At 42.1% G+C, this 144,179-nt stretch overlaps 2 protein-coding genes across 2 annotated transcripts; one reads left to right on the top strand and one right to left on the bottom strand.

Moving 5' to 3' along the window:
* Positions 1-4,310: 4,310 nt before the first annotated feature.
* LOC116574116 (uncharacterized protein DKFZp434B061-like) lies at positions 4,311-8,876 on the top strand. The gene is made up of 3 exons (XM_032314628.1): positions 4,311-4,364; positions 7,515-7,841; positions 8,023-8,876. The coding sequence occupies exons 1-3, from the start codon at positions 4,311-4,313 to the stop codon at positions 8,701-8,703; spliced, it is 1,062 nt and encodes a 353-aa protein (XP_032170519.1). The 3' UTR covers positions 8,704-8,876.
* Positions 8,877-36,048: 27,172 nt separating this feature from the next.
* Positions 36,049-110,393, bottom strand: LATS2 (large tumor suppressor kinase 2). The gene is made up of 8 exons (XM_032314402.1): positions 110,304-110,393; positions 96,419-96,970; positions 49,269-49,401; positions 46,620-48,031; positions 44,694-45,276; positions 43,469-43,651; positions 41,601-41,707; positions 36,049-38,431 (listed from the first exon to the last, which is right to left on the bottom strand). The coding sequence occupies exons 2-8, from the start codon at positions 96,758-96,760 to the stop codon at positions 37,937-37,939; spliced, it is 3,255 nt and encodes a 1,084-aa protein (XP_032170293.1). The 5' UTR covers positions 96,761-96,970; positions 110,304-110,393; the 3' UTR covers positions 36,049-37,936.
* Between the last annotated feature and the right edge of the window lie 33,786 nt (positions 110,394-144,179).

Here is a 144,179-nt window from a genome sequence, read left to right as displayed (position 1 = left end):
ATGTGGAGTTCTTAACAAACTTTGCCCATGGCTTTGGGCCTCAGCTACAATTCTAGAATGAAAAGAAAAACCTACATGAAACATCATGTGTATTTACTCAAAATGAAGAAATGAAATTCTCTAAGAGTAAGATAAAGACAGCATTTACAAGAGATGTTTTAAAATTAACACTTCCATGGGAATATAAATTGGCACAACCCTTCTGGGAAATCAATTCAAAAACAAGTGATGAGAGCCTTAAAAATGTTCTTAAGGATATAGAGATATGAAAAAGGATTTGTGTACAAGGATATGACTTTTTCTGTTTTTTAGAAACTATTTTCTGTTACCCTTATTTCTATTTTCTGTTTAAGAGCCTGTGGGAGAACAGCTTAAGATACTCAGTGGTTGTTCCAACCCTTTCAGTGGCCTTCGCAGTGGGAGCTGCAGACCATACTTCAGTGGCAAGCTGAGCACTTCAGGTTTCAGTAGGGAACTCCTGGACAGGCACAGAGGGGACCTATGCTTTCACACAAGTCTGTGACCCTGGGTTGACTGGCAGAAGTACCAACCTATCATAAAGGAAGTGATGTGCCCACAAGTCTGAGCCATCCTTGCTCAAGAGGAGAGAGGAATCCATGGTAGTGTGGGTTGCTAAAGATTTGGGTTCTGGTTTTAAGGGATCATCTAAAGTCTTCTGGGAAAGAAGACGAAGAAATGGGCTTTTGCATAGTGGGTAAAAAAGGATGGGACAGATGGAGAAAGAGGAGGAACAAATCAGAAACTTCTGGGTTGGGTCACCAAAAGCCTGGCACCTGATCCAGGATGTTTGTTTCAGAAGGGGTCCTTGCTGTCTTGAATGTGGGGGCAAAGAGAGGGGCAATACTCAAGAACCTGAAGGGCTTTGCATTTGAAGCCCACCAGGAGCTGACTAAATGCCATGATTTGACTTAAGCAAGAGCCACTCTGAGGAGCCAGCCTGGGGCCTCAGCCAGTTCTTCCCACAGTGATTCAGAGAAATGAATGTCTGCCCCACATCTGACCGCCAGAAGACTTGATCTATTCCAGGCCAGCTTATGCCTCAAAGAGATCCCTCACCAGCTGAGGTACTTCCTACTCCTCCCTTGAGCAGACTGGAGGCCCAGAAGTGAGACACTTCATTCCCTACTCATGTATACCTTCTCCCCAGGAAGGAACAAAGGATAAGAATTTGAGTGTGACAAACATATTGTCACACACTCCAATGCACTAGTTTATACTTAGTTGTTTATCATTATGAGTAGACTGGGCTTATCTCCTTGTCTTAAAGAAATTATTACAAGATTTATAATAATATAGTGAGGCTAAATGCCTTTTGGATGATTAATTACTGCATTAACTGCATTACTACTGGTAATGTCACATTTATAAGTAAAATTTTATTAACTTCTACTTGTATTACTGTCTTGAGGGTCAGTCTTCTGGCAGCATTGACAGACTTCATAGATCACAACCTTGTGCTTTGGCTTGACAGACAACATTGATCTCTTGTCCAAGATTTTGAAATCTCAGGCAAGGACATGCCAAAACAACACTGCAAATTTGCAATATACTCTGCTATTATCAGTGAGGTAGTCAAAAAACCTAGTGATAAGAATGTACTGTGGGGTGCCTGGGGGTGCCTGGCTCAGATTCCAGGGTCCTGGTATCCAGGGACTCGCTCCTCAGCAGGGAGAAGCAGGCTTGTGCATGCACACTCTCTTTCTTGCTCTCTCAAATAAATGAGAGTGAGAGCGAGAGAGCGAGCACAGAGGGAAAGGGAGAAGCATACTTCCCACCAAACAGGGAGCAAGACATGGGGCTTGATCCCAGGACCTCAAGACCATGACCTGAGCCAAAGGCAGCTGCTTAACAAACTAAGCCACCCAGGTGCCCCTAGATTAATAATATCTTAAAAGAAAAAGAAAATCTAGAAATAGAAGATATAAAGATGGAGGAAGAAAAAAAAACACACCCACAATTGTACCATTCCGAAGATGCAACCATTTTTTAACTTTGTCATATTTCTTTTCAAACATTGACAAATCTGATATATTTCTTCCTCTTTTTTTCTCTACATGCCATTATTAAGATCACAGTATACATCTATAACTTTATATCCTGTATTTTTAAAAAAGATTTTATTTATTTGTTTGACAGACAAAGATAAAAAGTAGGCAGAGAGACAGGCAGAGAGAGAGAGAGAGGGCAGCAGGCTCCTTGTTGAGCAGAGAGCCTGATGAGTGGCTCAATCCCAGGACCCTGGGATCATGACCTGAGCTGAAGGCAGATACTTAACCCACTGAGCCAACCTGGTGCCCCATATTCTGCCTTTTTAAGACTTAACATTATATAGTGATTATATATCACTATATATACATATACATATACATATATATATTTATAAAATTATATATTTTATAACTAAGCCTTTGGCCAAAAAAAAAGCTTTGAAAACAGGATTTCTAAAGATTCATGAAATTTCAATATGGCAGAAGACTCACACCGTAATATTTTCAGTTGTCCTCATATTACTGGACATATAATTGCTTTTCAAAAATACTGCTAAAGAAGTGTTAAAATAACTACCATGTGCATGAATTTTTTTAATTAAATATTATTTATTTATTTATTTGACAGAGAGAGAAAGAGACAGCGAGAGAAGGAACACAAGCAGGGGAGTGGGAGAGGGATAAGCAGGCTTCCTGCCAAGTGGGGAGACTGATGTGGAGCTCCATCACAGGACCCTGAAATTATGACCAAATCTGTGTTCATAAAAGTTGTAACCATGTTTATCAATAGGGCAGGAGTGTCCATTTCAATATAACCATGCTAGAATCTGAACGCCACTGTTTTTAGTCTTTGCCATAACAATAGGGGGAAAGTGGTACCTTAGTGTTTCAATCTGCATTTGTTCAATTAATGGTGACAATTTGGTTGAGTATTTGTCATGTATTTATCAGTGCCTTGTTTTCCTTCTGTGAACTTCCTGTTCATATTCTTCACCCATTTTTCATGTCAGGATGCTGTTGTTTTTCTTGTCACTTTGCAGTTGTTCATTGTATACTAAACACATAAGTTCTTAGAAAAAAATTAAGTTGGAGTGTCTTCTCATATCATACATGAGACTATGTTTTAGATGCATCAATGAGTTAAATGTAAACATGAAAATAAGGCAACATTGAAGTGAAAAAAGATTAATATTTAATTTCTGGACAGATGAGAACACATATTTAAACATCTCAATTGACATAAAAATTTTTAAATTTCTGTACATTAAAAATTTGTTCATTTATTCCTCCAATAAAAACTAAAAGGGAAATTACAAAATATTAAAAATGTTTTTCATTATCTCCATAATACCCTGATTATTTTTATCCCAGAATTTATCACATTAAAAAAAGTAACTGTCAGGGCACGTGGGTGGCTTGGTCAGTTAAGCATCTGCCTTCACCTCCTGTCATGATCTTGGGGTCCTGGGGTCAAGCCCTGTGTTGGGCTTTCTGCTCAGCATGGAGTCTGCCGCTCACTCTCCCTCTGTTGCTCCCCCTGCTTGTGCTCCCTCTCTCTCTCTCTCTTTGTCAAATAAATAAATAAAATCTTTAAAAAAATTTTATAAAAAGTAACTGGCTATGTGTTTGTCTTCCCTAAGTGTGAGCTCCCTGATAGCAGGACTGTGCCTTAGTTATTTCATTTTCTTGTCTCCTGCACCAGGCCTGGCATTAGTGGGTGCTCTGTGTAGCTTTGTTGAAGGAGGGAGGGAAGTAGGGGAAAGAGAGGGAGGAAAAATAGAAGAAGGATGAGGAGCAAGAAGAAGCGGGAAAGGAATGAATTGTTTTTCAAGGAAAAGTAGGCCTTTTGAGGACTGAGCAAGGGCTGTCTAGCAAGCAGTCTTTGGACAGCTGAGCCCACCAGGGCATCCACTGTTACTGAAGGGGATGGACTGGCAAAGAGCAATTTGACAAAGAGAGGCTGACCCAACTCAGATGAAAGGGCACTTTACTCCATGGGCAATCAATAAGGCTCTTCAACCACAGAGGCTTGTGACTCTCTGTTGAGTGTCTGAGACACAGACCTGGAGGTGATTTAGAGAGATTGCTCTGCCAGTGGCCATAGCCCCGCAGCCATGCTTGCTGCTCACATGAACTGACCATTCACTGGAACACAGTGGACCTGGACATGAAAGGGAGGAGAAAGAAAAAGCGAAAGGGTGAACTATGGAACAGAACTATTGTGTAGGTGTTGGATGGTGGTGAATGTGTATGAAGGAATTTATTAGGGTGATGGAAATATCCTAAAGCTGGATTACGGTAATGGATGCACAACTAGAAAAACTTCTTAAAAGCAGTGAATGGGATATTGTAAGGGTGAGTTTTTGTGACATGACAATTATATGTTATACCTCAAGGTTTTAAAAAAAGGTAAATGTGGGATGCCTGGGTGGCTGTCGGTTAAACCACTGCCTTCAGCTCGGCTCGTGATCCCAGGTTCCTGGGATCGAGTCCCACATCAGGCTCCTTCCTCAGCAGGGAGCCTGTTTCTCTCTCTGCCTCTGCCTGCCTCTCTGCCTACTTGTGTTCTCTCTATCTGACAAATAAATAAATTAATTAAATATTTAAAAAAATGTAAATGGGATAAATAAAAACTTTAAAAAGAGGGAATTCCTGAAGTTACTGGTGGCTCAGGTTAAGCGGCAGCCTTCAGCTCAGGTCATGATCCCAGGGTCCTGGGTTTGAGTCTGGAGTTGGGCTTACTGTTCAGCAGGGAGCCTGCTTCTCCCTCTTCCTCTGCCCCTCCCCCCACCTGCTTGTGCGTGCATGCTCTCTTTCTCAAATAAATAAATAAAATCTTAAAAAAAAATTCCTTTAAGGATAAAGACATTCCATTTTGAGAGCTTTGAGAGAACCTGAATACCCAGCTCAGTAAACAATAATATTTTGCATAATAAAAAAGAATGTCACTTTGGGAAATTTAAACCTTTGTTCTCAGGTGATAGTAGTGTTAGAAGCTGCTGCTTTAATTTTTGTCACTTGGGGTCAAAAAATGGCAAACTAAGGAAAATGCGGCTCTCTTTTGTGGGTCATTTGCATTTGGTGGACATGGAGAATGTTGAGAATGTGAAATAGTAAACTCGGCCTCAGCCTGGCTTCACAGAACTAGAGTTTTGAGTGGAGGCTTGACTGTGGTGGCGGAGGAGCTGGGACCACTGGCACCCACCGCACCCCACTACTCCAGCTCCCGGGTAGTCTCTAGAAAGCCCCGTACTTTACTCAGCACATCCACCGCAGGTAGGGAGGAAGGAAATGGCGTCGGCTTGCTCCTAAATCTCATTGGTCAAAGGCCTCCCTCCAGGCGTTTGACTTCCCTGTTCTTTTGGGTCGTGCGGCGTGGGGGCCAGAAGTCCCAGGTTGCTGGTGTGAGGCAAGGCCCACTAGTACCACGTGAGGCCATGGAGTCCACACACAGCTGGTCTCCTGGAGCAGTGAAGTGGGAGCATGTGTCCAACAGGACCAGGGACGGGTAGGGGCAAACATCTCTAGGGACACGGGAGGTGTCTCACAGGGAACAACCCAAACGTCAAATGTTGGGCCTTCAAAGCATAGGTTGGTGGAAAGACCACAGCAGATTAACCTGATGTTCCAGTTTATGTGGTTTGGGGCCAGGGCCTCAAAAAGTGCAGAACCACTCACTCGGAACCTCCGTGTTCTGAGGTGTTTTGAATGCTCAGGATGACACGATGTTGCTTTAGTCCAGCTGGTCTCACATTTTTTGTGCTCAGGACCCTTAAGCACTCTAAAAAATTAGCGAGAACCCTGCAGAACTTTGTGTGTGGTCGAGTGAGGGAGTGGAAAAGCATTGTATCTATCAATATTTATCATGTAGAAATTAAAATTTAGAAAATTTAAAAATATTAATTGAAAAAATTAAAAAATCATTACATGTTAACATAAACAACATGCTTTCTGCAAAATACCTATCTTTTCCAAGGGGGGGAATAAAAGTTATGGTGTTGGGGTGAATATCATTGTTTCATATTTTGCAAATCTCTTGAATATCTGGTTTAAGAGAAGACAGCTGGATTCTTATTTCTGCCCCCACATTCAATCTGTTGTGCTATGTTGTTTTGGTTGACGTGGATGGAAAAGTTCAGCCTCCCCCAGATATGTAGTTGGAAAAGGGGACCTCCTGGGCCTCCCTGCTCCCATAGACCACACTTTGAGAACTGTTAGTCTGGCCTAAGTCATGATTTCTTCAATCATAGGAACAGTGCTCTAGCAGAAACCCAGACTGTTTGCCTTCAACAGAGACCAGAGATAAATTCTGTTTGAAAAAGTGTTTCCTGGGAGTTGCTGTAAACCACACAACTCGTCTGAACATTTTTATCACTTTGGGAAATGTTTTAGCTATACAGCTTGTTCCTTTTTTAAACCAAAAGCATTTGCCTCATTAAATAGCTATGCTCTGCAGCGCCCTGACCACAAGGTGGCTCCCAACCCAGGCTTTTCTAGAAGCACCCATCCCAGGGCCCTCAGTTCCTGGTTTGAGCTGCTGAAGTCCCTGAGGGTAACTTTCTTTGGATGGTTCAACACTAGAGAAGCATCTGTTGGGTATGAGGAGGAATTGTAAGAAAAGGGAAGTTAAGAAAGATCAGAATTATTTCGTTCTAATTTTTTATTTAAATTCAATTTAGTTAACATATAGTATATTACCAGTTTTAGAGTAAAGTTCGGTGATTCATTAGTTGCATGTAACACCCAGTGCTCATCTCATCACATGCCCTCCTTAATCCCCAGCATCCAGTTACCCCATCCTTCCACCCTCCTCCCTTCCAGCAACCCTTGTTCTTTTCCTGCAGTCAAGAGTCTCTCATGGTTGTCTTCCTCCAGAACTGCATTTTTTTCTGTTTTTATCTTATTTATTTTTCCTTCCCTTTCCCTATGCTCCTTTGTTTTGTTTCTTGAGAAAGATGAGAACTATTTTCTGACCTGGTGGGGAGGTGGGGAGAATAATGTAGAAAATTCCAAAGGGTTGTTCTAAATATTGGAAGAAGTACTATTTGGCACTTTCCCTCTCTTATCAGTGAACATGGCTTTCTTCTCTCATTATTTTCAACTCATAGGCTTAAATTCTGTATTACTATCTCTACTAAAATGATTCTGTATCGAAGTGAGGTATTATACTGAAAAACACGTGGGATAACTAAATGGTGGCAGTGGAGTTGTAAGGGTCTGCCGCTCCCAGAGGAACTTGCTTGTGGACCCTGGATATAAGGGTGGGGCAGACTGAGTGGAGACATCCAATCAGTGAGGCGTATGTATATCTACTGGGGAAATTGGAATTCAATTGGCCGCCTATGTAGGGGCGGGGCTCAACCACACCCATAAAGGTTATTCCGCCAGGCTGTCAGGTGGCTGCTGCTGCGAGAGGGTCCGCGGAGAGTTGGCGGAGAGCAGGGGAGTCAACAGTGAATAGTAGAGCTGCTCTTGTAAGAGCTATAACCGCCTCCGGCGGTCCAGCCTCCGGTGGCCCCGAGCCGCCGCCTGCAGCCTCCAGCCTCCGGGGGCCCCGAGCTGCCGCCTGCAGCCTCCAGCCTCCGGGGGTCCCCAGCCGCAGCCTGCAGTCTCCAGGCACCTGCAGCTTCCAGCCGCCTGTGGCCCCGCCTCCGGAGGTCCTGCCTCCGGCGGCCCCCGAGAGCCGCCCCCTGCAGCCTCCAGCCACCGGGGGTCCCAAGCCGCCGCCTGCAGCCTCCAGCCACCGGCGGCCCTGAGCGGCTGCCTGCAGCCTCCAGCCTCTGGCGGCCCCGAGCCACCGCCTGCAGTCTCCAGCCGCCTGCAGCTTCCAGCCGCCTGCGGCCCCGCCTGCGGCGGTCCTGCCTCCAGGGGCCCGAGCAGCGGCCAGCAGCTTCCAGCCGCCTCCTTTTGGTCCTGCCTCCTTCCAGCCGCCTCCTTTTGGTCCTGCCTCCAGGGTCCCAAGCCGCCGCCTGCAGCCTCCAGCCTCTGGCGGCCCCGAGCCACCGCCTGCAGTCTCCAGCCGCCTGCAGCTTCCAGCCGCCTGAGGCCCCGCCTCCGGCGGCCCCGAGCCACCTGCAGCCTTCAGCCGCGTGCAGCTTCCAGCAGCCCTGAGCTGCCCAGACACCAGCGGTCCAGCTGTCAGCGGTCCCTCGACGCCTGCGGCCCTGAGACTCCAGTGGTCCAGCGGCCCAGCGGTCAGCGGTCCCGAGATACTAGTGGTCCAGCAGTCCAGTGGTCAGCGGTCCCCACGCCTGCAGCCCCTAGACGTCAGCAGTGCCGAGACACCAGCAGTCCAGCGGCCCAGCGGTCAGCGATCCTGACGCCTACAGCCCCTGGATGCCAGCGGTCCCGAGACGCCAGTGCCCCAGAGATGCCAACGGCCCCTAGCCGCCAGCAGCCTTGCCGCAAAATGCCTTGCCACCCCGAGCCACGAGCGGCCTTGTCCGCAGCGGTGGCTTCCTCTGGGTGGCAGCCTTGTCAGAGTAGCATCGTGGGGAGCAGAGTCTGTGTCATCCGGGTTGTCCTCCTTGTCATCGTCGCTGTCATCGTTGCCTCTTTGTCGTCGGGAGCGGCCTCGTCCGGGAAGCGGTCTTGTCCAGAATGGCCTCTTCTTGGGAGCGGCCCTGTCTGGGGAGCAACCTCATGGAGCAGCGGCCTCATCTTGGGAGTGGCCTCTTCTTGGGAGCGGCTCTGATCATGGAGCGGCCTCATCTGCGGAGCAGCCTCGTCCGGAGCGGCCTTCTTGGGAGTGACCTTGTCGGGAACATCGTCCTCGCCTTTTCGTAAGAGATAGCCCTGACCAGTCAGTTTGATTCTTGATGCTTGGTGCGAAATAAAGTTTTGTTTGACCTTCGCTTTGTATCAGTCTCGTTCCTTTGATCACGGACCCTAACAGAGTGACTCACTCCATTGAGAGACTGGAGGCCTGAGTTCTCGTCTTCTCTCACTGTGACACTGGATGGGTTTTTTATGCTTCTTCAGCCTGAGCGATCCACTCCATTCACAAAATAGGGCTAATAATACTTCACTTGCCCAAAGGTTTGGTTCCAAATCAATTATCTCTGGAGCTGCTCGCTGGCGTTGAGATGTATGGATCTGTGGTTCAATTTGAATCTGGTAGAGTTCTTGAGTTGCAATAGAAATCAACGTTGACTAACCCTGCTCAGTTTCCTTAACAAGACTCATAAGGTCTGGCCCCTGCATGTGTCTCTGGCCTTAAATCTCTGTTGGCCTTACAAAGCTCCAGCCATAATGTGACATAACACTACCATCCCACATCATACCCCCTTAGCTGGTCATCTCCTAGTTGTCATTAGGTCTCAGTGCAGACATCACTTCTGCTGACCTGCCTTCTCTCACTTCTCCAGTCTGGCTCAGGTACCAGGTATCTCTTGTGCTCCCAACAGCACCCTGGCACACTTCTTAGACTGTTGCATTATCATTTTCTAAATGCTTTACTCCACTGGGAGTTGCGGGAGGCAAGAAACATGTCTGCCTTCTTCATGGGTATCCTCAACACCTAGAATGCTTTCTGGTACATAGAAGGTGTGTAAGAACATATTTATCAAATGAGTGAAGAAACCAAGGGAGGACATCTTCCTTTGGATGATCCCAGTCACATAGTAGGTGATCATTAAGCACTTGTTAAACTGAACCAAAAACACTAATATGCTTAACAGGATATTCAAAACCCAGTAAAATGAAAAAAGATACTGACAGAATTTTGATAATGGGGTGACTTGCTCAGCATCCCAGAACTAAAAAGTGGCAGATCTGAGACTTGAACCAAAATATCCTTGTTCCAACATCTTTCATGATAATTTTGTCAAGAGAAGGAAAACATTTCCTTCTTCACACAGGCAGTCTTAATCATTGACTCTCAGGACACACAGTTAAGCACAGACTCAACCCCAAGGAAAGAGGAAAGAAAACAAGGAGAGACTGAGGAACAATGACTGAATAATTGGATTCTAAGATCATAGTGAGCAAGTGGGGAGACTTTTCCAACAGCATAGTCAGAAAAGGCATTGTCTTATTAGAAGAGACAAGAAGATAAACAGACTAAGATATCCTCTGCCCACAAAAAACACATTCTGGCCCATCTACATATTCTGTTTGCTCACTCTCGCTTTTCTTGCCTTGTGAGGTCACAGCAGCTGGGTCCCCAATTGTGCACAGTGGCATGAGACACTTCCCAGGTACGCCTCTGGCACAAAAGTGGTCTGAGTTTCTGAAGGGGCCTGACCCTTCGGTATCAGACACCAGAAACCAGCAACGCTGACACGGGATTCTGGGTAGCTGATCTGACCCCACTGAAGGCTCATGATGACTGTGGCCCATAAGAAGGTGACCACAACTCCTCCTCCACACACCTGTGTGCCCTGGAGGATTATTGATTTATTTTATTTCTAATTGTAGTAAAACACACACACTATAAAATTCAGCACCTTAGTTATTTTTAAGTGTACAGTTCAATCCTGTTAAGGATTTTCACCATCCATCTTCCGAATTGTTTATCTTCCTGAACTGAAACTCTGTACCCAGGAAGGGACAGGTCCCCATTTCCCCTCCTTCCAGTTCCTGGCAACCAACCCCTTCTAATTTCTGTTTCTATGATTTTGACTACGATAGGTACCTCGTATCAGTGGACTCATACAGTATTTGTCTTTTTGTGATTGGCTTATTTCATTTAGCATAATGTGTTCAAATTTCATTTGTTTAATAGCATGTGTCAGATTTCTTTCCTTTTTACGACCTGAGTAATATTTCATTATATAAGTCTACTACATATTCTTCATTCATTAATCAATAGATTACCTCCATCTTTTTTTTTAAAAGATTTTATTTATTTGGCAGAGAAAGAGAGTGAGGGAATACAAGCCAGGGGAGTGTCAGAGGGAGAGGGAGAAGCAGACTCCCACTGAGCAGAGAGCCTGACACTCGACTCAGTTCCAGGACCCTGGGATCATGAATTCAGCTGAAGGCAGACACTTAACCGACTGAGCTACCCAGGCGCTCTCCTTGTCAACACTTACTACATTTTGTCTTTTTGATACAAGCCATTCTGAGAGCTGTGAGGTGCTATCTTGTTGTGATTTTGATTTCTCTGATGATTAATGATTTTGAGCATCTTTCCATGTATCTGTTGGTCATCTGCATGTCTTCTTTGGAGAAATGTCTATATAGTCCCTCTGCTCATTTTTAAAAAATTGGATTGTTTGTTTTTTGTTGTTGAGTCATGTGAGTTCTTTATATATATTTTGGATATCAACCCATTATCAGATATATCATTTGCCAATATCTTTCCTATTTAGTAGGTTGCCTTTTCATTTTGTTGATGGTTTCCTTTGATGTGTGAAAGTTTTTTAATTTAATGTAGTCCCAGTTGTTTATTTTTGCATTAATTGTCCTTGCCTGAGGAGACAGATCCAAAAAAATATTGCTAAGACCCATGTTCAAGAGTTATTGCTGGGGCGCCTGGGTGGCTCAGTGGGGTAAGGCCTCTGCCTTTGGCTCAGGTCGTGATCCCAGGTCCTGGGATCGAGCCCCGAATCGGGCTTTCTGTTGATGGGGAGCCTGCTTTCCCCTCTCTCTCTGCCTGCTTCTCTGCCTACTTGTGATCTCGGTTTGTCAAATAAATAAATAAAGTCTTAAGAAAAAAAAAGAGTTATTGCCAATGTTTTCTTTTAGGAGTTTTAAGGTTTTGGGTTTTACATTTAGGTCTTGAATCCATTTTGAGTTTATTTTTGTATATGGTGTGTTAAGGTGGTCAAGTTTTATTCCTTCGTATGTGGCTGACTAATTTTCCCAGCACCATTTATTGAAGAGACTGTCTTTTCCACATTGTATATTCTGGCCTCCTTTGTCATATACTGATTGACTACATAAATGCAGGTTTATTTCTGGGCTTTCTATTCGGTTCTATTGACCTCTATGTCTATTTTTCTGTCAATTCCTTACTACTTTGATTACTGTAGCTTTGTAGCACAGTTTGAAACCTGGGGGTGTGATGCCTCCAGATTCATTCTTTCTTAAGACAGTTTTGGCTGTTTGAAGTCTTTTGTGATTCCATACAAATTTTAGGATCCTTTATTCTAGTTCTGTGAAAAATGCTACTGATAATTTGATAGGGACTGTAGTGAATCCATGGCTTGCTTTGGGTAGTATGGACCCAAATATGGGCCCTTATAACAATATTAATTCTTCCAATCCATGATCACGGTTTATCTTTACATTTATTAGTGTCATCTTCAATTTCTTTCTACAATGTCTTACAGTTTTCAGAGGACAGGTCTCCTTGTTTAAGTTTATTCCTAGGTATTTATTATTTTTGGTGCAATTGTAAATGGGATTGTTTCTTAATTTCTCCTCTGCTTCTTCATTATTAGTATACAGAAATGCAGTGGATTTCTCTATATTGACTTTGTATCCTGCAACCTTACTGAATTCATTTATCAGTTCTAGTAGTAGTAGAGTCTTTAGGGTTTTCTGATGTAATATCTTGCCATCTGTGAATAGTGAGTTTTCTCTTCTTCCTCACCAATTTGAATGCCTTTTATTTCTTTCTCTTGTCTGATTGTGGTGGCTAGCTTCCAGTTCTATGTTTAATAGAGTGGTGAGAATGGGCATCCTTATCTTGATCCTGGTTTTAGAGGAAGAGCTTTTGGCTTTTCACCGTCAAATACAATATTAGCTGCGAGTTTTTCATAGTCTTTATTCTGCTGAGATATGTTCCCTGTATATCCACTTTGTTGAGAGTTTTTACCATGAATGGATTTTTAATTTTGTCAGATGCTTTCTCTGCATCTATTGTGATGAGTATGATTTTTAGTGTGGTGTATAATGCTGATTGATTTTTGGATGTTGAGCCATCCTTGAATCCTTGGACTAAACCCCACTTGGTCATGACAAATGATCCTTTTAATTTATTGTTGAATTCAGTTTGCTAATATTGTTGAGAATTTTTGTTTCTATATTCATCAGGGCTATTGGCCTGGAATTTTATTTTATTTTTTTTTTTTAATTTTAATGACACTAATAGCTTTATTTAACAAACACTGAGTGGCTACTATGTGCAAAGCACTGTGCTAGGTGCCATGAAAGATACAAAGATGAGAAAGACATAGTCCCTGCCCACAAGGAGCGTATAATCTAGTGGGGGGAGACAGACAAATACACAAATAACTAGAATACGAGGCAGTAAACAACAGAGTGGGCAAGTGCTGAGTGTGGCCTGAGTGTGATACTAACTAGCCTCAAGGTTCCAATCTGAAACACTGGTGATATAGTGTTGGCTGCTTTGAAAAACTCTATCTCAATATCAGTGTAACAGATGTTTAAAGGGTCCTATTGACCACTCACCCTCCTCCTGCCGCCTTGGCGCCCTGCCCGCGACGGCGGGAAACCGGGACATAGACCTGGCCCGGAGCGGAGGTGAGCACTGGAATTTTATTTTTTGTACTAGCTTTGTCTGATTTTGGTATGAGGGTAATGTTGGCCATATAGAATGAATATGGAAGCATTCCTTTCTGTTACATTTTTTGGAACAGTTTGAGAAGAGTAGGTGTTAACTCATCCTTAAATGTTTGGTAGAATTCACTTGTGAAGCCATCTGGTCCCAGAATTTTGTTGGGAGTTCTTCTTTATAATGAGTTAATTTCATTACTAGTAACTGATCCATTCAGATTTTATATTTCTTCCTGTTTCAGTCTTGGAGAACTATATGTTTCTATGAATTTATCCATTTCCTCTGGGTTGGCATATAATTTGTCATAGTATTCTCTTATAATCCTTTGTATTTATGTGGTGTCAGTTGTCACATCTCTTTCATTTCTGATTTCCTTTATTTGTGTCCTCACTTTTTTTTTCTTGATGAGTCTAGATAAAGGTTTATCAATTTTGCTTGTCTTTTCAAAGCTCTTAGCTTCATTTTTTAGAAAATTTTTTAATCATGTGTAATGTTAGAATACTTATTTGAGATTTTTTTTTCTTGTTTCTTGAGGTAGGCCTGTCTTGCTATAAACTTCCCACTTGGAACACAACTGCTACAGAGCCTTGAAAAGAGAACATGCATCTGAGGCATGCATGGGGAAGACCTCGTCTTGGAGCTAGAACTTGAGATGGGTGTTCATGTGCATGCAGTAGTTCTCAGAATGAAAATTTAGAAAAAACAGCATTTCAGATAAAGGAAATGTCTGCAAACATAATGGAAGTCTGAAGGAACATGTGTACTTAAAGATTCATAAAAGATTTTGGTATCGTTACAGCACAGGTGTTTGGAAGAGGGTTCAGAGATGAAAGGAAGGGGTCTGACTCCTTGTTAGGTAGCATCTGTTATGTCTTGGGCACTTTGCTTATGCTTTTCATTTAATTCTCCCATTGGTACTATTATCTTTATTTTTATATTAAGGAGGTTGAGCCTCAGAAGTGTTAAGCAACTCTTTCAGGTTTAAAAAATCACCCAGGATCATGCAGCTTCAGACAGACCAGCAACTTACACTCAGATCCACCTGAAGCCAGAGCTTCTGATGATTCCATTGCATCACCACAATGCAGTATTTGGAGTGGGATTCTAAAGGTCTCCGGTGCTGGACCAATGTTGAATCTTATCTTTGGACAATGCAAAATCATGGAAGGTGTCAAACTGGGACTGTCTCCAGAAGGAATTAAAATGCAGTTGACTTCTGGTCAATGGCCCCAAAAAGGGCCACACCAGATAGCGCTGAGGGAAGAAGGCAGAATATAGGCAAATATAAGCCACCAGCAAAAAGCAAGTCCTGGCTTGCCGATTGACAGTGATGACTTCCCACAGCTCTCATTTCTTATGTTTCTCATATCATTCCTTCTTCCATGAAAACAAAAACAAGAACATACTGTGGTCTGGAAGCCCTGCTTAAATCCAAAGCTGCCAAGTGTCACAAGGAAATCTGGGATGGTAGAACTTGTGTCTTCCTGGTTCTACCTTCAGTATTCCTCCAATTCCTGACCTTGCTTGACCGTGACTAGAGCCAGTGGAGATTTAGTTTTTCTTAGCAGGAAGCCGGTGGCTGTATCATATGATTGCGGTTGATTTTCTACCTTGTATTTTAGCTGATGAAAGTAAAAAATTTGTGTCCAACCATTAACGATTTACTAATATTGACTTTGTGTGTACTCCCACGTGGTGTTTATTTTGAAAAGAGACTCCAAGCTACTGTGAGATAAAGTTCAAGATCAAAGTTTGCCAGAGAGAAAAGAAATGGTCTCAGCTTACAGGCTAAGCTGTCCTTAAAATTCAGAACATGCAAACCAAAGACCAGCAATGAGCATCTGAACAGCATATGAAGTCCCAGGAAGATAAGACTAGAAGATTGACCCTAGGGCCAATTTCCACCCCATGTTCATTGCTCCAGCCATATGCAGTATATCCAGGATGAGACTCTTATCTTCATCTATGGAAACCCACGTACCACATCCTGAGGTCCTGGGGTAGAACAGAGCCTTGTCCTGGCTTCACAGACACAAGAGAAACAGGTATGGCCTCTGCCCTTGGCTTCTTTAAGAACTTATGTATTGAGGGTTATATTGTGTATAGCATTGTGTTTGGCACTGGGTCTTGATGGACCAGAGTGGGGGGGGGGGAACCAACCCTGTCACATACAGGGCCTGCTCTGAAAGAGCTTGTAGATGAATATGTGAATTTAACAAAAAATATGAGTGCCCACTATGTGCTAGGCACAGGAAGTCAATGGGGGAGGAAGACATGTTCACTTTAACAAAAATCACTAAACAGGGGATGCCTGGGTGGTTCAATTGGTTAAGTGTCTGCTTTGGGCTTGGGTCATGATCCCAGGATCCTAGGATTGAGCCCCACACTGAGTCCCGCACACGTCAGGCTCCCTGCCCAGTAGAGAGTCTGTTTGTCCCTCTCCATCTGCCTCTTCACCCCCATGTGCGCTCTCTCACTCTCTCTCTCTGTCTCTCCCCTCCACACACTCTCTCTCATATAAATAAATAAATAAAATATTTTTAAAAACCACTAAACACAAAAAATACTTTGACAGATCCCAGTGCTAAAGCTAAAGCTAAAAGACTGTAGAAGAAAGCACAGGTGAATGATCTTGGACAAGGAAAAGATTTCTCAAATAGAACAACAAAAGCATTATTAGAGAAAAAAAAATAAGAGATTTGGCTTCATCAAAACTAAAACCTACTCTTTAAAAGACACCTTTAAGAAAATAGGATAAAATATTCTCAATACATACATCTGACAGTGGACTTATTTCCAAATTGCGTCCTTGTAAGGCAGCACCTCTTTGCCATCTGAGGTATGATGCAAATATTTCCCATTATGGAAGATAAAAATGTTTTTCTCCTGCTATCCACGCATGTTCTTCCCATTCCCTTATCTTCCTAATACAGTATTATCATAATCAACATTTAACATGTCATTATTATATCTATGTAAGTATTATCTTCAAATGAACCACTGTATTTTTACTTTTATGCACAACCCTTAGTTTTCCCTAGAATTAATACTTGCTTAGTTTTCTACATACTTAACCAAAATCCAATCCTGTACTATTCACCAAGTATCACAATCTCCTTTCCAGATGGGTGAAAGAACTTCTCCCACAGAAGTCTGTACTAGAGCCTTCTGACCTATCTCACATGAATGGCTTGTCATCTGCACATGGTGCATGGCTGTCATTCTGGATTGTTTTAACATCATCCCAATTATCCCCTTTCCCTTTTCCCTCTATTGGATCTACTTCTTGGACCGTATGTCCTCTTCTAGCTTTGTTTAATCTCTTCTTTCAGTGGAGTGCACCTTCTAGTAACTTCCTGAGAAAGATTGTATGGGAAGAAAATATTTTGAATTTTTCAATATCTGAAATGTCTTTTTGTTTGTTTTTGAGAGAGAGAGAGAAAGAGAGCAGGGGTGGTTGTGGGGGCAGAGAGACAGAGAGAGAGTGAATCCCAAACAGGCTCCACTGCCTAGCACAAAGCCTGATGTTAGCTTCCATCTCATGACCCTGAGATCATGACCTGAGCTGGATCTAAGAGTCAGATGCTTAACTGACTGCACCACCCAGGCACCCCTCTAACAAATAAATAAATAAACATTTAAAAAGGTTGGAAACAATTATTTTTTACAAATTTTGAAGACCTTGTTCCATTATTCTCTAATGTCTAGAATTGGTGTTAAGTTCAAAGCCATTCTGATTCTTGATCTTTTGTATAGTAACTGTTTTCTCTCTCTCTAGAAGCTTGTTGAATTTTCTCTTTGTTCCAAATATTCTAAATATTGTGATGATATACATTTGTATGGGTCTATTTTTTAAAAATTTATTTGTCAGAGAGAGCTTAAGCAGGGGGAGCTTCAGGCAGAGGGAGAAGCAGGCTCCCCACTGAGCAAGGAGTCTGATGTGGGACTCCATCCCAGGACCCTGGGATCATGACCTGAGCAAAAGGCAGACGTTCAACCGAGCCACCCAGGCATCCCATGTATGGGCCTATTTTTTATCCGTTTTTCTGGGCACTTCATTTCCTTTAAATCTAGAAGCATATTGTTTAGCTCTAGGGAATTTTTCTAAATTATGGCATTGAGGATTTCCTCAACTCCATTATTTTTTTTTTCTCTTTCTGAACTCCTGTGATTCAGAAATTAGACATGGGCATATCTTCTAATTCTTTATGTTTCTCTCTTATTTTCCATGTCTTCATCTTTGGGATCTTTTTTTTCCTGGAAGAGTTCCTTGACTTTATTATTCAAACTTTCTCCTGAGTTATACATTTTTGCTATGATTGTTATTTGTTTGTTTGTTTGTTTGTTTATTAGTATCAAAGATCTCTCTTTTATTCTCTGAAATTAAAAAAAGTATATACAGTATCCTGGGGGCACCTGGGTGGCTTAATCAGTTGAGCATATGACTCTTGTTTTCAGCTCAGGTCATGATGTCAGGATCATGTGGTCAGGCTCTGCATTCAGTGGGGAATCTGCTTGAGATTCTCTCTCTCTCTCTTTCTCTGCCCCCCATCCCCTAGCACTCTCTCTTTAGGATAAATAAATAAATCTTAAAAAATAATATACAGCCTCCTGTTCCTTTTCAGGGTTGCAATACCTTTTCTTATCATTTTGAAAATATTAGTGATAATTTGTTGAAAATTTCTTCTCACACAATCTCTCTTTCTCTCTTTTTGGTTGCTTTTTTGTCTGTGTGTTTCTGTCTGCATCTTCCAAGTTAGAAGCTTTCCTCAGGTTCACTTTATTCTTCAAAGGTTCATACATAAGAGTTAAGCACTAAAATGCCGACAAAAGCTCTGAGTGTGTGGTGAAGCTTCAGTGTAAAGTAATCTGGCTTGACCCCCTACTTGGGGAATCTCAGTATCAGTATATTCATGTCACTCCTTCTAGACTGTTGAGAGGGCCTGGAGAAGAACACCAATCTCCTGCCCAGAGGATGATGGCCTTGTGGCCAGTATTCTGAAAATTGAGTGAGAACAGAACATACATCCATTTCATCCCACTGTGGACAGTCCTATAGTTCTGTCTGAAACCATGCCTTGTAACATCCCAGCCCTCTAGTTTATCGTACTCAGAGAATAATTTCCTGGCTTTTTCAGTTGGGAGAAGGGCAGCTGGGGAGATGATTTGAGTAGTTTCTAACACAAACTTTCAGCCAAATCCTCTTTATTTTAGCATGAAACATTCATCAAAATAGACAATAATCTAGGCTATAAAACATATTTTTATACATTTAAGAGAACAGAAATAGAATGAACTAGAAATCAGTAACAGAAAGAGCTGGAAAATGCCAAAATACTTGGAGATTAACCAACACACTTCTAAATAACACATAGGTCAAAGAAGAAAGCTCAGTAGAAATATAAACATATTTGAAGCCAATGAAAATGAAAATACAATTTACCGAAATTTGTGGGATGCTGCAAAAGCAGTGATAAGAGGGAAATGTATAGTATTGAAGGCATTAACCTTCTACCTTAGGAAAGAAGGAGAAGGAGAAGAAGAAGAAAGAAGAAGGAGGAGGAGGAGAAGGAGGAGGAGGAGGAGGAGGAGGAGGAGGAGGAGGAGGAGAGGAAGGGGAAGGAGGAAGAAGAGGAAAATAAATGATAAATATTAGAGTAGAAATCAATGAAATTGAAAATAGGAAATCAGAAGAGAAAATCAACAAAACCAAAAGCTGGTTCTTAGAAAAAATTGATAAAATCAGTATGTCTCTAGCCAAACTAATTAAGAAAAAAAGAGAGTGAACATAAGTTGCCAATATCAGAAATGCAAGAGGGACATCAATAGAGCATGGACATTAAAAGAATCCATTTTAGGGGGGGTGCCTGGGTGGTGGCTCAGTCAGTCTTGATTTTGGCTTGGGTCATAATCTCAGGGTGGTGGAATCGAGCCCTGTGGTGGGCTCTGCACTCAGTGGGAAGTCTGCTTGAGATTCTCTCCCTCTCCCTTTGCCCCTCCACATACTCCTCTAAATTAAGTAAATAAGCAAAGAAATAAATAAATATCTTTTAAGAAAAAGAATATATTTGGTCTAGTTGACATGGACCATTTCCTTGAAAGACACAATCTGTCAGAACTCATGCAAGAAGTAATTGAAAATCTGAATAGGCCTATATCCATTAAAGAAATCAAATCAATGTTAATTTTCCAAAACAGAAAGCACCAGGCCACAGGAGTTCACTGGTGCATTTCGCCAAACATTTAAGGAAGAAATTATAGTAATTCTCTACAATCTCTTCCAAAAGATAGAAGCCAAGGGAATATTTCCTAATTTATTCTATGAGGCCAGCATTACCCTGACACCAAAACCAAAGACAGCACAGAAAAAGAGAAGAAAGCACAGACCAATATCTCTCATGAACATAGATGTAAAAATCCCCAACAAATATTAGCAAATCAAATCCAACAATGTATAAAAAGAATTATACATCACAACCAAGTATGATTTATCCCAGGTAGATGAGGCTGGTTCAACATTCAAAAATTAATTAAGGTAGTTCATCACATCGACAGGCTTAAGAAAAATCACATGCTCATATCAATAGATACAAAAAAGAAAAAACTCACTTGACAAAATCCAAGACCCATCCATGATAACAATTTAAAAAATTTAAAAAAAACAACAACACCTCATCAAAATTGGAATAGAGGGGAACTTCCTCAACTTGATAAAGAACATCTATAAAAACCTACAATAAACATCATAATTAATGGTAAGAAACTCAAAGCTTTCCTGCTAAGATCAGGAACAAGTCAAGGATATCCCTCACTATTGCTTATCAATGTCATTCTGAAAGTTCTAGCTAATTCAGTTGACATAAGAAAAAGAAATACATTGGAGCACCTGGGTGGGTCAGTTGTTAAGCCTTCGGGTCAGGTCCATGATCCCAGGGTCCTGGGAACGATCCCCGCATCAGGCTCCCTGCTCTGCAGAAAGCCCAATCACCCTGCTTGTGTTTCCTCTCATTGTGTCTCTGTCAAATAAATAAATAAAATCTTTAAAAAATTTTTTTAAAAAAGAAATACATTTATACTGATTGGGAAGAAGGAAATCAAACTGGTCTTTGTTTACAGATGACATGTCTATGTAGAAAATCTGAAAAAATCTATACAGATACTCCTGAAACCAATAGCAATTATAGAAGTTTGCAGGATACAAGGTTAATATACAAAAGTAAGGGGCAAAACCGGTCAACATATAAAAATGTCCCAGTTGTAAGATATATAAATCTTGGGGATGTAATGTATCTCATGATGATGATAGTTAACAATAATATATTGCATATTTGAAAATTGTTAAGATAATAGATCTTAAAAGTTCTCATCACAAGGAAGAAAGCTTGTAACTATGTGTGGTGATGAATATTAGTTAAACTTATTGTGATAATCATTTCCCAGTATATACATATATCAAATCATTATGTTGTATACCTAAAATGAATACAATGTATAAATGTCAATTATATATATGCATATATGTCAATTATATTTCACAAAACAATGGCTTTCTTATATATCAGCAATGAACAAGCATAATGTGAAACTTGTAATTTGTAACTTAAAAATATATTGCCATTTACAATAGAAGCACAAAACTATGAAATACTCCAGTATAAATCTAACACAACATATACAAGATCTACAGAGGAAAACTACAAAATCTGATGAAAATAACGAAGAAGTTAATACATGGAAAGATATTTCATATTCATGAATAGGACAATTGTAGTCAAGGTGTCAGTTCTTCCCAACTTAATCCATAGATCCTACACAATCCAAATCCAAATCTAAATCCTAGCACATCATTTTACAGATATTAATAAGCTGATTCTAAAGTTGATATGGAGAGGCAAAAGACCCAGAACAGCCAACTCGATACTGAAGGGGAGAACAAAGTTGGAGGACTGACACTACCTAAGTTCAAGACGTACTATAAAGCTACAGTAATCAAAGCAGTATCCTACGGGCACAAGAATAGACAAATAAATCAGTGTAACGAGATTGAGACCACAGATATAAATCCACATATATATTGCCCACCAACTGATATTTGACAAAGATGAAACGAGCAAAGACAGTCTTTTCAGTAAGTGGTGCTGGAACAATTAGACATCTTCATACCAAAAAAATCTAGATACCTTACACTCTTCACAAAAAAATTTTTTTTTGCCAAAAAAATCATGAACCTAAATATAAAACATGAAATTAGGGAAGTCATAGAATATAACAGGAGAAAATCTAGATGAGCTTGGGTATAGCAGTGACATTTTATTTACTTTTTAAAAATATTCTCTTGGAAATTTTCGTTATTATGGTTTAAATTTCTTCTTAAAAAATAACTTTCCAGGGGCACCTGGGTGGCTCAGATGATTAAGTGTCTAACTCTTGATCTCAGCTCAGGGCTTGATCTCAGGGTGGTGAGTGCAAGCCCTGAGTTGGGCTCCACCGTGGGTGTGGAGCCTACTTTAAAAAACAAAAACAAAATTAACTTCCCCTAAGTTAAAATTATTATTGTCACAAATACTAGCATGAAATGAAATAGTAACAGCAAAACAAAAACCATAATTAATGAGGAAGTTGAATGTTTATGATTAAACTATTTCTCTTCCTACAAGCCTGTTGCTTCTTTGCATAAAAACAGCACCAGCAAGGGTGGTATATTGCAAAATTAAAGACAGTATTGCTCTTTATCTGACACTACACAACTCACAAACCTTTCTCCAGTGCTAGTATTTCTAATGGGAAGATAATTTGAGCATTTCCACCTCAATCTGGGATAAGCAATCCAGGATATAAGCAAATGACTATATTCCCTAAGGTTTAAGATTACAATGTTGTTCTTGATTTATGTAATTTTTATAACTAGTTTTTAACCATAGATAGTTTTAGGATTCTGAATGTTATAACTGGAGTCTAGCCTAAAAATCATAGGGTGTTGTAAAAAAGATGCACGTCATGTTTATATGCAATCATTAGAAATTTAAGGGGTGGTTTCCTCCTTTAACATAGTTTCAAGTATTGTTAAGTTGCTATTTTAAAACCTCTATGCACAACTAATTCAAGACAACTATACTAGATTAAGTCGCTTTATGCTAGTTTATTTAGGGGTTCCATTTTCACTCCTCAGTAGATTTTATGTATTTTCCATATGTTTTTTCACTCATTAATTCACCCAGTTCTAAAGGATTACTGAGTATTATCTTGATCAGCCAACCATTTTCATAACATATTTGTTGACAAGTCTTGGATTTTCTGCAAGAGCTTCATTAATTTCAGTTATTTCTGACCAGAGGAGAATAGAGTTCACTAATAGCTTTCACACTTTCCAAAGCACCAAACTTATCTTGCTCAATCTGGGCCAACTTCAGGCAGATTGCAATAAACATCTCCCAAAGCTTCCTGTGCAAAGCTGCCGATTCCCACTGGTCCAATACCATTTTCTGTTGTCATCCAGTCACGTTTGTCTGTGAATGCAGGCACAGAGAGCAGAGTGGAGCATGTGCACAGCTTCCAGATGGTGCCAGTCCTCAGCCCCCCGGTACCCCAGCCCCCAAGTTCCTCACTGCTTCTAGAGTCATGTTCTCATGTTCACAGAGGTGTGGGGTCATAGACTGGCAATGTCATTTTATTTTTATTTTTATTTTTTTTAAAGATTTTATTTATTTATTTGACAGAGAGAGATCACAAGTAGGCAGAGGCAGGCAGAGGGAGAAGGGGAAGAAGGCTCCCCACCGAGCAGAGAGCCTGATGCGGGGCTCGATCCCAGGACCCTGGGATCACGACCCGAGCCGCAAGCAGAGGCTTTAACCCACTGAGCCACCCAGGCGCCCCTGGCAATGACATTTTAGATAGAACATTGAAGGCATGATCCATGGAAGAAAGAATTGGTTAGTGGAATTTTGTTACAATTAAAAATTTCTTCACTGTGCAAGACAATAAGATTCTCTCAAGAAAATGAGACAATAAGCCACAGAATGGAAGAAATTACTCGCTATAGACACATCTGCTAAAGGACTGTTACTCACAATACACAAAGAACTCTTAAATTTCAGCAATAATAAAACAAGCAATCTGATTTTAAAATAGACAGTCTGAAAAGAAGCCTCACCAAATAAGATATACAGATGGCCAGTAAGCATACGGAAAGAGGTTCAATATTATATGTCATCAGGGAATTGCTAACTAAAACAATACTGAGATACCACACTACATACCTATTAGAATGGTCAAAATTCCAAACACTGACAATAGCAAATGCTGGTGAGAATGTGGAGCAACAGAAATGCATTCATTGCTGGTGGGAATGCAGAGTGATACAGCCACGTTGGAAGACAGTTTGGTAGTTTCTTGCAAAACTAAACATCCTCCCAGCATACGATTCAGCAACTGTGCTCCTTGGAATTTACCCAGAGTTGAAAAGTACAGTGGTCTACCCTCATCTGTGGCTTCAGTTACCCCCCATCAACCGTGGTCTTAAAGCAGACAATCCTCCTTCCGACATACTCTCAGAGGGTCAGCGGTCACCTAATTCTCTATCAGAATGCCTCCGTCATTCACCTCGCTTTGTCTTATTATATATATTATATATTATTATATAGGCCTTTTATCATCTCACACCAACACAAGGAGGATGAATATAGTACACAAAGATATTTTGAGAAAGAGACCATGTTCACATAACTTTTATTACAGTGTATCGTTATGCTTGTTGTATTTTACTGTTAGTTATTATTGTTCATCTCTTACAATGCCTCTTTGATAAATTAAACATGATCACGGCTGTGGATGTACAGGAAAGAACATAGCGTATCTAGGACTCATACACTGTCTGTGGTTTCAGGCATCCACTGGGGATCTTGGAGCACGTCCCCCATGGATAAGGGGAGACTACTGTATGCCCACACAAGAATCCATACATGGGTGTTTAAAACAGTTTTATTAATAATTGCCCACACTTGGAGGCAACCAAAATGTCCTTCAGTAGGTGAGTAGATGAATAAACCATGGTAAATTCAGACGATGGAATATTATTCAGCACAAAAAAAGAATGAGCCATGAAAAGCCCAGAAGGAACTTTAAATGCATACTAGTAAGGGAAAGAAGCTAATCTATCTATATTCAACTATATAGCATTCTGGAAAAAACAAAACTGTGGAGACAGTAAAAAAAAAAAAATCAGTGGCTGCTAGAGGTTATGGGGAGGGAGGATGAGTCACTGAGGCGAAGGATTCTTAGGGCATGAAACTATTCTGTATAACATAATAGTGGAAACCTGTCATTATACCTTTGTCAAAACCCATAGAACGTATGACACCAAGTCAAATCTTACTGTAAACTATGGACTTTGAATGATACTGATGTGTCAATGTGGATTCATTGATTGTAACAAAAGGACTCTGGTGGGGGATGTTGATAATGTGAGAGGCTATGCGTGTGTAGAGGCAGGGGTGCCTGGGAAACCGCTGTACTTCCCATTCCATTTTGCTGTGAACCTAAAGGTGCCCTAAAAAGATAAACCTAAAAAAATCTCTTTTCTGTCATTTTAGTGGTATTAGGGGAGAAAGAAAATGTAGATACATCCAGACATCTTAGATGTCTAAATCAGTGTAATACATTGAAATAGAGTAGTGTGTTGAAGTCTATGGTTGGTGAAGAACACTAGAAGAAGCTGGTTACTTTTGGTCCTGAGGAAATAATTAGTGCTCCTGGTGCAAACTGAAAGCAAAGGAATGGGCACTGAGTAAAGAGGGTTCAATGTTTTATTTAAGAATCATAAATATCCTGGCAGTGCCAGCTGCTGAGTAATGGGGAACCATTTTTAGGTAGACTTCAAGCTTCTCACACTGCAGAAGATTCCTGACTCGCGAGGGAGATCATGGCCAATGTACAAGCAACAGAGGCAGAGATCTCAAGGTAGAGAAAGGGGTGCACATTATGAGCCCATCTCTGCTGGGACCTAAGTCCACAGAATGCTTGCAGTTGGTTGTATGACCACCAGTCAGCAAGTGCAGTCTTTCCTGCAAATACAGAAAGACCTCAGTCATAAATAAAACACACCCCGACCCCGCCAGGTGGGTCTCCTATTCAGCTGTCAGTGCTTGATACTTTAAACAAGAATGGATAACAAAAGGATAGATGCATAGTTCAATTAAATACAATGGAGAGTCCAGAAATAAATCCTTAAATTTATGGTCAGTTAATTTTTGGCAAGAATGTTAAGACAATCCATTGGGAAAAGAATAGTCTTTTCAGCAAATGGTCAATATTCACAAGCACACTAATGAAATCATACTCCTGCATCTTGCCACTCACAAAGATAAACTAAAAATAAATCATAGAGCTAAATGTAAGGGTTAAATAAAAAAAAATTTTTTTAAGATTATTTATTTATTTATTTGACAGGCAGAGATTACAAGTAAGCAGAGAGGCAGGCAGAGAGAGAGAGGAGGAAGCAGGCTCCCTGCTGAGCAGAGAGCCCAATGCTGGCTCGATCCCAGGACCCTGGGACCATGACCTGAGCCGAAGGCAGAGGCTTTCACTCACTGAGTCACCCAGGCACCCCTAAATTTAAAAAATTTTAAAGAAAACACAGGAGTAAATTTTCATGACTTTGGGTCAGGCAAAGATTTCTTAGATATGATGTCAAAAAGAAAACCAACAAAATAATTAAGAAATTGGACTTCATCAACGTTAAAATACATAAGGGCATTAAAGAACGCCTTTTAAAAAAAGTGAAAAGAAAACACACTTCCAAGAATGAAAGATATTTGCAAACCATATTTCTTTTCTTTTTTTTTAAATTTATTTTATTTTTCTTATTTTTACTTATTTATTTGACAGACAGATCACAAGTAGGCAGAGATGCAGTCAGGGAGAGAGGAGGAAGCAGGCTCCCCGCCAAGCAGAGAGCCCACTGCGGGGCTTGATTCCAGGACCCTGGGATCATGACCTGAGCTGAAGGCAGAGGCTTTAACCCACTGAGCCACCCAGACGCCCCACAAACCATAGTTCTGATAAGGCACTTGTATCTAGAATATATAAAGGACTCTAACAACTCAATAATAATAAAAAATAAATAATCAAATTTTAAAATTGGCAAAAAATTTGAAGAGACATTTCTTCAAAGAAGATATAAAGATGGCTAATAACCACAGGCAAAGGACTGATATCATTATTCTTTAGGAAAATATAAATCAAAACCAAAGTGATACCACTTCACCCCTACTAGGATGGTTATAATAAAAGGACAGATAGTAACAAGCATTGATGGATGCAGAGAAACTGGGGGCCTCATACTAGCTGGTGGGAATGCAAAAATGATGTAGTTGCTTTGAAAAACAGTCTAGCAGTTCCTCCTGAGGTTAAATATAGAGTTATCATTTGAACCACCAATTCCACTACTGGGCAAATACCCAAGAGAAATGAAATCATCATCCCCACAAAAACGTGCTCATGAATGCTTATGAATGAATGCTCATGAATTCATAATAGTAGGAATAACCCAAATGTTCATCAACTGATGGATAAACAGGATAAGTAAAATGGGGGAAATCTACACAAAATTATCTGACAATAAAAAGGAACGATATACTAACATATGCTACAACATGGACGAAACTTTAAACCATTAGGTTAAGTAAAAGAAGCCAGTCTCCAAAAGCTGTATATTGTATGACTCTGTGAAATGTCCAGAAGAGGCAAACCCATAGAGATAAGAGCTAGATTAGTGATTGCCTCAGGTTGGCAACTGGGAGGGGGGTTTAAAAAAAAAAATGGGAGTGATCACCAAAGGGAACAGAGTTTCTCTTGAAGTGAAAATTAAAATGTTCTAAAATTGTGATGATGTTTGGGGGCACCTGGGTGGTTTAGTTGATTAAGCATCTGCCTTTGGCTCAGGTCATGATCCTAGGGTCCTGCAATCGAGCGCCACACTGGGCTCCCTCCTTGGTGGGGAGTCTGCTTCTCTCTCTCCCTTTGCCCCTCCTGGTTTCCCTGCTCATGCTCTCTTTCTCTCTCTCTCTCTCTCTCGCACACTCTCTCTCAAATAAATAAATAAAATCTTTTAAAAAATCAAACGAAGTTGTTGGGATGTTTGTGCAACTCTGAATATCCTGAAAACTGTTTAATTTTACACTCTGAATGGGTGAACTTTATGTATTTGTGTCAATTATATTTCATTAAAGCTACCTTTTTATTTATTTATTTATTAAAAAGATTTTATTTATTTATTTGACAGAGATCACAAGTAGGCAGAGAGACAGGCAGAGAGAGATGGAGAAGCAGGCTCCCTGCTGAGCAGAAAGCCGGTGTGGAACTCGATCCCAGGACCCTGGGATCATGACCTGAGCCGAAGGCAGAGGCTTTAACCCACTGAGCCACCAGGCGCCCCTAAAGCTACCTTTTTATTTATTTTTATTTTTATTTATTTTTTTAAAAGATTTTATTTATTTATCAGAGAGAGAGGGAGAGAACGAGCACAGGCAGACAGAATGGCAGGCAGAGCAGAGGAAGAAGCAGGCTCCCCGCTGAGCAAGGAGCCCGATGTGGGACTCGATCCCAGGACACTGGGATCATGACCTGAGCCGAAGGCAGCTGCTTAACCAACTGAGCCACCCAGGCGTCCCTAAAGCTACCTTTTTAAAGAAAAGATTTTATTTTTAAGTAATCTCTACACCCAGCTTGGGGCTTGAACTCACAACCCTGAGACCAAGAGTCTCATGTTCCACCAACTAGGAAGCCAGGTGCCCCTAAAGCTACTTTTTGAAAAAAAAGATGGCCAGAGTCATTTGAGGAAAGCTTCCAACATGAAAGAGAAAGAATAAAACAAAGACACAAGTATCAAAAATGATAGCAAAAAGATACCCAGAGACAATTTGGCAAACAGCAGAAAAAACTTGAAATAATAAGAGTGCTAATAAACACAAATATTGAAGACATAAAACAAGAATAGATTGTTTAGAGAATAAGAATGAGCTCTTAGGAATTAAAAAGATATTGCTTGCCAGCCCTTGAAGAGTTTAATATAAAATCTAAAGTCAATGAAATCTTCCAGAAAGTGGAATAAAAAAGACATGGAGGTTAGTATATAAACTTTAGAAAACTGGAGGAGCAATTGAGGAGATCCAACATATAGGAGTTAGAGAACAGAGCAAATAAAGTTCAAAGCAATGAAAGAAAATTTCCCAGAAATTTTCAAGGATACAAACCTCTAGGTTGAAAGTTACATGGTTTTCAGGATAATACATGAAAAACAATGTATATCAAGGAGCATAATCATGAAATGTAGAACACTGGGCATGCAGAGATGATCCTAAATGCTTGGAGAGAAAGGTGGGGAGGGGAAAGGCCACTTACACAGGAGTGAGAATCCGAATGGCATTAGACTTCTGACACTAAGACTAGAAGCAGGTAAACAAAGGATTAATGCCTTCCAAATGCATGTGAATGTTCAACCTAGAATTTTATGCCTCCCCATATTTTCAATCAAGTAGAAAAAAGACATTTTCAGACAAACTAGGACTCCAAACTTTTTCTAGGTATAAATCAAGAAAAAGGAAGATACAGCTTTTGGCAAAAATGGGATCCAACACAGAAAAGTGACAAAGAGAATTCCTCCCCAAGATGAGCTGTTCGTCAGGTTTGGAGGGCGGCCAGTCCCGACTGGGAGGAGGTGGACAAAGCATTTGTGCGCCTGGAAAACAGTCTGGCATTTGACAGATCCACGCAACAGTTGGAAGGCAAGGAGGGAAGGACAGGCAGAAGGAAGGGAATGAGGGGGGTGGGGAGACAGGGAGGGAGGAGGAAAGGATGTGTGGACAGACAAAATCACCTGCAGGCTCAAAGAAAACAGAGCAAACGAAAAAGTGAGGCAATTAGGTCAAAGAGGAAAAAAATTATATAAAAAGAAAAACATAATCACAATATAGTATTTGACTCAAAGAGTACATAGCATAGTCTCAGTAGTATTTACACTGACAATTGATTTAACAAAAAATTGTAGTAGAACTCTGTTAGGAAACAGAGGTTGGGAAGGGGACTGTAAGAGAATGAACATAATATGCTATTGATAAAAAAATATTTGAAATAAGTAAGTCAAGAAATAGCATTAGAAGCTTATTACCAACAAAGGAAATACTAGAAGAAATAACAGAAAAACATGATAGCTGGTTGTGTTTGGGGAGCGGGAAATGGTAAGAGATGGACACAGACTTCTTTTTTTCAAGACTCTTCAAAACTATATACATTTATTATGTTTATAAACCTTAAAATTAGCTTTTAACAACAAAGAAAACACTTTACCAATCATGTAAATTAGTGGTCTTAAAACTTGTTTTGGTTAGAATGCTTTTTTGGGAAAACCTATGCAAAATACAAGCACAACTAGTATATGAGAGAAGCAAAAGGCTTTTAAGAATAACATAAAAGCCAGATTCTCTCTGACCTGTGTAACTAATAAATCTGAGAGAAGTTCTAACTTACCCAGAGTTATTCAAAGCTGGGCTTAGAATCAAGGCCCTGGACTCCCTGCCCAGGACTCTTTCTCTTACATGGCCCTGCTTCAAGAATTTAAAAACACAAGCGACAGAGGCATCACTGAAGCTGGTTCATTTTTATGGACAGGGAAAATGTGAGCACCTATGACCATACTGATGTAAGAGTTAGAGGTCAGTGGAAGGAATAAATGAGCACCGAGGCTTTCACAGGAGGAAAGATGTAATAGGATCAAAGGAGAAAGAGGGGAATTCAAGAGGTTGCCATTGCTGTGCTAAGGGTGTTAACAAGATATTATCTTGATTCCTGGTTTGATCAATCAATAACTTCTCCAAGCACTGAGCTTGGTTTTGAGGCCAGGTCTGGGTTCAGACGGAATGGGTTTCTTGATCGATTGGCGATGTCTGGCAAGACAAGTGAGAGGTTGCTGTAGTAGACATGCTGCATGTCTTCTAGTCTTGACTTATTGCTATAAGCTATCATGATCCTTTTGGAGACATTAGTCACCAGCTTAAAGAAAAGGAAACTGGTGATTTTAGGAAACACCATGTGGTCAAAGCAGTGTAGCAGGAATAGTCAATGATGCTGCTGAACCAAAGGTAGTTTTGGATGCACTGTAGATCTTCACTTCAGTTGACTCTGCTCCTTGAGAGAGGGTGTGGTCTCTCCATTGCCCAAGTGTAAATGATGCATAAGAGATGAAGGCTAGCTTATCCTTATCTTAAAATTCAGCAAGAGGTTACCTGTGTGGCTCAGTCAGTTGGGCATCCAACTCTTGATTTCAGCTCAGCCCATGATCTCAGGGTCATGAGATCAAGCCCCGCATTGGGGCTCTGTGCTCAGAGTGGAATCTGCTTGAGATTCTCTCCTTCTCCCTCTGCCCCTCCCGGTTTCCATTCTGTCTCTGAAATAAATAAAATCTTAAAAAATAATTCAGCAAGATGTTTGTCAGTGCAAGGATTAATGCAAAACTAGAGAACCTATTGTCTCAGATCTGAGCTATCCAGTATGGTAGCCATTAGCCATGTGTAGCTACTGAGCATGTGAAATGAGGCTGGCATGACTGAGGAACTGAATTTTGAGTTTTAATTAGTTAAAACTGAAGTTGAAATTGAAACCCTCCTCCACTTTCAGATGGAGTATACATACTTTTCCCTATTCCTCCTGTTAAATATAACAAAAACTCTTAGATGTTACATATAAAACAAAAAGCAGTGAAAGGTAGAGAGGTGGTAGCCAAGCAGTTAGGGACCTCAGTCTCCAAGGAATGACATAGTAGTGAGTTCTCTGGGTTTTCTTTCTGCCTCAGTGTTCCAAACTTGGAGCTAGAAGCCAACAGCCTGGAAATGCCAACAAGCACAGGCAAAAAGAGTCCCAACAAAAGCCTGCTCTCTCTAGCTAGTGGGGTAGACTAGCAAGACAGCTTTTAGACCATAATCGCTCTCTACTCCAGCCAACTGCCAGAGAAAACTGTGGCACCACACGCTCACCCTAAAATGCCATGCCAGCAAAGGCAAAGTGGAAGCCTACAATTCTACTCTTGCAAGGCTGAAATGAGGCTCCTCAACATTCCTGCTGGGGTGATTTCAGAGAACTTCAAGCAGGAGACTGGGATATTCATCCCCGTTGGCTGGTGATGCCTTTCCCAACTTGGCAGTCTAAGTGAAAAATATGGGGAACCTGGACTTTGGTGTCCGATACCTGACAATAATGAGGCATCTCTCTCCCCCCATCACTAGGATGGTGTCAGAGGAGGCTTTGCACAGAGTCAGGACTTCTCAGTGATAATGAGGCCACCCCAACAAGATGTCAGTGGACACAACTTGGACAGCAGATACATCACCCCTGCTCAACAGTTAACAAGGAAACGTCCCTGTCCCTGCATATCAAAAAGAGGCTGAGAGGCTGACTTCTGCCTGCACCAGGCAATAATGAAGCAGTTATGTCCCTCTTTCCTTGCCGGAACAATGCCCATGACAGCCAGCTAAAACAGAAGATCCAAAGTCTCGGAATGTAATGCAAAATGTGAGGTTCACAACTGAGGATCACACCAAGAATCAGGAAGATCTTTGAAAGAAATCACTAGACAACAATGCTGAGATATTAGACTTACCTAAGATTTTAAATCACAATGTATGCTTCAAAGAGCAACTGTGTTCTTTTTTTTAAAAAATGAAAAGAAAAGAAAAAATGGGTAGAAAGCTTCAGCAAAGCAGCAGAAGATATAAAGAATCAAATGTTATTTTGTGGTCCCCAAAATACAATAACTGAAATACAAAGCTCCGTGGATGGGCTCAAGAGTAGAAGAGAGGGGACAGAGTAAAGAATCTGTGAACTAAAAGAACAACAGAAATTACCCAGCCTGAGCAGCACAGAGAAAATGGGTGAAAACGCAGGGGAGAGATGAGCAGAGTCTCAGGGATAACAAAAGATGTAATACTTGCATCTTCAGAGTACTGGACAGAGAAGAGAAACAGGGCAGGGATGAAAAAGTGCTCAATGAAATAATGGCTGAAAACTTCTCAAATTTGGCAAGAGATGTGAACCTACATAGTCAGGAATCTGAGTGAACCACAAACAGGGTAAATCTGAAGAAATCCAAGCCAGCACACAACATAACTAAACTTCTGGAAAGCAATTAAAGAACATTTTGGAGTTAGAGAAAGACAATGACCTTGTCCATAGAGGAAAAATAGAATAATAGATTCTCATCAGAGACCATGAAGGCTGGACAGAAGGGGCATATTTCTCAAGTGCTGAAAGAACAACTATCAATCTAGAATCCTACACCCAAATGAAATTATACCCAAAGTAAGTACACCTAAAATATCTTTCAGGAGAAAAGGGGAGAGGAAGACATTCTCAGATGAAGGAAACCTAACAGAATTTGTCACCTCTTGACCTTTCCTAAATGAATGGGTAAAGGGCATTTTCTAGAAAGATAGGAAAAGATAAAAATCCTAACAGTATCAGGAAGAAAGAAGATGGTGAGCAAAACTATCCACAAATACAGTAGGATTCCCTTTCCCTCTTGAGTTTTCTAAAGCATATTTGATGGTGGAAATAAAAATTAGAACAGTTTGATGTGAGTTGCAAAAGAAAACCAAAGTTGCCGTTCAAGCTAGTTTTCTCCCCTTAACAGTGGGCCATATGTATTTCATCCCAGTGTTCAATAACAATATTCTTCCTTTCTACAGTGAATAAGCACATTTTGTCCACTAAGCTGTCATTTTCGGAAATGGAAAATTCACTTGCTGAGGAAAAGTTCTTTATTGATGGAAAATAATTAATGGCTAATAATACCAGCATAGTAGTACTTACAAATATGCATTTTAATAGCAAAGATCTTTTATTATGTTGAATTTTTGCCAATGGAAATAAAATATTAATTAAGTACTGGGCTTTAAAGTTGGTCCATAAGTAGAATCTGGAGGAAGTATTATGAATTTGATAAACTACATTTAAAAAATTTGCAACTGAGGGCACCTGAGTGGCTCAGTTGGTTAAGCATCTGCCCTCTGCTCAGGTTATGATCCCAGGGTCCTGGGATCCAGTCCCACAGTGGCCTCCCTGCTCAGCCAGAGTGTCTGCTTCTCCCTCATCCTATGCCTCTCCTCCCCACTTACGCTCGCTCGCTCTCTTGCAAACAAATAAAAATATAAAGTTTTTGTGGTTTTTTTTGCAACTGAATAATGGTTCAGACCATAGGAGGTTCAGAGGAAGCCAGTCATGCTGGCTACTGTTTTTCTCTTTGAGATTTGCATTCAGATTTATCAAGGGACACATAACATGCCAAGTGTGGAGGAAACTTCTAAAGAATGTAGTATTTTTTCCCTCAACACACTCTAGTCACACCCAGCAATGACCACAGATATGTTGAAGTTCAGTCTGGCTGTGTCCTTGCAACATTCTGAGCGGAGTATTCACCTCCTATGGAATCTGTCAAAACACTGAAGGGTCTGTTCTCAGTAATCTGTTATCTGGCCTTCAGCCCAGTTAATTCACTGGAGCTGAGCAGGAAGAGAAGACCAAGAGTAAGAAGTGAATGGAAATCTTTTGGGATTCCCTTAAGTACCAACACTCAAATGATGCATAAAATTAGAACCATTGCTTTTTAAGGATATGCACTTGAATATTAGGCATACACAAAAATGCTCAACCTCTTTCAAAATGAGAGGAATGTCAGAAGTACATACACACACACACACACACACACACACACACACACACACACACTTTAACTTAGTCAATGGACGAAGATCAAAAAGGTTGATAATATACTCTGAAGCTGGCAAAGCAGTAAGTGAATACTCCCATATGTTTCTCTTGGGGGTATATATTGGCATAATACCTGTGGTCAGGTCTAAGATTTGATTTTACCCTACTTATAAGCTAAGAAGTTAGCCTGTCACTCTTTCATTAATCCTGAAATAAGACAAGGGACTCCAGGATCAGACACACAGGACTTTATTACTCACCGAACATTAAGCAGCATGAGCATTGGCGTGTTTGCACAGATCTCCTTGCCCCCAAGTCCCACAGGGGAAGAGCAAGAGACCCAGAGGGATTCTGCTGAGGTACCCTGAGCCTGAGGAACCTGCCCCTTTTATAGCAAGCAATAAGCAAGCTTGCTTTTTTTTTTTTTCTTAGAGGGAGGCATTACTCCCCCACTCAGGGTTCCTCGCTACAAACCCTAACCTGAGAAACAGTCCATGTGAAAGTGGTCAGGGCCTTGCCTTGTTGGTATACCCAAGAATGCGTAGGAGAGAGCCATGGAAGAGTTCTCCCAAGATCTCTGCTAGGCAATTTGGCAATAAAAATTACAAATATACTTAACTTTTGACCTAGCAATTCCACCTCTAGGAAACTATCTTATATATATACTTGCACATGCACAAAATAATGGCTATAGAGGTTATTTATTCCAGCATTATTTATAATAGAAAAAGATCAGAAACTGAAATGTCTGTTGATATGGGACTTTGCTTGATTAATTATAATACACCTTCGTGATGAAATACCAGAGAGTATAATAAAACATGATGAGTGATAACTTAGACTGCCAAGTGAAGAAAATAGATGCAGAAAGTATTCATAACATTCTCCCATTTGTGTAAAAGAGGTAAAATGTATGCATTTTCTTGTGCTGTGTATGCTTAAGTTTCATTTTTTTTAAGGACACACAATAAACTGTGAGAGGTGAATTGAATGGCTCGAAAAAGCAGTAGGAGACATTTTCTTGTATATCCTTTTACACGTTTTGGTTTTGAAACTATATAACTACTCAAAGGAGTAACTGAAAGAAAACAAACTATCTTCTGAAATTCCACCAACCATTTTATTTTATTTTATTTTATTTATTTCTAAAAGATTTTATTTGAGAGAGAGAAAGACAGAGCATAAGCAGTGTGCGGGGCAGGAGAAGCAGGCTCTTTGCTGAACAAAGAACCTGATGCAGGGCTCGATCCCAGGACCCCCATCATGACCTGAAAGGAAGGCAGACACTTAACAGACTGAGCTACCCAGGCATCTATGTTTTGATTTTTGAACCATGCGATTATAACTATTCAAAAAGATTAACAGAAAGAACACAAACTATAATATTTTCTGAAATTCCAACCAACCATTTTAAATCTAAGTTCAGGGAGTTACCGTAGTCCTCTTAGTTTAAGTGTCTCACGAAGGGAAATCAGCTCCTGATCAGGATTTATTTTATCACCCACCATACATATTTGATATTCCACTTAATCCACCTGCTGATCCTAGTGAAGTATATTTTGTCAGCGTCTTACGGAAGAGAAGATAGGTCACAGAACCATACCCTGACCTGGACTTTCTGTGTACAACCTGAAAACCCATCTTTCCCATACCTGACCCCTCCTTCCTGAGCCGGAACCCTGTCTGGGGAGGCTCTTCTCCCTCCTTCATATGACAGCGCCTCCATCAGCAGTTGGCAGTCCTGGCTGCATACGGATAACTGGGAAACACATTGATAAGAGCAAGAAATTACAGATTCCAGTACGACATCACACCAAAGGATTTGGATTCAAACTTTTAATAATAAATTGTGCCAGTAGAAGCTTTTCAAAGGCAATGATATATCAATAAATAATAGTTAAATTGAGTTCCTGAGAAAGAACCTACCACATGAAAGTATGTCAGAGCGCTGTAAATAACAGGGCGTTACTATAAAATAGCGAAAATACTGACAGTCACGATACAAGCACAGCAGACTTCAGAATTTGCCATTCATACAAATGTAAACCAGTACACAGTAATTGTTTTTTTTTTGTTTTTTCTTAGTTTAGACATTGATAAACTTGTTAAGTGTTGTTGCCTAGATATATACTAAATAATGGATACATTATGCTAAAAAATTCAAGGAAAAATATGTGGAATAACATAATGAAAAATATGACTCATCAGATTTTTAAAAAGCAAAAAAGAATTGAACTTTTTACTGAGAAATAAATCACTTTAAATAGGAATCATACTAATTTGAAATAAGGAAAATTTTGTGTGTTTATCTATGTAGTTATATATACATCTACACTTCTAAGAAAATACGTATGGCTTATTTTTTTATTCCAATGTCACTTTGAATAATCCTTGCTGTTTTACAAAGATTAGAAAAGTATATTTTTAAAACCAAGTTAAGATTGATGCTTCAAAGCACACCAAAAAAAAAAGTGAAAGAATTAAATTTCATCATGGTCATAACACCTCCCTTGTCTACAATGACAGGAGGAATGACACCACGCAAACTGTTCAGTGCGGGCAATGTCCTGGCAGCCGGGCCGTGGCCACAGGGTTCCACTTATCAGCTATGCCTATGAGAGTATACTGACTAGCAAAATGGACAGAGTTCGATGATTAACTTAATATTTTTTGGCATAGCTAAATTAATCCCTTTTGATGTATACAAGTTTAGTATATGACAAATATTTAAGTTTACCCCCCAAAGAATCCAATCATACCCAAGACGCACACACAAAAATCACTTCTCAGTTACACATCTGCATTTCTTTGACAAAACAATAAGGGATACAATCATAGCAAAGAAGTCACCCACACGATACATTATCAGCAAACTGTCTAGAACATCTCATTTAAAGATACTCAGTGAAAACATATTCACAGAACCTGCTGTGAATGGCAAGATATGGTAATTTTATAATAGAAAAACCCTGCTCATGCAGTACTCTCTACACACCAGACATCTGAAATCACACCCACATAATCACCTTGCTCACACTTCCTAGTATACTATCATATGCAAAAAGCAAAAAAAGAAAAAAAAAAAAAAGAAAGAAAAAGCAGCTTTTAACATTATATCACAATTTTGAAATGTGGGAAAAAATATAAAACAAAAACCACTGTGTGAATAAAATGGTATCAGTAATATCAGAACAGTGTTACCTTTTTTTTTTTTTTTACACATTATTGCACAGAGATTTCTTATCACATGTTCTTCAGTTTTTATGTCTTTTCCTAAATGTGAGTAAGTGCTATGGATAAAATACAAATGTAGAAAATAACAGCAGCATGATTTGTCAAAGTTAATCCCTATAATTTAGTAAGAAAAATGGCTATAAACAAAATAAGTGCTCTTTCTAAACTGTACTAAATTTTTAAAAATATTGTTTTAATGCAGTGAAGGTCCTCAAAAGCCAATTTCAGTTCAACGCAATGTTGACACCTGTCCCCCACCCCCATCAACCAGAATCTGCTAGACTTGAGTCCTTTATAAAAAAGCTTTTTTGTTTGTTTTGGGGGTTTTTGCTGAAGACCAGAACTTCAAGTGAAGTAACCAATGGACTAACTTGAACAAAGAAGACCTCGACTCTCAATCAGGCCTGTTAAGAAACCAGCTTTGGGCCCCCTGGACCTCTGAAGAAGCAGAGTGTCAGGGATTCTAAGTCACTGTCTACACGTACACTGGCTGGCAACCTTCAGTCTGATCCACCATATCAGAATTTTCCAAATCAGAGTCCTCAGCCTGTGAAGCATCTGCTCCTGAAGGCTTTGGGCACCTAAAGGGATAGCCATTGTCATCAAAGAACCTTCGGAAAGTGAACTCATAAAATGCATGCTCGGGGTGTTTGTTATTTGGAGAGGTGAGTGTGTCCCAGGCCTTCGTGCTATCCTCACTAGCATCGTTCCAAGGGCTTTCTTCATCAACAGGGTCAAAATTTGAGGTGTCCATAGGGTGGCTGATCTTGGGGACATAGGGGGCTGGCTGCTTCCGGATGTCACTCGAGAAATCAATGGCCCCGAAGAATGGATGAGCCTTCAGGTCGTCGGCCCCATTCCTCCCCAGCCGGTGGTCAGCTGCGCAGCACAATTTGGTGATGAGGTCCCGGGCCTCGGGGCTCAGCTTGACCTGGGCTGGAATGTGGAGCGTGTTCTCCCAGTTTATGACCTGAAGAGACAACAAAACTAAAGTTTTCCTTTCTTTTCACATTTTAAGTTTCATTTAGGGCAGTTCTGAGATAGTATGTGATGACATAGCTTTTAACTAATTGGACTTTGACAATGGGAGGATATTTAGAATAGATCGAGGAGCAGCAGGTGCAAAGCTGAGCAGCTATCAAAGGTCAACATGGGTAAGGAGCAGGCTCACAGCCTGAGGCGGGGGGTATGTAAGCCAAACAGACCATAATAGACGGAATTTCTTCTATCAGAAATACAGTTAAGCAAAAGAATTTTGTGATTTCCATAAAAATGAAGAGGCTGATCACTGGAGTCATTTCTTTAGCTTATGCAAGAGATTTCTACTGAACCATCATGGTTTGCATTCAGTACTTATTATGGCCAAGAGATGGTCCACTGGGATTTTGTTTAAAAAAAAAAAAAAAGACAACTTCACATAGGAGAATAAAGGTGACAGAACCTATGGTCTTGGCCTCATGCTTGTGATGGTCAACTGCACAGACCAGCCATCAGGATGTTTAGTAAATACATTTGTCATGAAGTTCATCTACTATGAAGAGAAAACCTAATGGACGTCTCTATTATTTATACTTAGAATCAGGATAAAGCAAGGCCAAATTATCAGGCTACAGGCAGGGGTGACAGGGCACTGGTAAGGCATGGAGACAGCTGGGTGTATGGGTGGGAGGGCTGGTTTGAACTCGAGTAGTTGTTTTAATAAAGCTAAAACTATAAAAGTCAAAGAAGAAAACATAGGGGAAAATCTTCATGACATTGTATTTGGCAACAATTTCTTGGATATGATACCAAAAGCACAGGCAACAAAACAAAAAATACATAAAATGGACTTTACCAAAATTAAAAACTTTTGTGTACCAAAGGACACTATTAACAGAGTGAAAAGGTAACCCCCAGAATGAGAGACTAAAATTGCAGAGCATATATCTGATTGGGGATTAATGTCCAGAATATATAAAGATCTCCTACAATTCAACAATAATAACCTGATTAAAAAAGAGCTAAAGACTTGAACAGACATTCTCCAAACATGTGCAAATGTCCACTAAGCACACGAAGAGAGGCTCACTCACTATCATCAGGGAAATACAAATCAAAACCACAATGAGATACCACCTCACACCCACTAGGATGACTGATTAAAAAAACAAGTAAAATAAGTGTTGATGAGCATGTGAAGAAACTGGACCCTTCGTGCATGGATGATGGGAATGTAAAATCATGCAGCCACTGGGGCCAATAGTTTGGTGGTTCCTCAAAAGTTTAAACACAGAATGAACACATGATCTGGCCATCTCACTTCTGGGTATGTAACCCCCCAAAAGAAAGCAGTACTTATATATGTACTCATGTTGACAGCAGCATTATTCAATCACCAAAATGTAGAACAAGCCCAAGTGACCCATCACCACATGATGGATAGATAAATGTGCTGTACACATACAGTGGAATATTCTTCAGCCTTATAAAGAAAGGAAATTCTGATATGTGCTACAGCATGGATGGACCCCAAAGACATTATGGTAAGTCAAATTTAGCCAGTCATGAAAAGACAAATATGGTTATTACACTTTCATGAGGCACCTAGACTGGGCAACTTCATAGACACAGAAAGTAGAAGAGAGGTTATAGAGTCTAGCAGAAGGAAGAAGGGGAGTTATTGTTTAATGGGTACAGTTTCTGTTTGGGATGATAAAAATATCCAAAAACAGATAATGGTTACAGTTGTACAACACTGTGAATGCACTCAATGCCAATGAACTGTAAAATTAAAAATGGTTAAAATGTCAAATTTTATCACAATAAAAACATCAGGTTATTATCATGCAGGCAAATTAGTGAACAGTTCAGCAATTCAATTAGGATACAGATAATGTCAAATTGCATTTTTATTATTACCAGAGTGAAAACTAAGCCTTCATTTAGGGTTTTTCTAAGTAAGGGATTATTAATTTAAGGCCTAACATAGACTCTGGGACATATGGATACTTCATAGAATTGTTAGTAAACACCTATGGTTAAGTGCACTGTTAAAGGAAGTCTCAAAGATTTCATCAGCTTCTCTGTTCAATCCTTAAATAATCAAATCATTTATTTCAGAGAATGGCTATCATTCTATCATTCTAAAACTAGTTATTTAGTATTAAATGATTGACAGAGTAAATATTCTTTCCAACTGATATTAGAAATATGTAAAACTAGCCCAACCACACAGCTGGTAGTCTGCAAACAGTAATATAGCATATAATGCAGTATAACTAATTCAAAGAAATAACTGGTTTCTTTAAGTCTAGTTCATAGAGTTTTCAGTGTTTTTTGCAAAGTAGGCATGGGTGGCAGCAGAGAATGGATGTACAGTGCACCTTTAAAGCATCTCACTGTTCATGGTTCAAGATGGTGGGTGGCCACTGGTTCAAGTAAAACTTCAGATACACATATGTATCAAAACACAGGTCTCTCTCTGCTTGACTTATTTCACTCAGCATAATCTCTTCCAGTCCCGTCCATGTTGCTACAAGAGTTGGGTATTCATCCTTTCTGATGGAGGCATAATACTCCATAGTGTATGGACCACATCTTCCTTATCCATTCGTCCGTTGAAGGGCATCTTGGTTCACTTATTTGTGGAGCATAACAAATAGCATGGAGGACATGGGGAGTTAGAGAGGAGAAGGGAGTGGAAGGACATTGGAAGGGGAGGTGAATCATGAGAGACTATGGACTCTGAAAAACAATCTGAGGGGTTTGAAGTGGCGGGGGCGGGGTGGGAGGTTGGGGAACCAGGTGGTGGGTATTAGAGAGGGCACCGATTACACGGAGCACTGGGTGTGGTGCAAAAATAATGAATACTGTTATGCTAAAAATAAATTAAAAAAAAAAAAAAACACCTTGCTAACCAATAAAGCTTAACATTTGGCCAAAACCAAACAAACAAACAAAAAAACACAGGTCTAACTTTGTGGCATTAGTAAAATGAAAATTTTTATACAGGTAATAATAATTACAATACTTTAAAATACACAACTGATAATCCAACACTATTCAGAATGAAAGGTCAAATGCTGAGTGGAGATGCATGGGTTCATCAGAAAACCACGTGTGTTTGCAGCAAGTGGATGCATAGGCTCATTAGTTCCTACCTTCAGTTGCGTTTCTGTGGGAGTAGGGGCCAAAAAGGGAGGCTGCCCCACCAGCATCTCAAAGAGAATCACACCAACACTCCACCAGTCACAGAGCTGAGTGTATCCTGAAAGACAGAGGCTCACTCAATTCCAAAAAAGGCATGTATTCTTCTCAGAGAAGAATTTTGTGAAATCCTCAAATGCTAACTGACTGTTAAGGGGGAAAGCATGTTCAAGCAGCATACATGTTATGTAAAAGAAAACCAACCTACACAAAATGCACCTCCCTGCACGTGTGGCTCGGAATAGAAGGCTGGATGGGACACCTGCCAGGATGGTGCCAGTCTTCATGTATTCTCTTCTTTTCTACCATTTATCTGTGATAAACACAGGATGCTTTTGTAATAGAACTTTCTAATTTTAAAAGCCTATTGTTATTATTAGCAACACTACTAACTAGGATTTTAAGTCCTTAAAGAATGCACAAAGACATCAATTAAAATAGGACTGACTAAAAAACAGCAAGTGCTACACCTGCCAGCCTCAAGGGCTTCCTGGGGAGGCTTGCTAAGTTGATTTTGGAAGAAGCTGAGGAATATGGAGCAGAAGAGGGAAAGGGGGCCCTTTGGCAACTGAAACAACGGTCTCCTAAGACACAGTGTAACACACTCACGGAGCCAGGCCCTTCCTCACCGAGCTCCCAAGACACAGTAGCTGAGGCGGGGCACCCTGCAGCTTGGGTAGGCGGGGCCGGCATCATCAAGGCAGCAGAACAGGTCCATTTTTCTTTTATTTTCTCCCACTTTTCCTTCAGAGCTCTGTATCCCAGTCCCAGCCATGCTCTAGTCCTGATGTCACCTGAACACTGCCAAGCCTGAACTGGGCCTTAAGACCTGCCGGCAGTGTTTGCTAACTCTGTTCTCCCCGCATCCCATCTCCTCCTGCCCTGGTGTGGCACTGGAGGTGGTAGGGTAACACCAACCTGTTTCCTGGACTGCGGCACGTGTCAGGGTGCCAGAGACACCTCCCACCTCCCACTGGGAGAGGAAGGAGAGAACTACACCTTTCCGGGGCAGTGAGGCCGGTATTCACAACCACCTCTCAAGGTAGTTACTGTTATGCCTGTGGCTCTGAGTGGTTAAGTGATTTGCCTTGGATTTCCACAGCTAACAAAGAAAACTGACTTGAACAGCCTTCAAAGACTCGAAACAACACATGTGAAAAGACAGACCACCACCCTTTGGATTTACTGCATCGTCACTACAAGCCCCACAGCTATCACTGAAAGGTTCCTCTGGTACTCAGTCAAATGAGTATTTGATAGAATAGCCACACAGATCAATTTTACTGAATGCTTGTAATTTCACGCATACCACTGTCCCCAAATCTCACCTGCCAGCACTTCTGGACTAACAGGGGAGAAAGGGAGGAAAACAAAACTAGCGTTCTGTCATACTTCCTAACCAACTGGATAGGCTATACGCAGCTAGGAACCTGGGCATGTACGGTTCAGACAGACTGAATAGTGTCCCTGTGCCCTCAGAGTTGTTTCTGTCAAAACCAGTTGTGGAGATTCTCTTGGGTTCTAGACAGAAAGTCCACACCCTACACCCAATCTATCCCAGCCAAAGCTAGTGAGGCAGGTCTAATGGTGTGTGTCCTCTTTCACCCCAGAAGCCACAGCAGCTGCAAAACAGATGTGAGACATGCTGGAGGCCTGTGAGGGAAATAATTTCCTCTCGGGCTTCCACGAGTACAAAAAATACAATGAGAACATTCAGCTTTGGAAAACTGGAGCTGGAGAGACTCAGAGGTCATCTGGCTCCACAGGTTTGAAGTCAAGATGGCTGCCAGTTGGGCAGCTGCCTGTGGCCGGAAGCACAAACCTTTTCGGAGGAGCACTTCCGGCGCAATGTAATTTGGGGTCCCAACCAGGGAGTGTGCCAGACACCTCTGGTGCTGCTTCCTGGCTCTCTGCTCCAGAGTCTTCAGCCTGTCTCCACATCGACAATTAGACACGTCATCCCAGAGGTCGCTGGGTTCCATGCTGTCCTGTCTGATGTGGCTCCCTTTCACCCAGAAATCAGGGGCAGTGAAAGAACAGAATAAAAAACAAAGTGAATTTCCACTATTCAATGATGCAACAAATCCACAGCTTCAAAGGGGCAAGTAATTCAGTTCAGCTCCAGACATATTACAAGAAAGGATCCTCCCCAGCTGCTCTGCAGGGGTGGTCCATGATTCCTGGGTGTGAGATTCAAGTCAAGAGGTAACAAACACTAAGAAAGATGGATGAGGCGATAAGAGGAGCTGGGTGCTGTGAAGGGTGACAGTGTGATGTGCCAGGAGAAAAGCTCAGGTAACTATGGGAATACCAGACATAGCACTCTGGTCAAAGTCTACTACCTGTCTGACAAGACTTGTTTCAAGATGAGCATGGAAAAGCATGAGACGACTTAAAAATATTTTTAAAAAGTGGCTTTAATGCCAGAAAAATGGGAAAGATTAAATGATTTAGGATTAGTTTTGAGTTAAAAAATAAATGCATGAGGCTCAATTGATAAAGCATGCAACTCTTGATCTCGGGGTTGTGAGTTCAAGCCCATTATGTGTAAAGATTACTTAAAAAAAAAAAAACTTACTAAAAAAAAGACTGAGCCATGGAATTAAAATAACTATCTCAAGAAACTGAGTCATAAGTAAGCTGGCCATTAGCTTAGAAGATGGAGTTAACCTATATCTGTACTTACAGATACCTATAGAGAGGGTCACATTAACTAGAAGAGAGGACTCTTGGGAGGTTGTGAGACTTATTTTTTAAGGCTCATTTTATAAGGGCATAGTGATGGTCCCCACAAAGGTCCCATGATACCCCATAGCCTATTGTCCTAAAAATACTATAGTAAAACTTGAATCCATTAATTTAAAAAACTTTTTTCACATATCATACTACTGCTTCAGGGAGAAAAGGATGTCATGACGAATTATAAAATAACGGAAAACAGATAATTTCAAATGATCAGGAACCTCCCAGATGGGAAAGAGTTGCCTTAGATGGTTTAGTTATATGTCTAGATGTAGAAGGTGGATGTGGCACATCTAAGACAATACCTTTCTGGTAGTATTTGGAATTGTGAGTCCACCTGAACCCAGTGCAGAGGCCAAAATCTGTCAGTTTGATGTGACCATCAAGATCTATCAAAATGTTGTCTGGCTTAATGTCTCGGTGGATAAAGCCCATCTTGTGGACACTCTCAATGGCCAGAGTCAACTCGGCGATGTAGAAGCGGGCCAGGTGCTCAGGGAAGACCTCCATCCGGATCAGCAGGCTCATCATGTCTCCCCCTGGGATATAGTCCATCACAAAGTACAGGCTGTCCTTGTCTTGGAAGGAGTAGTAGAGTTTGACCACCCACTCGTTGTCCGCCTCGGCCAGGATGTCCCTCTCAGCCTTGACATGAGCCACCTGATTTCGGTTCAGGACATCCTTCTTCCTCAGCGTCTTCATGGCATACAGGGCATGAGTGTCCACCTTACAAGCAAGGCATACTTCTCCAAAGGCACCAATCCCCAGAGTTTTGATTTTCACGAACATGGACTTGTCCATTTTGGCCCTCTTCAGCCTGTTGTAATTAGACTCCTTCTGGTAGAGGATCTTCCTCATCTGTTCCTGCTCAGCTTCACAGAGTCCAGCCTGTGGGGAAGGAAAACAAGGAAGTCATGTTAGAGGAGTCCGTGGGAAGAAACATATGGGACAGGAGATACAAGGGTCCTAACTTAATTTATAGAAACAAGAACACTGAATGGGTCCAGTATACTACAAGCAAGACAACAACTGGTTCTGTTCTTTATATGCTTATGTAGACACAAGTCTGGAATCTAAAAGGAAGACAAAACGGGTGATTTTAGGCCCCAGAGGAAATTTCTATAAATAAAAATCTGCAAAAAAAAAAAGAAGGGACCACAAAGTTCCTAGAACTCTAAGAGCAATCTAATAATTTAATAGCTTAAGGAAAATGGGAACAAGGAAAAGTCAATGAAAATGGGAGAGTAGAAAGGACAGAGATTTGATTTTTAGAATCTGGAATGACTGGCTTTGTATGATTTAAATTTACTGTAACATTTTATTTATTTTTTAAAAAGATTATTTATTTATTTATTTGACAAACAGAGATCACAAGTAGGCAGAGAGGCAGGCAGAGAGAGAGAGGTGGAAGCAGGCTCCCTGCTGAGCAGAGAGCCCGATATGGGGCTCGATCCCAGGACCCTGGGATCATGACCTGAGCTGAAGGCAGAGGCTTTAACCCACTGAACCACCCAGGCACCCTTATTGTAACATTTTAATTTAGATCATTTCATTAATCACCTTCTCTAGCAGATTAGTGTCAACTAAGGTACATTTAAAATATTATTTACTGGGGCACCTGGGTGGCTCAGTCAGTTAAGCATCTGATTTTGGCTCAGGTCATGATCCCAGGGTACTGGGATGTCCCTCTCCCTCTAGCCCCTGCCCCTCCCCCTGGTTGTGTTCCTTAGTCTCTCTCTCTCTCTCTCTCTCTCTCTCAAATAAATAAATAAATAAATAAATAAAATCTTTCAAAAATATATATTATTTGCTAATTAAAGGATACATAGACTATTACCAGATATATTTTCCCTTATAAATCCCACAATTTCAATTTGTAGAACCTCAAACTTTGTTTCTCCTCTTTCAAAATGTTTAAATACCAGTTACTAACAAATTTTGTTAAGGAATAAGTACACACCATAAAAATCGATCTGGTAATCTGCCTGTTGGCTGCATCACACTCAGTGTTCACTGCTCCCCTACAGAGTCAGGGTGAACGGGCAAGGGAGCCTGAAATATGTGTCATTTCTCCAAGGTGTTCACCCTGTAACCGTATCATTGCCCTGTGAGATGAATCATTTGTGATAAAGATGCATAAAGCAGAAACAAAAAAGGAATTCTGCTGTAATTCCTACTACCAATATAGGAAAGAGCCAGGGCCAAATGATAAGAACATAATTAGAAATTACTTTTGCCATTTCCTGTTCTAGCTGCAACCTCCGGTTGACCTTCTGCTGGTAGGTTTTTATGACATTTTCCACGTGCTGCTCCATGAAGAACTTAAACGCATACGGCGAGTAGCTCTTGATGCGAGATTCCCTCTTCTCTTCGTCTCTGCTGTTTTTCCGAACGGGAACAGGAGAGGTCTGAATCTGTTTTTTATCCTTAGCCACTTTCTCCCCTTTGGCATTTTTGTGGCTCTTGTCACTCCTCTCGGCAGGCTCGGCAGCCTGGCTGCCTCGGAGGCTCTGCTCCATGCCCACACACAGGCTGTCCATGTCATACTGCTCTGACTTACTCCGGAGCAGCAAATGCTTGGGGTACGGTGGGGGCGGGCACCTCAGGTCTGGGCTGCCATAGTCAACGTCCAGCGGGTATGCATTGGCACCCCCCAGGGGCAGAGGGTGCTCATCCTTGGAGTCCAGACTCTCCACCCCGGGGCTGGGCGCAGGCACCCAGGCTGGATGGGAGGGCCCCACAGCTGTCTGGGGCTCGGGCCGCATTACCCTCACACTCTTCACTGGGTGCAGGATGTGGGCGGCCGTCACAGCCGTGATGGTGTTGGGGGAGGGCATGGAAGGCTCCGTCTTGCTGGGCACTCCTGCCCGGATGGGCACAGCCACTGGCTGCTGGTGGTTGTTGAAAGAGTTGGTTCTGCTGGGGATGGGGCCTTCAGGCAGGAATGCCACATGCTGGCGGGGGGGTGCCTCCAGGCCCGGCTTCTGAAGAGAGTTGCGGCGGGACAGGGTAGAGGACTGCCACTGCTGGACAGGAGGGCTGCTCAGGTCATAAAGGTCCACGTTGAGGCTGTTTCTGGAGGGTGTAATCAGACTCTGCGGGGGGCTGTCGCTTGTGAACACCTGGCCCCGGGAGCCCATCATGTGCATTTGGTGGGCCTGTTTGTGGTGCGAATGGGGCATGTACAGCCCTGTGGCCCCTCCCGTGGGTGGAAACGCATGGCCGGCCCCCGGCTGCACGGCTGGGCCCTTGGCAGCAAGGTTTGCGTATGCTCCTGCCTCCTTGTTTTGGAAGGAGGGGCTACGCTGGATGCCATAGCCCAGCGGCTCCCCAGGTACCAGCACGTGTGGCCTGTAGTGGGGGCCTTGCAGTGGGAGGGGTTGGCCCCCAGGGCCGGCCACTGGGAAGTTCATCCCTGTAGCCTCCATGTTTGCGGCATAGCCTTTGGGCTGGTGCTGATGGCCACCAGGCACGCTGTGAGTGCTTCCAGCAAAAAGAAAGTCCATATACTGACGAGGTACCTCCTCCAGTGTGCTGCTGCCCTCGTAGACTGCCCCACTCATCTGATGGTAGGGTGGGAAAGGCTCGCCTGTTCCTTCAAAGCTTGGCCTCCTTGGCACGGGGGCTGGTGTGATGCCCTTTCCTGCAGAGGAAAGAATGGGGACATGGTATTAGAGGGGAACCTGCTCCATTGACTCTGGCTCTTTCAGGCTGGCGCCTCGCACTGGCCATGTCCTTGGGGTCAACAATGCTGTAGAGGCTCTGAAATGACCCCAGGCCCTCTGGAAGGCCCTCCCACAGAGGCTAAACTCTGCTGTGGGCAGATCCGGACGAACTTCTGGGTCAAAGGCTCTGCCCCACCCATCAAAGGCCCCTCACAGGGACACCTGGCAGAGCCGAGAACCTCTACAGACATCATCTAGGGCAGAAGCACAGCCAAACAATTACTTTTCCTGGGCTAAGAAGATGCATCAGCAAATACATGTCAAAGGCAAATGTAGAAGAAAATCATTACAGACATAGGCCTGCATTTCCCCTTAGAGCTGTGCTCCAAGACAGACCCTGGGACTCTAAGAACCTTGATTTCTAAGAGCCAGCAGGCAATCATTCAAGGACCTTCTATCAACAAGAAAACAAGAGTCTGTGTTCTCTTAACAAAAAAGATACAACTTCCCACTCAATAGAAATAGATGAAGTGGGCTTTATCAAAGATCTTCTACAAAATAAGGAAAACTCTTTTTGCTAAATATCCAAAAATCCCTTATCATTCCCATGGACCTCAGCCACCCAAAACTTCTCATCTGCTCCATCCTCGGAGAGAAACATTCACTGAGATCCAGTGAGGCAGAGCATGTGTGCTGGTGTGTCTGGCCCCTTCCAGGGGACACTGCGGGCTGTCCTAGAGCCATTGCCACGGCTGCCAGTCCGGAGAGCTGCCTGCCAGCCTGCTCTGAGGTAAGAGTGTGAGCAAAGATGTGTTCTAAGATCAATGAAATAAACCTCCCTTTTCAAAGACTCCCTCATAAGCCTAAGAGAAAACAGAAAGAACATTTTAGATCTCACTCTGCTGGGTTGCCTAACTTTAATATCCAGTGGGTTTTTTAATCTTCCCAGAACAAAGCATATATACAAGCAACCCCCGCCCCCACCACAGGAAGTACCACAGGCTATTTCAGGACCCAGGTAAGTCCTGTGATTGGCCACCTGCTGCCTCCCCTCACAGGGCACGAAGGCAGAGCAAGGCAGGCCCAGCTCACCACGAAGTGCAGTGAGGCAAAGGGCCAAGAGATAATGTGCTGGCCGGGGCCATACTGGACCTCCCTTCTTGTAAGTGGAGTTGTGTTTTTCGATCCCTCACAGTGCTGTAGGTCTGAGCTCACCTGGCGAGGTCTGCTTAATGACTCGCACAATCTGCTCGTTCCTCGGGTCCAGGTAGCCCATCTTGCTGATGTACTCCAGAGCGGCTTCAATGCTCCGGCTGCCGGTCTGCTTCAGAGCCCTGCCTGCCATCTCCTGGGAGAAAAGCACAAGGCTGCTTCAGTGGGTGGTATCAATGCCTGTCATCTTAAAACAAAGCCACACGAGGACTTGCGTTGCCACCATGCTCAGGACTGTTGTGACATCTGCCCCTCTGTGCCTGCTGGGGTCCTGCAATGTGCCACAGACAAGTCTCAGAATGAGCACAACTGGCTCCATGTCCTCAGGTGCCTTGTGACAAAAGCTCCCACACACTAAACCGTAGGCTATTTAGGATGCGTCACAAACACACTGGAATTTTGATGGTGGACCTGGAAGAATCTTAAGTTCTGCTTCTCCTTAGAAGATTTCTGTGATTGGACTGATTCTGCTTTGTGGGCAAACCTAAAACTAGAACAGTTTAATGTGAAGAATGGCTGAAGTCAGAGACCTTGTCTTTAACCTCCTCTGACCCCCAGGTTAACTTGGAGAAAGAGGAAGAGGGGAGGGTCACCAGAGACATTTATAAAGAGCTTGCTGAATGCCCCTAGCTGGCTATGGTAGCTGGAACTTGCACTTGGGCTCCTGGTCTTGTGGGAGAAAGAGAAGCCAGGCCCTAAAGGAGCCCTCAGAGAAGTGCCCAGCATAGGACAAGCCCCCTAAAACTGCTTGTGGGATGAACAAGAGAAATAAGCTGGGGACAACCACAGGAGACACAGAGGACAAAGGTCAGGGATGAAGGACAAGGGTCAGAGGAGACGGATTCCTCCTGCTGGTGGGGAAGGGCACCAGACACTGCTGGTGGAAGAGATGAAGGCACAGCTAGCTCCCCAAGGACCCACAGAATTTGGGTAGATGGAGAGTCCAGGGGGTATTCTTGGCAGGGGGAACAGCCAGAGCAGAGGCCAGGGGGACAGAGGATGGGCTGAGTGGCAGGCAGCAAACAGGGACATGAGAGACAGCAGAGAGGGAGCTAAGGCTGGGGCCAGACTGTACCAGGTACAGAGGCTTTCCAATCGGGGACATGAGGCAATGAGAAGATCAGGTTGGGCAGAGAGATGGTAAGCAGAGCAGGAGGCATTCCGAGGTCAGAGAGATCACACAGGCAGAGCGAATGGGAGACAGGAAGGGACAAGGTGCCTGTTGGTTGGCTCAGTAGAGCTGTGGGCACACAGGAAGGATGGCAGAGGCTGGCCTCCTTGAGACAATAATGGAACAGGCTGAGACAGCAAATGGGGAATTTGTGGGAGGGAACACAGAGCACTGTGAAGGTGGAGGGGCAGGCAAGCAGGGAGGAGCAACAAAAGGCAGAAGGGGTGGTGACAAGAGACAAGAGGGGGTCCAAAGGCATAAGGGGTAGGAAAGCAATGCAAAGGAGATCCCGTGGCTCAGACAGGAGGAGAACAGGAGTGAGGGTGCAGGAAGATCCCAGGATGACGAGAAGGAAGCTCAGGGCTGTTCCGGGCAGAAAGACAGTGGCTGTGCTAGCTAGCTAAGGGCCACTCTGGAGAATCAGAACTCATCCCAGACACTGAGAAGGAACCGATCTCCCTGGCTTCCCAATCAAGTGCTTTTCCAGGCCAACTCAGAGCTGACCACTATGCTCCTGCCAGCCCTGGGACAGGGCATCACCTACCAATGACCTTCATCAGACCAATCTGTCTGTCCATGTGTCCTTCTCTGGGACTGGGAGAACCTGGTGAGGCCTGAATTCCACCTCATTTGTGGCTGTATCCACCCACCTAATGCAGCAATTGGAACAAATTCAGCGCCCAATATCCCTCTGATTATGTAATACTAAAATCCAGTTTTCCTTTCCTGGTCATATCCCCGCTTCATGGCAGGACAAAGCACACTGGCTGCTACCTGTGTCTATATTCTTGGTGACACCAAGAGACGTGACAAGATGATTGGGGCAGGGGGCAGGCACTGATGGCCTGAGATGGATGGGTGGGGACATGGTAGGTGCAGGAGGCAGGGCATGGCGGGGGGAGGGGGTGGGGAGAACACGGAGAGCCATTGAGGAGGCAGAGGGAGAACAGAAGTTAAGAACAGAGCTGTGTTTTGAAAGCAGAGCTTGGACGGACAGAAATGGCCAGTGTGTCAAATCTGGTGGGGCCGTTGAGAAAAGTGCAGAAGTGAACACAGCGATGCCTCACCTGTAGACGGGAGGTAATGCTTCAACCTCCCGACTTCACAGCTATGTTATGCGATGAGATCATGTCTGCAGAGAACTCTCGACAGCTCGGAAGAAAACACGGTATAAGGCCGCATCTTATCAGGATCACCCTGGAGCTTTTGGCACCCATTTAATATGCGTGCCCGAGGGGGCTGACCCTAGCCACGGCTGTCTGCTCTGTCTGAAACATGACCACCGGCTCCTGTCTTCTCCAGGGTGAACTGCCGGTCATGCTCACTCCCTCAGCACCTGCCGAACGGCAGAAGAGTGTAGACTCTCTGACAGACCACCACATTCTCAAACTCTCCCAGTTTACTGGGTACCCATGATTTCAGGTTTATACGTTTATTGTGCTTTGAATCTAGGAACTTAACCAAGAAAAATGAACAGGAGACCACAAATAATGACTGTTCATAGCATCGCCTCAAATCATAAAACCTAACCAATGCTAACGAGGCAACCTGTTTATTAAAAACCATCAAATAATCCAGGTCAGGAGAGTCTTGCCCCTGTGTGTTCCTCATCCTCATTTGGAAAATAAGTGATTTGTATAAGTTAACTCTCAGAAGATGCTATATACACACATGTGCAGCTAGGTTTTACAGCTGAAGGAAATCCAGGATCATTTCTAAATCCACGGGAACACGCACACTGCCTCTCATCCACCCGCCCCATCTGCCATGGACTGCGCACAGACCCAAGCAGGCGTCAGCCAGTGCTAAGCCCGTCCAACAGCATACCCTGCTCCCTGCATGGCTGCTGCGTGTGACCTCGCTAAAGCCCCACACAACTCTAGCTCTCAGACACCAAGCCAGCAGCTTGGACTGTCACCCCGGGAAGTAGGTTGGAACCTGCTTGGGGAGAGGTGCCAAGAGAGGAAGGGCAGCAGCCGCTGCCTCCAGCATCCCCACAGGGTGTCCAGGCGCTCCCAAAGGTCAGATGCCCCTCCTGGCACAGGTCAGTGATGATGGTGGAGCCAAGTCTGTCATTATACACAGTATTTCTAATGTACCCAAGAATGCCCAACTTCTGCCCCAGAGCATAGGTACTTTTCCTGGATGGTATGTGCTTGGACACTGGCATATCTATATGCATGTTGCACGGGCTAGTACACGCAGTCCCCCTGCCCCTTTCTCCGGCAGTCACGTCCTGTCTGCCTGAGGACTGTCTCTTCCTCTTACCCGTCCCCACACCACCCCTGCACTCCCCACCGCCCACACACGTATGCTCCTCTGTACCTTGTGCTCCCAGCTATTACTGATCTGTCCCGGGGCATCTAAAGTCTCCCCTACTAGTGTAGCAGCCCAACGAGCACAGAAACAATGTCTCACTAATTTTGATTTCCTTAGTACCTTCAGTAATAAGTGTCTTTGGAATAAAACTAAAAAGGCCTATCACAACTGTAATAGAGAAAAGGAAAACAAAACAAAAACCAAGGGAGAAAAGGGGTGACCTAATAAGGCCAAAGTTAAAGTGATGTGGCATGTGTGGGGCCCAGGCGGTGACAAGGCCCCCCACCCCCGACAAGGACCACCTCATTCACAGGAGCTGTGAAAACGAAGAGATCATCTTCCAACCATTCCTGAGACCTGACTAACAGTATCACTTCTTCCCACACAGCTTTTTTTCAGTGTATACCTTCCATGGAAATGCTCCATGGGCAGTCTTGCCCTCCAAGGCAGATCTGAGAGGAATCTGGGCTCTGAGATCTGGTGGGCCACCTGGCCCTCCCACCCTCCTTTGTTGCAGGACAGGGCTTCCATGGAATTCAAGGGAAACAATGAGGGATGAACCAGGCCCTGGGAGGGCAGAGGTGCCCCCAACCAGGGGCAGCTGCATGGCAGCAGGAGTGAACAGGGGCCCCCAGTCCCCAGACCAGTCAGGGGATCCAGACTTCAACATCCATCCCCAGACCCCAACTGTGTCTGTCTGTCCATTGGCGCCTTCCATCCCACTCCCTGTCTCATCTCAAATCCCCATTTCACAAAACTGCTCTTCAGTTTTCAATGGACTGATGAAGAAACAGAAACTACTGATCAGTCCATTATCAAATCCATAATAAAAATGACTGGGAGGAAAAAAAAAATACACCCCAAGATGCAATTAACAACAGCTAAAAGTACCTATGACAGGGGTTTGCACTTAACAGAAGGGTGACTTTCTATCTGAAATTCGAACCTGGGAAGCTCAGAGATACAGACATGGACAAACAGTGGCTGCTCATAGCTCACAGCGTGGAAACAAAAATGAGCAGGAGCTGATATGGTCAAAGCTAATCATGAACCCAATCTTCACTGTAAATTTCCATGGAAACTACTTGGTTTTGATGAAAATAAAAGTAAAAACGGAAACAATTGTAAATTATCTAATTTCTAATGAAACCTAATGTGGGAGCTGACAAATGATGACCTTAAGCCTGTCCCAGAAAGTCACTGAAGCTTCATTTCCCACATTCTCCCCAACTCGTAGGAAGCTGTCCTGCCACCTGCTGCCCACAGGAGCCCATACTGCTGTCTGCTAGACTCTCTGCAGACCCCACACAGTATGTCTTGTGGTGCAGCTGGCTCAGCTCCAAGGTTTCCCTCCTATCAGAGAAGGCTAGAGGGTGACAGAGACAAGACAGGGGACTGCTCCCTGAAAAAGAGATCCCACCAAAGGCCCTGGAAACACTTCAGCGTTCACCCACAGCTTCCTAGTCGGCCCCAAGGAGCAAAAGCTCACAGGCAATTTGGCGGCACCTCTTCTGGACAAGCTGCCCCAGGGATGAGAGACTGAGAGAGAGGAAAGAAGCCACAATCCTACGCTCACTAGTGACCGCCACGGGCCGCACACCACATGCCAGGCATGAGCAGAGAGTGGCAAAGGTGCTCACAGCCATGTCAGGACAAGGACAACTGGAAAGGGGGCTGGTGCCCTCTGGCTGGGCGAAAAGCCTGTGCACAGGCAAAGAGACAAGTGCACAGACAGTCAGGGGGACGGCAAGAGGCTGGCGCCAGGAGATAGAGGGGGATGAAGCTAATACCGGGCATCGAGGCCTAGAGCCAAGCTGAGGCGCTCCTTTCTCAAGCGCTCACCCACCGTCCGTTCAACGTCCTGATCGAGAATTGTGCAGGGCCATTCCGAGCTAAAACCTGCTCTTGAGCAGGCAGCAGGGTGGCAGAGCACTACAGAGCCTCGACATGGAGCATGAGCCATGCGGCCTGGCTTCACTCCTGCCCTCTGCCACGTAGCAGCTGTGTAACCTTTAGCCGGCCGGTCATTTACCTACTTTGAGCATTTGTTTCCTCCCTGTGAAAGAAGCTAAGAGGGCCGCCCCACAGATTAGAAGAGATGACGACATGTTTCAACACCATTTAAGGGTTTGCTCTTATAGTTCACAGAGGTACTTCAAGTGTCTCTGGTGACAAACATAAAGATTATGTTTGCAGATTTGATACAGATTCAGTATTTAATCTTTCTAATACTTTATACTTCATTTTTCCTACCATAATTATAACTAGAACGGTAATGAATTCTTCTCACCAAGTCTCAACAGACACCTCCAACCTCTTCCAGTTCACCTAGGGCTGCCCCATAAATATTACTCCGTTCCGTGGGTGCTAAAATGGGAACAGGGTTGGGTGGCTGTGCCCTGAAGTGAACAAGTTGCCCTAAGAAGGATGGTCAGGAATCTGACACTAGAAAGAGCTGGCTGAATAACAGAATGACTGAATGGGACTCTGGGGGAGAGCCACAAAGGAGGAAAGGGGTGCCTTTGGGGAGTCCAGGAAGTGGGGAGGCAGGATGAGGTGCTCTGGGTTCTCATGCAGGTTGCCTCCTGCTGTGTGGGAAGGTGGAGATAAAGCACAAACAAGGGCTGTACCCAACCACAGGCTGAAGGAAAAGTAAAACGCATACTGAACACAAAAATCAAACTATTTCCCCAAGTTTTCCTCTAGTACCTAATTTGTATACCTAGGCCATTCTTCAGGAAAGCCTCTTCTATAGAAGTTTACAAAATCTTCAAGCTATCCTACCATGTGTCTCCTATATTGCTTACCACTTACTAATTATCAACGGTCTAAAACTGAGCAATACAATAGGTTAAAAAGACTTTGATAACTTTATGCCACCTAGCAACATGCACCAAGAAAATATTATGTACAACTCATTCTCCTAAAGCACTCCAGAAAGCTTCAGTTAGGATTATTTAATAGCTCATACAAAAGTTATGCTTATCCACTAGGGACTCAGGCACCGTGTCTATAAGCCAGCCTTCTCTTTCACACAGCCCGGCGTGCTGGGGTTGAAGTTATTGCATGAACTGTGCTAGGTCTGGTACAAGCTGCCTCCAGGGTTCAAACTCACTTCCTTGGTGACTGCTCTGTGCCACCTACGGCAATGACTCCACCTGTGCAAACCCACCCACCTGTTCCAGTCCTCCCATTTAGTAAACAACAGTGCCACTCTCCCAACCTTGGAAGCATCCTGACTGAGATTGCCTTCACATTCCACATCAATCTAGAAGCACTTTTTCTCAGCTTTACCTAGACTAGAGTAGTAGAAGATGCTCGATGCTCTGAAGGCAAGAGCCTTCCACTTTAGGTATTTCTCCCAAGAGATTGCTCCTTTTATATTTTATCAATAAACTGTTGAGAACTTAAAACTGGTTCTTGTTAAAATAAATTCTGGAAAATGGGATTTCCCCATATCTTGTCTGCTATCTATCAAAGGGACTGCAGTGAGACAGTTTAACAAAATGGCCAAGTGGCTGATGTGTAGGGCATGGAACCAAACTGCCCTCCCACTGTTCTGGCAGACTTGAGCTGCTCCACACCCCAATTTCAAAGCATTCACCAAGACCAGCCAAGCCTCCACTGTAGGTCCATTTCACCTAACAATCCCCTCTGCCTAGTCGGGATCCTGCCCCTCAGTAAGCTTCCTACCCAGCAGCCCTGCCAGCTGCTGCACGGCTCCCAGAGCCTGCCCTGCCGGCCCTGCAGCCCAAACACGACAGGAAGCCCACCGAACAGCACGAGGAGGCCCAGCAATCAGCTGTGCTACTTCTCCAGGTGCGAGGGCTCTTGATGCCAACAATACCCAGCCTGGGGAAAAGGCTGTGGTCTGGCCAGGGATGTGCCCCACCTGCCTTTGCTCTCCTGACATGATCACCCTCAAATGGGTACATTTTCTCCACCACTCACAGGTCCTCCAGTACAGAGCTGTAGCAAACGTAGTTATGCACCTACGGTTTTTGAGTCATAACTCATAAGAGGACAAAAGCTGGGTTCACACACTCTATAAGGCTCGATTATTTTATGGGCATCAATGCAGGATTAAGATAACTGAAAGTCAGCGAAGAGTTATTATGTATGAAGGAAGGAATTTTCTATGGAGGTCCTTCCTGGTAAGGAAGCATTTTTTTCAAATATAGCAAAGCCATATCCCAACATTTTAACATTCCACTTACAAATTTTGGCTGCAAAATGAGAAATGTAGAACTCGGGTCTTGTTGGGTCCATGTGGGCCTATGTCTCAGTCCTCAATACACACTATTAACTTAATTTCAGAGTCAGAATGGAGGAAAAGAATCTCTGGCCATCCCTTGATGAAGACCCCATCTCTGGTCAAGACCCCCAGCCACCTGAGCACTGCTGTCCTGGGACTCAAACACTTCCCTTCTATCCCCAAATCAATGGGCACTTCCTCAGCCTGTCCAGGAAAAGGAAGACAGCACAGCTAGCTTTGTAATTGGGTGGTACTCCTCTTTTTCACCTTAAAAAGGAATCTGGTCCAGAAGACTAGATTTCCTGAAGAGAACACCAAGATGGAAAAGAAACAAACAGCAGCATATTTGGGAAGGGCACCCACGGTGAGCAGCAGCCCTGAGAGGAAAGGTGCCCGGGTGCATGGAAAGCTACGGCCCAGATAGTTGCTCCCGGTGTGCATAGCCCACACATGTCGCAAGGGCTGCCACCGCCCTGCGTTCCCTCAACCAAATGCTTCCAGGAGTTCTTTTGGAAACAGAGTGGAACACAGTGTTTCAGTGCATCCTGCCCGCCAGTCTGTCAAGCCTTAATCAGAAACACCGGCCTCGGCGGACTGGATGTGAATCACCAGCCAGCCCAGCAGACCAGCCTCCTGCCACTCTCTGCCCTGCACGCAGTTCCCAGACAGAAGGAAGAGCTCTCTACGTGGGCTTGTAGGCACTTCCTTGTGTGTGTGCTCCAAAAATGGCTGGGACGAACAGAAGCAACCTCTGACTTTTAAAGGTGTGTGCAAGAAAAGAAAATTACTAATGCACATTAGTGACTCACAGCAACTTCAACCACTCGTGGCGGCCTCCGAAAGGTTTGCTGGATGAAGCCACTGGACCTACACCTTATTTACCCAGCAAGTGGCTGTGAGTAGGTATAGTAACGGCCCAGTACTTTGGAGGAAAAAAAACACTTTTTAGAGTAACCTGTAGATAAGAGAATGAAGAATAAATATGGCCTAAAACTAAACATGAAAATTTTCAACCTTGCCAATGATCAAAGAAACACTAATAAAATAATATTTTAAAATCACTATTAGCACCGAAATAAAATAAAACAGTATAAAGACAAATGGGTTGTTGAAACTCTTCAACAATCCCAGACTTTTGGTGGCAATATAAACTATCATACTCCTTTAAGATGAATGTTTGTTATTAAGTATCAATAGTTATAAAATTTGCTTGTACCCTGATTAAATAATTTTACTTCTTGAAATTTATTCTAAGGCTTTTTTTTTTTTTTTTTTTTTAAATAAATCTCTACCACCAACATTGGGCTTAAACTCATGGTCCTGACAGATAAAGAGTCTCATGCTCTACTGACTGAGCCCAGCCAGGTGTCCCTTTCAGGCTAATTTAAAATAATACTTAAAAAGTATTTTAAAAATCAATTTGTACAAAGAGGTATCCAAATTAGGTATAATAAATCAGCCCCTTAAATAGAAGGAGATGGGACAGGAGTTGGAAGGAGCTTAAATATCTAATGATAGAATGATTATGTTAATTATAATTAATGTATTGCCCAGAACATACTAATACAGCCATAAAAATACTTTCTATGGCCACAATTATTTCACTTGGCAAAAATTTACTAAGCACCTACCTCTGTTCTCAATACTAAATATGCAGTAGTGAACAAAACATGCAACTTGCAATAGTGTAAGCACATGCAAAAATGCTTACATACAAAACATTATGTATCTTTAACTATGTACGAATTAATTATTATCTGTGAACAAGAGCTTAATTAGAACATGAGCAAAGAATCTGACTTGATTTTATATTGAACTATTCATGATTTCTTTTTGTTAAAGACAGTAACACAGTAAGAGTACTTATTGATGAACATGCCACATTCCATTAGAATAAAACTACCTGTATTATCTAGCATCATCATTGTGAGCAGGTAATAAACTATTCAGATCACAGTGGAGTCCAATGAGAGAGCAAGATTTCACAAGGTAATCCCTCTAAAATACCATGATATTGAGGGATATTTGCTAAACTGCTAAAGATTTTTACTTTTGCCACTGTCAAGGTAGGTGAAGTATGCACATTCCATGGAAACTTAGTACAGCAAAATTCCCTCTTAGTTTTCATACACACATATGGTTTCAGGGGTCCAGATCCTCTCTTTCTACTCATGTGTGCCTGTGCCCAAAAATGAGGACCAACTCCTCCATCCCTTGTACACAGGCTGCAGCTCTCAGAGGAAGGTGGAGTCTATCGCCCCACCCCTTCAGTCATGGCTGGCCTGGGATCTTGCCCCAGTGGAATGAACCACAGGTGAAACTGTGCCCGTTCTGCGCCTTGCCTAGCCTTCAAGAGGCCTGGCTGCTTCCATCTTTACTCTTTGGCTCCCTGTGTGATTTAAGAGAGACCCAGCCAGCCTCAGCAGTTCCAGCCTGCCCCGCTGTAGTTCTGGCTTGTGGGTGATGCCATCTTGGATGCTAAACCCCCAGCTGAGCTCCCAGTGGAATATGCCATAAAGAACCCCAGCAGATGTCACATGGAGCAGAAGAACTGTCCAGGAGAGGCCAGCCAACCCAGAGGATCACCACAAATAATAAATTACTGTGATTTTGCAGCCACCAAACGTTCCGGGATGGTTTGTTACACAACAATAGACAATTGATAACTGACTCATCTTTTTCTGCAGTACATAATCTGGGGAAAAAAGTATGATTACCTATTTATCTTAAAACTTTACATTATCATAATTTGGCTGCATATTCAGCAGTAAGTAGTACTGCCTTTCTACACAGTCTTGCAACTCTGTTGGCCCTCAAATAGATACTTGGTTGGGTTAATATTTGACTACAAAATTATTATTTTATCTCTAAATGTTTTTGTTCTCTTAAAGGAGTACCTAACCCTTGGGTATGACTTGTTACAGTAATTAAACCCAATCTCTTGTTGAGAAAAATAAACTATTTTTTTTAGTAATGAAAGTAATAAAAAAAAAATAAATATACAAAACCACTTTAAAGTGCTTCAGGAAAGAATAGGCAAATGAATCTTTTTTTTTCTTAAGTAAGCTCTATGTCTAATATGGGGCTTAAACTCACAATGCTGAGATCAAGAGTTGCATGCTCTACCAACTGAGCCAGCCAGGGCCCCTTGGCAAATGAATCTTTAACAGCACACATGCTGTTCAATGTCATGTCTGCAAGGGAGAACTCCTGGGTTCCAACCACATGTGTGCATGGGCATGCACTTACAAGTGCACACAGCCCACAGTCTGGGCTTAGGAAATCAGTACTGTACTGAGCTTCCCAATCCCAGTCTCCAATCTGCAGGCATCCCTGTGCTCTGGCAGGAAGCCCTTTGGCTCCAGCAGCACAGGGAATAATCCAGCAGCATCCTGATCCAAAGAGTGAGAGCCAAAGCCCAACAGAGATTGAGCAAGAGCTTCACAAGCCAGAATCGGCTCTGTCCCCTTCTCTCCCACACACAAGACATCCCTGCTCTTATGACGGACAACAGGTACTCTAAAATGTGGCTGGTAAAATTCAGCAAAAAAATAAGCATACACATAATGCACACGGAGTTATCATATGCCTCACTTTTATCAAGTCTCTAAAACAACCTCTACTGCTGAAGGAAATGCAGATCATCACTTCCAGTGTTCTGAGTGCTTAGGGAAGCAAGAAGCCTCTGGCAACACAAATATTGTGTGATCCACAGGAAGCAATGATTTTGGCCCCTCAGAAGACAGAATTCTAGGGAAAATTCTGGTAACCATCAGCCATGGGTTTGACTTCTTGAGTACGTACAGGTCCATATTTTCCCAGTACAAAAGAAAGCCTATCATCACTAAGAGCATACACTTTTCAAGAATGAGCTGAAGAATGCCAGATGGGAGGGTAGGGCTGAACTCAGGCAGAAGACAGATCAACAAAGTTTCTGGCTAAGAGGACAAGATTATACAGAGAAAACTTAGAGCATAACCTGACCTTGACAGAGTAGATAATTGAATAGATACTAAGAGACCCAAAGCCAGCCTTCTTGGCTCCCTCTGTTGGGGAGAGCTCAGGCTGGCCAGGATGGCACCAACCTCAGGCTTTCTTCTGCGGCTTTCTCTTCCTTTTAAGACAGGCTCAGAGGTCAGGACAGAGTCCAGGAAGAAGGACTTGCCAAAGCTTGGGAGTCCGACTGCAAACTTAACTCTGAACTTCTACTGACATCTAACAGGGACACTGGTAAGATAGATACTAAAGATAAGGTAAGCAAAAGGCCACCTGCCATTTGTCTTTGGCTCCTAGAGGAGCATTACCCAGTGGTAAGGAGAATTAGGACAGGAGGTAATTTTGAGTTTTAATTCACACTCTTGATGGGAATTCTACCTTTAGAGGAAAAAAAGTCTCCATAAAGGAAAAGATTCAATGCCTGCCTCAACCCATTGATGCCTGAGGAAGAAAAATCATAGCAAGACAGTGATGGGGCCAGTGGTCGGTAAGCAAGGCATGGGGATGTTATTAATGAGCAAAAGAAAACTGTGCCCGAGATGTGCATGCTTTTATCAAAGATACTGATACCCGTCCCTGGTCTCCAATACCCAATGTATACATCCTTTGAAAAGGGCAAGTAGATGACAGGTTCAACTCTATGAAGAACCGTCTGCTACCAAAGCATACGTACTGTGATGGGCTTGAGTTTATTAAGGACTAGCCTGTGCCGGGACTGGGCATCAAGCCAGCCAAAAGATAAACCAGAGTCCTCGAAGCTGAAGCATGAACAGCTTAAACACAGTTCTGGACAAACAGATTTCTCCTACTGGGCTCCAAGCCAATCCTGACTCTTGAAATTAAGTCCACCAAATACGTGGGAAGACTGGCTGCTCTTCACTTCCGGACAAATGCTGCCTGTCAAGTTCTGCCCCTGTCTATGAGATGCTTACCTGAAAACAGCACATGGACCTACTTCACTAGCCCATGCTTTTGTCACAGAACTTGAAGTTTGTTTTCCTTGCTTTTTAAATGAGTAACTGTTTTTGTTTTTCTGTGTGTTCTGGGCCCTCAGTACTACCTCTGTCTCACTTTGTTGGGGATGGTCAGCCCGTAAGTATCAAGCGGAACGGGTGTTTAGATGCAGTGTACACAGAGCTCTCTTCCCTATGGTTACTTATTTTTTTTTTTTTTTATGTTATCAAGTAAATGGGAATATCTAGAAAGCTATAGGCTGGTCAAAGAAAACAGTAATCTGCTACTTTTGTAAGAACTCTTCAAAGATAATCAGGTAATATAGTATAATTTATTAAAATGTATAAGTATCCTAGTTATGAAACATGGTAGTGAAAACTGAAATTCACTATTAAGTTTTTATGTATTTTTCAGAAACAGTTACAGTATAACTTTGAGATGAATATATATTGGGCAGTCAACTTTTAATTCACATCTCTGAAGACTTGGAAGCTCTGTAACCATCCTCATTTTCCAACAATGCTTTATTTTTATTTTTATTTTTATTTTTATTTTAAGTAGGCTTCACACCAAATGTGGGGCATTAACTCATAATGCTGAGATTAAGAACTGCATGCTCTGCTGACGAAGCCAGCCAGGTACTCCTCCATCAATGCTTTCAAATCCACTCATTTTGTTTCAAACTTGGCTATGACTAACAGATATAATTTTTTTGTTAATTCTATGTTGCTGACAGTGAGACACTGCATTGCCAAAATAGTGGTGACAAACATTGCCAAATAGTGGTATAAATTTTATGTTAAAAAAATATATCTGTTTGGCAATAATCTGGAGAAAAGGGAACCCTCATGCACTGTTGGTGGGAATGTAAACTGATATAGCCACTTTGGAAAACAGTATGGAGCTACCTCAAAAAATGAAAAATAAGAATACTGTATGATCCAGCAATTCCACTTCTGGGTATTTATCCAAAGGAAATAAAAATACTAACTTGAAAAGATATTTCCATCCCCATGTTTGTTCCAGCATTATTTACAACAGCCAAGACATGGAAGCTTAAGTGTCCACTGATGGATGAATGGATAAAGAAAATGTGGTATCTATATCTACATCTACACACACACCCCCCCACACGAATATTATTCAGCCATAAAAAAGGAGCTAGAGAATGACAAATACTGTATGAGCTCACTTATATGCAGAATCTTAAAAAAAAAAAAAAAAAAAAAAAAACCCAAAGCAAGCTCATAGCTACAGAGGAGATACAGGCAGTTTTCAGAGGTGAAGTGTGGGGAATGGGTGAAACGGGTAAAGGGGTCAAAAGGTATAAACTTCCAGTTACAAAATAAGTTAAGTCCTGGGCATGTAATACATAAGCATGGTGACTACTTAATAATACATACTGTATTGCATATTTGAAAGCTGCTAGGAGAGTAGATCCTAAAAGTTTTCATCAAAAAAGAAAATTTTATAACTATGCATGGTAATGGATGTTAACTAGATTCACTGTGACAATCGTTTTGCAATATATACAGATATTGAATCATTATGTTATATACCCTAAGTTAATATGTCACATATCAATCATACCTCAATTATTTAAAAAAATGTGTATATAACATTTTAGTATTTTTAAAAAGATTTTATTTATTTGAGAGAGAGAGAGAGACGGCACCTACACAGGCTGGGGGGTGGGATGGGCAGAGGGAGAGGAGAAGCAGACTTCTCGCTGAGCAGGGAGCCCGCTGTGGGAGTTGATCCCAAGACCTTGAGATCATGACCCAAGCCCAAGGCAGACACTTAACCGAATGAGCCACCAAGGTCCCCCAACATTTTAATATTTTTAATATTAAATATATATTAATAGATTAAAATAAAAAATATTAAATAGAATGCTACATTTACATTCTTGTTGTGCCCAATAGGGCAAGGATATATTCTGCCAAGTTCAGATGACAAACATGTCTCTCAGTACCCAATTTTTCCTAGGAAGGAAGAAATTATCAATGACACTTCTTAGAACACCAAGGAGTGAAGCCAGGTCTCTGAAGAGCCTTTGCTGTTAGCTACGGTACCACAAAGCTCTCTCCTACTCAGGGAACAGGGGTAGACCAGGCCCAGCCCAACAACCTGGACAGCCACCAGCGGAGGATACAGAGCAGTGGATGTGGGTGCAGATGCGTACATGAGAGAGGGAGAGATGGAGAGAGGGACTAATTGTAGAAAAAGGGGATGGGGCACCTGGGTGGCTTAGTCATTAGGCATCTGCCTTAGGTCATGATCCCAAGTGTCCTAGGATCGAGCCCCGCACTGAGCTCCCTGCTCAAGGGGAAGCCTGCTTCTCCCTCTCCCATTCCCCCTGCCTGTGTTCCCTTTCTCTCTGTGTCTGTCAAGTAAATAAATAAAATCTTAAAAAAAAAAGGCAGGCTCAGTGTGGCTGGAACACAGCAGGCAAGGAAGGCCAGGATGGTGAGTGCCCATCCCACTGAGACTCCCAAGGCTGCGATGCTACTTTGACTATGGCCACAGGAAGCAGTCCATCTTACACAAAAACTCATTACACATGCACCTAACTGATCCAAGTGATTCAACACCAGCTGTGCGCTGCACTCTTCCGTCCCTCCTCTACTTCCTGGCTTTGGAATGCTGGACATGATCCTGCAGATTCATTTCAGGATGAAAATGGGCAACAAACCACTGGGTGGGAACTCAACGCACAGGCCATGATAAGGACTTTGGCTTTCACCCTGAGTGAGACCAGAAGCCACACAAGAGCACAAGATCTGCCTTTGGCTTTAAAGGGATTGCTCAGGAGCTGCCTGGGTGGCTCAGTGGGTTAAGCCTCTGCCTTTGGCTCAGGTCATGATCTCAGGGTCCTGGGATCGAGCCCCGCATCGGGCTCTTGGCTTAGCGGGGAGCCTGCTTCCCCACCCCCTCTTCTTGCTTCTGCCTACTTGTGATCTCTATCAGATAAATAAATCTTTAAGGAAAAAAAAAAAAAGGATTGCTTGGGGGACGCCTGGGCGGCTCAGTGGGTTAAGTGTCTGCCTTTGGCTCAGGTCATGATCCCGGGGTCCTGGGATCGAGTCCTACACACTGGGCTCCTCGCTCAGCAGGGAGTCTCCTTCTCCCTCTGCCTGCCATACTCCCTGCTTATGCTCTCTGCCTCTCTAATAAATAAATAAAATCTTAAAAATAATAAATAGAAGGATTGCTCAGGCCACGGTGTGAGAATGGACTGTAAAGGTGCAAGGGGAGAGAAGGGAGATCAGTTAACACAACAGACCTGACTGACTCCACAAGCTCTGTGGCACAGCAACTGCATGAAGGGCCCTCCTGGGACTCCTGCTGGGCTCTCAGGAAGGTCCTTCCAGCTCCAGTGGGGCCTCTGTTACTATCTCCTGCTGCTGCAGACCACAACCCTTGGTTGGGTGGGGGGGGATATCTCCTCAGTGTAGGGGGCAGGCTTGTGGGTATTGTTGGAAGAAAGACTTGAGACAGACAGAAACAGAGTCAGAAACTGTGCACATGGTCTCCAATCTTCAGAATGACTCCAAAACACCGGTATTCGTGTTTTATGAAAATCAGGAGATGAGGCTTGGAATGAGTAATCATATTGCAAGTTCATGTCATCAGCGGTTCAAACTCAAATAGTCAAAAAAAAAAAATACAATGTCATTAGTAACAGAGAACTGCATTTTCTTTTTTAGAGAGAGAGAGAGAAAATCTCAAGCAGACTACACACCCAGCACAGAGCCCAATGTAGGGATCTGTCTCACAACTCTGAGATCATGACCTGAGCCAAAATCAAGAGTCAGATGCTAACTGATACTGAGCCACCCACGTGCACCTAGAATTGCATTTTTAATTTAAATTCAATTTAGTTAACATAGTATATTATTAGTTTCAGGGGTAGAATTTAGTGATTCATCAGCTGCACATAACACCCAGTGCTCATCACATCACCCAGTTACTCCATCCCTCCACCAACTTCCCCTCCAGCAACTGTTCTCTACAGTTAACAGTCTCTTATGGTTTGCCTCCCCCCAGAATTGCATTTTGAAAAACTATTTCACACCTCTTAGGTTGACATATTTAAAATGTCTGACACCACCAGCTATTGGCAAGGACAGGAAAACCTGCCCTGATAAACCAAGGAAAGGAATGTGAATTGGTATAACCACAGATAATACTTTGACAATATCTAGGAAAGTTAAAGATGATCAAATCCTGTGACCCTGAAATCCTACTTTTAAGTATATACTCTAGGGAAACTGCCATGTTCACAAGAGGACATACAGAAGAATGTTCACTGCATTTCTGTTGGTAAAAGAAAACTGGAAACAATCTGAATGTCCATCAATGGGCTAGTGGATAGATAAGTGATGATGTAATTATACAATGCAATACAACTGAGCAATTATAATGAATTAGAGCCTCTTCTGTCAACAAGGATAAATCTCAAAAACATGCTGCATGAAAAAAGTAAGTTGCAAAATCATACTGTACAGAGCTTTTTTCCCAAATTTGTAAAACAGTCCTGTGGATTGGTTATAGGATGCATGGGAAAAAGATGAACTCAGTATGATAGAGGCTGGGGAGGGAGGGGAGCGATCAAGGCTGAAGAGCCCAGAGAAGCCCCACTCTGTATGTAATACAGTCTCTAAACAGCACCAGGATTCCTGACTCCAAGTTATATTACAGCTGTAGTCATCAAAACAGTACTGTATGCATGAAACAGACACATAGATCAATGGAATAGAATACAGAACTCAGAAATAAGCCCACAATTACATGATCAATTAACCTTCCACAAAGCAGGAAAGAATATACAATGGGAAAAAGTCTCTTCATCAAAGGTGTTGGGAAAACTGGACAGCTACATGCATGCAGAAGAATGAAACTGGACCACATTCTGTAAGAAACACACAAACATAAATTCAAAATGGATTAAAGACCTAAATGTGAGACCTGAAACCATAAAAATCCTAGAAGAGAGCTCAGGCAATAATGTCTCTGACATCAACCATTGCAACATTTTTCTAGATACATCTCATAAACAAGGGACAATCAAAAAAATTAAAAGGCAAACTATTAAATGGGAGAAGATATTTACAAGTGACATATCTGATAAAGGGTTGGTGTCTAAAATATATAAAATACTTCCAAAACTCAATATTGAAAAAACAAATAATCCAATCAGAAAATAGGCAGAAGATATAAACAGACATTTCTCCAAAGAAGATAGCCAACAGACACATGAAAAGATGCTCATCATCACTTACTCTTAGGGAATGCAAATCAAAACTACAATGAGGAGACGCCTGGGTGGCTCAGTTGGTTAAGCGGCTGCCTTCGGCTCAGGTCGTGATCCCAGGGTCCTGGGATCAAGTCCCGCATCGGGCTCCTTGTGGGGAGCCTGCTTCTCTCTCTGCCTCTGCCTGCCACGTAACCTGCTTGTGTGTACTCTCTCTCTCTCTGACAAATCAATAAATAAAATCTTAAAAAAAAAAACTACAACGAGCTACCACCTCAAACCTGTCAGAGTGGCTAAAATCAACAACACAAGAAACAGCAAGTGTTGGCAAGGATGTGGAGAAAAAGGAACCCTTGTGCACTGTTGGTGGGAATGCAGATTGCTACAGCTTCTATGGAAAACAGTAGGGAGGTTCCTCAAAAAAATTAGAAGCAGAACTACCCTGTGATCCAGTAACTGCACTACTGCTTATTTACTCAAAGAATACAAAAAAACTAATTCAAAGGGTACATGCTCCCGTAAGTTTACAGCAGCATTATTTACAATAGCCAAATTATGGAAGCAGCCCAAGTGTCCACCAATGGATGAATGGATAAAGAAGAGGAGATACACACACACAGGAATATTATTAAGCCACAAAAAAGAATGAAACCTTGCCATTTGCAATGACGTGGATGGAGTTAGAGGGTTATGTATAACACTAAGTGAAATCAGTCAGAGAAAGACAAATACAGTATCATTTAACTCATATGTGGAATTTAAGAAACACAACAAAGAAGCAGAGAGAAGGACATATCAACAGACCCTTAATTATAAAGAACAGACTGATGGTTACCAGAAGAGAGGTGGGTGGGGGGTGGGTGAAATAGGTGATAGGGATTACGAAGGGCACGTTCATGATGAGCACCAGGTGATGTATGGACATGTTGAACTGCTATACTGTACACCTGAAAATAATACCACAATGTATGTTGACTAAATGGAATTAAAATAAAAACCTAAAAAAAAGTCTTGGAAACAAATGTGGAGAAATGTTCTCTTATTCTCCTTTTATGAATGTTTGGAAGATTACATCATCACCAATCATCACCAAATATACTGAACAATAAAACCAAGACCCAGCTTCTCTTTGTCCCACGGCCTTTCTTCACAATCCTGCCTCCTTATCCTGCATGCTCTTAGGGCCAAAAACTGAGTCATATTCATGTTTGTACCCACTGGGCTTAGCAAACAGGGACTGTTCAATGTTTGGTTAAGTAATGAACAAATGAATAAGTGTGCGAAAGCATAGCTCTTTCATGCCTTGGTTACCTTACCACCTTGCAAGGTCCCGGGAGGCAGGAACAAGCACCGTTTCACTGTGATTCAGTGCCCCAAAGACCTTTACACAGCCAAAAAACTCGTACTTCCTTTGTACCTGCTCCTGTCTCCTCCCCTTCTCCTCTCAGGCAAGTATCTGAAAATCCCTCTGGCAAACTGGTTCAAATTCTCTGTTGGCAACTGGCCCAGCAAATCATGTCTAGGAATGATATAGCTGATTAAAAGTATATCCACATGAGTGTTGCAAATAGGGTGAAAAATTACGAACGAATGGAGTGCTCCCATATAAATTAATGTCTATCACCCACTTAGTGAAATACAACACTTTTTTAAAGTGCTAGAGGGGCCCCTGGGTGGCTCAGTCTTTAGATGTCTGCCTTCAGCTCGGGTCACCATCCCCGGGTCCTGGGACTGAGCCCCATGTTGGGCTCCCTGCTCCGCAGGAAGCCTGCTTCTCCCTCTCCCACCCCCCCTGCTTGTGTTCCCTCTCTTACTGTCTCTCTCTCGGTCAAATAAATAAATAAAATCTTCAAAAGAATCAAAATAAAGTGCTAGAGAGTAAAATTTCATGACATAGAAAAATGTTTATAATACATTTTTATGTAAAAACAAACCAAAAAATTGGGTAACAAAAATATATACAGGACTTGGAGCATTAGCCACAACTCTACTTACTCTACTTAGTTTTCCATCACAGCTCTTATGTGAACAATCACAGTGAAGAAGGGATTTCAGTTCAGAACCAAATGGAGGGGCAACCATGGATTCCACATACACCCAAGTGTGTGATGGGAGCCCACAGGGCAGGAGAGGGTGGAAAAGAGGGTGCTCTGTTGGAGGTCCATCTGCAGTGAACCCAAGTCCTAGGGTTCCCACGCTGTGCAGGAGACACTGAACCAGAAGCACCCGAATCACAGCCTGTAGCACAGCAAGGAGCAGACAGGAAGCAGTGGATTAAAGCGGGGGGACTGAGCCCTACTCACTGAACTGACTATGGCCTGCACATCAGAGATCCTCCCATCCTGAGAAAAGACCTCCCAGAGCCACTGGCCATCTCACAGACTTGAGGGTCTCTCCTGGAAAAACTCAAGGGCCCCTCAGACAAGCCTCTAGAAACTGATATTTGTGGGACCGGCTCTCCACCCAATCACCCTACAGTGAAGCCCCCATCAACAGGCCCCACCCCACAGTCCTTCCAATCAGCATTTTAGCGCACTGCCCCAAATATGAAGAGCTCCAAATCACTAGATACTTGAGAACGTCTCCCAACAGAAAGTCAACACAAATCAAAGAGTACCCACAACATGACCCTGATCTTGCAAAATTTTTAAAAACCTGAGTATACACCAACATTAATGGCTACTGGTGGCTAACCTGTAGTGGTGGCAGCATATTTTTCCAGAAATGCATGCCAAATACCTTATAACAGGACCCATGACCCTTCCTACTTCCTCTCCCTTCTTCTTTGGCTACTCTTCTGAAATATCTGTCTTCCTTCAAAGACTGAAACGGACTTCTAAAGATGGTGAAAGTGAGGGCACCTGGGTGGCTCAGTGGGTTAAGCCTCTGCCTTCAGCTTAGATCAAAGTCTCAGGGTCCTGGGATTGAGCCCCCACTGGGCTCTCTGCTCAGCACGGAGCCTGCTTCCCATCTCTTTCTGCCTGCCTCTCTGCCTACTTATGATCTCTCTCTCTCTCTCTCAGATAAATAAAATCTTTAAAAAAAAAAAAAAAAAAGATGGTGAATGAGTGTCAACTTCTGGTGCAAACAATCTATACATCCTCTTCACATCCTCTCCACCCACCACTCATCAAATGCGCACCTGGGCACTGCTGCAGAAGATGTGGCTGGAGGTGATGCTGCTCATTTCAGGGAGGATGGCGTTTTTAAACAGGTCACAGTACCCACAAGTGGCAAAGAGCCAATAAACAAAAAAATCAGAAAATGTACAACTCCTCAAGAGCATTACATTTTTTTCTGAGAAAATGGCTATTTTGTGTAGCAAGTGACTCTCTGTGGAAGATGATTACACACTACTGCTAGGAGATCATTCAAAACCGTTATTAAATCACCAAACAGTAAGGGGCCCTGTTATAGGTATTGGGGATGCAGCAGTGACAGAACAAAGGCCCTCTGCTTATGTGAGTTCCATTCTCGTGGTAGGGTATGTTTCTATACCTAAAAATTCTCATTCCTTACTCATTTAGGCCAGTTAAGCCAACCAGCTGTAGCTACAGGTAAAGCGGGGTTTTCAGGATTACGAGTAACTACTCACTAGAGTTATGGAAGCTTGAGGTTAGCCCCAGAGGGACCTGAACAGGTGCCCGGGTTTGATGCCTGAGTAATATGCTCACCCTCAGGATGTGAGCAATGTGCTTGGGCCAAGACTTATTATCATACTTTATAAAAGCAAAAATCAGCGTGTTAACTCCAAAATGCATGTAAAGAGTCGAATTTTCTGCAGACAAGACCTAACATGGCAAGAAAGGTAAAGATAAGGTTGTTTGAAAAGCTGCACTCAGGAAGGCTGTAAATGATACAAAGTCCTGACCTTTGTTTGAAGGCCCTGGAACAGAGTTCCATTTTAATGGTCTGCCTTTCACATTTATATTGGAGTGCTCTTAAATGTATTCTCTTAAATGTTCTTTTCCTTGTCCTGCCATTAAATTTGTATAGCTTGTTTTAAAATGAAATAAGGAAGCAGATTTAAAAAGCTAAATAATTTAAGGGGAAAAAAACTGATAAAAGGAAATTATTCTAAAAAACAAGAACAGGACAATATGAGCTCTGTGACGCTAGTCCCCACTCCCTGGATGGGAAGGCATGGCGTCAGGGAATCCAGCAGCTTCCCTTCTTACTAATTCTCTCAAAGATGAGAGCAAACCACAGAGGACAATTAGCAATTCAACCATCTATCCTCTCAGGTCAAATGATCTATCTGAAACAAATTCCAGAACTAAAACACACCAGCCAAAGAAAGTAATAACGGAGTCAGATTAAACAAACCAAAAAAGCCAGTTTGCCCTGCTGTACGGTTTGGCTTAGTTCAATGCTGAAGTATGAATAAAGCATAACCTTTGCTAAGGAACTGCTATGAAGGAAGTATTTTTGGATGAAAAGTATATGCTTGATGTGTATTAAAAAATTGTATGCCAGAAGGTTCTACAATAACTCTTTCAGATAGCATGGAAACGTCGAGACGGCATGGTGAAGCAGCGCCCCTCGCTGGCAATGCACGCCTTAGCCACCGAGTCAGAAAGGCACCACCAGCCCATCCGCCAACATAAGTTCTGATTTCACTGAACTTGACTAATCTGTTTCTGCAGGCAGCACTGCTGCTATCAGTCTTAAAGTCCAATCTGAGCAACAAAAATAAACATCATAGGCCCAACGAAAGAATGAATATGATACTTAAAAAAAAAAAAAAAAGTTTGGGGGCGCCTGGGTGGCTCAGTGGGTTAACGCCTCTGCCTTCAGCTCAGGTCATGATCCCAGGGTCCTGGGATCGAGCCCCACTTCGGGCTCTCTGCTCCATAGGGAGTCTGCTTCCTCCTCTCTCTCTGCCTGCCTCTCTGCCTACTTGTGATTTCTGTCAAATAAATAAATAAAATCTTTAAAAAAAAAAAAAAAAGTTTGTTGCATGGTTTAACTTTAGAGCCTCAACCACATGAACACTCCTTTCTCAGAAATTCAGAAATTCACAAATAACACAACATTCTTCAACCAGCTGGGCAATCAAAGCTATTCTAAGATCTTGTCTGTTTTAGGACAATTTAGTTTGGAAAAAGGTATTGAAAATGTATTTGTTGGCTGGTCATAAACTCCAGGAGGGGCCACCCGTCTATTATGTTTGCTGTAGCACCTGTGGGGTCCTAACACAGTGCCTGGCACACAGCAAGCACTCCACAATGTGGATTGAGTCAGCACCATTAGGATTTTCTTGGAGTTTCTGATGCATGGTGTTCTAGGTAAAACTGCAGAACTCTCTTGGTCCAGTAATATTTAGATTACTGTGAAAGGGCCTGTACTGCACTTGGGCAAGAATGGTTTGGTAACACATTTCTCTACTCTTCTCCCACTATCACTCTCTCACTCCAAGGGGTTCAGACTCAGCAGATGGCAGCAGAAGTCCAGATCAGCCATAGAAATAAAGGGACAGCCAGCTAGATGACTGACCAGGACAGGGTGCAGCTGCTGCTTGTGTTGGCCAGGGTTTCACTTTGTGCTGGTTTGTTGCAACCATTAGGATCCTGCCCTGGAAGAAGCCCCGTGTTTCAGACACAGCGAGGACCTGGCCTCTGGCAGAGATGAAACATGTTACTCTCTAGTGCACAATTTCTACACTTAGAGACATCTAATAGTACTGCACAGTAATCCATACTATACACATCAATTCACCTAAAACCTAAATAAAACTTATTCTTAAACTTCTGTAAGAAGACAAGCAAAATACCTTTGGCTTCATTAACGTCCAACTTTAAAAATTCTCCTAGGCAGGTATTATAAACAGAATTCAAGGGACTGTCAAGAATTAGTTTTCAGGGTGCCAGCTGGCTCAGTCAGTACAGTATGCAACTCTTACTCTCAGGGTTGTGAGTTCAAGCCTCATGTTGGGTGTGGAAATTACCTAAAATTAAAAATCTTCTTGGGGCGCCTGGGTGGCTCAGTGGGTTGAGCCGCTGCCTTCGGCTCAGGTCATGATCTCAGAGTCTTGGGATCGAGCCCCGCATCGGGCTCTCTGCTCAGCAGGGAGCCTGCTTCCTCCTCTCTCTCTGCCTGCCTCTCTGCCTGCTTGTGATCTCTGTCTGTCAAATAAATGAATAAAATCTTTAAAAAAAAAAAAAATCTTCTTTATTATTTATTTATTTATTTTTGAGAGAGAGAGAGAGAGAACACAAGCAACAGGAGGAACAGAGGGAGAAGCAGATGGCCCGCCAAGCAGGGAGCCCTGTGTGGGACCGGATCCCAGGACCCTGGGATCATAACCTGAGTGAAAGGTAGATGCTTAACCCAGGCACCCCCTAAAAATAAAATCTTTTTTTAAAAAAAGTATTTTCTATAATCAGCAGTTTCCCTTTTTATACGAGTTCATTCCTTTAAAAATGGCCATACACACACACACACACACACACACACACACAAATATATATATCTTCACATTTTGCCCTTATCCTACAATCAGGAAGTATTAGCACTCTACCATAAATACTAAGATACTAAGCACAGCCTCTCCTGGACCTTGAGTAAAAACAAGTGTTTCTTCACTCCAACATTAAGTGACTGGATTGTGCATTTCACAGCTGAGAAATTAGCCAGATAGCACCTTGCTTATAAAACCCCATAGAAAACCTGAAGTAACTACTGTGGACAGGGTCCAAGACTGCCTCCCTCATTTCCTGTTAAATCCAAGTCCTTGAAATGAGGGACACCAGGACAAAGGACAGCACCATGCCCAACCCTTGGCCATACATTTATTCTCAGACAGAAGGCTAGTTAGGGGACCAATTACTCATGAGGAAAAAACATGTTCCACATAATATGGCAAATCCAGAAACAAATTCATCCTCATTGTTAGTGCTTCTTTCTCTCTCAGAGTTCTAAGGAATCTGAAGCATTGAAGGAGGAGGTGACAGACCATTAGAAAAACCCTTAGCAGAGTGCTTGGCACCTGAACAGCAGCTAGATGCTGCTGAAAAGAAGCACAGAGTCTGTCCCTTCAGTCTCCCATCCAGTAAAAGTTAACATTCTACGTAGCACTGTGTTATTGTTGTTTTGTTTATACAGTGACTCACAATTTCATAAGAATGACTTACCCTTATTTACATGTGATGTGATTCTCTGCGTTCTTATTCATTGACCACAAAATGCTTGATCCGCTCAAGGATCTCAAGGATCTCATCCTGCAGTCTGACAGACACTTGACTGAAAATGTTGGGGTGCTGTCAGCAGCCACCCACCTTTCCCCAAAAGGATCACTCATTTCTTCATTCTAGTAACGTGAGACTTCTCAAAATGCCATCCCTTCAGTTAGGTGCCATGATCCTCTTTATATGGTCTCAATTCAAGCTGCCACGGGGAAGCAGAAGTTGCCAGCTGGTCCGCTCCTACTCCTCAGGCTCAATTTCATTTCCACAGAGAGCACCAGCTAGTTGCTTAGCAGCTCTGCAGCCTCACAGGTCAGAAAGGCCTAAAAAACCTGAGACATCCCCTCAGGCACATGTCAAATACTTAGAATTCAATGAAAGAGTAAAGATTTATTGGAGAAATACAGTTTATGGAGATAAACAAAGGCAAGTTTCTTCCTGATTCGGAACGTAGGATACTTGTTAAGTGTGGGCTCTGCAATGATGAAGGGACCTACTACTATGAGGTGATAAGGCACTGACATAGAAAACCAAAACTGTCACAGAACCCCTGACGCGGGGGCACCACCTGCTCTGGTCATGCGCACACCTGGCACACTCCTGCGCAATAGCCTCTGACAGAGCTCAGGGGCGCTTTCCACAGCACCCCAGAAACCAGCTATGTCACAAAGCAGCACCTTCTCAGTTCCATAAACTGAAATAATAAAAATCTGTACATCCCCAAATCAGAAGAGCTAATATTGTTTGTGATATTGAAGTGACTGGGGTAAAGGGGAGTGAGCCCAAGGGAAAATAGGAAGATGAAAGCTGAGAAGACTAGCCCAGTGGGTTCTCACACTTGCTGAGTTTCTAAAAATACCAAGGCCCAGAACCCATCCAAGACCAATTAAATCAGAACCTCTGGGGTTGGTGCCCAGGCGTTCCAGGTGTGTGAGCATGAATGAAAGTGTGAGAGGGAGAGAGAGTGTATGCTCACATGTGTGCCCAGAGCATCTCAGTGAGTCTAACTGCTCAGGGCTGAGATCTGTCACTCCAGGTCATGCATGTACCTTGGGGTTCTAGACTTCCTCCTTAACACCCTAACCTCCTTAACACCCGACCTTCAGCCTGCAGTGTTAGAAAGCTCCTCCTGGTATCATGCATGTACCACACGGACCTTGCTCTCACCTGCCTTACTTCAAACCATACAGAATAAATCTTGTCCCCTTTCCAAGTGTTCGAAGAGACAAAGTGAGCTAGACCAAAGTCAAAATTAAACTTTTTATTTGTCAGGTGCCTCCAGACACCTGTTTACTACCTGTATCAGAGAAATTGAATATTCAAGCAAGCTGGGGTCAGAGATGAGGGATGTTACAGAAACAATCAATTTAGATATGAAGGTGGAGAGTTTCATTTACATGTTTTTGAGAAACTTAAGTTGATATAAAGAGTTATTCACTCTGATAGAGAATAAAAGATCTTCATTATATTCACAAAGGCATTTTCCAACTACTCTTCAGGGAGGTGGGAGGAGCCACAATACCCTGGCTTTATAAGAAAGAATCACCTTTTCTGGGGCACATCTATTACCTTGATCATACATAAATTAAAAAATAATAGTTTCCCCTTTTTATTCTTTAGCTGGGTGCTTTGCCAATGGCTGGTATTTTCTATTCCCCTCACCAGGCATTTTAATCTCCCTCTTGAGCAAACAGAGAAGGCCAAGGAGCAGCATGTTTTGAGCATCCCAGCCCTTAGAGAGAGTGGGGAGTCACTGGAGGGGAAGACAGCTCAGCTTAGCCGCTCCTCTAGCTGGTGCTGCAATCCCTGGCACCAGGGCCCGAGGCAGGACAGCCCACAGTCCTCAGGGCCAGTGGGCCCCGTCTCACATGAGCAGCTGCTTGGGGGCTTGGGGTTAAGATTCCATGAGAACATACTTTACAAGGTGGAAACTGATTTTTTTTTTTTAAACTGTAAGACTGTGTGTCGGTAGAACAAAAACACCACTGCTAAAAGAAAGAGCTCCTTGGGGGTGCCTGGGTGGCTCAGAGGGGTAAGGGTCTGCCTTCGGCTCAGTTCATGATCCCAGAGTCCTGGTATCAGGTCCTGCATCAGGCTCCCGGATCAGCATGGAGTCTGTTTTTTTCCCCCTTTCCCTCTGCCCCTGCTCATGTTCTCTCTCTCACTCACTCTCTCAAATAAATAAATAAAATTTAAAAAAAGAAAACAGAAAGAAATCCTTAGGCTTCAAACCCATGAGCTCTGCTATATCCAAACTGGAAGCTGAGCTGCCAAGCGCACTAACCAGCCTCCGCCTGCCTGTGGTGTGAACCCGTATTCATCTAAAATCCATGTGCATGGCACAACCAGTGCGCCTTATGTAGTGAACTGCCACTCTTGATGGAACGTTTGCTTCTCGAATCTTCTGAAGTTGAGGATCAACAATGAAACAAAATCTTAAAATTCCAAAAGTACTGAAGGGAGGTTCAACTAATGACACATTTTGTGCTACTGGCTAAAAGAAAACAGGACTTGGGGAAAAAGACAGCAGGCCTCCTGGCATCTTGTGAGGGAGGTGCTCCCACAGCAAATTTATAGACCCTCACAGAGAAAAGTTAAATGTTTACTTGTGAAAAATAAAACATCAATTTGAAAAAGAGCATGCATGGGTTTAAACCATGTTTGTTTTGTAAAATGCAAACATCCAGAAAGACTGAAAGGATCGATTCGTATCAATACATTGTTAAAAATTTTATCAGTAGTTGCCTTTCGGAGGTAAGGTTTTCAACAGCTTTTGTTCTCTTCACTACAGTGCCCAAAGTTTTCTACAATGAGCACAGATTACCATTTTAGATGTAATAAAATGATCACAACAAAATTGTAACAGTTGCCTCTTCTAAGTCAGCTGAACTTTTAGTGAGGACAGTTACAACCAAGTGATCTGGGCAGAGAAATGTCCAAAGCAACAGCACTGTGCAGGGAGCTGCCCCAGGCAATGGTGTGACTGAAGATGGCCTCACCGCCACTGCTGCCACTGACTAGCTACCCATCCACATACGGTCATTTCTAATTTTCTCACAGCCACATTTAAGAAAACAGAGATAAAAGTGGAATTAATGTTAACATGTGTTCTGTAGTGCAATAAATCTTTTCAGCATGTAACCAATATTAAAAAGATGGAGACAGGATGCCTGCGTGGCTCAGTTTGTTGACTGACTGCCTTCAGCTGAGGTCATGACCCTGAAGTCCCAGGATTGAGTCCCCCTTCGGGCTCCCTGCTCAGCAGGGGGTCTGATTCTCCCTCAGACCTTCCCCCCTCAAGCTCGCTCTCATTCTCTTTCAAATAAATAAATAAATAAAATCTTTAAACAAACAAAAAAAAGATGGAGATATTTCACATTCTCTTTTTCTCATAAAGTCTTCCAAATCAGGTGTCTATTATAGACTCACATATCTCAACTGTGATAAGCTATATCTCTGGGGCTGCACAGCCACGAGTGACATGATATATGCAACAGTAAAACCACCATCACAACAAAGACACAGAATGTTTTCATCACTCCTAAAATTTTCTGAGTGCTCCTTTTTGGCACTCCTTCCTTCCACTCCGACCCTAGTGAACTACTATCTACTTTCTGTCACTAAAATTAGTTTATATTCTCTAAAATACTATAAAAAGAAAATCCTATACGATTCTATTTTGTACTTAGCATCTTTCATGCACTGTGATTTTGAAATTCGTCCACGCTGTTGTTTATATAAGTGGTCCCACAGGTTTCTTTTAATTGAATAGTATTCCATTGTATGGACATGCCAGGATTTATTATCCATTCACCTGCTGATGGACATTGGGCTGTTTATAGTTTTTGGCTATTGCAAATAAACCTGCTATGAACACTTATGCACAAGTCTTTTTGCAGACACAGGTTTTCATTTCTCTTTGAGAAATAATTATGAAGGGAATGACTGAGATGTATGGTTGGTATATGCTTAAGAAACTTTTTTACATTTCCACCAGAAGCATAAGAAAATCCTAGCTGCTATACATTCCATCAACACTTGGTGTTAATCAGACTTTAAAATTTTATCCTTTCTAATGTAGTGATATCTCATTGTGGTTTTCATTTGCATTTCCTTGCAATATTCCCTCTAATAATATACAGTATTTTTCATTGGCTTATTAGCCATTCTTGCATATTTTCTTGTGAATTGTTTGCTTAAATCTTTGCCCTTTTTAAAAAAAAATTTTTTTTTTCAAGTTATTTGAGAGAGAGCGAGATGGAGAGAGAGAGCACAGAGGGAGAGGGAGGGGTAGAAGCAGACTCCCCGCTGAGCAGAGAGCCTGATGTGATCCCAGGACCCTGAGATCATGACCTGAGCCCAAAACAGATGCTTAACCAACTGAGTCACCCAGGTGCCCCTGATCTTTGCCCATTTTTAAGGGCTTGTCATTTTATTACTGAATTGTAAGGATTCTTTACATATTACAGAAATAAATCTATTGTCCAGTGTATGTATTTGAAGTATTTTTTCTTATCCCATGGTTGACTTTTTGTTGTTTCAATGATGTCTTCTGAAGAGCATTGATTTTTAATTTATAATTAATTTATAATTATAATGATTTATAGTTAATTCTGAAATTAAAAATTTCAGAAAAGTCATATTTATCAATTTTTATTTTATGATCCATGCTTTTTATATTAGATCTAAAAAAATCTTTGCTTTTCTTAAGATTGCAAAGATTCTCTCCTGTTTTCTTTCAAAAGTTTTTAGAGTTTGTATTTAGGGCTATAATCCATTTTAATTATTGTGACTGGTGTAAAAGTGTTAGTATTTGTCCACTAGGATATTCATTTATCCCAGGACAATTTGCTGAAAACAAACAAACAAACAAAAAAAACCCTTTCCTTCTTTTCCTTGGTATCCTTGTGACTATAAACAGGTAGGCTCATTTCTGCACTCTGAATTCTTTATTATTTTTTTAATAAGATTTATTTGACACAGAAAGAGAAGGAGCACAAGTAGGCAGAGCAGCAAGCAGAGACACAGGGAGAAGCAGGTTCCCCACTGAAGAGGGAGCCCGCTGTGGGTTCCACCCCAGAACCCTGGGATCATGACCTGAGCCAAATGCAGAAGCTTAATCAACTGAGCCACCCAGGTGCCCCTGGACTCTGAATTCTGTTTCACTCATCTGTGGATCTATCCTTGTGACAGTACCACACTGTCTTATATAGCTCTAGAATCTATTATGAAGTTTAACTAGTATGAATCTTGAAATTACATAGTTTAACTATTCTACCTATGTTCTTTTTAATATAGCTTTTGTTATTCTAGGTCCTTTGTGGAACATATGAATTTGGAATCAGTTTGTCAATTTCAATTAAAAAAAAAAAAAAAAGCCTGCTCTGGCTTTATCAGAATTGTGATGAATCTGCATTTAAGTTTGAGGAGAACTGCCATATTAACAAAATTAAGTCTTTCAATCTATGAACATGGTATATCACTCCATTTATTCTGATCTTCTTTAACACATTCAGTATTGTTCTGTGTTGTTTTTTTTTTACAGGTCTTGTACATATATTTTGTTAAATTTATCCCTAAGTATTTCATATTTCTAAATGCTAATATAAATGAAATCACTTTTTTTTTTCTTAAATAGGTTCCATGCCCAGCATGGAGCCCAACATGGGGGTTTGAATTCACAACCCTGAGATCGAGGTCTGAGCTGAGATCAAGAGTCAGGACACTTAACTGACTGAGCTACCCAAGGGCCTCATGAAATCACATTTAAAATTTTAATTTCCCAGTGTTAATTGCTAAAATACAGAAAACTACTGATTTTTGCATATTAACCTTGTCCTGTACCATGCCAAATTATTATGTAGGAAATTATTAGTTCTGGTATTATTATGTAGGAAATTATTAGTTCTGGTAGCCTTTAAAAATAGATTCCTTATGATTTCCTACAAAAGGATCACGTCAAATGTAAATAAAGACAGCTTTACTTATTTTCCAATCTGTGTGCTTTTATTTCTTTTACCCTCCTTAAGGCACTGCCCAGGACCTCCATATAAGATGAAAAATAGACATCCATGCTTTTTTACCAATCTTAAAGGCAATGTAAGTAGGAAGAGTTTCACCATTAAATGTGATGCTGGCTATAGATTTTACACAGGTGTCCTTCAGTAATGTGAAGAGTTCTCTTTTATGCACAGTTTTGTTATGAATGGCTGCTGGATTCTGTGAAGGGATTTTTTTCTATCTATGGAGATGGCTTTACCCATGGCCTTACTCTTCACTTTGTTGACATGTTGAATTACATTAATTTTCTAATGTTAAACCACCCCTGCAGGTCCAGGATAAATCTCATTTGTCCTTAATATATTTTCACTGAATGGCATTTGCTAATACTTTGGTTAGAATGTTTGCCTTTATATAGCATTTACAAAAGATACTGGAAATATTGGTCTGTAGTTTTCTTATAATGGCTTCGTCAAGTCTTGATACCAGAGCAACACTGGTCTCATGAGATTACCTGGGAACCACTCCCTACTCCTTTATTTTGTGAAAGAGTTTGGCTAGCATCACTATTACTTCTTCTTTAACTGTTTGATAGAATGCACCAGTGAAGCATGTGAACCTATAGTTCTCTTTGTAGGAAGGATTTTAATTATGAATTGAATAGAAGTTGGGCTATTCAGATTTTTCTATTTCTTTGTGTTAATTTTGGTAGTTTTTTGTCTTCCAACAAATTTGTCTATCCATTTCATCTAAACCACATTTATTGGATCATAAATTTATTGGTTATATATTCCCTTACAATTTTTAATGTCTTTAGGACCCACAGCAGTAGCCATTCATTCCTGAAATTGGTCCTTTGTTTCCTCTGTGCTTTTTTCTTTCCTTTTTAAAAAAGATTTTATTCATTTATTAGAGAGAGAGAGAGAGAGAATGTGTACAAACGTGGTGGGGAGGAGGCAGAAGGAGAGGGATAGGCAAACTCCGTGCATAACACCTTATAGACACTCAAGCAACATGCGCTCAAAGAAGGGCTGCAAACATGTGGGTTTACTCCTGGTTCTGCCAGTCATTTACTACTACTGAATTTACTCAACCTCTAGGCAAAACCAACTTGCGTGAAACGATTATATAAGAAAGCTCCTGGAGTCATTTCACTTAAAAAAAATCTAACCTAAGGAAAGCCGTAGAGATGTCTTTTAAAATTTACAAATAAACATGCTCACTGTAGCATCATTTATAATAGTAAAAACTTGAAACAATTTCACTGTCCAAAAACAGGGGAAATGGGGCACTTGGGTGGCTCCATTCTTAAGCATCTGCCTTTGGCTCAGGTCATGATCCTGGGGTCCTGGGATCGAGCCCCGCATTGGGCTCCCACCTTGGTGGGGAGCCTACTTCTCCCTGCTCTTACTCACCCTGCTTGTGTTCCCTCTCTTGCTGTCTGTCAAAGAAATATATAAAAGCTTTTTTTTTTTTTAAGATTTTATTTATTTATTTGACAGATAAAGATCACAAGTAGGCAGAGAGGCGGGCAGAGAGAGGGGAATGGGAAGCAGGCTCACCGTCGAGCAGAGAGCCCGATGCAGGGATCGATCCCAGGATCCTGGGCTCATGACCAAGCCGAAAGCAGAGGCTTTAACCCACTGAGCCACCCAGGCACCCAGAAATATATAAAATCTTAAAAAAAAAAAAAAAACCAAAACATTAAAAAAAAAAAAAAAAAAAAACCTAGGAATTGCTAAATTCTGGCAGACTCCCATGATAGCATGTAAATGTTTTAATGTTTTTACTGATATGAAGAGATGCTATGTATGTAAGTGTTGAGGGAAAAGAATTCAGGATATAAAACAAGAACAGCCAGATCTGCATTTTTGATTCCTGGTTTCATTACTTAGTAGGCACATTATTTACCTTGTGTAAAAACTGTGATCCAGTTTTTTCATCTGTAAATGTTGACAATAATAGAATCTTGCTGTGGGCTTGTTGGGAGGATTAAGTGATATTCACATAGTAATTTCTCAAGAATATTAATTTCATTAATAGGCAGTTCTAAAATATTAACCATGTAGTCATAAAAATTATATTAAATTTAAAATGTTGGGGCACCTGGATGGCCCAGTGGGTTAAAGCCTCTGTGGATTAAAGCCCTCTGCCTTCCATCCCTGATGCCAGGGTCCTGGGATTGAGTCCCGCATCGGGCTCTCTGCTCAGCAGGGAGCCTGCTTCCTCCTCTCTCTCTGCCTGCCTCTCTGCCTGCTTGTGATCTCTGTCTGTCAAATAAGTAAATAAAATCTTTTAAAAAAATGTTTATTCTGTTGAATGTGTGATAACAGTATTGTGATTATGTTCCTATTCTATGTGGTTTTTATTTTTTCTGTCTTTTGCAGATACGTTTAAATATATGAGTATATGAATGATGAATGAAATGATGTCTAGTATTTGTTTTCAAAATATTCTAGATGTTGGGGCACCTGGGTGGCTCAGTGGGTTAAGTAAGCCTCTGCCTTCAGCTCGGGTCGTGATCTCAGGGTCCTGGGATCGAGCCCCGCATCAGGCTCTCTGCTTGGGAGGGAGCCTGCATCCCCCTTTCTCTCTGCCTGCCTCCCTGCCTACTTGTGATCTTTCTCTTTCTGTCAAATAAATAAATAAAATCTTTTTTTAAAAAATTCTAGATGTTATATTTGAATTAAATGCTTATTCTAAAATTACTGGAGAGAGAGATGCTATTGTACTTTTAAATTTTTTCCAAAATAAAAAGTTAATCAAAGCAACAATAAAGGAAATAAAAATGGCCAAATAACAATAATTACCCCTGGACCAATTCTACTATGTGGAAATATCTCACTTTCATAAATGGTAGGGTGATGACTATTTCTCTTTCTTTCTCTTTCACGTTTCATGGGTGAAACTGAGAGGCTTGTACCTCTGGGTCTGTCCTTCATTTGCTGTATAGTCTTAAACTGACCACATTACCTCTCTGGGTCTCAGTTAATTTAACTGTGTAAAGAGCCATGTGGCCTAGATAATCCCTAAGACCCCATATAGACCTACCAGAGCACTCTGGATGGTACCAATAAAAAATAGGAATTCAGGAAAGGGAGAACCCCCACATGTGCAGGAATGAATAGCTGGAAAAGGCCACAAAGATGAATCATGGAAGAAGTGGGACTTGAGTGGGCAGAGCATGGCTGGGCTGGTGGGGAGTGCATTCCAGGTAGCGTAAACAGCATGAGTAAAGCCAGTGTGGGAGAAAGTCACACAGCTTGGTAGTAGCTGGTGTGTAAAGAGGCAAACACAGCTGGGGCAAGCAAGCTGGGCTGGAAATGAGAGAAATAATCAAGTTTGGTAAGTGGAGATCACATGGTAGGAAGAGGAGGGGAGTGGATATAAGAGAGTGGCTGACTGTCACCTTTCAGGAAAAGTTCACTGGCAGAAATACTGGGTCAGGGAGACTACTTTAGAAGAATCCAGGTATAGAGCAGGGTGTTAGCACTAAAAAGAAACAGAGATGTGAAAGCTCTGCAGGAGAAGAAATAGGTACTGGGGAAAGTACGCCTTAATATAATGACCAGAGTAGAGATTAGAGTCAAAGACACGTCACTTTACATTCTTTCTGGTCTGCAACACAACCCATAGGGTAGGAGTAATTGTTACCCCCAGGGTATAGATGAAGGATCATGAAGCTCAGAAAGGCAGACTAGTAGCCCATGGTGACAGCCAGTACAACATGTGGTCATGCTCTGGTTCCTTAATGAAATCTACTTTCTGACTTAGTGAAATCCAGTCTTCCTTACTAAGAGAAGGCCAGTTCTATCGTGGCAGCCGTATGCGCAGCTAAAGTACACAGTTCTGCTTTAACCTCTGGTGACTAAGTGACTACATTTGGGCCTGTGAGGTAGAGAAGCATTTCTGCTGCCATATTCCTGCTTCTTGTACAAACTGTTGACTCTCAGAGAGGTGCCACCTTGGGCGCCTGGAAACGGAAGCCTCTCATTAAGGAGGCCAGAACTGACAGAGAGGAGGAGCCCAGGGCCTTGATGACACTACAGAACCGCCATACAGGCCACATCCTGCCGAACTCCAGCCTTCCTTTGTTAGGCCACCTATGCATACTAAGCTCTGTAGCCGGGAATCTGTCACCAGCACCTTAATTCAATTCCCAAATCATACTCAGAGCAACTTCAGTCAGAATGGAATACAGTCCATCTGATTCTAACTGCTGGGGATATCTATTGAGCATTCACTATTTATTCAGGACTATGCTAGATGGCCGGGGTAAGGGTGAGGACATGGGAGAATGGTACAAAGGGAAGAGAAATTTCCTATGGTTTTCCACAACTCCAGGAAAAAGAGCAAGTACACTTATAAAAATTCAAATTGTTGCACTGAAAGTCAATTATATATATATCACAAATTTGAAAAATACAATCATGAAAAATGTTTCCTTTCCAAAGACTAAAGACAAGAAAGAGGAAATACAAATCAAAACCACAATGAGGGGGCGCCTGGGTGGCTCAGTTGGTTAAGTGTCTGCCTTCAGCTCAGGGCATGAACCCAAGGCTGCTGGGATTGAGTCCCACATCAGGCTCCCTGCTCACCGGGGAGCCTGCTTCTCCCTCTCTCTCTGCCCTTCTCCCTGCTTGTGTGTGCACGCTCTCTCTCTCTCTCTCTCTGTGTCAAATAAAAAATAAAATAAAATCTTAAAAAAACAAAAACAAAGAAACACAAAGAGATACCACCTCACACCAGTCAGAACGGCTAAAATTAACAAGTCAGGAAACAACAGATGTTGGTGAGGATGTGGACAAAGGGGAACCCTCTTAAACTGTTGGTGGAGGTTTCTCAAAAAGTAAAAATAGAGCTACCCTACAACCCAGCAGTTACACTACTAGGTATTTACCCAAGGAATACAAACATAGTGATTCAAAGGGGCACATGCACAACCAAGTTTATAGCAATAATGTCCACAATAGCCAAACTACGAAAAGAGCCCAGATGTCCATCGGCAGATGAATGGATAAAGATGTGGTATTTCTCCTGTTTGTGTTCCTTTTCTTGCTGTGTCTCTCTTTCAAATAAATAAAATCTTTTTTTTAAAATGTGGTATACATACACAATGGAATATTACTCAGTTATCAAAAAAATGAAATCTTACCATCTGCAGTGATATGGATGGTACTAGAGGTATTACGCTAAGTGAAATAAGTCAAGCAGAGAAAGAGAACTATTATATGATTTCACTCATGCAGAATTTAAGAAACAAAACAAAGGATCACAGGGGAAGGGAGAGAAAGATAAAATAAGATGAAATCAGAGAGGCAGACAAACCATAAGAAACTCTGAACTCTAGGAAACAAACTGAAGGTTCTGGAGGAGTGGTAGGCGGAGGGACGGGGTAATTGGGTGATGGGCATTTAGGAGAGCCTGTGATGTGATGAGCACTGAGTGTTATCTGCAACTGATGAATCACTAAACTCTACCTCTGAAGCTAATAATATACTATATGTTAATTTTTTAAATTAACATATAGTTAACAAATTTTTAAAATTAACAAATTAACAAATTAACAAATTTTTAAAATTAACATATAGTATATTATTAGCCCCAGCGATACAGGTCTGTGAATCGTCAGGCTTACACACTTCACAGCACTCACCATAGCACATACCCTCTCCTGTGTCCATAACCCAACCAACCTCTCCCAACCTCCCTCCCCCTGGCAACCCTACGTTTGTTTTGTGAGATTCTCTTATGGTTTGTCTCCCTCCGATCTCATCTTTTTTCATTTTTTCCTTCCTACCCCCAAACACCCCACCTTGCCTCTCAAATTCCTCATATCAGGGAGATCATATAATTATCTTTCTCTGATTGACTTATTTCGCTCAGCATAATATCCTCTAGTTCCATCCACGTTGTTGCAAATGGCAAGATTTCATTTCTTTTGATGGCTGCATAGTATTCCTTTGAATATATACACCACAGCTTCTTTATCTATTCATCTGTTGATGGACATCTAGGTTCTTTATACTATATGTTAATTAATTGAATTTAAGTAAAATAAATTTTTTTAAAAAAACAATAAAGAAATCCAAGATGAGTAAATCATAATATAAAAAATTGCATGATAAACTCATTTTACATTAAACTTGAGAACCATGAGCTTCCGGTAACTGAATTTTAATGCCAAAATAAGAAGCAGCTGGGTAGTGACTATGATAATGGAGGTGGCTTTTTTGTTGTTAAGTTTGAAATTTATAACAACTGTATAACGAGTAGCTTAAAAGAGATTGTTGTTAAAGGACATAAAAGGTAGGCACACCCGGGTGGCTCAGTTGGTTCAGCATCCGTTTTTGGCTCAGGTCATGATCCCAGAAACCTGAGATCAGCCTCACGCTGGGCTCCCTGCTCATCGGGGAGCCTGCTTCTGCCTCTGCCCACCACTCCCTCTGCTTGTGTGCTCTCACTCAAATAAATAAATAAAATTTAAAAAATAAATAAAGGACCAAAAAACCCCTCAATGTCCTTGTTGGGTATTTCACTTCTCTTTACATCCATAAATGGGTTGGCAATGACAGAAACAGTATAAGGAGCCCTGAAAGAAACTGCAGGCAAACATAAGGCTCAGATCTTAGAGGCATTTCTCAGAGCCGACTCTATCAAGTTCAGAGCAGAGCGGAGGTCCCTGGCTGCCCCTCAGTCACCATCCGGGACCTGTTAGGAAGGGCTCGTACCCAGGGCCCACTCCTCACCAAATGAATTCAATCGCTGGTGCTGGCTTCAGTGGCAGTATTTTTCCAACACGTCCCAGGTTGGAAAATCACTGGGTACAAGAAAAGGAGGAACAAATAATTGTTCCAAAACCTTCTCTAGCACTTACAGTATCTGCCTATGCAGCATTTCTAAGTGGGAAAGCACTACACTATAGAATATATTAAAAATGTTCATTAATCACCTATGAGGCTAGCATGAGCCATCGAGTGGCCACAACCATATATATAAGAGCAAATAATCATTTAGGTAGAAAACTGCTCAGTGTGAATAATAGGTATTAAATAAACAATATTTGTGATCTCCAATATTTTCGACATTATGGCACATACAGAAAATGTCAATAGTTGTACTGCATGTTTGGATTAAGACAGAAGGTTGCTCAAAGAGGAGGCCAGAGCTGGCTTCCTAAGGGCAGCCAGAACCAACACCTCAGCAACTCGTAACCCATCATTCCTAAACACCAGCCAGGGCGCTCTGTTCTGCACACCAAATATGCTAGGGAACAAAGCAAGCTGAACGTCCGGACAGTGCTGCTGCTGGGGCTATTATGGCTTGTCCTCCCCAAAGGGCAGGCCTTGCCTACCTGTCTGCCAATGACTCTCCTGCAAATCCTCTAGGACTGCAAAATCCTGTGTTGGCCCAGAGATGTACCAGGCACAAATGTAAACCACTCAGGGAGGAGAGAAAAGATGTTCCTCAGAAGATGCATTTTGGTCTTGATGTACTAGACTTTGCATTGCATTTTAAGAGGAAAATGGATCCAGTCTCAGACACTTAGAGCTCCCCTCAAAATATGAGTTTCCTGCTACTTAAAACTGAACAACTATCACTACTTTTTTACTACCACATACTTATTGCCACAATTAAGAATACAGAACAAACAACCAAACTGACAAACAGATGTGTTGTTTCATAGCAGCAGTATTCATTGTTGGCAGGGTTGGAAATATAGAGGCAATTTTAAAATTTTCGAAAGAAACTTGGCGAATTAAAACTGTAAAAATGCTCTTATCGTCTTAGTAATTCCATTTCTAAAATTTATTCTAAGTAAATCAGTGATATCTATAAAGACGTAGAGGGATGTTCATCACAGTATTTAATTAAACAAGAAAGCCATCAGACTGAGGTGATTCTAAGATTTAATGCCTATGTACACAAACCAAATCTAAGTCTGTAATGCTTGGAGGCTAAAAATCAAAACCTAAGGACAACCAATCATAAACAGCTACCCAGGCTTTCCCAAATAAGGTAACCGCTTAAGGTATAGACACTGGAATCATTTTCTCGCTTTGCTTCTGCCTCTGCTTTCTGAAATTCTTTCCCTGAGCGACTTTCAGTAGACTGCTCCTAATCACTTCTGGTTTGGAATCATTTTTGCGCAGATAAACTTTAAAATGTGCTTCAGTTTACCTCTTAACGCCAGTTACATATAATATGTATAATAAGTTATAGAACTGCTATTTGGGGGCGCCTGGGTGGCTCAGTGGGTTAAGCCGCTGCCTTCGGCTCAGGTCATGATCTCGGGGTCCTGGGATCAAGTCCCGCATTGGGCTCTCTGCTCAGCAGGGAGCCTGCTTCCCTCTCTCTCTCTCTCTCTCTCTCTCTCTCTGCCTGCCTCTCTGCCTGCTTGTGATCGCTTTCTGTCAAATAAATAAAATCAATCTTAAAAAAAAAGAACTACTATTTGAACAATGGAATACATTATAGGCATTAAAAATGAAAATGTTTATAGCAAAACATTTATCCCTTCATTCATATATCAGATGTTTTTGAGAATTTTGAGAATTTGCAAAGTTTTAGGTACTAGAGAACGATAACCAGAACAAAGCTACTGCCCTAATGGGGACTAAATCTAAAGAGAGAAATGGATATTATAAGAAATACAACTAAACAGTTAGTAACAAATTCTGATAAATGCTATGAAAGGACATTTCTATGAGAGAGAATAAAACAGAGGCATATGGTCTAGACTAGGGGGGTCAGAAAATGCTTTTCTGAATCCAGGAGAGCAAGACAAGCCTTCCAAGAAGAGTAGCCATTATCCAGGCAAGAAAGGGCCAGTGCTGAGAAGAGGAAAGGCAGTAAAGAAGGCAGAGCCAGAGCACCAACTGCCGGAAAAGGGGTGCCACCTGAGGCTGCGGGATGGGCCTCGCCTTCAGGTCAGGAGCTTCATCCAAGTGCAGTGGAAAGGTTTCCAGAAGGAAATCACAGGATCTTCTCCTTTTTAGAATGATCACTCAGAATGTTCTATGCAGGGAACACAGGAGAGGAGCCAGGAGGAAGGGCAATGTCAGTGAGCAAGGGCAGAGGCTTGGTGGGTGGGGGGACCAGGACTCAGAGGTGCACTGGAAGAGAACGGATTGGTCTTGATGTTGGATAAGGAGAGTGAGAAGGGCCATATTATACGTGTATATTTTTTTATAAAGGAAGAGGTGGAATCATACCCCATATTCTGCCTTTTCTACCTGTTACCTGGCCCAGCTCTCCTCACTTTCCTTAATTTCCTTTAATTAGAAAAAAATCTGGCCACTTTTATACTAGAAGTTCAGAGTGGTCTCATTTGAGCTGACAGAATTACAGGCAATTTTTATTTTTTTATACGTTTCTAAATATTGCAAACTTACACAATGAACACATATTCCTTTGATAACTAGAAGGGAGCCGCAGGGTGGGGGGAGGGTATGACACAAAGGTATGATGTGACTGTGTCTTTTCAAATTAATTTTAAATATACTACTTTAACAAAGTATACATTTTATCTTTTGGCAAGGCCAGATTTAATTTGAAAAGCTAAAAAAAAAAAAAAAAAAAAAGGTGGGGGGGCGGGGATAGACAAGGAACTGCTACACCCAAAAGCCATTGTAATACAGTTTCCTGTTACATTACTGGCATTCCTAAACTTAAGTGTTTCTTTTTTCCTTCTCCTCTTATGAATATTTCAGGGCAATACCCAGTGTTCGGTAATACTGAAAAGTCGTTCCCTTTCCAGAATAAGGGAGGAGGAGGAAATGTACTGGTTATCTAACCCTTTCTACTTTTTTTCATTAGCAAACTACCTGTATTCCAGAGAATGAATCCTGAGGCAGGATCCTGACACCAGGTTAAAGGAAAAGCACTTCAGGGTTAACATTTCTCTAGGTCACTGTCTAGAGCTTTCCTGATGATGCCAACTGCTTGAGCTAAACATACAAAGAGGCTTTGTGCTGTCTCTCTCCTAAAGTCTGATAAATCAGCAATGGCATGTATGTGGGCCAGCGCAGGGAACCGCCTGGGCAAAGTTTTCCAGGGGCACGCACAGCTGGTGTGCAATCCCCACTGTGCACACAGCAGGTGAGCCACACCCAGGGCCCTGCGCTCATGAGGACACACCTGGACACACTGTGGACATAGCACCAGGAGGCCTGCGTGCCACGGGGCAAGTGTGATTACAGCACGACCACCTGTCCACACACGGCTGGCCTCAAGCGTCCAGTGCCCTAGACATACGGAACAATGGAAGGCTGAACAGGAACAGTTCAAATCCAGGTGTAAGAATCAAGACCCTGCAGTAAGAAAGAAGGAGTTGAACCATAACATGTGCCCAAATCCACGCCGGGGAAGATGGATGCTGACACTGCCAGCCAACAGAATAATGTTTGAAGAAGCCCCCTGAACAAATGAAGCAGAGATGCAAGCAGGAGGAGACCGTGCCATGCATCTGGGACAGGTGCACAGGGGAGGAGTGGGTGGGACACCCCTGGAAAGGACCAGGCAGGGCCTGTGGCGAGGGGGCCTGGGGACTGGAAGTGCCGAGCAAGTGCCACCCGCCCATGCAAGCGAGAGGACATGAGGGAAAGGAGAGGACAAACTCGCAGAGAAGAAAATCCCACCAGGACGGGGTGTACATCAGCAAACACAGAAACTGGCCAGCAACCCACACGATGCAAGTTAAAGACAGAGATCTGTATGGCCCATTAAGGGAGCACTGAAGTCTTTCCTCTCAAGTATGTGTAACAAGTTGGTCTAACCCTCACTGAAGACCTGGGGGTTGGGGGAAGGGGCATGCAGAGGAGAGCTTGAGTCACCTGCCTGACCACCCAAGCCATAGTTTCCTCTGCAATACTCAGGTAAGGGCTGGAATCCATCTCAAATGCTTTCTGTGTAGTTTCAATAATGAGGCTATGGGTGCAAGTGCTTATTCGAACAGTACTTGGCACAAGAGGTTGCTGCCAACACCAGGGTCTGTCCTTCCTCTGTGAGATTCACAGGCCCCAGCAGGCCTCACCTCTCTGCAGTGCTATTTCCTTTGGCAAAAGGACCTGGATTGAAGAATAACTTGTAAGATGGGTTGAGAAACTTGATTTTTCTGTACTTTTTGATTTGAGAATGCCAAGAAATTCACTCCCTTTCCCATTAACCAGACTACCTGAAATTTATTTGTTGTTCTGACCATTATTCTCAGGAAGCATGCCTCTGAATATACATCCTGACCATCAGCTTTTCCTTAGGCCAAATTTGGTGTAATAAATCAATTTGTTTGTTTACATTTCTTCCTACCTTCACTCCAATAATGATTTAAGTCGTTTAAACATTCACAATAAGGTGAGGAAAAATTGGATTAAGTCAGGATTAGGAAAATTATGCTAATACAGGACTGAAAGAATGTAGCTATGACAGGCCAGAGCCCTAAGAAATCTTAAAGCTGCCACAGATTTGGCACCTCTCACAGCAGATCAATGAGGGAGCCTCATGAAGGTCAGGATATGGGTTGTCCAAAGAGAAACAGCACATGCTAATTCCTCAAGAGAAGCAAAAAACATTTCTCAGTATTCACATCTGAAAGGCAGTTCTCACCTAAGTCGGCCTCTAAGAGGCACAAAGTGATAAAATGCTTAGCTATTCTGAAGACTACAGGAGGTACTACTGAATAGGACCCTTGTCATCTCTAGACCCCTATGGCAGCCAGCCATCCCTGCACCCTGAGAAGTTCCAAGTATGGTGAGCCTGTCCCAACAGCACCCTTACACCTGTTAACCCAATGCAATTCAGTGAGAGGACTCAAGTCATATGCTTTCAAGAAGCAGACAATGTCATCGCAAAATCAAATTAATGGTTTTTTTTTAGCATGTTTATTTATTTATTTGGCAGAGAGAGAGAGCAGAGCAGGGAGAGCAGGAAAGAAAGAAGCAGATTCCCTGCTGAGCAGGGAGCCCAATGTAGGAACTGACCCCAGGAATCTGAGATTACGACCTGAACCAAAACAAACACTTAACCAAAAAAGCCACCCACGCACCCCTAATTAGTAGTTTTTAAAACTTTGTCAGGAAGAAAAAGAGGGAAAACCTGGTAATATGATCACTTGAAAACACTAAGAGAAAAAGTGAAACTAAGTTTTATAAGATAAAGTAAAAGCTAACTTTAAATTATTACCTATGTCAGTATGAAGAGTATCCAAATGATAAAAAATATGACACTCATAACCAAAACACTTATCCTTTCAAGTCCTTTAATCTGTGTTTAAAGAATAGCTCCTTCCATAAGGATTATTAATCCACTGGCCTTTTTTTCCTGTAGAAATTTTCATTAAGTCTTTAGTAAAATATATGTGAAAATATTTTAGATGCTGCATCATTTGACACTTACACTATATCACTACACAGAAAATACTTAGTCTTTTACTTTTCCTAGAAATTTACATTAAAAATATAGTAATTAAAAATATACCCCGGTGGGGGCTGGAGCACCTGGCTGGCTCAGTCAAGTGAGTGTCATACTCTTGGTTTCAGCTCAGGTCATGATTGTGAGACTGAGCCCTGAGTTGGCTTCACGCTCAGTGGGGAGTCCGCTGGAGATTCTCTCCCTCGACATTTGCCCCTCCCTTCTGTGCTCTCTCTCATGCACATGCTGTCTAAAAATAAATAAGTAAATCTTAACATACACACACACACACACATATATACACACACACCCCAGGGGTGCCTGGCTGGCTCAGTTGGCAGGGCATGCAACTCCTGAACTCAGAGTGTTAAGTTCAAGCCCCACGTTGGGTATAGAGATTACTTAAATTTAAAAAAATAATAAGGGATGCCTGGGTGGCTCAGTCGGTTAAGCGACTGCCTTCAGCTCAGGTCATGATCCCAGCATCTTGGGATCGAGTCCCGTATCAGGTTCCTTGCTCTGTGGGGAGCCTGCTTCTCCCTCTGCCTCTGCCTGCTACTCTGCCTGCCTGAACTCTCTATCTCTCTGACAAATAAATCAATAAAATCTTTAAAAAATAAATAAATAAAAATAAAATAATATAAATAAAAAATAATTTTAAAAAATTTAAAAAATAATAAAAAATAGCCTGTGTGGCTCAGTGGGTTAAGCCTCTGCCTTTGGCTTAGGTCGTGATCCCAGGGTCCTGAGATCAAGCCCCACTTTGTGCTCTCTACTCAGCAGGGAGCCTGCTTCCTTCCTCTCTCTGCCTGTCTCTCTGCCTACTTGTCATCTCTGTCAAATAAATAAATAAAATCTTAAAAAAAAAAAAATACACCCATCCATCCTAGTTACATGGGTGTGATTCACTGGGTGAAGTTCACTGAGCTGTCCACTTAGGATCCTATCATATACTATTCTTATGGAAATTTTATTTTATTTAGATTTATTTATTATTTGAGAGAGAGAGAGAGCATGAGAGAGGAGGAGGGTCAGAGGGAGAAGCAGACTCCCTGCAGATCAGGGAGCTGGATGCAGGACTCAATACTGGGACTCCAGGATCGTGACCTGAGCCGAAGGCAGTCACTCTACCAACTGACCCGCCCAGGCACCCTCTTATGTAAATTTTATTCTAATAAAAAGTTTAAAAGAAAACACTCATAAACATTCAAGTAAATATTTTCAGTAAGCCTCAAGTCAAATAAAGTGGGGAAAAAATGTATAAACATGTATATGCAATGGATAAAATAGGGCATACAAAAGTGTGTATCACTGGTAAGACCTTGAGAAAACATGGAGTTTACTACTATTTTGATTAATATTAGGGTTAAGAATGACAAAGTGTGGGGTGCCTTCGTGGCTCAGTGGGTTAAAGCCTCTGCCTTAGGCCCAAGTCATGATCTCGGGGTCCTGGGATTGAGGCCCGCATCAGGCTCTCTGCTCCGCAGGGAGCCTGCTTCTCCACTCTGCCTGCTTCTCTGCCTACTTGTGATCTCTCTCTCTGTCAAATAAATAAATAAAATCTTAAAAAAAAAAAATGACAAAGTACAAGAGAATAAAACTGAAGCTAAATTAAAAGGCAACAGAGGAGGAGACAAAGGAAACTGAAAAGCTGCAACACTAGGTACTCTGTACCTATTATACTGGATCTGATAATCTGCTTTATTGAAGACCCACACAACTCTAGAGGTACTATTGATTAATCATTTCCACTCCAATTATTCAGGTTCTCATAATGACGTTCTGACCAGGATTCTCTGAAAGCAAATGCACCCTGTATACAGACCCAAACTGGAGGGTCAGGCTGAAGGCAGAGGTTTTTGCTTTATAAAGTAACACTATACACCAAAGCGACTGAATCACTTCAGGAGCATTAGGTATGACAAATGAAGTCCTTCCTGCTATCAATTAACATAAATTAAATGTTGATGGGAACTTCACTGGTGTCATGATCCTTAATTTTACTCTATTTGTATTTTACTCTCTTGGATACAGCACCAGCTTCATTATTTCTTGCACTGTAATTATCACTAATGGATTTCACTATAATGAGATCCCACCTGTATTTTGGATTATTTGCTTCACTTGTTTCTTTTTATCACAGCTGAAATACAACTGCAAAGAACACCCTGCTCTGATTACCTCTTTTGTTTGCAAGTGATTTATAGAAGATTTTAGGCTTTGCTGTTGGTTTTCAAGTCTCTGCAATCTTACTCTAGTATTTCCCCCAGCCTGCTCCTTCCTACTTTCAAAACCATCAAGTTCTGTTTGTCAAGGGATAGCACTTGGCAGCGTATTTAACTTCATATTTTCACAATGAGAAAGGTCATGCCTCTGCTGTCAGCTTCCACTGCTAAAACACTCTGCACCACATTATTCATGATCCTATGCTTTAGAAAAGCAACTCTCAACACAACAATGCTTGCTTCACACAAGTTAATCCCAGTATATCCCAAAGTGTCAAGGCAGTGCCCTGCAAAATAGCACGATTAGTTTCACAAACATATCATCTGAGAAATATAAATTCTCTAGTTAAATTCTATGGTAATCAACTACAACAAGAAGGTTGAGATAGCTTTTGAAAATAAAAGAGGGTATTGTTAGCCTTTTCCTGTGACTGTGAGGCCAGGAGTAGGTAATTAGATTCTTCCTAAGAAACTACAAGTGCTCAAGCCATCCTGATGTGCTTTGAGCATGAAATCTTACTAATTTTCTAAGGAACAAAAATACCTAGCTTAATTCCATTTTCATGCAACTGAGACTTTTAAGATGACAGATGGTAACACAGCATTAGCTTTCAAAGCCCTTTTGTAAGACAATTACATTTTTACCAGTTAGATTTTACTAAATTCATTTTTATGTGGTTGGACACCAATTCCATTTTAATGGTCCAACCCCTCAACCTGGGTTTTACATGGCTATGTGAGTCCCCACAGCATCACAAATGTATAGCAAAAAGTTGTGTATTTATATATTATCATTGTCACCTCCATTAATGTGTCCCTTATCTTGAAAGCAATTGAGAAGTCAGATTACCTTGCTTGATCATTTCCTTAACATAGTTATGTCTCCTATAACAGTATACATACTGTTTTTCAAAAGAGAAGAAAAAAGAGTCTAAGAAGAGCCAAATCATGTTAATCAACCTTTCCCTTAACTAAGTTAAACGAATGCACAAACTAAAAACAAGGGAAGCCACTATCTTCCCCATCACAGCTCAGAATAAGCCCAAATAAACCACAAAGAAAGGGCTAAGTGTGATAGCCCTTCTCAACTTCACAACGACAAAACAGAAAAGACACATGGTACAATTTCAGTAGAGTTCAGAAATGTCTAGATTTTGACTGTAAAGGAAAAGTAGCCAAAAAGACCATTCTGGGGAGAAGATGGAAAAAAATGTAATGGCACACCAGAAGGGCCTCTGGTTTTGACCCAGAAACACTTCTCTTCGGAAGCAATTCAGAGCCTTCAAGTGCAAGCACAGGATCCTTGGCTGTCTCCCCTGCACGTTGCATGCGGGACTACTTACTGTTAAATGCCAGGGCAGGAGCCTGGGGAGGTTACACTCACCTGGTCACATCCCGCGTTCACCAGTTCCTGCAGCATCTGTCGGTTTACTTCTGCTGCTGCGGAAGTGCTGGATTCATTAGCAAAAGGCAACAGGGAGTATCTGATTTCTCTCAAAGCTTTCTGATAAGGTCCGAACTTTGGGGTAGCTCTCATCTGCTGCTGTTGCCTGGCAGCATCCTTGCCCCCCACGACTTTGGTGGCCAGGGAAGCATCACTGTTTGGTCCCACAGGCAGCCCCTGAGTGGAAGACTTGGACGGCTGCTTTAAGCCCTCTCGAATCTCCTGCAGTCGCTGGCGGCTATTTCCAGAATAAGTTGTGGCAGGAAAAGTCTTTGGCCTCATTGTTAGTCCAGTTTCCTTTTACCATAAATACAATTTTCTTAAAGTGTTTTATTATTTAAAAAAAAAAAAACCAACTGTCAACAGTATCAGTTAGTTGTAAACATACTTTCAAAACAATTTCCTTTTGAAAATCTTCTTTCCTTCAACTTCTGTAGTTCCTATAGAGAACCTGAAATTTTCCAGAGTCTTCATTTTGAAGATCATCGCTATCTGAAAAAGAAAATTGAAAGAACATAGTCATTTGTGGCTTTCACATACTGTTAACAATACTTTTCAGAAACGGACAATGATCTTGAAAAAATTCCACTTGTTCCACTTGGAAGGATTAAGAAAGAACATATCACCTCTCAGAAATGATTTTTTTAAAAAAGTATTCAGCTTTGGTTGGCACACAGGACATCTAGGGCTGTGCCAGGATGCTTCCTGTAATATGTAATCTGCAATGAAGTAAATCTCCACAAGCTCGTACTGACTTAGAAATATTTAACTCAGGCCAGAGCAGACAGTAGTATTAAAGTTGATAGCTCATTTAAAATAATTCACTATAATATAATTTCATTTTGAAATTCACAGCTTGGGTGTGTAGGGTTAAACTTTCTATATGAGGTCTTGGATTTCTGGCTTGTTCCTAATAACCAACTACTCAACTCATGAGCCACACCTTTGTCTCTTATCTCCATGATTTCATTAACCTACTCTCCCACCCAAACCTGTGGTCCTTCAATATCTTTAGAAATTATTCCTTAGAGGGGCAGCTGGGTGGCTCAGTGAGTTAAGCCTCTGTCTTCGGCTCAGGTCATGATCTCAGGGTCCTAGGATGGAGCCCCGCATCAGGCTCTCTGCTCAGAGGGGAGCCTGCTCCACCCGCGCCCCCCCCCCACAACCCCTTTGCCTGCCCCTGCCCTACTTGTGATCTCTGTCTGTCAAATAAAATCTTTAAAAAAAAAAGAAAGAAAGAAAGAAATTATTCCTTAGAAAGCCCTCCCAAACCTCCTGGAAGATACCACAAAACTTATCATATTAAAGGTGTCCTAATATTGCAACTAAAAGCAGTTCTAACACAACATGCTATGAGATTCTGAAGGTAACTACTCCCTTGTTTTTTTTACAAAGTGGTCAAGTTCTTATTAGCATTGTGACCTAAATACCTTTATTGTAGAAACTGATACTTACATGAAGGGGACTGGTAAAAGCATGTGGGTGATTTCTTTCTCAGGGTACACTACGACCATACTAACGAGGGGCTGTTTCAGTAAGTTATTCATATAGATCACCTACGACTCTGGCATGGAAACAACTTCTACATGTAGAAACAGGGACAACAAAGCCATTTTTTGATAGTGAATTACACCTACCCCAGGCCTAATTCACTGACTACTCTGTTGTTCTTGCATTCAGAAAACAAAATGGAGCCCAACACGATACTGCCCTTAGCAGCCAGCTCTCCTGGAAGCAGGATCTAGTTCATTTGGTGACTGGGTGACCTTGGACAAGTCCTTTAACTTCCCTCACCCTCCCTGGGTGAAACAGATGACACCATTTAGTGAGAGAGCAATGGTGAACTGAGTAAGACCATGCATGGAACAGGCTCAGTAGCACCTGGAACTCTTTGGTAAACAATGTTTTTACTACTTGTTATTATTATTTGTGTAATTAGCTGTCATCACCAGAGCACAGATGCCCACTGGTGGCAAAAGCACAGACCTGTGGCAATGCCTCTGGGCTCACACCTGAAGCTCCAGGGGCCCCTCTCTCTCCCTGTCTCTCCTCTTCTGCCCTCACTCATTTCACTCCTTTTTACCCACAGAACAATGAGCAAACTGTAAAGGAGATGCATTTTGTATTTTAATGAACAAAGAAAAACCAATTAAAAAAAGAGCAGTCTTTTAAAACCACAGGGCGAAGGGGATGATCTGGACTTTCTGTTTCAGTAAGGAATTTCAGAACTGTAAAATGGAAATCTGCTTCACAGGCTTCATCATGTAGAAGGAAAAATGATTGCTAATATTTGTCTAGTATCCACTATGTGCCATACTCTAAAAGCTCTATGTGAATTTACTTATATAGATCTATTTCAAATCATATATGACTGTAAATTTGAAGAAATGACATTAAAATTACTATTCTTTTCTTAGAGGTGGGAAGATGGAAGGTCTTAAAAAGTTCAAACTATTGGGGCGCCTGGGTGGCTCAGTGGATTAAGCCGCTGCCTTCAGCTCAGGTCATGATCTCAGTGTCCTGGGATCGAGCCCCGCATCGGGCTCTTTGCTCAGCGGGAGCCTGCTTCTCTCTCTCTCTCTCTGCCTGACTCTCCGCCTACTTGTGATTTCTCTCTCTGTCAAATAAATAAATAAAATCTTTAAAAAAAAAAAAAAAAGTTCAAACTATTGTTCTCAATGACAGGGAAGATTCTATTTAGAAAGAAGCAGACTAAATACATTTTTCAACATGAAATCCCTATTTTAATATACAACATCTAACACAGTAAAGTCACCGAAATGACTGTTTTAAGACTATACAGACAGTGAACAATTAGATCCAAGAACTGCTGAGATTTCCCTGGGGCCTGGACCAGAGTATTGGCAGGGGGCCAGAAGCCCAGAGCTCTGCTTAATTGGTGTAAAATGGGGCATATTGCAACCACACTCATTTTCAGTGACTTCGTGGTCTAAGCATCTGTTTTGAAATACCTAAATTTCTAAAACCATGAATTCCCATTCCAGCAAAAATACAGAGATTCTCAAGGAGCTGCCAAGCACGTATGGAGGATCCTGAGTGACTCGCTATGTCTGAGAACAGGCAGAAGAGTTCTATCTTTTCCTGTGGGAATTTACACAAATTGTTTCTAATCTCTAGGGTCTCCCCCCCCTTTTTTTTGAAAAGTGAAATACAAAAGACATAAATCATCCTACCTTCACAATAAATCATCAGGGAGAGTTTCTTTGCATCAAAATGTACTCACCCTACCTCTATCACCTACCCACCTTGCAAACATTCATCAGAAGCCTACTAAGTCTCAGGCACCGCTAGTACAAATAAAAGCAAAATCCAACCTTCAGCAAGGGGAGGGTGAGGTAGCCAAATAAAAGCTTCAAAGGAAAAGAGATGCCCGAGAAGAGGGGGAAAAATCATCTAACAAGTGGGAGAATAAAGGAGAAAGACAGAAAAAGCTCCCAAGTAGATAACTGAATCTAAGTGTAGGAACAACAGAATTCCAGCCAAGGGGAAAGGCATATGCAAAGGAGCAGAGGAACAGGCCCCATCCCTCACATTTACATCTGGGAGGCAAACGCTTTTCCAGGAGAGTTCGCTTTCCAGGAGAGTTCGGGAGGGAGGAGGGATGAAAGGGTGGGTGTCGTACAGGGTCCCAGCAGGGCCTTCGAGGCCATGTTAATTGTCTGGACTCCTTGCAGATGGTGGCAAGTCATTGTCTGTGGTTAAGCTAAGGAGTGACATGGCCAAAAGTGCCCTTAAAGAGGAGTCTGGAAGCCAACTGGAAGGTGGACTGCAAGGGACAACTGCAACATACCAGGTGCGTGAGGAAAGCCTGGGTAAGGGGCAGCAGTACCAGGGAGGGAAGAGGGAGGGTTTCAGGAGCTAGTTACACCTTGGCCAGACACGCTGGGCTTAGTCTAGTCTCAAAGACATCAGTGAGAGCCACCAGCTCTCAAGCGGAACACTCGCCTAGCTAGGTAGCTCTGCCTAGCTACACTCTACCTACCTAGCTCTCCTCAGCCACAAGAAGGAGCAGTTAGGTAGGTGAGTGGAGAGCTACATCCCTCCCAACTGGCATGACTCAGAAGAGAAGCCTCATTTTACCGTCAAGTGATATTAGCAAACTAAAGAGAAGCTACAAAGCTGCTTTGTACTCAGCTAAGGAAGGGCAAGGATCACAGGAGACAGTCCACACTGAAGAAAAAAGAGCTTTGAGAATGCCCAACCCAAGATGCGGGGGGTGTCCCTTCTGCCCAGCCACATCAGCAGAGAGAAGGGGAGCCAGGCACAGGTGAAAGAGGCCCCGGTGGGTCAAGGCTTGAAAGCTGTCTGGAATTTACCGTAAAAACACAAAGTTGCTGAAAGCTGGGGAAGAAGTCAGTCTTTTGGGGAGGTCAGGGGGAGGGCTGTTTTCATTTAAGTTGAACATATATTTCTTAAGGTGACAAATCATAATAAGATCAATGAATGTTTCCAAAGAACACACCCTTGTAAATATTATCTAGATCAAGGAGTGTGTCATTACAATCCAGAAGGTCCAGGCCCCCCACAGACCAATGCCCCAGGGGGAATTGCCTTCACTACTTCTAACACCAAGGATTAGTCCGACTGGTTTTTGAACTTTATATCCATGGAATAACGTGGTGTACTCTTCATGTCTAGCTTATTTTGGTCGACACTGGTTATTCATACAGTGATATGTAGCAAGAGTTTGCCATTCTTCAAGGCTGAGTAATATTCCATTGTATGAATGTACTTGTTTATCCATTCTGCCACTGAAGGACATCTGGGTTATTCCCAGTCTAATTTGCTTTTGCAAATTGTGCTGCTGCCGAATGGCTGCTGGAGCCCACATGGCTCCGGCCCCAGAACTATGAGGGGCTGAGGAGGGAGTGGTTGGCTCTGAGACACTGATTCTACCAATACTTGCTGTGTAGTTATTGGCAGAGCCCTAGTGGTTCATCTGGTACCTTTGTGGGACTATAAAAAGGTACCCCTTCCTCAAGTAAATTGTTACTATATTATTGTACAACATAGGCAATCCTGCCCTGGGGAGCTTTCCAGAGCTCTGTGGACAGTGGCCTGGCACACCCTGAAACATAACGATGCCACATGTCACAATCTATCACACTGTCACAATCTATCACACAAATGTGTGCGCGCGTGCACACACACACACACACACAACATACACCCCCCAGGGAGTGGGGCAGGTAAAGTCTGAATCACAAGGAGGGTGGGAACTGGACCTCTGAGGCAGGTAACAGAGGAGTGATCGTGTGTACTCTTCGGAATGGGTTCTTTGGAATGGGTGTACAACATGCACGCCATGTGGCTTTATGCACAGAGGTGACTCTCTACTACTGCACAGGTATTCTGTGAGTGGCCCAGAGTCTCCACATTGGCTACTCATGCCCTATTTAAGTGAGCATTCGTATGACGTGAAGTATACCCTTTTACACGTAAGACCCTTGAACAGTGCACAGCTCGAACACCCATACAAGGTGGCCTTGTTACTAAGTCTTAGAGAAGTAGAAAATAATGACCAGCCTCTGACTTTAAGAAGTTCACAGCTTAAGATGGGAGACAGACAAGAAGATCAATTACTCAAATAACGTGACAATAAAAGTCTACCCAAAGAATTATGGGAATCCGAAATAGAATAGTAGCTGGAAAACAGAAAGAAGTGGGTGATTCAACAGCTTAAGAAGTAGAACACATAAGGGTCTATGATGTTCACTAGAGGACTGGTTTGAAAAGGGAGGCCAAGGGGCGTCTGGGTGGCTCAGTGGGTTAAAGCCTCTGCCTTCGGCTCAGGTCATGATTCCAGCGTCCTGTGATACTGGGATCGAGCCCCACAACAGGCTCTTTGCTCGGCAGGGAGCCTGCTTCCCCCTCTCTGTCTCTCTGCCTGCCTCTGCCTACTTGTGATCTCTCTCTCTGTCAAATAAATAAATAAAATATTTTTTTAAAAGGCGGGGGGAGGCCAAGTTTCTGGTTTAGGAACCAGAGCCAATGGTAGTACCATTCTCTGGGCCAGGACAGCCACTTGGACTACGAGCATCAAGAAAGAAGCCTTGGTGGAGACGGAGAAGGGCACTTAACAGGAGGCGAGGACAGGTTTGGGGGAGACGGATTCAAAAGATGGCTGTCTCACTGCAAAGGAAAAAGCAGCTGGAGGTGAGAGGCCTGGCTTCCACCCCCAGCTCTGGCACTTAGCTCCATGTTATCTGGGCGAGCACTTCATCTCTCAGAACTTCAATTTCCTGCTGGTTAACAAGCCTTTCTCTGTCTACTTGACAAGGCTGCTCTGAAGATCACAGGTGAAACTGCATGTGAGATCACTCTCAGCAGTAATGCACAACACACTGCTCAACTATCAGAATTACTGAGAAATTCAGGACTCAGAATCAGTTAGACAAAAAACAGCTTTTTTTTTTTTTTAAAGAATTTATTTATTTATTTGACAGAGAGATCACAAGTAGGCAGAGAGGCAGGCAGAGAGAGAGAGAGAGAGGAGGAAGCAGGCTCCCCGCTGAGCAGAGAGCCCGATGCGGGACTCAATCCCAGGACCCTGGGATCATGACCTGAGCCAAAGGCAGTGGCTTAACCCACTGAGCCACCCAGGCACCCCCAAAAAACAGCTTTTAATCAAGTCAAGAGACAAGACCAGGGCAAAGTCCAGATTGGTTTAGTGGAAAAGGAACCAAACTGAATGTAGAAATGTAGGTGAATAACTCCTCTTTAAATGCCTACTTGATAGCAATGCCTGAAAAGTTAAAGTATCTTCCTTTTTAAAAAAAGAAAGCACAAAGAGAGAAAAAACTTAAGTGATTAGACTTAATGTTTCAAACATGTGGCTGCAGCCGGGCCTGAGTTGGCCAATTCTGAGCAGGACCTGAGCTTCAAGAAGCTGACTCCTCCCCAACCAGCCAGCATCAGGTTCAACCTGGATGACCTAGGGCAAGTTAACGGCAACAAATTCTTCCTTACCTCTGAAACTTAGCACGACTATTCTCTCTGCTAGGAACAAATACCACTCCCAGTCTGGTTCACTTATACCTCTTAGAATTCTCAGCTTAAAACCTCCCCCTGCAGAAGGACCTCCCTGCCCACCCAACCTCAGAAACCCTGATGTCCCCTAACAGCCCTGTCACAGTGTATAACAAATGACTGATGTGCCTGCTTCCATCTTGAGCCACTTCAACTGCAGGGTCTAAGAGGCAAGAGTGTGCCTATCAGACCTGCACAAAGGCCCAAGAATGGGCCTTGAATGAACACATGAAGTCACCTAGTACTCTGGGTCTGTCCCCTCCATCCTAACCCCGGTGATAAACCCTGCCAGTGGGCTAAAGATGGGAGAGAAGAGTGCCTGGCACAAGGCTGAGCACACGGAAGGCACTCCAAAACAGCAGTGCTCTTTCTCTGAAGTGTAAGATGTGGGCCCACCTGAAATGCTCCCCAGTGATGTTCACACGTAACTGTTATACAGAGTTGCGTAACACAGTAGATTATTCAGTCAGAAAAAGGAATGGAACTTTGACACAGGCTACAACATGGATGGACCTTGAAAATGTTATGCTAAGTGAAGTAAGCCACATAGAGGGACAAATACTGCACAATTCTGCTTCCATGAGGGGCCTAGAATATGCAACTCGAAAGAGACAAAGTAGAATGGAGACGACCACGGGCCAGGGGACTGGGGAGCTATTTAGTATGGACAGTTTTTTTTCGGATGATAAAAAAGCTCTGAGTATAGATTACGGCGATACGGCGATGACGGCAGCTGAATTATACACTTATGAATGGTTAAAATTATAAATACTATGTATATTTAACACTCACACAAAAATGGGGGAAAATCGTCTAACTATTCACATTTAGCTAACTGGTATTTGAAGATTGGTTCCCTTGCTACACATAGTGACACGTGCAGAGACCGAACCTTGGGACAGGGTGCTGGCAGGAGGGCAAAGTCCCTGCACAGAGTGCAGTCTAACCTGTCAGGTGCCACATACGCCCTCCCACGCATGTGCCACCCAACAGCCAGGAGGCCAAAACACACCAGGCAGCAGCTTCCCAAGAGCAGCGGTCCAGAGATTCTTGGGAGTTTTAAGCACTCATGTGTCCCACAAACATTCCAGCTATAAAGCCAGCCGGCACAGGTGAGACCAGACATTTCTGTGTTGATATCTGAATTGATGCAGAAGCCAAGAAATACCAGGTGGATGAGCCCTTAAACAGAATTTGGCTCAGCTTCTTTTCGTTCTGTTTCCCCCTCAACAATTTATTATAAAAATTTTCAAACATACAGAGAAATCGAAAGAATGATTCCGTGACACCCCATTAACACACTGCTGGGGAAGCTCCTTCGTGGGGTGGGAGTGGGAGGTCACCACCCACGCTTCTCATGTTCTTCTCATCTCCCACCCTCACTGAACAGAAAGTGCTGGTCCTGGGACCACCATGAGGCATTGCCCCGTGTCTGTTAGCGAATGCGTAAAATAGCACCTCTGGGCAAAGTGTGTTCCTGCCTGAACAATCTAGAAAGCATGAAACCTTCCTTCAGTCTCACAAAGAATGTAAGATATTTTCTCAGCTTGAGACGTTGTATTTTAGGTTTTAGTTTGAAGACAGTTGGTTTCATGGCCAAATTATGAACTTATGAAAGAATTTTTCATGAGAATACTCACCAAAGATTGCAGCTGGAAATGAGGTACTCTCACACACCATTGTATCATTTTAATAAGTTCTTTCATCAAAAATTTTCTAAATATGACCCTAAGGCCTCATGATTGTGGATTTTTAAAAAAAGAGAGTATCAAGCAAAGTAAGTCTAATTTTGGAAATTCATTTGGCATCATCAATCAATTAAAATATACTTTAAAAGAAACTATAAGACAGCAGAATTTTAAAACTATAATACAACTCACAAAACAGAAACACCTCATTTTCAAACCTGGAACTGAAACGACTACTTAGAATAGGTAGCTCATGTAAAAATGTGAGAGCAGTACTTGAAGCATCCCTTAATTTGGCCCTCTCAAACCCAATTCCAATCCTAGAAGGTGCTATCAGATGTTCACAAACTTTCATTCTAATTTCTGTTAGTGCTTCATGAACCCACACTGGATGCTAAACACATCAAGCCCCAACCACAGAATCAACCAAACCCATGTCTCCTGAGACCCACACTAATGACAAATACTGGCATTTTTAAAAACTGTATTTCTTGGAACTAAAATTCCAGTTATTATTTAAATCATATCCTTACTATAATTAACTAGCAAAGTTGAAACTAAGTCAGGCAGACAGGTCAGACTTCCAGCCAGACGCTGAATGTCAGAAACACAAACTACCATGCTGATGGACCTCTTCAGTACAGTCCAGACCAGGAACCACGACAGGGGCTCCCCCCTCATAATGAGGGTCTTTGAGGAAATCAATGCTTACATTCCTCTGGGGATCCAGGAAAACTCTCCAATAAATAGTGCAATCACAAGGCTGCAGTGGGTTTGGAAGCAAATACTAGCAAATACTTTGCTGGATATTATGAGGTCTCACCCAGGAAGAACAGGGTCTCATCTCTAAATAAGTTTACAATCTAGAGGAAAAACAAACCATCACGTTCTCTATTAGCTCTATACCTGATATCTGTGGGATATATATGAATGCATTATGAACAATGGCATAAAAAAATGAAGCCACAGAAGTTCGCCCTCAAGATTACCACACAGAACGATCAGGTTATAGATAGATTTATTACCCATTATTTGCAGCATTCCTAACAGCAAGCAACTGTATGGGATGGGTCTCCTTATCTTCAACTCCATACCCCAGTGTGGGTTTTCAGTCTTTAAGAAAGCGTTGCTTCCTCTCCCTCCAAATTTCAGACATATACCAGTGAGGGAGTCAGAACACCCATCCCATCTGAAAGTCCCTGCTATGGACAGAGGTAATAATGTGACTGTCCAAAGAATTCCAGTACATGTAGATTCTGGAGAAAATCTACTAGAGAAAGGATTGTTTCAGCAAAACTAGAAAGGCAAAAGGCTATGATTTGATGAAGGAAGTGTGAAGCTATTCTTAGAGTCTGGAACTTCCTGTGAACAAGGCTCAAACATAGAAGAGAAAAATGAATAGGCAGATAATTTTGGGGAGGGGGCAGGTATTGTCTGGGTACATTTAATGAAAACACAAGAGTGAGACTTCTGAGGTAGGATGACATTAATTAGAAATGAAACCCATTGGTTCTTAGCATTCCTGATCAGGAAAACTGCTTGGAGGCAAGGAAGCCAATATGCCAGAGATCTACCCCAGTCAAGAGCCAGCTCACCTTCATAAGATCTTTACCATCCTTACTAATTTACAGGTTACAGAATCTATGCTGTGCCACAAAAGAGCAAAGATTAGTTAACAATAACTATAAACCACAGCTACAAAATATAATATTTTTTTCCACTTGTCCTCCAAGAAATTCCTATGAATATTAAAGATTAGTACATAGGCAAAAACTATTTAATTAACTTAAGAAACCATTTGTCACAATTAAGTTGACATGGTCTAGATGGTAAGCGACATAAGGTTTTCATATAGTAAACGGTAAACATTAAGTAATGTTAAATTTGTCCTAATTTTAGTATCACAACCACTATCCTTATTTCCAACACTACTTTGTTTGACTAACACTTCAGAAATGAAACTATAGATCAAATAGCATTAGCTTTAAAAATACTGAGAGAACAGCTGACTTAGTGAAACTGGTGGCCCAAGGAGGGCTCCCTTCAAACACCAGGAGCCATTCACAGGTGCTGTGTAATAAAGCCCTGGCTCATACAGCAGCGTCCACATAACACATAATGGGAACGGTGACCTCCGAACTTGTGCCACGAGGCCCAGTTCTGTCCAGAGGAATTACTAAACAATAGGCTTTTGTAAAAAAAGAAGAAGAAGAAGAAAAAGAATGAGATTCAGAGAATTTTTTGAGCTAGAAGTCAGTCATTTTTGGGATTATCAAGCCCAACCCCTTCATTCTGCTGACCAGGATATTGTGCTCCCTTTTAAAGCAGATTTACAGTTAAGACAAAGTAAAGGCACTGAGTTATCTTCTGTATTTCTCCAAGTCATTTTTTAAAAGTCAGTGGGGGCGGGGAGTGGGGGGCGCCTGGGTGACTCAGTGGGTTAAAGCCTCTGCCTTCCGCTCAGGTCATGGTCTCAGGGTCCTGGGATCGAGCCCCTCATCAGCTCAGCAGGAAGCCTGCTTCCCCCTCTCTCTGTGCCTGCCTCTCTGTCTACTTGTGATCTCTGTCAAATAAATAAAATCTTAAAAAAAAAAAAAAAAGAATCAGAGCCTTTAAAAATAAATAAATAAAAATAAAAAAATTAAAAGTCAGTAGGGAATATTGTTTAGAAGTTTCACATTATAATGAGGAAATAAAATATAAAAGCAGCTTTTCAAAAACTGTGTTGGTCTGGTTTACCTACTACAAAGCAGAACACCCTCCCCCTCCAAAAGCTTTCCCAAATCCTTCCTAGGTGTTTATGGTGAATTTATCAGCTTCAACACCTGCCCCCCAACTCCCCCCAGCACACAGTGGGATTTAGAAGCCTAGGGCTGGCTATTTACAACGCAGCATTTAAAATAACAAGGCATCTTATTGTAAAAACATTCCCCTCCCACCAAAGGAAAGTCCCTCCCATCAACCATGTGATTTGCTAAGGAAAGAAATATGTACAGTCCCAATTTACACTCAGGTCAAAACTATTTCCAACTAGACGGAGAGGCTAGTTGAATCTTTGCAGTTCTAAAATTCCATGATTTTAGTAATTCCCCTTAATACTTTTGCATGAGGTCTTCTGTTTAGATACATTTTAAATAGACATTTTGAGATTTATTAAATGTTTGGCAATTTTTATTTCAAAGGAATGCTGGTGTACTCATTAAACAGTGTTCTATATACCTAGATAATGAGTCCAAATTTTATAAGAGACTGAATAACATAGTATCTCGTTAATTGTAATTTAAAACAGACTTTCTTAAACAGTCTCTGCATTCTTATTTTGGAAGATTGTTCTGTTACTACCTTATTACTACAGCTGCTAAAGGAAAAAGTAAAAGATACAAGGCAGCTTAGTCTCCTGATTAAGCACTCAAAAACGGTGATCCATTATGGAGGGATTTATGCTGAGATTCAACTAACCATATAGAGCAAGATCTACTTAGTACAAATTTCCTAAAAATAAGCCACGAGTTGCTTTCTCCATTATTAAAGGAAGGCTCCTCACCTTCTTATTTAAACAGAACACCAGTATAAAGACAACACACGTTTTGTGACTTTCCGTTCAAATTTCAGTAAGCTTGAGTTTCTTGGTAAAATGTGGGCCAACTTTCCTTTAAAAATGTAACATATGTGCCGAATACTTTGGGAAGAGATCTGTTTGGCCACTGAATCTTCATCTGCCAAATGTATAGCCTCTAGTTTAAGAGTACCGTTAAACAATTTTTAAGTCTAGATTACTATTAAGAGCACGCTCACTTATATCCTACATACGTGTGAAAATGTAAAAGTTCTTAAGATTTTGTCATAATCTACAAATAAAACTACAAATAAACTTTCACGACTATGATTGCAACAACAACAAAAAAATAGTTTCTCATTCGAAGGGCTCAGAACGTCCAGGCAGCAGCCTAGGACACCCGCGCCCCCCCCCCCCCACTCTTCAGGTGAGTTTCGCCTTCTTCTAGGGGTCTACCCTCCCCGCCTTCCCCTGGGGCACCCGGGGAATCAACAAACGATAGGCTGGCTCCAGGCTTGCACTCCCGCCCAACCCCGCGAGCCAGACTTCACCCTGAGGGAGATGCTCTCCCCGAAGTTCCGAAGGCAGGCTTGCGGAGAGATGATCGGCAAGACGCGAATTAACTCAGAATTCGCATCTCCGGAGTCCGGCAAGGGAACTAACTGCACGTGAGGTTGCATCAGAAAAGACATGCTCCAGAAAGTCGGCTAAATTAGGGCGCAGGAAAGGCGTGTTATGCAACGGCCGCCGCTCTCACGGCCGCGAAAGTGTCCCAGAAGCTCGGGCTGCGACCCGCGAGGACCGGGAGGCAAACTTGGAGGGCTAGGAACGAGCGCCGGCCTGGCAACGCCGGGGTCTCCGTTGGCTGCACTGCCCGTGGGGGGCGGGCGGGGCGGACGACCGCAAGACCAGCGGGGCACGACGCCGCGGCCTGTGGGGGGGACGACGGCACGGCCCGTGGCGGACGACCGTACGGCCTCGGTGGACGGCGGTGCCGCGGGCGCTGGATCCGGACGCTGTTGGCCCCCAGCCGGCACGTCGCCAGGCCGGGTCTCGGGGTAAAAGCCCGTGGAGGCTGGGTGCCCCTGGCGCGGACGGCCTCCCGGGACGCCCCTCTCGCCGTCCCCGGCCGGGCCGCTCCAACCCCGCCAGAAGCCCGGCCGCGGCTGCCCGACGCACAACAAAGCGGCGGAGCCCCGGCGGCCGGGCTCTCGCTCTCAACTTCCCCGGCTCGGCGGACTCCGGACGGCCCGCGACGACGCGCCGCCAGCGGAGGCGGCTCCCGGCACCGGCCGGGCGGGGGCCGTGGGGGCAGGGCGCAGGGCTCCGCTCGGGACAAACTTCCTCGGCCGCCCCGCTCCCCGCCCCTCTGCCGGGCCGCCCCGCCGTGTCGGGAGCCCCTCCCGGAGCCGCGGCCCGCAGCGGCCCGAGGGTGGGCGCGGGGAGCCCCCGGGGCCCCGCCGGCCCTCGGAAACTTCCAGCCGCCCTGCCTTGGCCCCTGGCCACACGCCCCCCGCCCCAGCCCCTTCACCTCCTGGGGCGCGGTCTACACTCTCCGGGGCGTCCTCGTCCGTGGCTCCCGGGCCTCGCGCGCCGGGGGACCGGGCGCCAGTGGCTGGAGCTGCTGCTGGCCCCACGGGTACGGGGGAGCCCCGGGCGGCGGCGGCGCGGGCGGCGGCTGCTCCATCTTCCCGGGGCGCTCACGCCGAGGTTCCAGCGCGCAGACCCAAGTGGGACATTCGCTACATTGTTGGCATTCCACGGGCGTCACGTGACCCCGCCTCCCGCGTCACTCTCGGCCGCATACCAGCCCGGGCGGGGCGCCTGCGGCCCTGGCTGCTCGGCGGCCGGCCCGCTCCGCCCCGCCGCCGTTTCCTCCCTCCCGGTCGCGGCCCGCCCGCGCCCGCCGCCACCTGCCCGCGGCCTCCCCGCCGAGTGTTGCGGACCTTTTTGCCACTTTGTCACCCGCCCCCAGCTGCAGTTATTGCCCCATGGACTGCACTGGTATAAAAGTTGGTAACTCTGTCGTTAAAGCTACTGTTTTCTTAAGGATCTCACACCGGCCCTGGTGAAGAAAGTAAATTAACAGGCCTGAAGGAGCCACCAAGTAATCAAATAGGTGTCAGCTGTTAAAAGTAAAGGCAGAAGAGGACAGACAGCTTAGTCCGTGGAATAAAGTAGTAAAGGACGTTAAACTGTATATTCAAAATTAGTTTAAATTTAATCAAACCCTAGTGCTGTGGATATTTTATGAGAAATGTTTCATGATGTGCAGAACCAGATAGAAATGTATACCAACAAGTGAGAGTCTGAGTTTTGCATTTGCATTTGTGGGTTATGAGTGCAATACAAGGGCATATGCAGGGATTGTGCAGAGATTTAAGTAGAAACAGTAGTAACCTGGAAGCCAAATCCTTAATCTACTTCTGGACTTCCCTGACATCATACTTCCTACCGCTTACAGTCTGTGGCAGGTGATGGTGAGGGCTAATTTGTTTTAAAAGCCAGTCCGATTTCCTTTTTAACTAATAAACTCTTGTGAAGTTCTTAAATTTTAATGTGAAAAGAAACGGTAATGAAGGTCATTATCTCTGGACATTTTAACAACCTTCCCAGTCCCTTGTCTGCCATCCTGTCCACTTTCCTCTAATTCCTACCCAGGCTTTCAGTCCTGTCTTAGCTCTGGCAAGGAATCTTCCTAGACCGCCCTCCTGTTTTCTCTCCTCTTTGAGCTCTGGTAATTAAACCAATTATTGTGCAGTTAGAGTTCAATTTCATTTTTCAGTCTTCTCCTGTGCTCTACCCAGGCATCTTGCACAGTGTAAGTCCCCAGTGGATGTTCTGTAATTGAGTCCCTCTTGCACTCACCTGTGTACATTTTCACTCAGACATTGACCTTACTCTCTCCTCCCGAACCCCAGGACTGCAGGGACTTTTTTGTATGTATTTAAAGGTCCTGTCCTTGCTGTATTCGAAGATGTAAACGTAATTAAATAAAACTTTTTTTTTGTCAAAGAAATCTTGCAAATAAAAGGAATTTAGTGACTTAAAAATTATGTATAAACTCCTAATAAAATTTTGTAATTATACTGACCATTAAAGCATTGTTTGCAATAGTGAAAAATCAAGAAGAACCTAAAATATCCAGCAATAGGGAATAGTAGGAAAATAAAAGATAGATATTCAAGTGATGAAAAAGCTAAGTGAATGAACTAGTTCTATACTTTTCATACGATAGATGATAGAATTCAAATTGTAGAGTGGAAAAAAAGCCAGTTGCAGAACAATATTTGCACTATGATATCATATTCATAAATAAAATGCCACAGTACCTATACTAACAATACTTTTATAAGTATAGACATGGAGACTGCAAAAAGATGCACCAAATTCGTGATGGCTCTTGCCTATGTAGAAGGAAGGAGGGAAAATAGACAGAAGAGAGGAGGACTTCCACTTTACCTCCAATATGTTATTTCTTTTATTTAAAAAAGTAATGCAAAACTGTCAAAATCTTAAAATTTGTTGATTCCGATGATTAGGTTCAATCATTTGTGCTGTGTTATTCTTTGTGTCTTTAAAAAATAAATCTTTTTTAAAGTTTTCAAATATCAGGGCGCCTGGGTGGCTCAGTGGGTTAAAGCCTCTGCCTTTGGCTCAGGTCATGATCTCAGGGTCCTGGGATTGAGCCCCGCATAGGGCTCTCTGCTCAGCAGGGAGCCTGCTTCCTTCTCTCTCTCTCTTTCTCTCTCTCTGCCTGCCTCTCTGCCTATTTGTGATCTCTGTCTGTCAAATATATAAAATCTTTTTTAAAAAAATAAAATTTTCAAATATCTATATCTGAAACAAATTGGAAATAAGTAAATTTCTAAATAAAAGTTTGCTTGGAGGGGAGCCTGGGTGGCTCAGTGGGTTAAGCCTCTGCCTTCAGCTCAGGTCATGATCTCAGGGTCCCGGGATCAAGCCCCACATCAGGCTCTCTGCTCAGCGGGGAGCCTGCTTCCTCCTCTCTCTGCCAGCCTCTCTGCCTACTTGTGATCTCTCTGTCAAATAAATAAAATCTTAAAAAAAAAATTAAAAAAAAAAAAGAAGCTTGCTTGGAGGGGTGCCTAGATGTCTTAGCTAAATGTCTGCCTTCAGCTCAGGTCATGATCCCAGGGTCCTGGGATGAGTCCCACACTGGGCTTTCTGCTCAGTAGGAAGCCTGCTTCTCCCTTTTCCTCTGCCTGCCACTCCTCCTGCTTGTACATGCGTGCTCTCTATCAAATAAATAAATAAATAAAATATTTTTAAAAATCTTGCTTGGACAAATTGACATACCTATACAGGAGAATATTATGAGTAATGGTCATGTTTATTATTATTCTGGATATGTGTTAATTGATATGGAGTCATTCATTCCTTAGGGTTTTTTGTTTTGTTTTGTTTTGTTTTTATTTTTTTTATTTTTTATTTTTTTTAAAGATTTTATTTATTCATTTGACACAGAGAGATCACAAGTAGGCAGAGGGGCGGGCAGAGAGAGAAGAGGAAGCAGGCTCCCCGCGGAGCAGAGAACCCGATGTGGGACTCGATCCCAGGACCCTGAGATCATGACCTGAGCCGAAGGCAGCGGCTTAACCCACTGAGCCACCCAGGCGCCCCTGTTTTTATTTTTTGAGCACTGCCAGGAGTCATGGGCTAAACCAGGCATTGGGGATACCATAGAGAGCAAAACCACATGATTTATCCCCTGCTGGAGCTGACAGTCTTATAGATGTGTTCGAAAAAAAGCAAGTGGTATCCAATTTTATAAAATAAGTATATATGTTTATATTTTAAAGTATATATACAAAAAATATATAACATAATATAGAATTTTCCAAAAGTATACATATGGGGGGCGTAGCTGGGTGGCTCAGTTGGTTAAGCAGCTGACTTTGGCTCAGGTCATGATCTCAGGGTCGTGGGATCAAGCCCTGCCTCTGGTTCCACACTCAGCAGGGAGTCTGCTTATCTCTCTGCCCTTTCCCCTGCTCTCTCTCAAAAATAAAATCTTTTTTTTTTTTTTTTTTTTTTAAGTCCGGAAAGGTATGCAGCCAAATGTTAAAAGTTGTAGTTTCTAGAAGTAGTCATTCTGGGTGATTTTTTTGTTTTATTTCTTTATTATTTTTTATAGGTACTTGATTATTTTTTTAAGATTTTTATTTATTTATTTGACAGACAGAGATCACAAGTAGGCAGAGAGGTGGAAGCAGGCTCCCTGCTGAGCAGAGAGCCCTATGTGGGGCTTGATTCCAGGACCCTGAGATCATGACCTGAGCTGAAGGCAGAGGCTTTAACCTACTGAGCCACCCAGGTGTCCCCATGTACTTGATTTTTTAATTAAGTTTTTAATTTCAATTCCAGTATAGTTAGCATCAGTGTTACATTAGTTTCAGGTGTACAATATAGCAATTCAACAATTATATATATTACTCAGTGCTCATCATGATAAGTGTACTCTTAATCCCCTTCATCTATTTCACCCTTCTGGGTGATTTTTGCCTTATAGTTCTTAATCCTTTTAAATGGTAAAATTAACAACAAAAATTATATCTAATTAAATAATCAACTAAATAAGTACATCCAAACTTCTCCAGCTGAGAAGAGGAGAAAAGAGAGAACACAAGTCCAGCTGAGCACAAAGCCTAGCAGTGGCAACGTTACAATGTATAAATTAATTAACATAGTATGTGTATATATGTGTGTGTTTGTGTCCTTACTCTACACCAGCTGTTGCCCTAAATCTGTGTGTTCTCACTTAATGCTCTAGACAGCCATGTTATTAACCCCATTTTTCTGGACAAAGACCCTAAAACACAGATAGCCCCAGTAACCCCAAGATCCAAGAGCTGGGATTCAAACCTTGAATGATCTGACTCCAAAGCTTGAAGTCGTAGAGCTCAAGAATCATGATTAGAATGCATTTATAAATAAGGAAACTGAAATTAAATAACTCCCTTATGCTTTGTCTGAGGGAGGAGGAATGGGCTTTGTGCAGTGAGGAAGAGGGGAACTCAAAGATGTGTCTCCAGCATCAGCCAGAGCAGAGAGAAGCTGTGGATCCTCCCTGGCCAGTCCCCTCCAGTTGTGAGGCCAGGATGTTTTACGAGCTCTCACTGAGGCCCCTGAAGAATATGCCCTAGGACAAACTTCCTGCACTGCCCCTCAAACATACAGTGCAAGAAACCTCATTATGGCTCATCCTTTTTATACATTAATGCCTGAAAAGTAGGCTCTAGTCTTAAAAGCCCTAAAAAAACTAGAAGATGAGCTACACTGATTTAATTTGTTTTATACCTGTATATTTTGTTTCCTTGATTAGATTATAAACTCCACAAGAACGGGAGTCATATTCTTCCCCCAAGACTACATATAAAGAACTTCTTACCTGCTAATTTGAATATACTGAATGCACTTAAATATCTTAAATATCAAAACGTAATACCACATTTTTCTTGAAACCAATGACCCTGGGTCCGCCAAAGAGATCTACTGGTTCGTTGTTGTTCTGAGTTTTGGGTTCTGCAAACTTGTGGCAACTTCCAGAGAAAAGAAAAGAAAAAAAAAGAATCCAGAGAAAAGATTAACAATATTGGTTCTATTAGCTGGGGGCTCTGTTTCAATGATGAATTCTTTTTTTTAACCTTTTTTTTTTTTTTGGTAATTGTGATAAAATATAAAATAAAATATAAAATTAAACATTTTAAGCGTACAGTTTGGTGCCATTAAGTACATTCACAATCATCACCACCATCCATCTCCAGAACTTCATCATCCCAAACTGAGACTCTCACCCATTAAACAAATCCCATTCCTCCTCACCTTCTTGTTTGTTTGGGGGCCTTTTTGCGGGATTTCCTTGCAGTTAGTTTTGCTTCTGTTAGGTAGTCAACTTCTTTTTTTTTTTTCCCCCTCCTCTGCTATCAAGATTCCAGTCTCTAGTAAAATACCATACCTTACTAATTTTCTGCTTTTAATCTGCTCTTGGGTAAGAAAGATTACTTAATTTATCAAAACCGTATGTAAACTAAGAGCTAATAGAACTAATAGAGCTAATAGAAGGGCTTGCTTCTTCAAGGAAGAACTAGAACTTTGTGATGGTTATTTCAACTGTTAAAAGGCCTTTCACTTCTTCAGTTTCTGGACATTTTCCAAAGGGTATATATTGTAGAAAGTCAGACTTAGAGATAAGTAGATTATTATTGTTTTTAAGAGAGGAATAAATTACTAGAGAGCAGATGAGTGACCAGAAATGTTTTATATTTTGTAATTTTTAAAGAGCCTTTATTTAATAGGAACCTATTTAATAGTTTCCACCTCAAGGTTTCTTTCCAATTTTTTTTTAATTTTGGAAAAATACACCTAACTTACAATTTACCATCTTAACCATTTTTAAGTGTACAAACTCTTATGTTTCACAATAATGAAAACAGTTCTGATACCAGAGGAGAAAATCCCCAGTATTAAGTTTTCATTCTTACATGTGTTTTCTAATATTAAAATCATGAGAGAGCAAAATTTTCACTGATTTTGGTTTATTTCTATTTGTTTTCACCATTTTGGAAAACAGGACCTCGTGGAAAACTTGGTAAAAGTCTCTGGGGCATGTTTAGGAGAAGGCTCAGGGTCCCAGCAAGACTTCCACAGTGGCTACCTGGCCAGTCTCTGCAGACCTGCCTTTCCAGCCCTCCAAAACCTGGGAGCACAGCTTCATTCTCCACATAGCTGCTCTGCTTCTCAGATGAGTAATAAAGTATGTGATTGCATAAGTTAGAATTGCTCAAGAGTTTAAGAAGATTTGTTCCCAGAAGACCTCAAAGAAACACTGTCAAGATAAAAATCACATTATGCATTTAGAGAATTCTTATGTTGACACGTTACATTATTAAGAGACGAATTGCTAAGACAAATTTTCTTTTCTTACCACATCTTCCGTTAGCTTACTTTTTATGCTGAGTGAACTATGACAGCAACACCAGCTTACGTTTATAGTTGGGTGCAATTTCTGTTTTATTCGCAGACATGAACGGCATGTTGCTATGTCTGTAACTGAAATAAAAAAAATCCCACTGAAAAGGTCTATATGCTCCTATATGTTCTAAAACATTCCATTCAAAATTTTTATTTATTTATTTTTCTTTTTTTAAAGATTTTATTTATTGTCCGAGAGAGAGAGAGAGAATGCACAAACATGGGGAGCAGCAGACAGAGTGAGAAGCAGACTCCCCACTGAGCAAGGAGCCTAATGTGGGGCTCAAACCCAGGACCCTGGGATCATGATCTAAACCAAGGCAGACATTTAACTGACTGAGCCACCCAGGCATCACTCAATTTTTTCATTTAACCTCTTGCAGTAAACATTGGTAATTCTTGCTTTAGGAAAAGCTAACAGTCTAAGGCTCAAACTCTCCTCTCCACAAAATCAATTTCAACAGCGAAATTAACATTTTCAAAGGGAAACATCTGAGCTCATCTATATTGACAATAAATATTTAATTGGTAATTGTAAAAGAAATATTTTCATGGTCTATTTTTAACTTTAAAATTAACTACTAAATGTTTTGGTTGTTCTCGAACAGTGCTTTTAAGACTATGTATTTTGCTTTGTTAATCAGATCTGGAAAAAAAAACCAATCAGATGCTTGATAAATGGGTTTTGATAATAAAAACCCTGATGAGATGATGATAAGGTGATTTCGCATGCAGAAGTGGAAGGAGGCCAGTGACAGACAGGCTGCCAAATTTCAAAGAGCAAAGGGAAATCTGTAAAAGTCAGGAAGCAGTCATGCAGATTGTATTTGATAGCTGGCAACTTCAGAACAAAAAGAGTTTCTTGGTTTGGGTTGAAACTTGAAAAATGTCCCAGAGCTAATACCCCTCAGGAAGAGACAGAGAAAGAACTAAAGTTTGAGTAAAGATACTTGGAAGGGGAGAAGGGCAGCAGCAAAGTCATGGAAAAGCCTGGCATTTCAGGCATGCGGAGAATGGACAGAATGGAGAGAAAAGGGAGAATGTTAGAGAAATAAGGCCATGAAGTAAACAGAGAAGTTGAGAAGACCAGATGGTATCGCTCTGTGCTTATGTACTGTCAAATTAATACTTGGGGAGGAGAGAGGAGCTGAAAGAATATTGGGGAGAAAGTTAAACTGAGCTCAGGCAGAGAGAGGAGATGCCAGGACAACACTCTGGTGGAAAGCCTCACAGTGCTTAGCATTCACACAACTAAAGAACAGAACAATGTTTTTGCCTACGCTGAAAGGTGACCTCAAAGAAAAATACGATCTTGAGTTTGCCTACCTTTTCTCCCTGGTATTTTGCATACATGGGAATTTGGGGTGTGTTCATGGGTAAGAAAGTTATAATGTGCATTTGAAAGTCCCACATATTCATTTCCACACTCCCAGCCAATACTAGACATTTTCACATGTGTAGTTTGACAACCTTTCAAAGTCAAAGTGGTCTAAAATAGAACACATATATTCACTCAAATATTTATCATACATTTACAATTTGCTACTCTTGTCACTGTCTTCAGCAGTATCTAATTTGTTCAACGCATTGGGCATCCAGATGTGCTAGCCACCAGGGACAAAATCCTGAACACAGGCATTCTCACGGAGCTTACAAGTCTAGTGGGAGAGGTAAATAATAATGAGGTAATGCTATAAACACAGAAATTTTGGACTGTGGCTAGTACTACAAAGGAGACACAAACTGTCCATGAGATTTTAAAAAAGAGGGGATGTGATCTGGTCTAAGAAATCAGGAAGCACTTTACTGAAATGTAAAAGATGCCAAGAAATTAACAAGATAGACAGGAAAAGCATTCTAACAGAAAGAACTACCTGTGCAAAGGCCCTGGGGGGGAAGGAACATAGACACAACTTCAAATGCTAGAAGAGACTATTTTACTGGTATGCAGAAATAGGGGGATAACAGGTAAGGATAGAGAGGTACGCAGGGGTCAGGCTACATGGGGCCTTGTGTGACATTTTAAGGAATTTAGTCTGTATACTTAAAACAATGGGAGGTCATGAAAGGGACATGATGGAATGACATGATCTGATGTGTTTCCAAAAGGTCACTCTGGGGGCTGAGTGAAGGATGAGTGGGAGCTGAGAGGAAGGAGGCAAAGTCTAGTCGAGGAAGAAGTGATACAGCTTGGGCTAAGATAATAGCTTTGGATGAGGAAAAGAGTAGGTGAAATTTTGAAATAACAGTGGGATCAGCAGTATGGACCGGGGGGGAAGGAAGTGGCTCCTAGGTTTCTAACTTCTCAAACTGGTGAACTATAGTGCCATGCATTGCCCTGAGATCCTACATTTGGTTTTGGAGCTCTCTTTTGGGGTGGAGTGGAGTGAATGGAGGTGTTATGAAGGCAGTTGTAGACATCCATTTGTAGCTCAGAAGAAATAACCTTGTGAGTTGCCTGCATATATTGCAGGTGGCCACCAAAGCTGAAGTTGTTGAGGAATTTGCCCACAGGGACAGTGTAGAGAGGGGGGGAGGGGACTTGAATGTTAAGGAAATGCAACATTCCATGGTGAGTTGAGCAGGCTGAGCCTGCACAGGAAACCAACAAGCTGCCGGAGAGCTGGAAGTCAATGTGATTTTATAGAAACAAAGGGAAGAGTGTTTCAGGGAAGGAGGGATCAACAAAGATGCATACTCCTAAAAAGTCAGGTAAAATGAGAACTGAAAAACACTGGTTGGATTTAAAGACCTGGCAGTCATTGGAACCTTAGCATAGAGCTCTCTCTTGGGAGGTTGAGGAGAGGAGACATTAGGTGGGAAACATTTGTGATGAGAAAGGTGACAAAGAAACAAGGATACCAAAGTGGCTGGAGGACAATGCGGGCTCAAAGGGAGAACTTGTTTTAAATGGGAGAATTCTGCCACTGTAATAAATTACCACAAAATTAATGACTTGTAGAAGCACATATTTGTTACCTTACCACCTTGTAGGTCTGCAACACAGGTGAAGAATGGGATGGGAGACCCTAAGACCATTCCCTTTCACCTTTAGACCAGTATGGTTCCCTAAATGGGCTCCCCTCCTTTCAGATTCTTCTTTTTCCCATCCATTCTTCATAACCTGAACCACATTAGTTTTTCTAATGTGCAGCCTACTCAAAAACCTCCAGGAGCTCCCCACTGCCTACCGAACAAAGCCCAGACACTTCAATAGTTGACAAACCTTCCATGATGAAGCGGAAAAAATGTATTTCCGGGCTTCTTCTACACTCTTTGACTCTGTGTGCATGTACCCTAGACCTCCATGCACACTAAATGGCTGTTTCCTGCTTGGAATCTGTCTCCATATCCTGCTCATGCCTTGCCAGGCTTGGCTATCTGCTCCCTACTTTCTCTCCTGGTTGAAATCCTACTCCCATGTGGTAGGTAGCAGAATGCTGCCTCCCCACCAAAATAGCCATGTCTTAATGTCTGGGCCCATGAATGTTACTCCACATGGCAGAAGGGATATTGCAGATGTGATTAAAGTTACAGACATTGAGGGATGCCTGGGTGGCTCAGTTGGTTAAGTGATTGCCTTTGGCTCAGGTCATGATACTGGAGTCCCAGGATCAAGTCCTGCATCAGGCTTCCTGCTCAGTGGGGAGCCTGCTTCCCCTCACCCCTTTGCCTGCTTCTCTGCCTACTTGTGATCTCTGTCTGTCAAATAAATAAATAATTTTTTTTTTAAAAAGTGGAAGAGAACAGAAGGGAAGTTTAGATGCTACAATATAGAGGAATTTGACCTGCAATTGGCTTTGGAGATAGAGGAAGGGCCACAATCCAAGGAATGCAGTGGCCTCTAGAAACTTTGTAAAGCCCTCAATTTATAGCCAGCAAAAAACCCAGGAACCTCAGTCCTACAATCACAGGAAACGGAATTCTGCTAACAACCCAAATGAACAGCAAATAGACTCCCTCTCCTAGAATATCTAGGAAAGAACTCAGCCCTGACGATATCTTGGTGTTAGCCATTGAGCTCCATGTTGGACTTCTGGCCTCCGGAAGTGTAAAAGAAGATATTTTTGTTGCTTTAAGCCACTACGTTTGTGGAATTTGTTGTGGAAAAAAAAGGAAGCTGCTCCACCTTCCTTCATAGGATTTCTCCTTCCCTAGGCACTTTCCAATTCACTGTCTCCAAGAAGCTGTCCTTGAGGGTCTTAGTCACAAATAACCACTTTCCTTTCTTTTGAATAACCAGCAGCACTGTGGGGGACTTTTCTCCTAATGAGAAATGGTCTGGTATCCTGGTTATTTGCAGACTTGTCCTAATTCTCCTGTTAGACTTTTAACTCCCTGAGGGGAGTGAGTATTCAGGATTTAGGTGCACATAGCAGCCACCACAGTATTTAACCCCTTGCCCTAGTACCTAGAAGCCTCTCAAAAATTGTTTTTGTTTTCCTTTGTTTCGTTTTTACAAAATAAAGGAACAAATGGAAATCCCTATAAAAATGGCAGACTTAAAATAACCATACTGTACCCTTCCTCTTGTTTTTTCCCTCATGTTAGATATAATCACCTTTTCTAAATTTAACTTTATTTTGTCAGTGTTCCAAGATTCATTGCAAATATAATTATCTTAACTTTGAAATTTGAAGCCATTCCTTTACTATCATTGGTAGCCCCAAACCATTTGAATATTGACTGTTAACAGAAAATATTATTCCCATAATTAATTTCAATTTGTTATATTTCATGCCTTTCCTCCGAAGCAGACCTTGGAACTTCAGGGAACTGATAAAAAGTAAGAGTGGATAAAGACACATGTTTACCTGTAAATGCCTGCTGACAAGCAAGATATAATTTTTTTTAATATTGCTGATGATAATCAGTTGTATTCACACCGAACAGGATTTTCTTTACTTATGAAGGACTAAGTCTACATTTTAAAGTTTCTTTTCCAGGATGGAATTATGAGAGAGGGAAGAATACAATAGTGAATATAAATTATACTTAGAAAGAGAAAAATGTGTTTTAAAAAAATTCCCCCAGATTAAAGGACATGTTCATGCCCATCTATACCAAACGAACACCATAATGATAATAGCAAGGCAGACAGAACATTTATAGACTACTACAAATCCCAAGACACGAAGCTACAGTGTCCAAATAATCACTATAAAAGCAAAAAGCAAGATTCAGATATTAGAGATGATTGCTCCCTTGACAATAGGCTCATGAATTTAATAGATCCCAGAACCAGACACCTAAGTAGTCAAAAGGTAAATATTTTTCTGGACAGTGGAAGCTACACTAAAAAAATGACAGCTCAGAGCTGAACTAAGAGATTAATTTTACATTGAGAGATCAAAATGACGGATTTTGTTTTGGCCAGGATCTCGCTAGCTTTTAAGCCCCCAGTATGCCTTTATTTAGCAGATAATATACTACATATTTTTCAAAATGAATATGCGTTGAAGATCTCTGTAGCAAACACGCAACTACTCAAATACTGAACATAGTTAGATACTGAAATCTAGAGGAATTTTAGATAAAATCTGACTAGGACGGGGAAGAAGTGACAGGAAAACAGAAGAAGCCAAGCGGTACAACTAGAGCAGAAGCTGAGAGAAAGCACACTCAAGAGACAAAGCAGGTGAAGAGGAAAGGGCTGAGCTCCCAGCAGGAAAATAATCAAGAAACATGAGTGCTCTCGGACAGACAAGGCTGTGGGATTGTGGTTGCCCATTCTATTAGTGTAGAATTATTCTTGGCAGATTTCTCAATTTTCCTCTACAGGTAAGTTTTGGTTACTAAATGCACTAGAAATACTGCCTGAGCCCAAGTCCTTTTTTTTTTTTTTTTGGTTAAGATTTTATTTATTTATTCGACAGAGAGGGAGGGAGAGAGAGAGAGAGCACAAGCAGGAGCAGTGTGAGAGGGAGAAGCAGGCTCTCGCTAAGCAGGGAGCCCAACACTGGGCTGGCTAGGTCCCAGGATCCCAGGATTATGACCTGAGCTGAAGGCAGACTCTGAACTGCATAACCAACTGAGCCACCAGTCCTTTTTATTAGTGGGTCCTAAAAAGGAGGTCAAAAGTAAGGGAGGAGATTCTTTGAAGTCCTCATGGACAGTAACCAATGCTCTATCACCATGTCCCCCAGATAGTGCTGGTCCCAAGTGTAGCTGCCATGTCTGAGCCCATTCTGATGCTGCATTTCCTCCCTAACAAATAACCACTAAATATTTGCATTTTAAAGGGAACCCAGGAGATGTAAAGCCTTTAAGTTTCAAAGGACTGAATCTCTTTAGGTGGAATTTCCAGAATTAGAAATACTTTGTCATTCATTCATTTATCACATGATATTGAATTCCAGGCACAGTGAGGCATTGAGATCATAATGGTGGTGAGCAAACTCAGACAGGACCCTCTCATCATAGAAATTACCAGTCTGAGGAGAAGGAGGTGGCTATAAATCCATCATCATAAAAACAAACGTGTGATAAGAAACAGTATTAAGTGTCATATCATCAGATTCCTCTAACTTGCTGGGCACAGGAGGTAGTCAGGGCTGCCCTTACTGAAAGAATGACATCGGAGGCTTGAAGAATGAGTGGAAGGTAACCAGACAAACCGTAGGGATGGGGGCGAGCAGTATCCCAGGCCTGGGGACTTGATAATCTCCATAAAGGGAGGGAGGGGAGTTCTGTGCTAACCAGTGCCCTATGAAGATTGTAGCCAGTCTACTCTTGCTGGAAGGACCCTATTCTTTTCAATAAACAAACCCCATCTTGGTGATACTGATAGGAGTGATTTAGGGGCCACAAAGTGTACTTGGAGGGGCTAAAGCAGATGTTGGTGACCTAAGTCCTTCTCCTGTCCCCCTCACGAAGAGGCAGATGGAACCGCCAGGGCAACCTCCCTATCAGGCCCACGAAAATGTTTTAATTTTAACATCTTTTAAGATCAAAAGAAAAATATGAATATTATATCAATTATCAATTATATTTGCCTTTATACACAGTCACAAACAAAATTTTCATTTTTATGGAGGAAAGGGCCCAGGAAGGCAGTCTTCACGCCACAGTCATGGGAAGTGTCTGTGGCAGAAGGGCGCAAGTGGGGGTTGAAAGGAACGGTTTGGAGGGCAGGCAGGGCCAGACTTCTGGGAAAGGTAAGGATGTGGGACTTTATCTACCTTGGAGCAATGGGCAGTCACTGAGAAGGTCTAAGCGGAGGACTCACATGATTGTGAAAAGATCACTCTGGTCACAATGGAGAGAGCAGACTGTGGGGCTGGTGGGGAAGGAGCTTAAGCAGTCACCGGCCTCACACGGGTCTCTTCCTCAGAGCAGGGCAATAGGGGTTTTCTGAGGCTGCCTAACAAAGTACCACAAACTGGGCGGGGGACGCCTTACACTACAGGAATGTATTGTCTCAAGGCCGGGGAGGGTAGATGTTAGCAGAGCTGGTTCCCAGCAAGGGCTAAGAGGGAGCATCTGCTGCAGTCCTCCCTACAAGCTCCTGTAGTCAGGTGTTTCTTGGCTTGCTGGTAGTCATTTTCTCCGTGTGTCCTCACGTGTTCTTCTGCTGTATGTGTTCAAATCTCCCCCCTTTTTTATAAAGATTTTATTTATTAACTTGACAGACAGAGATCACAAATTGGCAGAGAAGCAGGCAGAGAGAGGAAGGGAAGCAGACTCCCTGCCTAGCAAAGCGCCCAATGCGGGGCTTGATCCCAGGACTCTGAGATCATGACCTGAGCTGAAGGCAGAGGCTTAACCCACTGAACCACCCAGGTGCCCCCAATTTTCCCTTTTTTATAAAGACATATAATCGTACTGGATTAGGGCCCAACCTGACCACCTCACTTCAACTTGATTACCAGTACAAAGACTTTATCTTGGAATAAGGTCACATCCCAGAGGTACTGGGGGTTAGGACACCACTCAACCCATAACAAAGAGTCAGCAAACTATGGCCCATGGGCCAAGTCTAGGCCACTACCTGTTTTAAGTGACCCCTGAGCTAAGAATGGTGTTTATATCTTTAAATAGGGGGAAAAGTCAGAAAAATAATAATATTTCATGATTCATGACTATTTTGTGAATCTGTAGTTCAGTGTCCGTGAATAAAGCTTTATTGGAACTCTACCACTCATTTATTCACGAGTGATTTATTCATTACACTCGTTCATTTATGTGTTATCTATAGCTGCTTTTGCCCCACACTAGAGCTGAGTAGTTGTGACAGATACCATATGGCCCGTAAAGCCTAAATATTTGCCATCTGCCTTATTACAGGGAAAGATTGCCAACCGTCACCGCAGAGCCACAGCAGAGGGCAAGGAAAAATTGGAGGGGTATGGGGGCAAAATCGACAAAACTTGGCATTGTGTTACATAGAGGTTGACAAAGAGGGGGATATCGGCAGCTGCTGCTTTTTGGGTGCCTCCCCCAGATATTGCCATAGAGCTCAGGATATGCAAAAGCCCCTACAGACCAACCAGGTAAGTAAAATAACCCTGTGTTGGGACCCCTGTAAGAAATAAAGAACACTGGGGCCTTTGGGGAGACGCATGGCTTACACAAAAGTTGGCAAAGTCAGTTTTTGTGAGTACACAAGGCTGGTGAAACAGGACACGTCAGAAACCAAGTTTAGGCTGACTTACTGTTCACAACTCCCACTTGACTTATGAGGTTGATGCGTAAAGTCCAGTTCGGCTTACAGGGAGAAAGGAGGAGCCTCACATCTGTTAAATTCCAGACTTGCCTGTCTACCTCTGGCTATAACCAACACCACATGCACCCCACCTTCTTTCTCTCCCGAAGGCCTTCAGCATTGAGACTTGGAGCTCCTTTCCCCATCCCCTCTGACCTCCTTTGTTCCCCAGGCCTACCTCTCCCTCCCTCAAACCTGATTCAGCCTTCTTGCACCCTGGCCTGTGTGAAGCCAAGGGAGAGAAGACGAAGCCTGTCTTCGCCTATGAAGAGTTCTCCTTTCGTAGGGGAGACAAAAATGCAGGCAGGTGCAGGTGTGTGAAGAAGGCTGGAAGTGTGGACCAAGGCCACAAGACTCTGAACAAAGGCCCAGACAGGTTTACTAGGATGCCATTCAGAGTAAGTGGGTTATTCCCAACAGCCTCCCTGTACCTCTGCCTTCCTGGTAGCACTTCCCACCCATCTGAGATGGGACCCAGGCTGGACACAGACAGACACTCTGGGGGAACTGATGCCCAGGGACAATTCTGCTGCCCCAGGGATGCTCCACCAGCCAGAAGCTGCTCCCAGCCTTCTCTCTGAGTCTTGTCTCCTGGATGCACTTCAGAAGTTCCTAGAAAAGCAGGGTATGAATGAATTACTAAGTGAAGGGGGAAAAGAAGGAGAAACCTTACCCTGCTGTCAACTCCATGATGGTGGATTCTTTTAGTCTTAGCTCATCCTCAGCACCCTAGGACAAGGCTGGCACCTAGGAGGTGATCCATAAATGTGACAGAACAATTGAAAGTAACTACTTTCAATGGTGTGATTTCAGGTGCCCAGAAATGCCATGTGTATGTTGCATTCCTATTTATTTTCCACTTGGCTTTGATCTTTAGTAATTTTTCCCCACTCATTGCTCTCAAAGCTTCCATCACCCTGATTTAAAAGAGCTCCCATCCTGCCACCTCCTCCACAAAACCTTTCCTGATCCTGGATTGCAAGGACCTCTGGTCCAGGAGGCAGCTGAGTGTGCTGGGAAGAGCCAGTCTTTGGAGCCAACATATATGGTTAGTTGTGAGATCTTGACCAATTTCATCAAAACTTTTGAGAGCCTTGGTTTCTTCATTTATAAAGCAGGAATTCGTATCTGTCTCACGGTATCATAAGATCAAATAACACAATGTATGTGAAGTCTCTGGCATATGATAGGTGGTTGTGGAATAAATAAACTTTTTATCCCAGGAAAAATTTTGAAGAGCTGGAGCTTACCAAATCTCAAAAGAGTGAAAAGAGCATCCTAGAAGGGAGGATAAAGCCAACAATCTTTCGGTGAGTTTTCAGCCTGATGAATTATTAACATCAAATTTAGGGAGGGAAATGTATTTCTACAGAAAGTAATAGCGCCATATGCTACCAATTATAGCCCATAGCTGTGCTTTCTTAGAAATCATGAACAGAAAACCTAAATAAGGCATTTATGATGATTTTGAAGTAAGGCACAGTTGTGACCAACATCCTGTAGATACTGAATTTTTTTATAAAACTATTTATCTATATTAAACTCCACATGCTGTACATGCTGGGGGAAAAAAAAAACCCCAAAGAATTTGGGGACTTTGAATGGAATTTCCCTAACCTTAGGAAGGAACGCCACAAGTCAAATATCATAACTGCCAGCTGTGGAATTAATTCTAAGCCATTTTAAGACCTGACAAGTATTTTGTTTGGCAAGAAGAGAGCTATGTGTTATGGTGGATCTCTGAAACTCGGGGTTCTGATTCGGGGATAACCCAAGTTTTCCTCTGGTGCTGTTAGACAAAGAGAAGAAACATAGGATTTACAGGTTAGACTGGAAATAAAAAGAAGATGACTTTGAACACGTTGATAGCCTATAATCCTATGTTGCGACTCCACCTTTTTTTGAAGGTTTGTTTTTATGTTCATCACAAAGTTATTTGAATTGATCAAAGTCAAACCCTATCTTTTGTTAACACATGTGCATTCACACATGCACACAAACATGGGCCCCACGTCAGCTGGAAACAGGAGGTCAGACAGTCTACTCACCACAGCATGTTCTGTGAGGCCACACCCTGTTCGGGCAGTTCACACGCCCAGCAGAATGTGTCACTGGAAAACGATGAATGTCAGGAAATTGAGACTATGGGTAAAGAGAGACGGTCAAATGATTTCAATTCCTTCCTCAAGAGAAGCAATTCCTGACACCATGAGGAATGCTCAGAGGAATTTGCTCTTACACTTCCAGGAAACCGTTCTCCTATCTACTGGGCATTATCTCAAGCAGCAAATGGGCTGAACGAGGACAAACATCAGTACAAGGGGCTCAGCCCTGAAAATTCCCTGGCAGTGCTGGACGTTAATTTAAGATGCAATCATTACATGTAAGTTCTACAAAAAAGCACAACTGACAAACATGCATGTATGGAGTTTCATTTGTGTGCAAAACAAGTACTTCTCTGCTCAGCTGCAGATGAATTTCATATCTGCAGTTGCCTTCATTGCTCCGCTGCTAAATGCTAAACATAAATCTGGGCAGCGCATGTTACAATATTCTTCTAAGTGCCCAGCATCCCATAATAGCGTAATGTCTAGTTTCTGTAGGTGTGCTATTTAGTAAGGTTGGATAGAACTGGTATCAGCCAAATGCATCCATGGAGCACTGCTGTGCCCAGAACTGAGAAGAGAAGGACCAGAAAGGACTGATGGAGAGAGACCCACGTACAAGAGGAATAATGACGGCGTGCTTTTCATGCCGCCACAGAGAGGTAAAAAGTTCAAAGTAATATACTAACAAAGCAAAGGCTTGAGTACTCAGAGGGTATCAAACCAAACTTCAGAGCTCAGTTGGAGTCTGAAGTTCAGAGGAGTGCACCTAAGGAAAGCAACAAACAAGGTACAGAAGGGGCAGCTCGGGGGGGGCAGCCTGTGTGGTCTAAACACAGGTATGTGGACTTGGAAACATAGTTTTGTTTTTGAGATTCTTTTTTAAGATTTTATTTTTATGTATTTATTTGAGAGGAAGAGAGAATGAGAGCGCATGAGAGGGGAAAGGTCAGAAGGAGAAGCAGGTTCCCCGCTGTGCAGGGTGTCCATAACTTTTAAATAGTACCCAAAAATGGGGCTCAGAGAGCTGTGATTTCACCTTCAAAATCTAGAAGGCAGAATTAGATCTTTTTCTTACTGAATTTTAAGATAAAACAATCTATTTCGATTGAATTGCTTAGTTATTCTCATGTAAAAAAAAACAAAAAAAATGGTTTGTTTGATGCTACACAGTTCACTGACATTTGGTTTGAAGGCAGTTTATTCTTAAGCTTGTGGTACTTGATCGTGATAAGATGAAAGATGGAAACAAGTGGAGTATTAATTTAAAAACTGGGTTCAACTATGTATGCATGGCCTCACAGCCCTCCCCCCTTTTCTATGGAGGTGGCCTAATTGAGTGACAATTTAACGAAACTTAACATTTTCAAGCAACTGAAGTATTCACTAAGTCAACATATAAATGACACCGCCAAATCACAGGTTTTTGTGAAAGTAAAGAGGCATCTTTCATCATGGCTCCTCGAACACAGACCTGAGTTTGGCAAAGCACCAAGATGGTGAAAACCTGAAGGGGATCCTGGGCCAGAATAAAGAAAGCTCTGTTCACTTTTAATTCACAGACTGGGATGGAAACCCTCAAACAATATTGCCTATAGGTATCGTCTGGGGAGATTATTAAAAAAGTTCACTCCTTACCCAGACATTTGGAGTCCAAAAGTCCATCCAAAGTGATGACTCCAGGCATGTTTTGGGTTTTATTATGGAAATTTCTAAGTATTTACAAAAATAAGGAGATTGGGGTGCTGGGTGGCTCAGTGGGTTAAGCCTCTGCCTTTGGCTCAGGTCATGGTCTCAGGGTCCTGGGATTGAGCCCTATTGGGCTCCCTGCTTGGCAGGGAGCCTTCTTCCCCTTCTCTCTGCCTGCCTCTCTGCCTACTTGTGATCTCTCTCTCAGTCAAATAAATTAAAAAAAAATAAAGAGATTAATATGATGAACCCCCACATATCCATCACCCAGCTTCAAAACATGGCACATCTTTTTTATTTTCTTGTATCCCTCCTCTGTATTATTCTGAAGTAAATCCCAGATATCATTTTTTTCTATATATATTTCAATACTTATCTTTCAAAGATAAGGGCATTAAAAAAAAAAAACAACAATAAAAGACATCCAAATCAGAAAGGAAGAAATAAAATTATCTTCATTTACAGAAAAACTATCCTAAAAATACATATGAATAAAACTATTAGTCTGAATAGATTAGTTCAACAAAGAAAAAGGATACAAGAGCAATATAAAAAAATTGATTTCATTTCTGTACACTAGCAATGACTAATATGAAAATGAAATTAAGAACAAAATTCATCTATAATAGAATCAAAGAGACAGAAATATTTAGGAATAAATTTAACCAAGAAGCACAAAATATTGTTGAAAGAAATTAAAGAAGACCTAAATAAATGGAAATATGTCTGTGTTCATGGATTGGACAATTTAATACTGTTGAAATTTATCTATAGATTTAATGTAATACTTATCAGAATTCCAAAAGTTTTTTAACGGAAATGGACAAGCCAACCTTAAATTTCAATGGATCAGAGTAGATAAAACAATCTTCAAAAGAAAAAACAAAGTTGGAAGACTCACACTTCCCAATTTCAAAACCTACTACAAAACTACGGAAACCAAAGAGGTATGATATTGGCATATAAATGTCATATAAATCAATAGAACTAAGATTCCAGAAACAAACCCATACTTCTATGGTCAATTGATTTTTGATAAGGTTGTCCAGGCAATTCAATGGAGGAAAAATAGTCTTTTTAACAAATGGTGCTGGGACAACTGGATAGTCACAGGTAAATCCCTACCTCACACCATATGCAAAATTTAACTCAAAATGGATCACTACCCAAATTTAAGAGTTAAAATGATAAAATGTTAAGAAGAAAACGTGTGTAAATCTTCATGACCTCAGATTTGGTAACCTTTCTTAGATATGACACCAAAAGCGCAACCAACGAAAGAAATAAATTAATAAATTGGACCTTATCAAAATTAAAAGTGGAGCACCTGGGTGGGTCAGCCAACTAAACATCTGCCTTTGGCTCAGGTCATGATCTCAGGGTCCTGGGATCCAGCCCCGCACCAGGCTCTCAGCTCAGTGGGACCCTGCTTCTCCCTCTCCCTGCCGCTCATTCTCCCTGCTTATACTCTCTCTCTCTGTCAAATAAATAAAATCTTAAAAAAAATTAAAAGCTTTTATACATAAAAACATAGTATCAAGAAACTGAAGATGGGGCGCCTGGGTGACTCAGTCAGGCAGCTGCCTTCAGCTTAGGTCAGAATTCTGAGGTCCTGGGATCCAGACACTTGTTGGGTTCCCTGCTCAGCGGGGAGTCTGCTTCTCCCTTTCCCTCTACCACTCCCCCACACTGGGGCATGCATGGGTGCTCTGTCAAAAGATCTTCTTTCTTTCTTTCTTTAGTTAGTCAGTTTTTATTTATTTATTTATCACATTTATCTCTTTTTCTGGGGAGAAATAAGTCAAAACTGAGCATCAGTAACCCACCACACTTATGCCAAATGAGATGGCATAGGAGATGATGACAATGATGTTGATGATATCAATAGTAACAGGTACTTGCTTTTCTGTGTCTGCTATGTGCCCATTGCCATGCAAAGGGCTTTAGAAATACAAATTCCCTTAAATCTTCACATTGGCCCTCTCATATCATGCCATTTTGCAGGCAAGGAAATGGAAGCTGATGTAGTCTTTGCTGGCCTCTTTGCAGGCACGTGTTCCAAAGCAGCTTTCAGTTTCTTCAAGGCCGTTGTTGGGGAGAGACCCCCACAGTGCTTTCAGCCATGTTGGAACCCCATAGTTAGGCTGGTGTTAGAAAGAGATGTTTGATATCAAAGAGTTTGAAGTGAGGATCCTGTGAGATCATTACGTTGGAGGGGGTGCTTTTTTTTTTTTTTTTAAAGATTTTATTTATTTATTTGACAGAGAGAGATCACAAGTAGGCAGAGAGAGAGAGAGGAGGAAGCAGGCTCCCTGCTGAGCAGAGAGCCCGATGCGGGACTCGATCCCAGGACCCTGAGATCATGACCTGAGCCGAAGGCAGCGGCTTAACCCACTGAGCCACCCAGGCACCCTGGGGGGGGGTGCTTTTTAAAAGAATTTCATTGTAGTTAACATACAGTGTTAGATTAGTTTCAGGTGTACAACTCTGTACATCACCTTGTGTTCATCATGATAAGTGTACTCTTTAATCCCCATCTCTTTGGTAACCCTCAGTTTATTCCTTATAGTTAAGAGTCTGTTTTTTGGTTTGTCCCTTTTTATTTCGTTCATATGTTTTGTTTCTTTCTTTATTTTTTTTTTTAGATTTTATTCGTTCATTTGAGAGAGAGAGAGAGAGGAGGAGTGGTGGAGTGGGGGAGGGGGTGGGGGGAGAGGGACAAGCAGACTCTACTCTGAGCACAAAGCCTGTCGTGGGACTCAATCCCAGGATCCCAAGGTCATGACCTGAGCTGAAACTAACAGCCGGATGCTCAACCAACTGAGCCATCCAGGTGCCCTCATAGGTTTTGTTTCTTAAGGGAATTTAAGAATGAATGAATGAATTCATTTTTTTCAGACTGGCTTATTTTGCTTAGCACTATACTCTCTAGCTCCATCCATGTTGTTGCAAATGGCAAGAGTTCGTTCTTTTTAACGACTGAATAATAAGGTGTATATATATATATCAATCACATCTTCTTTGTCCATTTCTATATCAACAGACACTTGTGCTGCTTCCATATCCTGGCTATTGTAAATAATGCTACGATAAACATAGGAGTGCATACATTTTTTCAAATTAGTGTTTTCAGGGTTTTTTTTTAGGTAAATACCCAGTAGTGGAATTACTGGATCACACGGTAATTCAAATTTTAATTTTTTGAGGAAACTTCATACTGTCTTCCACAGTGGCTGCACCAGTTTGCATCCCCACAACAATGCACAAGTGTTCCTTTTTCTCCACATCCTCACCAACACTTCTTGTTTCTTGTGTGGGGGTGGGGGGGTTAGGATTTATTGATTTATTTTTAGAGAGAGAGCAGAGAGGTGGAGGGGCAGATGGAAAGGGAGAGAAAGAATCCGGAGCAGACTCCCTGCTAAGTTTGGGCTCAATCTCACCACCCTGAAAAACCTGAGCTAAAATCAAGAGTCAGACACTTAACTGACTGGGCCACCCATGCACCCTATTTCTTGTATTGTACATTTTAGCCTTTCTGACAGGTGTGAGGTGATATTTCCTTATAGTTTTGGTTTGTATTTCTCTGATGATGAGTGATGAGCATCTTTTCATGTGTCTGTTGGCCATCTGGTTGTCTTCTTTGGAAAAATGTTCATTTCTTCTGTCCATTTTTAAATTGGATTTTTTTTTTCTGGTGTTCAGATCTTTATATATCTTGGATACTATCCCTTATTGGATACATCATTTGTTAACATCATCTCCCATTCAGTAGGCTATCTTTTAGTTTTGTTGATTGTTTCCTTTGCTGTGCAGAAGCTTTTTATTTTGATGTAGTCCCAATAGTTTATTTTTGCTTTTGCTTCCTTTGCCTCAGGAGACATATCTAGAAAAATATTGCTACAGCCAATTGTCAGAAAGACTACTGCCTGTGTTCTCTTCTAAGATTTTTATGGTTTTAGGTCTTTAATCCCTTTTGAATTTATTTTGCCCAGTTTCATTCTTTTGCATATGGCTGTCTAGTTTTCCCAATACCATTTGTTGAAGAGACTGTCTTTTTGCATTGTTTAATTGACCATATAATTGTGGGTTTATTTCTGGGTTCTGTTCTACTGATCTTTGTATCTAGTTTTGTGCCAGTACCATACCGTTTTCATTACCTAGCTTTGTAGTATATCTTGAACTCTGGGATTGTGATACCTCCACTTTGGTTCTTCTTTTTCAAAATTGCTTTGGCTATCCAAGGTCCTTTGTGGTTCCATACAGATTTTAGTAATTTGTGCTAGTTCTGTGTAAAATGCTGTTGGCATTTTGATAGAGATTGCACTAAATGTGTAGAATGCTTTGGTTAGTGAGGACATTGTTTTTCTGCTCTGTAAGCATATGGAGTATCTTTCCACTCATTTGTGTCTTCTATTTCTTTCATCTGTGTTTCATAGTTTTCAGAGTACAAGTCTTTTACCTCCTTTGTTAGGTTTATTCCTAGGTATCTAACTATTTTGGTGCAATTGTAAATGGGATTATTTTCTTAATTTCTCTTTCTTCTACTTCATTATTCATGTATAGACAGAAGCCATATTTTAAAACAGAAGTTTGTGGGCTCAAATAACTCTTCTGTGGAGAGGAAGTATGGGGAGGTATTTTGAGGCCCAAGTACAGCTCTGCTTCCATTTCCTCAGCCTGCATCACAAGAAGAGGAGTCAGAGCTTTGGTTTTCCTGAAAGACAACAACCTTCCCCAACATCCAACCACTACTGAGTGGAGGTACCCCCACAGTTCTCAAAACTCCTTGAGTATCTGTGGTCATTACTGATTTTTACCTGCCCTTTGCAAGAAAGTACATTCATTATAAAAAACATCTCAGCAAATCAAACTTTGTTAAAACAGGTAAATAATAATATGATTCAAGTTGACAGTGCCTTTCCCCATGTAGGTATGCAGACACCACATTCACGTTGCTGAACTGAATCTCCTTCCCCCAGAAACGAAATATTAAAGACAGGAAAGTAAGGTGTAGTGGATGACTTCAATGAAAGTGGGGAAGAAACCCTTCAGTTCTACAAAAATCATTCCAAGAAATAGTGAACATAGGCTTAAAGTTACATAGGACTTTCTTAACTAGAATCAAGTCTATGCGGTGCCTGGGTGGCTCAGTCAGTTAAGCGTCCAGCTCTTGGTTTCTGTGCAGGTCATGATCTCGGGGTCCTGGGATGAAGTCCTGCTTCCCCTCTCCTACGCCCTCTTCCCCTGGTTGTGCTTTCTCTCTCTCTCTCAAATATATAACTCTTACAAAAAAAATAAATTAAAATCAATCTAACCTCAAGACATATGGGCAATGGCAGCCAACTGGCAGAAAGGGCTCAACGGGCTAACGGAATCAGGAAGTGCAAGAAGAATGTTTTAAAGTGGAAACTGTCTTTCTTTTTTGCTTATCTGTATATTCTGATTTTTCTCTCCAGTGCAAATGTTGCCTCTGTGATCAGAGAACAACAGCAATAAACTCTTTTTAGGAAAACTGAAAAGGACATGCCAAAGGAGCCTAGGGTTCAGGCCAGAGGAGCTGGGGGTGTTGGCAGCCATGTCCAGGTCCCAGATTTGATGACTATAGGATCCATCCCCTTCATCCTCTGCCTTCTTAGTACGTTCCGGGAGTCAAGGTGGCCAAAAAATTTGAGGACCTGGAAACCTACCTGAGTAGGACCTTCTTTGTTTAATGATCAACATTGTGGGTATGAGTTTTAAAAAATACTGCTGCGGGGGCTTTCCCCCAGAGGCCCTGCTTCAGTGGGTCTGGGGTGGGGCCCAGACCTTATTTGGAAACTCCCCAGGTGAGCGTTATTGTTTAACGGGGACGGAGTTTCTGTTTGGGAAGAAGTTCTGGAGATGGACTGTAGTTGTACAACCTTGTTCATGTACTTAATTGCCACTGAATTGTACTCCTACAAGCAGTGAAACGGTAAAGGTTATGTTATATATATTTTACCACAATAAACATCCCGTTCACACACACACCTCCCGTGATCACTCCCTGAAGCCAGCATGCATGAGGACCAGGGTTGAGACTGGCACTCACCACGTGTCAAGCCCCCGGTAAATTCCTTCCAGGATTTTTCTCATCAGATCCTCAGAGCAGCCCTCCAGGCAGCCACTCTGGGCAACTCCAGCTCATAGTGAGGAAAAGGAGGCTCAGAGGCCTTGACTGGCCTAACATCTCATAGTAAGTGGCTAAACCAGGCTTCAAAGCCAAATCCGTTTTTACAAAATACCAAGTGGACTGCAATCTCATTGCCATTAGAACTAACCAGAGGGTATCAACCAGCAGGCACCTTTCATCTCAAGTGACTTTAACATAAAGTTACCAAGGACCTCTCTCCCCTCCTCCTCTTCCTTCCCTTCCTCCTGCTCCTCTCTGTTCAACACACTGTGTTCATCCTGAGCCTGGAACAGCTTCCAGTTGACTTTTAGAGCCGGCAAAGCAGGAGCCGTTTATCATGCATTTCTGTACCGTGGGCCAAGGTTGAGCTTCACTGAAAACTATGCAATACATTTGCATTAGATCTCCTTTTGTTTTGATGCCACTGCAAATACTGAGGCTCACACCGAAAGTGAGGAATTGGAAGTGTATTATTTTTAATAGCAAATCTTATTACCGTAACGACAAGATACTAGCAAATCGCCAGGCCCAGATGGGAGGACAGCGGAACATGGAGGGAGGGAACAGAGAGGAACTGAGGCAGATGCCTCCTCTTCTGGTCTGGATTCTTAAGCAAGAGTTGTTTTCCATCAGCCTGCACTTTGCCATCCCCCACCTCCTTCTAGCTCGCTTGAATTCAGAGTGATGGCTGAATCTGGCTGGCAGAGCCCCGGGCTTGGAAGATATTCCAACCCTTGCATGTTTCAGAAATAAATTTCAGCGGAACAGCTATCTCTCAGTCTGGCTAAGCAGGGCTTTGGTTTGTTTTTTTTTTTTTTAAAAGAAATGAACCTCTTTAGCAGTCTGGGGAAGCCAGTGGTGGATCCCTTCTCAGAATATTTTCTAATGCATGAAATAAAAACCATATGATTACAAAGGAAACCAATTTTATTGAAATAAGATTATCAAATACTTTAAAAATCTGATGATATAGTAACATATGTGGGTTTCTTTACCCGTGCATTAAGATCTGATGGCAGATGTAACAACGTCCATAATTAAGAAGTAGTAATGACCATAAATGGTATTTCAAGAATAACTACAGTTGTCACATGATAAGAAAAATCTGTAATTTCTACTGGAAACAAAGTCACAGGTTCTGCTAATACTGCTGAGAATGCTGTGTACATTCAGAAAGGAAGGAAATTCTTAATTTCAGTTAGAAGTTAGGGAAAATAAAAGTGTAACTTTCCCTTTCCAAGTTCATAAACCCTTTAGCTCTAGCCACAGACTTTTTGGGAGCTCTGAATCTCAGGTTAAGAACCCTAGACTTGTATCCTCTACACGAAATGTCCCCCACATGAAGCCTGATAAAAGGCTTGACTTAGCATTGAATGTTAGCAGTGATCACAATATACATCACATCATTAGATTTCCTTCTAATGAACCTAATCAAGGAGGATACTTCCATAGCCAGCTGTGAAGGGTGCTCCTTCCTGGGGTAAGGCTAGCTGACCTCTCCTGGACTCACATTCTTCTCTCCGCCCGAACTTTTTATCAGGAGATTTTTCAAACTTACAGAAAACGTCAAAGAATTGTACACTGGTCACCAATATACCACTATTTGCATCAAGAGTTCTCAGATTTTAGCATACACCAGAATCACCTCCAAGGCTTGTTAAAACATGGTTGGGCCTCACTCCCATAGTTTCTGATTCAGTGAAACTAACAAGTTTCTAGGTAATACTGATGCTGCCAGTTCCCACACGTCACTTTGAGAACTGCACAGCCTGGTTCTTCTAGATTTGTCTTATCACACATCTATCCACTTATTCATCCACTTATCCAACCATCCATCCAAATATTTTTTTGAGAGAGAAGAGAGAGCAGAGGGAGAGGGTTAGGGGGAGAGAGATTCTTAAGCAGTCTCCAAGCCCAGCATGGATCCCAACACGGGGCTAAATCCCACAACCTTGAGATCATGACCTGAGCTGAAATTAAGAGCTGAGCACTTAAGCAACTGAGCCACCCAGACACCCTATATCCTTCCAATTTTCTGATTCATTCTAAAGCAAATTTCAGGAATCAATACATGTTATCCCTGAACACTTTAAGATACATATCAACTAGACCCCAGTATTTGTACATGGACTTTTTTTTTTTTTTAAAGTTACGTCCAGTGTGGGGCTCGAACTCATGACCCTGAGACTGAGTCGCATACTCCACCAGCAGAGCCAGCCAGGCGCCCCTTCACAGATTTTTTTTTTTGAAGAAAAATTTACATACAGAGAAATATGAACTGTGCAATCTTTTTCTTGCTCAAGTTTATTGAAATAGAATTACACATAGTAAAATTTGTTCTTTATGGTATATAGTTATTATATACTATATAGTATATGAATTTGACATATATCTACAGTTAGGTACCACAGTCAAGATACAGAACATTTACCTTGATATGAAATGTTGCTTCAAACTCCTACGTGATAAACACCTTTCCCAACCTCCAGCCCTTGGCAACCACTGATCTGTTTTCTACCTTGATAGTTTTGCCTTTTCCGGAGTGTCATAGAAATGGAATCAGAAAGCATGATGCCTTTTCTGTCTGACTTCTTCACTTAGCATACTACATTTGAGATTCAACCCTATTATTAGTAATTCCTTTTATTTCTGAGAGTACTTTACTGCTAATAGCATGCCGTTGGTTGGATAGTCTTCAAATTAAATTTGAAATTGATTGGCACACACAATTGCACTGAAGTGTTTGGAAGTAAATTACAGATATCTAAACACCTGCCTTCCTGAGAACATTGTGTGCTGGATGCTGACTTTTGTAATGCTCTGCACTTCACCTTCCCTGGGCCTTAGTAATATTCTCTACTCTACAACCCATGATTTCCTTAAAGTGACTTAATGAAGTCTGGTGCTCTGTTTCCTCCCATGAACCTTCTCCTGGAAACTCTTAGGACAAGAATCCTCCAAGATTCCTTGGGCAACCAGGAATGCTGGGTGCGTGAAATTTGGATACTTCCCCACCCCCACATAATTATAACATTCCCCTATTCTTAGGCCAGTTTCTCCTTCAGGCCAATACAACCTTCTTTACCTTCTTTTTTTCTTTTTCTTAAAAGATTTTATTTATTCATTTGAATAAATTTTATTTATTCATTTGAATTCATTTGAGAGCTCTAGCGCGGTGGGCAGGGGAGAGGCAGAGGGTGGGGGAGAAGCAGACTCCCTGCTGAGCTCAATCCCAGGACCCTGAGATTATGACCTGAGACAAAGGCAGATGCTTAACTGACTAAGACACCCAAACAACCCTCTTCTTTTTTCTTTAAAGGCTTAATTTTTTTTAATTAATTTTTTATTTTTTATAAACATATATTTTTATCCCCAGGGGTACAGGTCTGTGAATCACCAGGTTTACACACTTCACAGCACTCACCAAAGCACATACCCTCCCCAATGTCCATAATTTTTTAAAAGCGGTTTAAGGTTCATAGTAAAATTGAGAGAAAGGTGCAGAGATTTCCCATATATTTCCCACCCTATGCAGGCGTAGCCTTCCCTGCTATCACCACCCCCACCAGAATGATACATTTGCTACAGCTGATGAATTTACACTCGATACATGGATACAAAATCCATGGCGCACGTTATGGTTTGCTCTTGGTGCTGTAAATTCTGTGGGTTTAGATAAATGTAACATGTATCCACCATTCCAGTATTATACAGAACAGTGTCACTGCCCTAAAAATCCCCTGTGCTTTACCTATTCATCCCTTCCAACTCTACCAACCCCTGGCAATCCCTGATCATTTTACTACTCCATCGTTTCGCATTTTTCCAGAACGTCAAATAGTCAGAATCTCAGTAGGTAGTCATTTCAGACTGGCTTTTTTCACTCAGTAATATGCATTTAAGTTTCCTCCATGAGTTTTCAGGGTCTGATAGCTCATTTTTTTTAAAGTACTGAATGACATTCTGATGTCTGGACGTATCAGTGTTTGTTTACCCATTCACCTACTGAGAGAGATCTTGGTTGCTTCTGAGTTTTGGCAATTATAAGTAAAATTGCTATAAATATCCACATTCAGGTTTTTGTGTGGATATAGGTTTTCCACTCCTTTAGAGAAACACCAAGAAGTGCAGTTGCTGGACCTGATGGCAAGAGTATGTTACATTTTTGAGAAATTGACAAGATATCTTCCCAAGTGGCAGCACCATTTGCACTCCCACAAGCAGTGAACGAGAATTCCTGTTGCTCCACATCCTTGTCAGCCTTTGTTGCGTCAGTGCTCTGGATTTTGGCCATTCTTGTAAGTGCATAGAGGTATCTCAGTGTTTTGATTTGTACTTCCCTGATGACTTACAATGTGGAGCATCATTTTGTATGCTTATTTGCAGACTCTATATCTTCTTTGGTGAGGTGTCTATTACAGTCTTTGTCCCCTTTTTTAACAGAATCATTTTCTTTTCTTTTTTTAAATTTCTTTTCAGTGTAACAGTATTCATTGTTTTTGCACCACACCCAGTGCTCCATGCAATACATGCCCTTCCTAATACCCACCACCTGGTTCCCCCAACCTCCCACCCCCCGCCCCTTCAAAACCCTCAGGTTGTTTTTCAGAGTCCATAGTCTCTCATGGTTCACCTCCCCTTCCAATTTCCCTCAACTCCCTTCTCCTCTCCATCTCCCCATGTCCTCCATGGTATTTGTTATGCTCCACAATAAGTGAAACCATATGATAATTGACTCTCTCTGCTTGACTTATTTCATTCAGCATAATCTCTTCCAGTCCCGTCCATGTTGATACAAAAGTTGGGTATTCGTCCTTTCTGATGGAGGCATAATACTCCATAGTGTATATGGGCCACATCTTCCTTATCCATTCATCCGTTGAAGGGCATCTTGGTTCTTTCCACAGTTTGGCAACCGTGGCCATTGTTGCTATAAACGTTGGGGTACAGATGGCCCTTCTTTTCACTACATCTGTATCTTTGGGGTAAATACCCAGTAGTGCAATTGCAGGGTCATAGGGAATCTCTATTTTTAATTTCTTGAGGAATCTCCACACTGTTCTCCAAAGTGGCTGCACCAACTTGCATTGCCATCAACAGTGTAAGAGGGTTCCCCTTTCTCCACATCCTCTCTGACACATGTTGTTTCCTGTCTTGCTAATTTTGGCCATTCTAACTGGTGTAAGGTGGTATCTCAATGTGGTTTTAATTTGAATCTCCCTGATGGCTAGTGATGATGAACATTTTTTCATGTGTCTGATAGACATTTGTATATCTTCATTGGAGAAGTGTCTGTTGAATTTGAGGAGTTCTTTATAGATCCTCGATATCAACCTTTTGTCTGTACTGTCATTAGCAAATATCTTCTCCCATTCCGTGGGTTGCCTCTTTGTTTTGTTGATTGTTTCCTTTGCTGTGCAGAAGCTTTTGATCTTGATGAAGTCCCAAAAGTTCATTTTCACTTTTGTTTCCTTTGCCTTTGGAGACATATCTTGAAAGAAGTTGCTGTGGCTGATATAGAAGAGGTTATTACCTTTGTTCTCCTCTAGGATTCTGATGGATTCCTGTCTCACATTGAGGTCTTTTATCCATTTTGAGTTTATCTTTGTGTACAGTGTAAGAGAATGGTCGAGTTTCATTCTTCTACATATAGCTGTCCAATTTTCCCAGCACCATTTATTGAAGAGACTGTCTTTTTTCCACTGTATATTTTTTCCTGCTTTGTCGAAGATTATTTGACCATAGGGTTGAGGGTCCATATCTGGGCTCTCTACTCTGTTCCACTGGTCTATGTGTCTGTTTTCATGCCAGTACCATGCTGTCTTGGTGATCACAGCTTTGTAGTAAAGCTTGAAATCAGGTAACGTGATGCCACCAGTTTTATTTTTGTTTTTCAACATTTCCTTAGCAATTCGGGGTCTCTTCTGATTCCATACAAATTTTAGGATTATTTGCTCCAGCTCTTTGAAAAATACCGGTGGAATTTTGATCGGAATAACATTAAAAGTAGATTGCTGTCTATACTGTCTAGCTCTAGGCAGTATAGGCATTTTAACAATGTTTATTCTTCTAATCCGAGAGCATGGAATGGTCTTCCATCTTTTTGTGTCTTCTTCAATTTCTTCCATGAGAGTTCTGTAGTTCCTCGAGTAGAGATCCTTTACCTCTTTGGTTAGGTTTATTCCCAGGTATCTTGTGGTTCTTGGTGCTATAGTAAATGGAATCAATTCTCTAATTTCCCTTTCTGTATTTTCATTGTTAGTGTATAAGAAAGCCACTGATTTCTGTACATTGACTTTGTATCCTGCCACATTACTGAATTGCTGTATGAGTTCTAGTAGTTTGGGGGTGGAGTCTTTTGGGTTTTCCATATAAAGAATCATGTCATCTGCGAAGAGAGAGAGTTTGACTTCTTCATTGCCAATTTGGATATCTTTTATTTCTCTTTGTTGTCTGATTTCTGTTGCTAGGACTTCGAATACTATGTTGAACAAGAGTGGTGAGAGTAGACATCCTTGTCGTGTTCCTGATCTCAATGGGAAGGCTGCGAGCTTTTTCCCATTGAGGATGATACTTGCTGTGGGTCCTTCATAGATAGATTTTATGAAGTTCAGTAATGTTCCCTCTATTCCTATACTTTGAAGCGTTTTAATCAGAAACAGATGCTGGATTTTGTCAAATGCTTTTACTGCATCAATTGAGAGGACCATGTGGTTCTTCTCTCTTCTCTTATTGATTTGTTCTATCACATTGATTGATTTGCGAATGTTGAACCATCCTTGTAACCCAGGGATGAATCCCACCTGGTCATGGTGGATAATCTTATTAATGTGCTGTTGGATCTTGTTTGCTAGTCTTGTTGAGAATCTTAGTTTCCATATTCATCAGTGATATTGGTCTGAAATTCTCCTTTTTGGTGAGGTCTTTGCTTGGTTTGGGGATCAGGGTAATACTGGCTTCATAAAAAGAGTCTGGAAGTTTTCCTTCTGCTTCAATTTTTTGAAACAGCTTCAGGAGAATAGGTATTATTTCTTCCTTGAAAGTTTGGTAGAATTCCCCAGGGAACCCGTCAGGTCCTGGGCTCTTGTTTTTTGGGAGGTTTTTGATCACCGCTTCAATCTCATTACTAGATATCGATTTATTCAGGTTGTCAATTTCTTCCTGGTTCAATTTTGGGAGTTTATAGTTTTCCAGGAATGCATCCATTTCATCTAGGTTGCTTAGCTTATTGGCATATAACTGTTGATAATAACTTCTGACGATTGTTTCTACTTCCTTGGTGGGTTTTGACTCACTGATTTGTTGTTGGTTCTCCAGTTCTTTAAGGTGTACAGACAGCTGGTGTATTCTGAATTTTTCAATTTTTTTGAGGGAGGCTTGGATGGTTATGTATTTCCCCCTTAGGACCGCCTTTGCTATATCCCATAGGTTTTGGACTGAAATGTCTTCATTCTCATTGGTTTCCATGAATTGTTTCTGTTCTTCTTTGATCTGCTAGTTGATGCAAGCATTCTTAAGCAAGGTGGTCTTTAGCTTCCAGGTGTTTGAGTTCCTTCCAAACTTTTCCTTGTGATTGAGCTCCAGTTTCAAAGCATTGTGATCTGAGAATATGCAGGGGATAATCTCAGTCTTTTGGTATCAGTTGAGTCCTGATTTGTGACCCAGTATGTGGTCTATTCTGGAGAAAATTCCATGTGCACTTGAGAAGAATGAGTATTCTGTTGTTTTAGGGTGGAATGTTCTGTATATATCTATGAGGTCCATCTGATCCAATGTGTCATTCAATGCTCTGTTTCTTTATTGATTTTCTGCTTCGATGGGGATCATTTGTTTTCTTATTGCTGACATTCTTCTTTTTAACTTGGGAATTTTAATTCAAGTATTTTGTTGAAAATATCTTTAGAATAGCACTATTCAAAAAATATATATAATACAACTCACATATACAGTTAAATATTTTCTAGTTAACCACGATAGGTAAAGGACAAAAGGGAAATTAATTTTAACAATATATTTTATTTAACCCAAATTATTATTTTAGCATGCCATCAACACTAAAAAATTATTAATGAGATATTTACATTCTGTATTTTGTACTAAGTCTTCCAAATTTGGTATGTATTTTAACTTGCAGCACGTCTATAATGAAATTCAGACTAGCTACATTTTAAATGTTCAAAATTCACATGCGGCTAGTGGCTGCCATATTAGACATTATAGGTGTAGAAGTAGCCATTAGCCAGGACTCCTATGACTGAGAGGGAAAAGTTGAGCTGTGGATAATAATAATAATAATAATAATAATAATATTATTTCAGAGGAGGTTTTGGTTTGCAGAGATTTCTTCAGACATTATCTCATTCAGTCTTTGTAGCAACCCTGAGAGATCATTATTTTCACCATCACCGTTTTGCAATGAGAAAATTAAGGCTCTGAGAGGTAAGAGTGGCGTGCCTAAGAGTGCTCTGAGAGGGGTGAGACAGCCTGGGTTTTCTCCCCTGGGACATCTCATCCCCCATAACCTCCTATTAAGCAGACCCTACAATCTGGCCGTCACGGAGGAACATGAAAGCCAGTGAGGTTACTTCTTCATTCTGGATAATAACACCGCAAGAGGGAATGTTCACATTAAAATGATATAAGGCCAGTAGCTTTCAAAGTTCAATGCTCATAAGTGTTTCTTAGATGAGCTTCCCTTAAATGAAGATTCCTGGTCTCCAAACCCTGACATTCTTATTCAGTAAGGCAAGAATCTGCATTTTT

This window comes from Mustela erminea, chromosome 15 (assembly GCF_009829155.1).
Source record: "Mustela erminea isolate mMusErm1 chromosome 15, mMusErm1.Pri, whole genome shotgun sequence".
NCBI lineage: Eukaryota > Metazoa > Chordata > Mammalia > Carnivora > Mustelidae > Mustela > Mustela erminea.
The sequence above is the reverse complement of the archived record's forward strand: the minus strand, read 5'-3'. Positions and strand labels throughout refer to the sequence as shown.

What these genes read in the sequence shown, in the direction of transcription:
- LOC116574116 (XM_032314628.1), top strand. Translation starts at nt 4,311, where the DNA reads ATGGATGCACAACTAGAAAAACTTCTTAAAAGCAGTGAATGGGATATT. An exon ending in GTGAATGGGATATTGTAAGG is followed by an intron (nt 4,365 to 7,514) that starts GTGAGTTTTTGT and finishes CCGGCGGTCCAG; the next exon opens with CCTCCGGTGGCCCCGAGCCG. An exon ending in AGCCGCCTGCAGCTTCCAGC is followed by an intron (nt 7,842 to 8,022) that starts CGCCTGCGGCCC and finishes ACCGCCTGCAGT; the next exon opens with CTCCAGCCGCCTGCAGCTTC.
- LATS2 (XM_032314402.1), bottom strand. Translation starts at nt 96,760, where the DNA reads ATGAGGCCAAAGACTTTTCCTGCCACAACTTATTCTGGAAATAGCCGC. An exon ending in TTCCAAATACTACCAGAAAG is followed by an intron (nt 43,652 to 44,693) that starts GTATTGTCTTAG and finishes TCTGGGTGAAAG; the next exon opens with GGAGCCACATCAGACAGGAC. An exon ending in CCACAGAAACGCAACTGAAG is followed by an intron (nt 38,432 to 41,600) that starts GTAGGAACTAAT and finishes TTGTCTCTTCAG; the next exon opens with GTCATAAACTGGGAGAACAC.